The sequence below is a fragment of the Colossoma macropomum genome, unplaced genomic scaffold (genome assembly GCF_904425465.1).
Source record: "Colossoma macropomum unplaced genomic scaffold, Colossoma_macropomum, whole genome shotgun sequence".
NCBI classification, from domain to species: domain Eukaryota; kingdom Metazoa; phylum Chordata; class Actinopteri; order Characiformes; family Serrasalmidae; genus Colossoma; species Colossoma macropomum.
Window position 1 is genome coordinate 22,291,363 of NW_023494784.1, and position 115,881 is coordinate 22,407,243.

General features: G+C 38.7%; 2 protein-coding genes across 2 annotated transcripts; one reads left to right on the plus strand and one right to left on the minus strand.

Annotated features, from left to right (window-relative positions):
- The first annotated feature begins 1,938 nt into the window (after positions 1 to 1,938).
- On the plus strand, positions 1,939 to 61,308 carry st6gal2a (ST6 beta-galactosamide alpha-2,6-sialyltranferase 2a). The gene is made up of 8 exons (XM_036596478.1): positions 1,939 to 2,093; positions 32,040 to 32,092; positions 34,797 to 35,331; positions 38,829 to 39,290; positions 46,512 to 46,609; positions 47,378 to 47,479; positions 51,070 to 51,244; positions 57,095 to 61,308. The coding sequence occupies exons 3-8, from the start codon at positions 34,863 to 34,865 to the stop codon at positions 57,340 to 57,342; spliced, it is 1,554 nt and encodes a 517-aa protein (XP_036452371.1). The 5' UTR covers positions 1,939 to 2,093; positions 32,040 to 32,092; positions 34,797 to 34,862; the 3' UTR covers positions 57,343 to 61,308.
- On the minus strand, positions 55,208 to 87,911 carry tmtops2b (teleost multiple tissue opsin 2b). Its single transcript, XM_036596603.1, has 4 exons — positions 87,539 to 87,911; positions 68,962 to 69,287; positions 64,435 to 64,668; positions 55,208 to 55,764 (listed from the first exon to the last, which is right to left on the minus strand). Exons 1-4 carry the CDS (start codon positions 87,909 to 87,911, stop codon positions 55,549 to 55,551), a joined length of 1,149 nt encoding a protein of 382 aa, XP_036452496.1. The 3' UTR covers positions 55,208 to 55,548.
- Positions 87,912 to 115,881: the final 27,970 nt, after the last annotated feature.

Below are 115,881 nucleotides of genomic sequence, written 5' to 3' on the forward strand. Positions count from 1 at the left end.
AAGCCTGCAGAAGCAAAGAGACTGGACAGGAAATTTAGACTGGCCTAGATCAAGGGAGAGCAGACTGGCTGAATGGACTATGTTAGAGGTGCATACACAGAGACATGCTAAAACATGCACATGACATTTCACAATTGTGTGTGAGATGAGTGGATGATATGAGATGACTACTTGTACTCCGGCATGAATGAAGAAGGAGCACAGATCTTTTGATAGCCTGGTACCTGTACACTTACATCATTCCTACTAACAATTTTCCTTTAAAGTCATACTGTAATCAGCCATTTTTGTCAGGTTATTGTTCAACTATACAGGGCATAACAAGGAGCCTGAACACAACATTACCACTGTGAAGTTACATTTACATTTAGCAGACGTTCTTATCCAATATCTAAGTAGTCAGCAAGCCGCATGTTCAGTGAGATTTGACTTCATCTGGATGTTGACCACATTTTGTGTATTTACTACTTCTATGCTAAAAACTCAACCCCGTTACTTTGTTAAGTCATTGTCAGCAAAGAAACCCTGTAAAAAAATAGTATATTGTTCCTGAGGGGTGTGCATGCATTTTTGTATGTTTAAATGCATGCTTAGCTTCAAGACTGAAAACTGATTTTAAAAAGGGCTAAATGGCACCCCAATTGTGTAATCGGCCAAAAACACAGAGGTAAACCACAGAAGATTGAAGAGACACAATGACAGTGATTTAGAAAAGTGTGAATGAGTGCAATACGGTGTGAACTTAAGTCATTGTTCTTCAGTTCCAGCCCTGGGGTGGTGTCCAGCACAAATTGGTGGTTTTCCTGTGTAAGCACCCCTATTAACAGACTAATTGAACCAGGTGTGGTTAAGCAGGGTACACTCACCAAACTGTGCAGGACATGGAATTGAAGAGCCCTGACTTAGACAGAGTTCAGGGGTAAGTTCACTCCCTCACTTAAGGGCAAGGACAATAAAGCAGCAAGACTGAGCCTCTGAAAATAAAATATAAAGGAAACAATCCAAATTGCTCTAGCCTCTCATCAGCATCCAAAACAGAAAGGGCACATTCCTACAGGATGCAGAGATGTAAAGGCTTTCTGGAAGAGAAAAATAAAGACAGTCCATGCAATTATTTTGCAATATATTACAAAATTCTTAATATTTTAAGAAATAAGGGAATTCAAAGTGTGAATAACACCTTTTCCGTGACTGTGATGGATGCAGTTTCATAAGGAACACATAACAGCACCTATACTAGTCCAGCCTTTGTTCATAATGCAATTTCACACTCATTTGGTGTAACAGAGTAACAATAATATAGTGCTACAGTAAACCATTTAGTGGTGATACATAAACTCAATGCCACAAAAAGAGTTAAAGAAAGTGGAAAATGGACTCAAAACTCAAACCTCCCCAAAAGCACTGATAGCAGATGTAGGAAAGGTTTGACGGTGCATATAAAGGAAAATGCCGGAAGGAATGGTAATGTGTAAAAAACAACAATTAACATTAAACTATTTCAATTACTTCTATTGTAATTTGTCAAAATATCTTACATAAGCTCAGAAGTGCCAACATTCAGTATACCTCATGTCTTCATATTTAATAAAACAGCAAAAACATAATTGTGGCTTGACTGCCCTGGAAGCTTATGGAAACTGTATACAATACAAACAGCATGTTCAACATCCATGCATTTAGCTATATGCACTCCTTATAAAATGCTACAAAATAATCATTCATTCTAATGATTCTTATTCCTTTCATCTTAATCTGACCAGCCCAGGTGTGGGGAGACGGGCTATACCGACCCTGTGTGAGGCCGGGTTAATGCTATTTGCCCTAGCCTAAGCCTGAGAAAGCGATACACGGATAACGGATGACTTTTCAGCGCCCGCTGCCGGTCAGCAAGCAGCACTCCTCCCCCACCAAGCTACCAGCTCTAAAAGGCGGTGAAAGAGTGGAAGGCGAGGAAGACGGACCGCTGCCTGTAGAAGCGTCTCATGCTGCTCGCGGCGTGTGTGCAGAAACCGATAAACAACAGAGCATGAGGGACGAGGAGGGGAGCCTCCAGCAGCGCGGTGAGCGATGAATGCAGGCTGATTTCTCAGGTAAGACACGCTGGCTTCCATCTCCACTAGCGCTGTAGGTTAGCTGAGCGACTGCTTTGTGATTGCAAACTACGGACGCCTTGAACATTTCAAGCGTCTGTCGGTAGTAGCCGTGGTGAGTGTCGTCCGTGCGCTAAGGATGGGAGAATAACGAGCCGATCTTGTTTTCGGTCATTGCCAGTTAAATCCGTTATGCTTAGTGAACGTGCATTGTTCGCGTTTCCCCATCTCATCCGTAGATGGAGTTGGCTTGGATTGGCTGTAACAGCCATTGCCTGAACAATGTAGCCTCTCGCGCCCAACACAGAACCTATCTTTATAGCGTTTCTCTCCGCGAGCATCGTGGCTTTGGCTTTGGGCCACACTATAACACCAAAGCTCACACCCTTTACCCTGCACCTCCGGTCTAGTCTGTTGTGTTGTCTCCACGTTTGTTCATAGCAGAAAGCGGATGCAGAGCACTGCGAGTTGTTTCTGTGTAACTCATTCGCAGAGTCGCTCCACATGGCGAGCTGCTGCAGCTTTCTCCTCTCTGTGTTTCGTGATTGTGGATTGTGAAGCTGTTATCTGCGTTTTGATCGGTTGCTTGGCATGAATAATGACCGAATTGCTCCTGTGCGCCTTTGCCAGTGTATTTAATTGATATTTATTGATAGATTTAATTGATATTGATCCATTTAAATGAATGTACCCAAGTCGACTAAAGTGGGCTAATAGCCGTTAAGCTCTATGAGTAAACAGTGCACAGAGGTTTTGGGGTGTCTCATGCTAAATTGCTCTGTTTTAAATTTGCCTTAAAAGGTGGTCCCTCAGGGAGGTCCAGATGGCTCCACTAACCTCAAATGTGCAAAAAAAGGAAGTTTGTATGCTGCAAAAAGCACACAGCATATTTTTTTTATTAGTAACCGCACTGGCAAACAGTGCAAGTAATGTCTAGCCCAAGGTTTCCCCTCAATCACAAATTAAAAAATACTGATCTCCTGCTGATGTTCATTTAGTTTTCTTTGACTTCTCTGTTCTAAACTGTGTGGCCTATTGCTGAGACTCCTTCTGCAACCACTTAACTTGGCCTAGAGCATCATATCCAGATGGAAGGTTGGCACAGCCTAATTCTGTCTCACCAAAACACCAAAGCCCTATTCCTGCGTGCTGTAGAAACAAAGGGCTACATGCTCATGAATGCCTCTCTCTCCACCTGCAATCACAGCCTTTTCACTAGGATAGACAAGTTCAGACAGGCTTACAAGGTGAGCTTCTCTGCTCAGGCACACATAGTCAAAGTGAAGAGTTCCTCCAAACCTGCCTTTGATGTTTAGTTCTCTCCCTAGAGAACGTCTCATAAAGGGAAGGACAGGATTGTTTCAGGGCAAATGGTGGGCTATTTGTTCTGTTCTGCAGTTGTGTATTTAGGTCTAATTACTACCAGAAGTGTATTCATGCTGTGAGCTGCGGGAAGTATTGTCTGTCTTCATTCATACTGGCCAAATGGGGTCTGTGCCTGCCTGACTTTCATATCAGGTGGTTTAGTAGAAGTGCCTATAATTCGAGGAGGAGTTATTTAATAGAATTTTAATGACCTGATCACAATTCACCGGCAGCTAAACGACAGTTTGTGGACTGCCTGTGGTTGAAATGTTCTGAAATTGTAGTGCACAAATTTGTTAATAATTTAATAATTATTTTTTAAATTGTATGCATGTGGAGTCTCTACATGCATGCAAGTCTCTATGACGTTAGATGTTTTGTTCACTAGTGCTTGCTGTAGCTGTAAGAAGAAGCGATTATATGACAGAAAAAATCCACCTGATTTATCCTAACAGTGTGATCTCTCAATGACATACGAACTGAATAAAATTAGAAATTAATGTCATGCTGTAAATGTACTGTAAATGCACCACCATTTCCCATTTCTATTCAGGTTGGGTTTTTTGCCAGTGTTTTATAACCTGTCCAGCCTTGCAGCAGTAACTACAAAAGAAAGCCTCTGGGGCAGAGCTTGGATAGGTCAATTAATAGCTTTCGCTAGCGTTGTAGTCAGGACTGCTAGAGGCAAGTCTGAGTTGAGTGGGAGGGCGCAAGACACCGAGTCCGAGACAAGACAGAGACCAGATTAAGAATTTTTTTTCAGAAAATAAAAACAATTAAAAAAATTATATATAATATTTATAATATTTATTTATTTTTTATTTGTTATTATTATTTATTATGTAGGTTTATTTCATACTTACACAACCATGTAAAGAAATTGGGACACTCCATTCAATAATTAGTTGAAAAAATTTTGACATATCAGGATTATATATCACTGATGTCTGAATTTTGAAATCCACGAACATCAACCAACAAATACTCAAAAAAACAAAAAAGTTTAGCCGTCTGGAAAGATCAATTAGATCCTCAACCAACAGATCTTATTTAAAACTATACAACAGTGGTTTTCAACCTGGGGGCTGCAGCCGTGCAGTGAGCAGTGGTGGTACTGCAGTTTTTTAAACAAAAAATTGTTGCAGCACAGGCATTAAACCAAACATGTAAATATGACAAATATTATTGATTATTTGTGCACCTACATGTAGGAGTATCAAAGATGATGTCAAATTATTTGGTAAATCTGTTTACACTTTTAATGGAGTCCTGCATGAACATACAATTGACTGCCAAATAAGAACAATGTTGGTTGTTTTGATTTAGAGATGTTTGCCCTTTGTGTTTCGGGGGTTTGATTTGAGTTGAGTGAAACTATCATATGATGCTGACATCAAATGAGCCTTCCAACCAATCATAATTGGCGCAGATTTTTAATCAGCGACTCTATACCATAGCCCCTCTGTACACAGTCCAGAATTTCTGTAGTTGTCCCTGTCTCCAACTACCAGGGAGAGAAACAGCTAGCATTTTAAAAACACCTTAACTTTGGTGAAACGACTAACACATTGCTTGCAGTGCAAAAAATCAGTGCTACAGTTTCACCCAAGTGAGACTGGAGAGCAGCTTGTTTATACAGCTGTTTTTTTCCTCTTCTTCTCTCCCTCTGCTGTTGCTGAATGTCTGAGCTGCCAGATGTAATATGCAAGTAAATTAACTTTGTTAAAGTTTATTCTGCATAGTTTGTTAGGGGTCTAATTTAGCTGACAAATGCTTACATTATAATTTGTCACCTGTGATAGCCTAGCCACAATATTATATCTCAGCAAATACTGAGATATAATACTGTTCATATAAAATATAATATAAAACTGTTTGGATGATTGGCCAAATTCCTGCTCATCACTAACACACCACTGAGGTTACAGCAGTAATTAGTCACACAATCCCGGATTAACGTCTATAGTCTGATTTAAAGATTTAAAGTCTGACCTCTGCCAGAAAATAAAAGCTTAAAATGGAAAAATCCTACTATCTTGGGGTCGTTTGTTTCCATGGCTGTGCCACTGTCAACCACAATGCGATGTGTAAATAAGTTTTCCTAGTTTTACTCCATCTGAAATATTGTTTAGTGAAGTCACAAATGTTTAGGATCACTGAGATCAGTCAGGTTGCCAGCCTCTTATCTAAATAACTGATGTGGCCAATATTGTAAATTAGGTGTTATGCAGAGACAGTCGCAGTAAAAATCCAGACAGCATGCTCAAGTTTAGAGATATTGACCCAAAATAATGACACTGGAATGAGCAACATGCCGGTGAGGTTGGTGGCATGGCAGGTTTGTTAGATACACAATAACAGGAAAACTTATCCTAACAAAGATGTATTAGTGCCATTTTTCCAGAATACTAATAGAAATGATTATAAACATTCCATATGTTGAATATCGATGATGGGTATGGTTCTAAAAATTGTTAAAGAACAAAGATGATCATGAAAGAACAAATCACTTTTAACATTTCTTCATAATACTACTATATTTGATCCATCAGTATAAGAAGAATAAAGCAGCTACTGACTTCTGTACAGAAATTACTAACCTAATCAGTTGTCAAGGAGCTGAACTTTTGACTGACTTTAAGGGTACTTTAAGGGTGTTGCAAAAATCTGAGAGTCACATCCTTTTTTTTTCCAAATGGTGAAGTTCACAGTGGATACAGTAGCAATACAGAAGTGGGCAGCAGGTATAATATAACTGTGTTTGTTCACTAGCATTGTAGTTGCCCTTTAGAGCAGAGACTGACATCCTGTCCACACTTGGGGTTTTTGGTTTTGCACATCGTGGCACATTTCTCTGTCCTTCATTTCAGAAAAAGCTTGTTAGAACAATGCCAGCAAGTTGAACTGTGGGAGGTACACTTAGTTCAACACTGCTTTGATGCACTGCTAGAGAAAAGGTGTGTTTACCGTGGTCTTATGCACTGTGCTTTTGCATATTTTAGAAATGGGGCACATTTGGACATGTGCTGGAAAGCACAGAAACATACAGAAAACCTCAAGCATGAACTTTGGGATAGGCCACAAGTCAAGACCTGGGCAAGTGAATATTGAGACCGGTTAGATTTTTTAGGGAGGGGGGGGGTATTTTTTTGTGTGTTTTTTATTTTGTTTGTTTGTTTTTTGTTTTGTTTTTTTTTTCTTTTTGTTCATTTGACATTCATTATACATGATGATGTAGATAACATAATAGAAAAAAAATTGTCCGATAGTCTTGGACCAACTCTGCATTCCAACGTTTGTTATAAGGTTAAGAAAGATTTATCTGCCCCTCTTCTCGATTTTAATGTTAGGCTATGTAAAATAAATTCACTGACTGAATGCTGAATGAGGAGAGCAGGTAGCCAATCTGAATGAACTATAGAGCTAAAACTACAGTTAACCAGTTCAGCACTGGAAGAATGCTCATTGTCATCTTCTGCAGGTTTTTTCCTCTTCTATCGGCGATGCGCCATGTTGGTTTGTCAGAGAAATACGTTTGACCTGTTTCTGAACCTAGCTAACATCAGCCCAGACTATTTAACCGTAAGCTGCGCCGTCTCTGTCTTCTCAGTCACGTCCTTAACAGCTCCTGCTTGACAGTGAGTCTATGTTAAGGCACTCACCTTTCAGAGTAGCAAAGTATGACGGAACATGCTTCCTCACATATACGAGCAACTTTCATGTTTTCCAGTCATGTAACGATATAAAATCGACATTTTGCTCAATTGTTGGGCCGTATATTTTTTGCATCTTCCCTTAATGTAACAAATACCCAAATAGAGATTACAGCATTCAAAGCCTGGCACCTTAAACGTTCAGCCGAGTTCCTGTGAACATGCTTAGCTTATAGAGGCAGGAGTCAAACTGATCTAACTGCAGCACTGCGCTAGGAAGAAACGGGAATTTAGAAGGACTTGCGCTCAAAAAAACGAGAAAAATAGGCCTAGACTTGAGTACCATGATGTGCTTTTCCACATGTACTGTGCTTTTCCACATTCCTTTAGTTTTACATTGTAAGTGTAGTTAAGTTATTGCCTTCATGCTGTGTCTAAGCGGATATATGTGAAGTTTCAAAATCATGAAAATTAGCACGAACAATTAATTTAAAATGTGCTGTATGTGCAGCTTTGTTTTTATATATGGACAATAGGGACTAGGAGAGTAGGTGATACGTTTGGACATGAACAATAAACAAGTGTTTTATTAAAAAAAAAGAGAAAAATGTAATTTTTCCATATGAACTCTCCAAAGAAATATTACATTGGTATTGGAATCAGTCTATATTCCATATTAGTAAAATACCTAAAAAAAAAAAATAAATAAATAAATAAAAAAGGAGCGTCATGCCATCTCTCATCTTGATAAGAAATGCCACTCGGCTTTAAACGTCCTTAGTGAAATAGTCTGATAAAGGCCCTTTCCTGGGTCCCTGAGTTTGGTGGAATGTGAATCTCGAGCCTCATCCATCACTCCAGCTGAAGGATGGACACCTCATACACAGCCTCGGGCGTCCCTTCGAACTGCTGCTCTCTGAGCTCCTGTCTAAAGGGATGTCAGGTGTCTGAAGCGGCCGGCATGCAGCGCTGGGCAGACCTGGCTTTGACTCGGGAGAAAGGGAGAGTGTTATTTGAGATGATGGCTACACATCAGAGCAGGAGCTATGAGCCAGCGGGCACAAGCGTAAACTAATACAGGGCTGCTGAAAGCGAAGGGTTTCAGACGTCTCTGAGACTGAATGAACTTCAATTAGTGGGATACAAAGGAAGGGTAATAGAGTCTAACTACAAGCTTGTAAACATTTGCTCTGGGTGTGAGAAGGATGTAGTGATACCTTTCAAATATTTCCACACCAAACACTTCAAAAGTTTTATGCAGTTATTTATTGCTTCTTACATCAGTGAACAGGAAGCTCAGTGTTTGGTTTAGGGGCTGAAACACTGTATGAGACATTCTACTAGTAGATAGCGTTTTGGTTCCTTAAGTCATTTGTTTGTTTTTTATGACATGGTTGATGCGTGTCCTGTAATCGAATGGAAGCTTTATTTTGTATTAGTGATAATAATGCATTTCTGTCCCACAGTGCACATGATTCTGTTGCTGATACCTGTTTACCCTGCCAAAGGATAAAACCAGACAGGAAGTCGACACTTTCTAACAGCATTCAGTTCCTGACTCAGTAATGCGATTTCTATTTCTATTCTATATGTTTAAAAAACGCAGTTATTTTTTATTTTATTTATTATTTTTGAAGTACATATGCATGTATTCTTTAAAAATTTATAGTGGGAAAAATAAGGTGCTCTGTTGGTGTCTTAGTATGAGTATTCTTCTCCACATAGGCCTCAGAAGCTCTTGTATTAATATGCAAAAAAAAAAAATAAATTTATTTATTTATTCATTTATTTATTATTATTATTATTTATTTTTTTTTTTTTTTGACTCTGTAAGCTGTTTCTTGGCACGACTGCCCTGAGTGATTAGCTTAACACTGTGGCTTGAGCTAGCAACTCAGTCACCATGTACTAATTTACCTGGGATATGCGGTGATGCTGACCTCATTTCTTCACCATAGGGAGAGGGCCTTTTGAAGTAGGAGGGAAGTGCCTCCAGAAAGAGAATGTATGCAACTACTTTGTATTCAAACAGTAACATCTTTCTAGCCAGCATGTATCTGAAATAACATTCAGTAACAGCAAGTAAAGGCTCTTCAGTGTCTGGCATTCAGAGTGGCTTTGAAGCAGAAGTTTTTCAAATTTGGCACTTGACTGGATGGATCCCGCTAACACAAAGGAGATGGAGAAGCCGCTCTCGTATGTGTGCTCCTGTGGCAGCAAGATTTCAAATGTAGACCCCACCTTGTGTGCCTTGAGTTGTGATGCACCCAGCCTTCTCTGTGCTTCTGTGAGCACTGCACTTTTGGTTGGATCTTTGATGCAGTTTAGTCCACCAAGCTAGTCCCTCTGTTTAGGACCCACTCTTGGACACCACATTTGGTCCATTACAGTCATGCACCGAGGATTCTGAGTCCTGATTAGTACAGTCACATGCAAAAGTTTGGGCACCCATGGTCAAATTACATGTTTTGTTGACTTTTTTACAAAATGTACATTCTCTGCAGAGAACGCACTTCTGCACATTTTAATGTATAAAATATGGCCGGTGCAAAAGTCATGGTACATTTTACATTTTATTCTGATAGAGCTGTAAAATTAGCAGAAAAATGACAGTTATAATATTGTTTGCCGTAGAGGATGTGATAACTTTTTTTCACATAGGAACATTTTAAACAGTTCGATCTGGAGTGATCAAACCTCTGCATGCAAAGAAGGTTGATATTAATCCTCTTTTATAGGCACTACATTGATTTCCAGTTAAATAGTTCATTGGTGGCATACAAAGCTATAAATAGTCTTTCCCCGCAGTGAGCTCCTTGCCTGTTTTGTTCCACCACACCTGCTTTGATTACAAGGTGCAGGCTTTTTATCGGTACCTACAATTATGAAAATTATAGCAAGTCTGGACTTTTTCCTCTTAAGGCCTCTGTCTGTGAGCCAACTTTCCTGTTATTGTACTGAACTCAATCACAGTTTTTAAAATCTGGGCTGAAAAATGACTTTGTTCAGATGTTTAATTGACAGTTTCTCTCTTGAAACAAAGGTCCACATAGAGAGGTTCATGTGTAAAGACAGTTATGGTTGTCCCATTGCTTTCACAAACTCCAAATTAGTTGACTGTAGATGTCTCAGGGTGCCCTCATGGGAGTGCCCTTCTTTGACAGTCTCTTAGGGACTTGTTTTACCACTTACACTGGAAAATAGTTGTCCTTTCAAACTAAAAAAGTTGCCTTGGCAACAAGCAATTTAACTGGTTTTATTCCACTCAAGAATGAAACAATGCAAAGCAAGTTTTAATTTAGATTTTAATTTTAGAACAAAAGTAATCAATTAAAACCTCTATTGAGTCTGGAAAAAATTTGGATGTCCAGTATATGCATCTTTGCATGGATGAGGCAGAAGACTGATCACCTGTTGGTATCTTGGGCAAAATGTCATACAGATAAGCCAAATGCTAAACAAAGCCTGAACTACTGTGCAAAGACCAGCAGCTTTCAGAAGGTTTGGGCAGCAGTAAATTTGGCATCTCCTCACACTTTGGTGAGGTTGTTTCAAACTGAATGTTACTGCACCAGCTTTAATTTTGAATGCAGCTCTGCATCAGCTATTAAACATGAAGGAACACCCCACCCAGAAGAATACAACTTGTCTACCAGCCGGTAAGGGCTGGCATATTGAAACAAGAGCTTCTAAATGCCATTCAGGAAGTCTATTAATGAAAGACATCACTTATACCATCAGCACATCAAGTTTAGGTCTGTGAGTTTGTAATCTAAAGTTCATTCAGTGACAGATCACTAGCTTAATGTCACTTGTCATAGACTTACCACAGGGGCATTTTACTGGAAGATGATAAAGTGATGCCTTAGACGCAGTTTTAAGAATATTATTTTTATTGTAGAGACGTCTATATTTGTGAGACAAAGTTGGCCGTTTAATATTCAGGGTGACTTGACTCATAACCAACCTGCAGTAAATAGTGTGAAGTAGGGATGTGCCGATCATCAAATTAAATTTTATGACCAGTTCCAATTTTTTTATAGCCAATTTCTTTCTTTCTTGTTTTTTTAATAATTTGACGCTCACGCTGAATTAAAAACATGAAGTACATTTACAGTGCTTTCTTTTAGCCAATGTTACAACAGAAATCACATTATTTGCTCCTTACTTAGCCAAACTGACATTTTGTATCCATAAATAACACAAATCAAATTAAGTGCTACGTCAGCGTTAAGAGGCAGCTAACTATTGAGCCCAATGAGTCATGCATAATTATGCTGTGACATTTCAGTATAGGTAGTACTGAAAGCAGCAGCAGGAGTGCACTTACTTTCCCCCAGTAATGTAACAATAAATTGGCTTGTGTTTGGGAGGGGGAGAATATCAGTTTCTGATGTTTTGCCGATTCCAATTTTGCATCACTAGGATCAAGCCCTCTCAGAATAGTAAGGGCTGTTACTGCAGCAAAGGGTGGGTAAACATCTTATTAATAATAGAGATGCCCCAGAATTTCAGCTACTGAAAGAGAAAAACAAACCCAAAAAATAAATAGACGACAATGAAGTGTCAAAATCTAACACTTAAGTCATTTGAATGACAATGAAACACTAATTCTTCTCATCGCTTTCCTGTGCTGGTCAGTGCAGATGTGTTCAAACAGTAGCATCAGGTAAGCAGGGAAAAAAGTCAGCTGTCGAACTACTTCATAGTTCCCACAAGGAACATTGGTCAAGTGATTTATAGTCTTTGTTCATCTTGAGTATTAAGAAGCAGCACGACACCCAAGGACTTCCTCACTACAGATTCGATGCCACTTGAAACACTATATCCTGCTCAATATGCGGAATCATCACAACAGAAGCAGAAATGAAACTTATGCAGTTTTCATGAAGATTCTGTTATTCACCAGTGTTTTCTTATTTGGGATTTGTCACAAACGGCAGCGGCAAATTGCAAAACATAACTAAACTATAATGGAAATCAGTGCCTTAATCGATCAGCCATTCTCGTTTTTGTTGGATTTCATAGGCGCATTTTGTCTTCATGCTATAATAATTTTAGCAAGTTTATTTTATGTAAACTGTTAGTCAGCTAGGTCAGTTTTGTCCTATTGAAAGCAGACATGTCGTTTTTTTTTCTTTATTAAATTGTAGTGTTTATGTTTAATATGTCAAAAAAAAAAAATAAATAAATAAATAAAACTTTTCGATTTTCAGTTTCATGTTTGGGCCAGGTGTGTCTTGAATTTTGGTTTCAGCCAGATGTTTTCATCTCTGTGCATTGCTAATTAATACACTTAACTTCTAGAGAAATGTTGGATGAGTAGGCGTCTACAAACTTTTGGTACAGCACTGAACATGGCACATTAGCAAATATAATGCAAGGAGATGAGGGAGTGAGTAAAACGGAGTAAATTGTTTCTACATAGTTCTAATTAGGCCTGTAACATCATTTATAAATCTGTTACACGCATCATGAAGCCTTTCAGATCAATTCTGATTTTAAAAGTCCTGTATTTTTAAAGAGTGCGTCTTTCTTTTCACCACAAAGGCAGCCTGTCAGCAGGGTTTCTTTCTAAGCTTGCAATGTTGGTTAACCAGGAAGCGTTAACTCTCAGGAAGTGTTAGCTCTCCAAATGTGCTTAAACCAGCCACCAAAAAGTTTTGTCTGAGTGATTTAAAACAGCGTTCATTTGCTTTGGTGTCCTGTGCTGCTCAGCGCAGACATGTTCAAACAGTTTGAGTGGCAGCAGGCTAACAGTGAAAGTGTTGGCTGTCAAAGTCAAAGGTTGACTGTTCATGCTAGGTATCAAGCAAAACAGAAGCAGAAAGGAAAGTCCCCGCTAGATCCTGTATGTGTGTTTGTGAAGTTGGTATGGGAAGAATGAGTCGGGAGGTATGATGAGAAAATACAGAAGGTTTAAAAAAGTTTAAAACTTCTAATCTAAAAAGTAAACACTGTGGGTGACTATGAGCCAAGCGGATGTCACTTTTTCCCCCTTATTTTCTGCCAACAGGAAAGTACAGGCTTCTGCACAGTCTGTCTTTCTTATCCCACGTTAAGCTCTCTGATGCAATCTGCTTACACCCTGTTAGCCACTTGGTTCAACATAAGGTTTGCTTAATTAGGTCAGTGCTTGTGTGTGTCTCTGTCTCTCTGTCTGTGAAAACTTGCATGAGGAAAGAGAGGTGCAATAGTCCTGCTATTGTTATACTAAGGGCATGTCATAGAGTTTACATCTTACATCTTGTATACAGTGGTGGTGGCAAGAGGTGCACAGCAGAAGAATGCTAAGAGAAAAACGTGTTCTGGAATCTGATTCCTTTTTTTTTTTTTGCTCCTCCTCAAAGTCTTGGCTGCACAGTTCTGTGGGCTTTTTTCCTTCTTTAATAAACCTGAAGCACAACTTTAGGTATTTATTAACTTCTTCTTAAGCTCATTCAGAGCAGGAGAACACAGAACTGTGCAGTGCAGGTGGGTCTCCTTGACTAGAGTGGTATGACTCTGCCTGTTGAACCCAATGAGCCCATGATGGTTTAGTTGTAATGGAACATTTTCAGGTTGTGATGTTTGTGCTGCTTGCAGAAGGTGCAGGTGGCCTTTTCAATTTAAGTTTCCCCTAAGGTGGAGCAGCTGTGCTGTTGAAGTCAGTCCAGATCAAAACTCGATAACTCCGTCAAGCTTGGAGTTGTTTGGCAGTGATTGCGACTGTACCTAAAAAGCATAATCATTAAAAGTATTTTAGCCTTCACAGTCCACATTATTTTATATATATTGAAATTCCCAAATATTCAAATATTCAATAAGAATAAAAGGAAACCAAAACTGTGACTAAATGTTTCACATTGATAACAGAGTGGAAATTTATTGTTCATTTATTTATGCTTTTTTAAAGCATTTTTAATGAAATGTAAATGAAATACTACATAATAATGAAACATCACAATAAACAATTATTTTCTTGGCAAGCTCATTAAAAGGTTAATATGGGGGTCCTACATCACCAGTCAACATTGAATTGAGTTTCTGGTGCACTTTGAATTCCTCAGTGATGAGCAGCACAGGAGAGCCGAGGAAACGGTTTAATTTAACTTAAAATGAAAAAAAGTAATAGCATCTCTGAACTGAGAAGAGCTACTCAGGCTCTTATTCTCACTACTGCTCATGCACACATGATTAGTCTGGTATAGTAGTTTAGTTTTTCTAATGTTTGATTTTGTTCTTATTATTAATTCTGTCTTACTTTGAGTGTATTATGCTGACACAGCTAAATTTTATTACTAACCCTCTGATAAGATGATTTAGGCTATATCTGTGTCCTACATACAGTTTTGTAGAAGGCTGCTTATATGTATGCAGTATAGTAGGACGTTTCGACAAGGTAGAACAATTTGTCAGAACACCAGATGTTTTCTGCTGCTCTGGGTAGTCAGCTGGTTTGCACCCTCTCGTTTACTCTTGGTAAGAAAGCAAGAATTTTCTTTAAAATCAGTCGTATCTCTTCAATGAGTGTTCTGCATGCTGCTGGTCACTAGCTAGCATTTTGCTTGATACAAAGGTTTTCCCTACAGCAGTACATGGTTCTGTTAAAGTGATGTGTCAGTTATTCAGATGGCTGCAATGTTTTCTAATATTTTAATTATCAAATGTATTGTCAGATATTTGTTGCAGCAATAAATACCACCTAGATATTCTTAACTCTAAGGGACATACTGTCGCATTCAAACCTGACAAGTACTTTTTATTATTATTTTTCTTTTACTAATTTATTTTTCTCCCATTTGATTTTACCAGATGCCCTTTAAGCTGTTTAATGATGAATGGACCAATAGAGATTCCTTGGGATAAAATCTTATGTGAACGTGCATTAAAGTTAAGACTTAACCCCCCTCTCCTTTCGAACTAGTCAGGAGCTTTTGTTGACAGTGACGATATGAAGCTTTCAGTATGGCAGGTGCCTTAAGGTGGTAAAGTTTTGCACAGTTTCATTCGTAGATGTAACCAATGGCAGCCTGAGGTGGTAGGATGTATTTGCAGAGTTCTTTTATTACTTCCTAGAATTCTGAGTCATTGCCAGAGGCACAGGTCAGCACAGGTTCAGCAGAGGGGGCAGGTTCTAAACAAGGCCTAAAAAGGAAAGTTTAGAGATAGGAGCCAATTCATAGAGTACCATAGGCATCATGACCGAGTATACAGACAAGCTTTAACAATGTAGTACTACAGTACAGTACAGTTTTACATTGAATGGATATTTAATAACATTTTTTAGTTATTTTGCAGTGACTTGCTCTGTGCAGACAAAACAGACTGACAATCACAAGCAGCAGTGGTGGCGGGCCCACATTCCCACCCCCCACAGTTCATTGGCATCCCTTCTTCCACTGCATGTGGGATGCCTATCAAAGTTCTAAAATTAGGAAATATCACATAAGATATGAAATAAAGTGACACTATAGATACTAATCTAAATGTTGGTGATAAAGGGGTTGCATTTGAGGTTATTCTTTTCGGGGGCAAAACAAAGCTTTAAAGCTTCTATGTGGAATATAACATTCATTCTGTTGCTTTGCATCTTTTCACCATCTTGACAGGCTCCATTTATTTGGCAGAATGCGCCAAATCGAAAGTAATGTTAGAAGTCACTGTACTTTCATAAATTATTACATTTAAAAAGTAACCTTCCAATGTAAACGTCAATGATTATTTTACTAATGTTTAATGAAGTAATGTATTATGATTCACTGAGCTCGCTAATGTAATGTTAGGTTAGCTGAACATTTTTATTATTCATATATTGTGAAATAATAATAGTTAGTTGGCCATGAACAGCCATAGACAATGTTACCATGTAATATGTTAATGTGATATACAAATATATTCTCTCTCTCTCTCTATATATATATGTATGTATGTGTGTATATATATATATATGTGTGTGTGTGTGTGTGTGTGTGTGTGTGTGTGTGTGTGTGTGTGTTACCACTCCAGTTTAACTTGTGCAATGACCATCTGAATAGTGATTTCAGTATTCCAGTACTGGAATGGCACACTGAGTGAGTGCTCTGTGGGAGTGCCTGGGCACACCCCCAATAACCAGTCTGTTTTTTAAAGCCATTATTACACCCTGCTTTTAACACTTGATCTCAGGCTCTAACCTGAGCTGCTGAACTGAACTGTTGCTGATCTGTGGCACTGGGGTATTTGTGTGGGCGTGTCTTATACTTGGCTCATTGCTCCAGAATGGGGGAGAGGTGGTATTAGTGGGCTGGATAGGGACCGCTTAGTCTGGGGTAAGACACAGCACTGGGTTCTGGCTTGGAGGGATATACATGCAGCATGTCTATGTCCCTAGTAATTATAGGCTTGTCTTTGTGTGTAGCAGTGGTCGGCAGCAGAGCTTGAAGGCAGCTCTCAGCTGGGTCTGCTCCAGCCAGGTGGCTGCTATAATAAGCCCTCATTTTCACTGTGTGTGTGCACGCTCTGGTTTGTACAACAGGGACTGTTTGAGTCTGTGTGTATAAAACTGGCTTCTGTTCATAGGAGCAGTTGGGACACAGTCACTTCTCGCCTGGACGTGGGACATCATCCTGTGCGCAGGTACACAGCGGAAATGTCAGCGGCCAGTCTGAGGTCAGGGTTCACTTGTGTTTCCTGTGAAACAGATGGAAGTTGACATGGGAGCAGGTGTGGGTGGGAGGCACTAGGTGTTATTCTTCACCTTGGAACAGTAAAGCCAAAGGTGCAAGCTCCCTGTTTACCTTTACCAGAGACCGAGGAAGAAGTGATGGTGCACAGATTGAAAATAGCTTAACTCATAACGCCCAACACGGTGGATATATGACAGGAAATTCCGCCCTCCATCAAAAAGAGCCAATCACCTTTTTGGTTAAGCATACATGGGGGAAGATATGCGCATGCATAGTAGGCGTAACTTGAAAAATCCATTTTTTGTGTTATCTGAGCTGAAGATCACAAATTATTTGTGGTCTTCACCTGATTTTTACCAGTGATTTCAAATACACTTTCGAAATGTTCGCTTGGTTATCAGTTTCAGATTTTTGGGTCTCTATTCATTCAAGTACATAGGAGCCATAGGAGTCTTGTATAACTGAAACTGACCACCTGGGGGTGTCGCAAATATTGCTGCGGAGTGGATAGATTTGCCTTAACAGGCTCGTTTAAAATGCTCCAGTGCATTTAATCCAGTCCCCTAAATTCCAGCAATCTGCCAGAGAAATACACTGAACAGAAATATAAACACAACACTTGCTACTGGAAAGATTTTACTGAAACCATACCAAAAAACAAAGAACAGGAGTGGGCCGTGGAACGGAATTCCCACATTAGAATCTGGTGTGACCATCATTTGCCTGTAGCAGCATGAGACCTTTCTTATGTATTAGAATGACCAGCCTTTCTTACAACTATTACTGTTAGAAAAGATGGGAAGTAAGGATGGTAAAGCTTACATACTGTACTTACAAATAAATGCTATTACTTATTAAATAATTCATGAACCATGTGGGACTGAACAATTTTGGGGGAAATATTGTGATTTTTCTGACCAATATTGTGACTAATTTAAATTAGCAGATTTGATTTGTCTTCACAAGCGCCATGTTATTGGGTTACATTTCTCTATGTAAAAGTTAAGATAGCGCGTAGCTCTTCTGTTTTGAAGATTGCACTCTTGCAACTTCTGGTTTTAATATAAAACCGATAAATCTTTCAGTCCTGGTGTCGTGCATACGTGTCTGGTTTGGGTTACAGTTGCCAAAATGTAATTGTGCACTTTCCATGAATGAGAAATATTTGTCGCTTGAAGGAATTCTAAAAAGGATTGAATTATAAACGACTTCAACGTGTACATAAAGAACTTAAATTCATACTTTGAGTAAATTGAATGGTATTTTCATGGCAGGTCTATGGACATTTTGTTTGAGGACTAGTGAAATCAGTTGTTTCCATTTATGTTGTTTGTAGATTAGATATAATTTTCTGCTATCACCACCATGAATGCACAACAAACAGTGCACAGCTAAACCTGAGCAGTGCTAATATGAACCAGTGATACTTTAATATTAGTGTAAATTGCTTATGAACTAAATCATGCAGTATTAAAGTAAATATAGATTTAAGCTATATTCTGTTTGTATGTGTCAACGTTTGTAACTGATGACCTGGTTAAATACGGAATTATTGCCATTGTTGAGTGTACATAGCTTGTGGCGCACATATTGATGGCAGGATAATCCTGAGATTTACAGCTCATTCGCTCTGAGTCAGCATTCCTGCTCTAGCAGGCACTCATCACATGGACAATGACTAGTGTGTGTAACTGCTGACTAGGGTGACCGCATTTCCTGAGAAACTATTCCTGCCACGTAGGGTTAAGCGCAGATCCAAGGTTTTGATATGTAGACTGAATATGTTTTCTTGTTTATATGTGTCACCCAGCAAGTTTGGAGAGCTTTAGCAGTAGCCATAGTAACATACTAACATTACTCTTGTTCTAGCAGATTTGACTACCACAAGTAGGCTGCATGCTAAATTCATCAAAGGTGGATTATGCTTTTTTATATTTTTATAGGATGCCAGTAAATCTAATTGGTTTTTGAACTATATTGTGGCAAAGTAAGTAAATTCATAGTCTTTTCTCTCTGATGTATCCATAATCCAGTTAGGGCAGACATGATGACTCAGTTGCGTTTGATCTCTGTCCTCTGTCTGATGCAAATGTTTGAACGCCCATGGTCAAATGACATGTTCTGTTGATTTGCTAAGTCAAAATAAGAAGACATCCTGTACAGGGAACAAATGGAAATATGGCATTTTTCCTGGAAATTTCAGAGAATGATTTCTAAGAACTATAAAATATACAATATGTCACATCTTTTGCACAGGCCATTATTTTCTTTGTCTTTTATTATTATTATTTTTTTTTGATCCAAAGTGGGTTCTCTGGATGAGACTTATTTTCACTTAGAAAATCAACAAAATATGTAATTTGATCAAGGCTGCCCAGACTTTTGCATACGACTGTATAAGAGAAACATAAGTGACTGATGTACTGTGCAGTATTTCAATAGGAACATTAGCTAAAGTGACACCTGCAAAGGTTTAGAAATTAGTGAAGCACTAAAATGCAAAAATTACTGTCTGAAACTGAAATTCAGGACACACCTGGCCGAAAACTGAAATCGAAAACTGAAAGAAACTGTAATAAACAAAATCTATTTAATTATTGATGAAATCTGCTTTCAGAATGAGGAAAACTGAACTAAAAATTACTAAAAACAGTTTACATAAAAACGGTTACCAAAATCATTAAAGCATGTTGGCTACAGTGTGTGCCACAAAGTCCAACGTACTCGACAACGGAGAACGGTTGACCAATCAAGGCAAAGAATTCTATTACTTTTTTTTTGTAATACTTGACACTTTAGAGCTGCGTTTTTTTTTTTGCATAAGCTGTGGTTAGAGATGCTTTGTTTTGCTGATTCTGCATATTGAGAGGAATGCCGTATTTTCAAGTGATCAAATTGTAATAAAGTTTTTGTGCATGGTACCTCCTCTTACAGCTCTACATGAACACAGGTAAATCGCTGGTCTAATGTCCCTCATAGAAGCCATAAAATAGTTTCACGCAGCTGACCTTTTTTATTTTTTTTTTGTTTTTTTTTTAACTTATTTTTTTACATTTTTTTTTCTCCTTTGTTGATCTGCTGCTGCTTAAACTGTTTGAACATGTCTGTGCTGACTGGTGCAGAAGAGTGGAAAAAACAATGGTACAAGTAAATAAAATAAAGCTGAAAAAACATTTATTGAGATGTTAAGGATCTTATGAAAACAAAAAAAATTCTGACTGGTGCTGTCAAGTTTTAGATGGTGGCAGTGGTGTTTTGAGCTTCAGCTGGTTCTGTTGTCAAATGGGAGCTACGAAGTATAGCTAGGAAGCAAGATAGCTAATCACCCAATTCAGGTACTGTAGCCTTGTGCTTTAATAGTTTCATATAATCAACAAAACACATTGTTTGTATTTGTGTTTATATGTAAAGCAGTTATTTATATGGCAGTCAGTTACCAGCTAAAATGTCATGATCATGACAGGCCAAAGCTCAAGCAAGCTCCCTGTTGTAGGAAAGACACTTGTGATAATGAATAGTTATTATCGAGCGCCTTAAACACCAGTCGAAAATAAAGATAACGCAGCATGTAGAGGAACAACATATAAAAGGACCACTCATGCATGCACACATGCACCTTGTTTCCAGTCTTTGTAGGGTGTTTTCTTTCACCTTGTTATTGCTTTAACCTCAGAAACCCAAAAGGAAGTCTTCTAGTTCTTTTACTTCTTCAAATAAAGTGTATTTGTATGTATTTATTCAGGGGAAAAATAAAGAATTTACTAAAGTTGTTTTCTTCATATTTTCATGTTTGTCTTGATTTCTGGTTTCCAGAATTAGCTTAATGCGTGGTCTCACATGCCCACACCCACACAGTTTCACTCTAACGCCAAACGTGCGTGCTAGTGCTAGAACCCCCTGTTGATTGACTTCTTAATCCTCACTTTGCCCTTTTCTGAGAGCGTGTAAAGCACATTGGACTGTGTATAGCACCTGAGACCCCAAGCACTGAGCACTGCATGGCAGAAAGAGCGACATGTTCTCAAATCTGAAAACTCTGTACACTTGATCTGCTGGCACCTGAAAAGGACAAACGCTGCCCTTCAGCACTTCAAAAGTGAGCTGCTCCTTTAGGCAATTAGTTTTTGTGGGGTTTTTATTTATTTATTTATTTATTATGTATGTCCTCTTCATTTCTCTGGTTTCTTGAAATTATGCATGAACATGATTCATTCCCTGTTTGAGGTTGCTTGAATGACAGTTTATGTAATTATGAGTGGGCTTTCATGTTCTACTGTTTTTGAAAAGGCCGATATGGCAGGAACGTAAATGCGAGAGTGATTATCTCTGTGACGCATATCCCTGGGTTGCAATATCCTTTTTCTCTGTGTCCCTTTACATGAGGGTGATCACTCAAATGAAGGGAAATTTGTCTCTCTCTGCCTTTGTAGAGCTTTGGCTGATATTACTGCATTGATTTTTCTCATTTCTCCAGCTCTCATTCTCTTCAGCTTTGTGTCTTTTCGTGCTGTGTGCTCAGGAGGTTTGCTGCGTGTAGCTTTGCAAAAGTGTTAATTTGAACTTCCCGATTTGGAACAGCTCATGTTTCCCCTGTCATAAAGTGCGGAGGGATCGATAAGCCTTATGAATTACAACACTCTAATGAAAGCAGCCCACATTAGAGCTTAGACAGGCGCTGACTGGCGCTCATTTAACAATAGCCTGCTCGATTCTCATTCAAAAAGCTCCTCTCTTCACCCCGCTGAAAAATGCATCAAATGAAACCTTTCTTTTTCATCCTTCAGTTGCCATTTGAAAGTCAAAGTTTGCATCTAACTCCGAGGCCTCCGTCTGTGGATTCTGGATTTAGGCACTGCCTCTCCAGCTTTTAGAATGGCTTTCGCACTGGACTCATACATACTTGCGCTTCAGCTGCCCAAATCCTCCAAATTTTGGTGTCAATTCAAGTGTGCTAGAGCTCTCCCACAGCTAAGAGCGTGTGATTCATGCTGGTGTCTGCCAGCTTCTGTCACTTTTCCAAATCTCCAGAGCAGACCAGTGGTCCATATCTGTTTCTCCTCCTGCAGCCCTTGTTTAGGAAGGGTTAATGCACAACATGAATATTTCATGACGATAGAAAAAAAAAAACACGACGAACTACAGAATCTTTAATATTTCATGTGGTACAAACAGGTTAGCTTGTGGTGTTACGTGAGGTCCTGCCAGGGCTTCTCTATTTGTAACGTTTTTGGAAACGATGAACTGTGTGTGTATGCAGGCACACATGATCACTAGTACTCATTATCACAATACTTACCAAATATATAACGATATGTATAAAGATAATGATATTAGAATCGTAAAAAATATCTCCAATGGACAGATGTTTAAATCAGCATCATTAGATTTACATCACGTTAATATTGACCAATATTTCTGACCGATAGTTGATGTATTTATGTACTACGTGCATTCCAGAAGAGCTGAACATTCAGGTGATGTTGTGCTACTTGCTAAAATATCTGCATTTTATTCATTTTACTGCATTTGTAACCCATTTGAAATAAATGTTAGCCTTTTTGTAAAGCTTAGCCAGGTAATTTTTCGGCGGATATGTAGATGGAAAATTATTATATATCGAGGGGGAAATATTTCACTGTGATTTTTCTAACCAATAGTACGGCTTCAATTAAAATGTGTTGGTTTTTTTTTTTTTTTTTTTAATTATAAATTAAGTTCCATGCTGCCTTTTGTCCCCAAGAAGACTAGCACTTCCATTATTTTCAGGCTTGAGGCTTAAATGCTGAATGTAGTTATTAGGTCACATTTTCTTCACTGAAAACTTAATCGCAGCTCTTGCGATTTTGAAATTGCACTCGATTTCTAATTGCAGTCGTGAGCAGACATGCAACATGCATTGCGGCTAACTGTCAACATGCATTGCGGCTAACTGTCAACATGCATTGCGGTTAACTGTCAACATGCATTGCAGTTAACTGTCAGGTCCTGATAAAATGTGTACTGCAAATTACTATTAAATGTATTTTTAAAATCTAAAACCAAACTGCTTGGCAACAGTTACACCACTCTTTTATCTCAGTGTAACACTGATGTAGAGGTATAAACGATATTGCCCAGCATCAGTAATCATTCTGCTACTTTTACATTTGCTGCCATTCATCTTTACTGAAGCATTAGGCTTATTTATGGCTTTGCTGCATGTTTTGCAACTGGACAAGTTGGATTTTCTGTCATATGTAATCTGCTTCCAAGTTATTCTATTAAAACACTGTTCGGAAAAGGATATAACTGTACTGCAGAGGGATTTGCTTTGAACAACGCTACCAGACTCTTCCTGTGAAAGCATTAGATCCAGGCTGTGGTCTGTGTGGCGTGTAGGGCAGAATAGGGCCAAAGTTACTTGTACAGTTAGTTACTGTAGTTAGTTGTACAGCTCAGAGCATTCAAAAACAGCCAAAACTTTCCTTCCTGTTGGATGAGTGATTTAAAGAGAAATCATCCTCAGTTATAGTAGTTAATAGTCAGCTATGCATGACGTTTTCTTAACTTAAATGTGCTATTTAAAATGAGTGCTTTTCAGTCGTGGTGCTTGTTGCTCCATAGACAACAGTGAAAAGAAGTGCAATGAGAGCCTCATCAGTCATCAGGTTATAGTATTAGCAAAGTTACCCAGCCAGATTTCATCATTAAGAAATCTGTCAAAATATTCTGCTGAGTGAAAAATACTTTTTCGCATGTACCAGCATTTTTACTGTCCTATCATTGTACCTATGTTGTTTTGTTACTGAAAGCTTTTTCCAGTTTTGGTAGCTTGAACTGAACTCTTGCATACTATATACTGACGATACCATCTCCACCTCACACATCCATGTATTAGAATGCTTAAGTGTGACCATTTTGTTCACAAATCAGTCTAAAATAATGAATTTAGTTGCTGAAAACACAGTTCCGTGGCTTAATTCAGTGATTCAGTGAATTCAGTTTAACTTTCTGAACAGTGATGGATGAACAGATTTCCTTAAATGGGACTTTGGGGATTTATGTATAGATGCTTTGGAGGTATGTGTTTTTTTTTTTCTTGGAAGATTCTCTATCAACTGCCTGTCAATCTAGTATCACACACCTGTCTGTATGTCTTTTTAATTAACGCAAGTCATTGCATTCCGAGTGATAATCGAGTATCTGTAAGAGTTAATGAACCTAGTATCAATTAACTACAAGGAAGAAAAATGGAGGGGCAGTGGACAGTACAGCTCTGTTAAAACTTATCAGCATTTGACCGACTTGTTGACCTGTATGTTTTATCTCTGACTTTTTGTGGTACAGCCTAACAAATGTCTGAATAGTGATCTGAGTGTTCCAGTACTGGCACCAGTAATGGTGCACTGAATGCTTGAATGCCTATACACACCCCCAGTACCCAGTCTGTTTAAATCCATTATTATACCCTGGTTTTAACGCTTGATCTCAGGCTCTAACCTGAGCTGCTGAGCTGAACTGTTTGCTGAGCTCTGGCACTGGGGTGTTTGTGTGGGTGATTCATAGTTGGCTCACTGCTCCAGTTTGGAGGAGAGATGGAAGTATTGTCTAAATCTGTAACCTAATCCAAATGATTACTGTATTAGAGTAAAGTATCCAAAGCACAAGCCTCGTCACGAAATGTTCTTCTGCACGTTGTGTGCACTTAAAGAGTGTTGTGCATTGTGCTGTCAGCCATCTGATGGACTCACAATTTCAAAATAAATTTTCAATGGGATAGGCCAGTCTTGAGTTATTTTGGTTGTATGTTTGGGGTCGGTGTCTTGTTGAAATATCCATCTCCTCTCCAGATTTCTCAGCCAGTAAGATTAAATTTTGCTGCAATGTGTCTCGTTACATCACTCCATTCATGTTTCCTTTGATGACATGCAATGCCTCAGTACTGCAGAAAAGCAGCCCCATGCCATGATCCTCCCACCTCTGTTCTTCACTGTGGCTCTGATGTTGTTAGGCTTATACACACAGCCCTTCTTTCTCCAAACAAGGCGAGCTGAATTGTTGCAGAAGCTATACTTTTTTTTTTCCTCTGTCAGTTTTTTTTTGTCTTATTATTGGCATCTATTACGATTTGACAGGACGTTCTATGTCAGGGTCGCTGTCTTATTAAAAAGAACTGACGTGATCAGGTGTGGCTGTAATGCAGTTTTATCACACATTGCTGCGAGGTCTGTCTAATTACCCTATAAAAGCTAATAGGATGTTTATGCCCGTGGCTGCCTGTGGTCTCCATCACCGGTACAGATTCCTGATCTCTGAGCTGCTTAGTAAGCTGTACAGGGGCAAGCTCACAGATTAGCTTTTTAAATGGATGCTTCACACTCCCTTTCTCCTGTGACAAAATGGATGAAAACTAATATCCGCTTATGTCTTCCAAATCAGCAGACCGGCCTCGTGGGCTCGAGCGAATAGAAATTGTTCAACCTCTTACTTAACCGTTTCTTGAGGCTTAAATCAAAGATACTTAGCGTGTGTGAAAGCCCACAAACAGAAATGAGGGAATTGATTCATACGCCCCTCGTCCCCAACTCCCCCGCTGCAAGGCCGAGGTTTCAGATGCAGCCACTGTTTACCACGTATTATTCTGTTTAACGTTTGGAGAGGAGGCAAACCAAGAGGGATGAATAATGGATGTGCTTGAAATGGGGCTTGTTGTTAAGGGAGGTGTGAATTCAACCATGGAGCTGATAACTTTCACAAGCTGCTCCTTTCCCACCCTCCGAACAGCCACATTCACTCCATCCCAGCATTTATTTTTTGCTTTCCCTTTCTTTCGCAGCCCTATTTCCTGCTTTCCAAAGCACTGATAAATGCCACCAAGACATCATCTCACTAGGCTACTTCAAATGAAGCGCTGCACGGCATCATCTTTTGTTGCTTTTTTTTATTTATTTATTCCCCCTTTTTTCCTTCATCTTGCTTGTCTTTACTTCTCTTCTCACTGTCTTTGGCATCCAGTACAGATGGTGGTTTTATTTCTGGTCGCTGTAGAAATCTGTGTTGGTTTATTTAAGACATTTTTCCAGCTGGATGGAGGCAGAGCGTTTTGTAATATGTGTGTTCCGATGCCATGTGCTAAGTGGACTTGGTGCATGTTCTGAAACGCTTCTGAAAGAGATGTTTCTCTCTTGTCCCAAAAGGATGCCTGTCCTGGGAAAAATCGTAGGAGTGTTATGAAAGAGAAACTGAGAGAGACCAGAAGGAAAGGAAAGGGAAGGAAACGCTTCCAAGGAGATGCAAAGGAAACACAGAATGATACTGAGGCACCTGTGGAAATTCTAAGCCTTTATGCACAGTTGGCTCCATCGGTCAATATACTATCTGCTATTAAAGGAGGTTATAGGTTCAGTGGATGTGTGTATGTGTTACCATAGTATCATAGCACATCATGCCCTTCACTGCCTCTTATTACTATAACCATCACACACATTCAGGCACATACTCCTATCCCCTCAGCCTGGGAATGGAATAGAGGACATTACATGGTCATTCGTAATGGAACCGAGTATGGATTTGAAAACGGGGCCAACGAGAAGGACTGGATTGTGGCCAGTCTGAAGGTTGTCCGATAAGAGAGTCTTTTATCTCTTAAGGGCCCTCTTTTTGCTCTCCCCCCCTCTTATTGGCTGCCAGCTGAAAGGACAGCTTCATGGGCAATGAGAGCAGCTTGCCTTTGGCCAAACAGCCTTCTGTGCTCAAGTAATAGCTGTGAGTGTAAAGGAAAATGCAAGGAAATTACATGAACTGAAAGTGGGTGATTATAGGGGTGTGAGTGTGGGATGTAGGCTTTTTACTCAGGTAGAAACCTCTCAGTGAGTTCAAACTGGAAATGCAGTTGGAGATCAACTCTGCTCCAGCTTGAAATGGTTTTACCCCATCATGCACTGCAGGAGAAGGTAGTAACTATTTCAGTACAGTATTGATGAACACATGGCAGGCTTTGAGGATGTAGGATGTAGTGTTTTTTATATATATATATATATATATATATATATATATATATATTATTTTTTTAAGGCAAGCAAGAGTTTGTGAAGAAAACATTCACAGAGCTCACAAAACAGGCTGTGGTGTTGTGCAGGATGCTTTTCACTTTGGAAAAGCGAAAGGAGGACAGTTTCTTCACTTCTTCAGTGGAGACTCTGTGAACAAGCACTGTAAAAAAATTATGCAGCTTTTAAACCTTTAAAACCCCAGGCTTATTACATACTAAGTCTTATTATTCAGTAACTACAGGAACATCAATGCAAACTGGTTGAGCTATTCTTAGGTTATAGATGTGTGTAATAAAATGTTGGGCCGCCGGCAGGCCCCGGCCATGGAAGGGGTTAAACTTAAAGTGAATAACTGAGTTAACTTGAACTTTTGAGGTCACTGAACCTGTTGTATTAATTTAGCAGAAGAATAATTTGAAGTTCGATGAACTCCTCATTTCAAGTTTACTTTTTTTTAATTTGAAAAACTGCATAGCTTTTCAGAGTGTAGTGTGAGGAGCTTCATCACTTCATTCAGAAGCTGAAACTTTGAGTACTTCCTTACAGGCTATAACTCTCATGCTTGTAGCTAAGTTTGAGCCCAGTTTGAGCCACTTTTGGAGATTCTAATCCTTTTAGCACTTGTGAAAAAAGTTCTGTTTGATAGAGCACAGCTGCTCTGTCATCTTGGGTGTCGCCATGGCCATGCCAGAGATGACTCTGATTGGTCAGAGAGTTCATGTCACGGTGAAAGTTCGCAAAAATTGAACAGAGGGTAAATAAAATAATGTCGTCTAAAAATTCCTTCAGTTACACAGGAGCTCTAATTGATTTGTGGACGCTGGAAGAATCGAACAAATAAATCAAGCTTGTTGTGTAAAGGCATTTCCAGTTTTCTGTAAACTTTGACTAGAAAACAGTGTTGGATGTGAATCTGTCACGCCTGACTAATGTATCAGATATGTTTTACAAGGTTAGTTCCAGCAGGATCTGGTATATCTTATCAGAGCATCACCATTGCCAAGACAGTATCCACCACAGTAGGCCTAACCATGCAGTGTTTTGGTGACCGAGTGTGAAGAGTAATGTATGTGTGTGAGGGTTGAGATGTGTGAAGCGTGCGTGTTTGTAGGAAACGTGTGTGAACGACTTGCGTAACGATCTGAAAGAGCTCAGCAGTAAGTCCCCCTGCTGTGTGATGGCTCTTGCAAGCCTAATGAATAATGGAGTGAATGTGCTGTAACTAGCCCATGCTAGACTCTCACATTCTCTTTCTCTTTCCTTTTCTATTTTCACTGCAGGCTTACAGTTTCATATATCTGCCTTTTCCCACTTTCTCTTCTACATGAATGTCATCTGTGGTTACAGTCTCATCTGTGGTTACTTCCTATTACTAAAGGTTATCCAGGTATGTGTCATGTTGAGACACTGGAGACAGTAGATCATTGATCATAGACCTTACATCAGAAGTGGTTCTGGAATAGGCTATATTGGCTCCCATGGATGCCCACTTGGGACACTGGGCACATTTTAAAGTTATGCAAGTTGGCACCCTTTACGCTGCATTTGGCTAAGGGACCACCCATTAAACTCGGTGGCCTGGGGCACCACCGCTCCCTGAGTTAGTGTTCTTGCTATTGGTCATGTGGGCATTTCCAGTTCAGTGTTGGCTAGTTGCCTGCTTTTGCTAGTCTAAAGGTGACATGGCATATAAATGTGGAAATTGATTCAGTTCACCATATATCTTTATAAAATATGCACTGAATATACTGGAGTGTTATCAAGAGAACAAAATTCTAATTTAAAGCACAATAAAAATGCAACATTGAATTAGCTAAACCTCATTTTGTGTGTTTTTGCCATAGTAGACAATTATGCCAGGCTCTGACTTTATAGCAGAAAGTCAAAAACATACATGCAGAAAATGTATATATTTTTTTGTTTGCTTGCTTGTTTTTCTGGGTGCCCTGGCTGTCCATGCTTAAAATGTCTAGTGTTTTCAGTCTGGTCTAAGCAATTTCAATATCACTGCAGTTTTAGGACTGTTCTATGCAGTTTTACTATCGCAGCTTAGAGGAGCACAAAGACTTGATGGCCCCCCCCCTATCCATAGTGAGCACCTGTGTTTGCTTTGCTTTGGATACAATTTAGTTCTGTCACTGTTTTAAAATCAGTGAACAACTGAAACCTGGAAATGAAAACCGAAACGTCCTAATTTTGTTGGACTGAACACCACAACAGTTTGCCTGTTATTACTGGTACGAATGTGTTTAACAGACTCGTCAAATAAATCTGTGAACATTCATGACATGACCTCCTTGCTGTGTTCCACACACTGTTCCCTCCTCTTTCTAAATGACCACTCTGTCACTGCCTTGGAAACACTCGTTTTTTGTTGTCGTGTCTTTTCCTTCCGTTTTCTTGATGGTGGTGGTGTTGGTGGTGGTTTTAGCGCTCAACAGTTTTTTATGTCAAAAAAATGGAAAACGGACTGCAAATAAATGTTTACATCTTCATATAACATTTCTCTATGATTGCCCTTCCTCGCTGTTTTCAGGTCTTCTTCGACATAGGTTATCAGCTTATTCATGGACCTTTATCTTATACCACCTAAATGTGTGGTGGTGTTATTTTTCCTTCTTTTTTTTTTCTCTAGGTATCTGCTCAGGCATTTTACCAGTCAGTGGAGTGGAAATCCTGCACCACTTGTGGTTCCTCACTCCCACTCAAAAAACAAATGCACATACAAACAGTAACAGTTAACACTCATATCAGACATAACACCAGTTTCTTTTAGAACTAAATGAAATGGATGTTCTAATCTAATTTATGACGTTAATCCAGATAAATGAAATAGATCCCACAGAAAAACTGAGAGGGAAATGAGCTTGCTGAGTTCTAACAATTCTCTGTCCAATGTCCAATATCAGTTGTTCACATGCCCCCTTTTAAAGTTGTTTTCAATAGCCATTTCAGTGTGTTAATACTATAATGACATTTTATATGTCATTACTATTTGTTATTTTAGGTTGCTAAGCAACATGTGTTGTAAATTCATCTATATAACTGTACGCTGATACTGCTTATTAAATAGAATTTTCTAAGTGCCTGAAATTTTTGTCCAGTACTGTATGTTCCACTTGTATTGTGATGTGATACTATAGTGACTTTTGCTCCAGCAAATTGGAGCAAAACGTAGATGGCAAAGCATGCTGGCTTTTCCACAAGCAACAAAGAGTGCCTTGTACTGTGCTCAAGATACAGATTTTTGCCTTGTTTTTGGAGTTTCTGTTTGGTTGCTGTGTTATACTCTGGGCTGATTCTGTAACCTTTTGTTACTAGATTATTATATTTTATATCCAAATTAAAAGTGCTATTGTAACTGGAGTATGCAGTTATTTTATTTCAGTAAGGTAAAGGTCACGGAGTTCTCTCAGCTGTCGTGTGTGTGTGTGTGTGTGTGTGTGTCCACATTTTTTAATTAATTTATTTATATTATGTATATATATATTACAGACACACACAAGACAGCTGTGCGAACCCAGTGACCTCTATATATGTACATGTGCATGCGCAGTGTCATAGGCTGCTATATATGGGTTGTATAGGGTTTCCCTACCCGTGTTAACTCTTCAGATATATTTTGCTGCTGGAGTTGTCACTTTCTCAATGTGTGGGTGGGCATGTGGCCTAGATGGGTTTGGCCACCCAAGATTAGAGAACTGTTAAAGAGGTCTTCCTCCCAGCCGCTGCATGCAGCCCTCAGGGTCATGGAGTTGTAATGAGAGAGCTGTTGTTTGAGAACACATCACTTCCTCTTCCCCCACTGTGGAAATAACATGTGCTCACACCATCCCAGACTGTTCCACTCCGTCCCACACAGACCATAAAAGCAGAACAAAACAAGACCTCAATACTGGCTTTTATTTGAGAGTGTGAATTTTTCACATTTACAGTCATCTTTCTTTTATATAAGCTTTTACTGCATGTTCTGTTTCTTTAAGAAAGGCTTTGTGAGTAACCCAGTAAACATTATTTAAAATAATAGAATAGAATTATTACCATGTAGCAACTGAACTATAATTCCATTCCAATTTGAAATTTTAATCAATAATCAATGTTTCTCCTACCATAGAAATTAGGGGTCAGACTGCCCAGTTGTTCCAATCACTTGTCCACTAATCCTAAAGCAGTAGTTCTGCATTAATTGCAACATGATAGTTCTTGATGTAATTGAATTTTTAACTTGAACAAAGTCCTCCTGGTCTTTCTGGCATTCATTGTGGTGTTTGGCTGCTGAAATGAGCCCAGAGCCACAGGTTAAACTAGGAGTGATGTGGCACGAGTGGAAAACCGGAGCCGCTCCACCATGACTATTAATTCAGACTGAGCACAACTCTGATGCATCATGTGGGAAAACTGAAGAGCATTTGTCACTCTACAGTAGACACCGTGCAAACATTCTTGACAGTCATATTAGTTTAAAACATTCCACTTGTAAATGATCAAATAAAGTTTATGTACATTCGAACATAAATGTGACTTTCCGAAAGAATGCATGTCAACTACATTGCTGTGAACGTTGTGTTTGGTCGTAGGGATGCACGATGATATTAAAATCATATTGGTGTCAGCAGATACCAGTAGAAAGAAAATAAACAGTACACAGATGTTTAGATTTGACTGGTACATCAAGATTATATTTGATGACTTGTGTTTTGCACTCAGGAAGATCAGAATGCTTAGGTGATGCTGTGCTACTTTGCTGCCATTCATTTTACTGCATACAGAGATAAACAGTACATTTCTCTAATGATAATCCAAGTGGATGTGGTCCCAGTTTCTGCATTTCATAAATGTTTATGTACTGGGATTGACGTTGGGATCGGCAGATGTGTACATATGTATGAAATGCATGTGTACATGATCGGCCCACAGTCGCCATATCTGTATAGCCCTATTTGCTATTGTTTAGAGCTAGAAACTGCCAGCATGGGAAGTTGCAAAAATATAATGCATAATGCATCAAACTGTGCTTTGTGTGCATGTGCTGACTGATATTGGTACAGAAAGCTTCACAGGTTGACATTGGAGTGTATTACAAACAGCACAGACACACTCCCTCATACAAATTGTCACTAATAAAAAGTACATTTATGAATATTTAAAGTTGTCTCTGTTTATATAGACAATTGGGTGACATTCTGTGCTGTTGCTCTCTTTTTAACTGTTGCTTTTTCCACTTCTAATTGGTTCCATTTTGTTTTCCAGAGCCTGGCTGTGTTATATTGGAATGGAGTCAAGCAAATAGGAAATCAGCTGAGGTGAGGCTTGATTATTCTTTCCTGTTCTTGTCACCCACATTTCCTTGTTATATTGTTGGTCTGTGGTGTACACACAATACACACACAAACCTCGAACATTGAGAGTGGACTTTTTAACCTCTTAACCGCACTTAAACAAAGCTGAGCGAGTGAATAGAGAAACAGCAACAGAGATGAGGACGACGGTGCGTTAGAGGAGGAGTGCTCTCTTGGGGAATCTTTTCTCAGAAGAAGTGAACCAGCCGCATGGTGAGACAGGGATGCTGCAGTTACAGAGAGTTTTTCCTGGTTTTAGCAGAATAAAAACCTGTCAGGGGACACAGTGAATGTGTATGGAGCGAGTTTACAGCAGCATGTCTCCTGTGTATACTCTCTGTCAAGTCTTTATAATACCCAGAAATAGGTCTCCACTTCACGTACTACTTACTATATTACAGGAAACTCACAAAACATAAAAGGAAACTGGAGCATCCAGTGTGTCCATGCAGATCTTGTGTCTTCTCAAAGTTTGCGTAACTCTAACTCTAAGGGTGCACTGATTTCAGCACAGTATCAAAACTGAAACAGTGTAATGAAATTGGGCCTGCAACAAATCTTCAATACATTTAGTAATTAAAGTGTTCTATAATGGAAATGTTGTTCCAATAGCTAACCTTTTTCTACTGCTCTGGACTGCTAGCTAGCATGTTCTCAGTTGTATCTCTTGCTGAGTAATGAGTGTGCTGTCTATAGGAACTCTGAAAAAAATTCAGACTATGCAGAGTTTAGCATGTGTGCCAGTTTTGAGTGGGTTAAAATCACCTTAAGGCAACTTCCTTTAAAGAAGTATTTAATCAGTGATGTTTTCTTCTTACGTTGTAAAATTTTGATGATTTTTTTTTTATAGTAAAATAAAATAATAGAAGGTTTGCATTATTAATAACAACAACAAAACAACAATGGGACTCATTCACCAATATCTAAGTTTTTTTTAGGTTTGTTTTTGAGAAATGTCCTAAATAAGAAGTTTCATGATGTGTTCTTAAATTCCCACAGAATTGTTCACACCTGTGTGCTCTTGAGTATGCTTAGATTCTGTTCTGAATATTTATAAAAAAACTGCATAAAATGGTTTTAAGAAGAAATTCCCTCTTAAGAACGGTTGGTAAATGAAGTCTATTATTATTATTTGGCACTAAATTAGACAGAATTAAAATATGTACAAAATCTATGCTGAGTGTCGTTGCCCTCCTCAGCATCTGTACTCAATCATACATTTGAGTAATGTTGATATTGATGTTTTATTTTTGGAGATTTATAATGTAGATTGAAAGATTGTTTTATATGAGGCAGTTCAGATTTTTATGTTGTTTATAGTTCAGTTCCACTTTTTTTTATTCAATCACTATTTTGCACAAGGACATGCTACACTAACTTTATAATTTTATTTTTGCATATTTCTGATTCACATCAATCAGTCAAGACATTTAAACACAAAAAACTTACATTTTGTTAAATCTTGACCTTAGAATCAAGATGTAGATCAAACATGTAAATATGTGTATTGTTGCACCCAATATGTGTATATCTGGCCATAGAACAAAATGCCACAATTGAAATAGATTTGATGATATTGATTAAAATATTGTGGCTGAAATCCTGGAATGTTAGATAATCTTGCAAAGAGTGAATGCAAAGTAAGTATTTTACACGAGTGGTTTGTATTTACAGATCACCAGTTGTATCCTTTAAATGTAGTGAGTCGCTGACTGATGCTTGTCACTGCAGCTCTTTTTGCTTCTAAAGTCTTTGCTAAAGCAGTCTGTGAGTACAGGCTGTGACCATGTTTATATTGTTGTTATAATGTATATTATTATACATTTATAAAATGTATAACAACAATGGACTATAATGAAATCAAGACCACTTTCTCATTCCTGTATGTTAGAAGTTTCAGACTTGTTAAAATTGTCATTCTGGACCTTTTTCTACTGATTTATCATATGTGTATAATTTTCTTATCACAGTTAGCCATTGATTTTAGTACATTGTGTGGTGGTCTCTCTTTGTCAGGATAACACACTGAGTGTTCTCTTATAGAAGTCTTTTACAAAACTTCACAGAGGGGGATTAGGTTCTTTTCTGCATGGCTTTGTCTTTACAGCAGTGTGCATGCAATTTATCAACTGGCAATAACAAAGACTTCCAGCAAGCCTGCCAAGACTATGATAAACTCTTATCTCAACTTTTTTTTTCTTACGTTTGTCAATAATTTTGGAAGACATGTTAAGGAACTATAGCAGTGCTGTTTCTGTTAAATTTATAAATATAAAAATGACTTCCATTTCTGGATCTGTGAATTGACTCTGGGGACTTCATGAATCTAACTGCCTTCTTTAGCCCAACTCCCTGATCCACGTAGCTCTCTCCTTTTTGAAAAGTTCCCTCCCCCTCTCTCTCTCTCATATTCTCTTTCTTGTCTTATCATCCATCAGCTATCTATTCCCCTTCCGGCATTGTTATTCATGTTGTGTGCCACATTTGTATAGCTTTCAGGCATGACTAAGCAGTAAGTGAGGCACACGATGCCTCTAGCTTTAATTCCATGAATACCACTTAAGTCAATTCTTCGTAAGGAGGTACCACTTTAGGACGCTCTCCCGAGTCAGTTTAAAATATGTGAAAGTACATTTGAAATCAGTGCTCTTAATTGTTTCTCCGTCAGGCCTCCTGCTGATCTCTCCTGTTGAGTCTGGAGCGCGGCGCAGGAGGGCACAGAGGGGCTGCTGAGATGAAGACGAGCTTGAAGCAGTGGCGGCGGCTGGCCCTGGGCCTCATGCTGACCTGGGTGCTGGTCTTCCTGGCCCTCTTCTCATACTTCATGGAGTCACGGGTGGATGAGCCACGCACGGCGGTTGCTCTCTCGCACACCGACGCCCGCCGCCTTGGCTCCGTGCGGGGGAACCCTCGCGCCATCATGGCCTCTCACCTGGAGCTGCCCACCAGCTCCGCCCCCGCCGCCTTCAGCCCCCAGCCAGAGCAGAGCCTGGAGCAGAACCCCAGCAGGGAGCCCCAGGTTGGCCAGCTGAGCCAGGAGGCCTACCCCTACCCTGACCCGCAGAGCCTGGCCGCATGGTCAGCGTTCGGCACCCAGGACGTGGGCGTTGTGACACGCAGCCGTGAGAGGCAGGAAGACGTCCGAGTCTCTCCTCATCAGGAGCAAGATGAGGAGGAAGAGGAGGAAGAAGTGGTAGTGGGAGGTAGGACTACGTACTATAGCTTTAATATAGTATAGTTAATCATTATCACTACATTGGCCTGTACTGATGTCACAGAAGGCGGCAGTATGCAAATGAGCGCTCTAACTAGTCATAAAATTGTGTGCTATGAGCAACATAATCAATGACAGTTGATTAATATGATCCACATAAAACAACTTTTATCAGAATGGTACTGTATGATAAAACAGTCTTGATTTGTATTGCGATTGTTTAGCTTTTAAACTTCTATAAGGTTTTTTCATTTTTAATCTAATTTAAGCCAAAATGGATCATTTGTGCAGCCTGTCACTCAGGACATGGAATAAGCAGAAAGCAAATGCAACAGCTAATCAGACAAGTTGCTGAATTGCACTCTCACTTGGAGGAATCAAGCACAATGTAAGATTTTTCAGTTAAAGTTGAAAGAAGTAGCATTTCTGCACATTGCGATGTGGTGTACGTGCACTGCTGAATGTCCAAAATACCCTGTAAAGGTGGAAATAAGCATGCAAAAGTCAGAGCCGTTGCATCTGATTTCACAGGAGGTTTTCAGACCACGTCGTACATTTATGCTTGTAACGTTAATATCTAGAGACATTTGACGTGGTCTGTAAGATTTTTCAGTTAAAATGGAAAGAAGTTGCATTTTCGCACATTAAAAAACTGTGTGTGTGTGTGTGTGTGCATGTGTGTGTGCACTGCTGAAAGCATGAAATGCCCTGTAAATGTCAGAGGCATTGCATAGAGTTTCATGGGAGGTTCTCAGACCAAGTCAGATGTCTTAACATATTAACGTCACACGCACAGACTCTTATAAAGAGGTCCAGCTGGATGTTTAGGTCTCAAATGCAAAATACTGATGATGAATTCTCTTTCACCATGTTCACAATTATCAGATCCTTCTTCTTGCGGAAGGGGTTCAAAGCACAACCAGTGATACTAAAGCTTATTCTACACATTATGCATTTAGTGTGCATAGTGTAGCTTTAAACCTGATACAGGAACATGGTGAGTTGGCGATAAAGTTAGGCTTGGAGATAAAATGATCAAAATGAAACTTTTTTTTTTTTTTTACTGTTAAAAGTAATGTCATTTTGGTAATTCTGTATTAACCGTAAATTAATTTGGTACAGTTTCTACTTAAGTACACTAAGTACACTTATTCATTAAACTGATCAATACAAACCAGTGTGATGGTTATAGGAGACATATTTCACCCATAACTTCTGCTATAGCACTAATAGGATTTTCACTGTCACGTTAGCATTAAGCTAAAGGTGGCTTCCAAATGTTTATAGTAGCTCTTTAGGTTGGACATGGACATTTGAAGCTTGTAACAGACAAGTCGAATATTCTGTGTTTTGGATGTTGCAGTTTGGATGTTGACTCTTTCAGTAAATATTTTAAACTTAAACTGACTATGAATATTACTGGGGCCTTTAACCTGTTGGCCAGTCTGGTCAGTTTTGTCTAGTGAAGTCTGATTATTATAGCCCAGTTAACCCAAAGAGCCTGTTAACAGCAACAGATAAAGAGTTGGCTGAATTGTTTACTGGGTTCAGTCTGAGAGGTCTGTATGTGGAACTGTAGCCACGATGGTGAAAGAATGAAGGCTGTAGTGTTTATTTGAGTGGGGTGAAAGGGAAATGCACCACAATGGCAGAAAGGTCAGTTTCACAGTTTCCTGACAGGAAGATTCAGTGGTATCACATGAATAAACTAACTGTCGAATTTGTGTATTAAACGGCTTAGAGTTAGGTTTTTTAAACAGGTTGGGTTTTTTTTATTATTTTTTTATCTGTTTATTTTTTTAACTATTGCTCTTTTTTACTCGTCCATAATCATGTACCTTTTCCTTTCATTTATTTCTATCCCATTCCTACAGTCTTCTATAAACTGCTATTAATTGTTCATAATCTTCAGTTAACCTGTTTAATTGTGTTTAATTAATCGTTTAACATTTTGTCATTTATTCACGTATTTATTGTCAGCTGAAAATACATATTAAAATCTATATATTGTCGCTGTCCAAAGAAAAACAAGTATCTCTAAAATAGTAACTTTATGGGGCAAAAACTTTCTTTACCTTCAATGTAATTTAATGGAAAGAGATTTTATTCTAAGCAATTTTAGAACATTTCTATTGGTCCAGTCATCATCAAGTGTTCACACAATGTAAAGGCTGCTGAGCCTAAATGTTGCAGAAAAGTAAAAGTGGCAAAAATTGAGATACATGTTTTTCATTGGACAGCGACGATATCCTAAACCAGTGGACAGTTACGTTGATTTTGTTTCATTTACCTCTCTCTCTCTCTCTGTCTCTGCTTCTGTGCTTCTCTGTTGTCTCTCATACATTAAAAAGCCTTACCACACTTTCATAAAGTCTGACATTAGCCCCAGACCAACAGCGGTCATGCACTTCAGCCTCACCAGACACTGATGAAGGCGTCAAGACCAAGCTTGTTCACTCATATAGTAACAGACAGAAGAGTACACAAAAGTAAAACAGAAATGTGTTGATGTGCTTTTTATGCAGGAAAAGTACAGCTGAATCTAATCTTGTCACACTGAGGATGCATTTTATTAAGAAGTGTAAACGGAATCTGGCCACAGTTTATCCAGATACGTTCCAAACATGGAACACATGTTAATGCAAGTGTTAAAAAAACAGGCTCAAATTCAGAAATTCACATTGACTCAGACAGATCATGGTCAAGGGCGTGCTCATTCTCACAGCACTGAAACAATGGAAAGTGAAGAGGGTTTGAAAGTCTTATGTCGCAATGTAATAATCTGATCTGCGTCAAAGCAAAGATTTACACCTTTCGCTGTCTGTAGTTTGTGTTCTTTGGTGCCAGTTTCTGCTCAGTGAATGCGCTCCCAAGGACTTGATTTGTCAAAAGCATGAGGCAGTTGTGGACAGCAGCAGCTGCTAAGAAATGATTGGAGGGCTGAGAAAATAAAGCTGATGTGTCTGATCCACTAGTACCAGTGCAACACACACTGACGTGGTGGTGACGTGTTAGTGTCACTGCAGTGCTGAGAATGATCTACCACCCAAGTAATACCTGCTCTGTGGTGGTCCTTTAGGGGTCCTGATCATTGAAGAACAGGGTGAAAGCGGGGTGACAAAGTATGCAGAGAAACAGATGGTCTACAGTCTGTAATTGTAGAGGAGAAAATGGTGGAGAGTTAAAAAGGCTGTGAATTGTTTCAGAATGGAGAAATTTCTAGAAACAAAAATGCTTGGAGGGTTAAATGTAAAGTTCCATTAAAGTGTATTTAAGTATAAAATGTTTATTTTAATTCATACTTATGTTTTGATTTACATCGTGAGATATTTGGCTATATCACCGAAGAAAACACCGAAGTAATTCAGACCAGTCCTTAACTGTGTGATATTAAGGGATCACACTGTTATTTTTAACATAATTGTAAGGCATTGCAATCTCAGTGTAGCAACTGAGTGACAATACGTTATGATCCATATTTTGCAGGCGTGGTGGGAGGAGAGGAAGAGGACGATAACGAAGAGGAGAGGAGCATCGCGTCTAAAAGAACGGCAGCCCAGGGCTGGGAGGACTCTGATCTGGAGGAGTACTACTTCTCCAAGTCCAAGTCCGTCATGCACCGCCTGTGGAAGGGCAGTGTGTCTGTGGGTATGCTCAGTCCCCGCCTGCAGAGAGCTGTGAAAGACTACCTGAGCGCTAACAAGCATGGAGTGGCCTACAGGGGCCGGCGGAGGCCGCAGCAGAGCAGCAAACAGGTGCTGTGCGAGATGAAAAAGAGAGGCAGGGTCAGGACGCTGGACGGAGCTGAGCTGCCCTTCTCCGCGCTGGGTTGGAAGAAAATTGTGCCGGCCTCTTCTCTTGAGCAGCTGTACGGTTCGAGCTTCCGCTCCTGCGCTGTGGTCACCTCAGCTGGTGCCATCCTCCACTCTGGCCTGGGCAAGGAGATTGGTGAGTAGAGACTGACTGGTAGAAAGGGAGGCGGTAGGGCAGTGTCCTTTCTTTGCGTGTGATGTTCCATAAACAAACAGAAGCACAATTGTACTTTCATCATGAAGGTCTATACACAGGAGAAGACTGAGGAAATGTTTTGATTCCAACATACACAAATGTTCCTATTTTGAGTAGTGACTGTGTTGTGGCTCAAGGTAAAAGTAAAGGGTTTGAATGGTTTGGAGTTATAAGACTAATGTGGGTGGGAGGGTGGTGATGGATGTATAGGCTGTTCACATTTAGTGTGTGTAGCTTTTCTCATTTCATGAACTCAGAAGTCAACAACCTCAGAGAGTACAGCATAGATGAAAAGCCTAAAGCAAATTAGGGCACTGACATTTGATGAGGGCCCTGATTTGTATTGAGTGGATTTTTTTTCTTTGGCACTGGCATAAAAACACTAAACTGTATGTATAACAGGACTTCTGTAGAACAAGAGAGGCCAAAGTGCAATGCTTGTTAAGGGCCTAGGGCCAAAATGACAAGACAACATACAAATAAAAAAGAAAAGTAGGTTTCAGATTGCCAGTGACATCAGGATATGCCTGTACTAGGGGGTCTGGGTGCATGATCCCTCAGGAGGATGTTTTAAACGGCCCCAAAAAGTCTAGTTGTGGCAGCTTTTAGAGTAGCAACAGACAAAGAAATGATCATGGCTATTTGGCACATTGGCACACGATAGATCTGTTTTTTGTAATTTGTATTAAGCACAGAGCTAGTATGACTTATACACTTATACTGTATCCATCCTCTTACAACAGGCACAGATCAAGCAGAGGTACTGAAATCAAGCAGTACCTCTGTCTCCTCTCTTAGATAAGCTACAAGCTCCTAAACATATTATTCAAGTACACAGATTATAGATCAGTTCAGTCTTGGCTGGTGTGATCTGAAAGAGTGTGTTTTTGTTCTGTAGGTGTGTTTAATAAGCTGAGTGACAGAACTCTATGGTCATGCTGACAAATATTTTTTCAGTTAAGTTCCATTAAATTCAGTATTAATTTTAATTAAAAGCTTATATAACTCTCCCTTCCTTTCTTCTTGATCACTAACCTCAATCAGATCTGCTCTTTCAGCCCTGTGTATGTCCTTCAGCATCTTTCTCTTCCTCTCCTCGCCTGTGTTTAGTCATACATTGTTTTATTAAACTCTGATTTAAAAGAACTTAAAGAAATAATGTGAGACCAGTCAATTAAATTCTGTTTTTGTTTTAACTGGTAAAAATCTTCTCGTCTCACTGACCTTCGACGGATCTGCTGCTTCTTGATTTCCATCTACAAATTGAGGTATTGATGGATATAAAATTACGGTGTGATTAACACTATATGACCTTTTCACTGACATTAACTTACTGTAAACAAGAATATATGCCACATACTGGTATCATTGGTTCCAAATATTGAAGAGAAATATTAAAGCAAAGAATATAAGGAGCTGTAAATTAAGTTATTTCTATCTCTCCCTTGTTCACACTCTCACATGCACACTGTAATGTTAAAATAGTTGATAAATCATGATCATATTTGGTCATTTACAGTTGACCACACTGTAAAGCACTGTTAACTAAAACTAATGAATTTAAGACTCTACCCCACATTACCCCAAACTTCTAACCAGGTAACTCAAATCATTCAATGAGGAATTGCTTTGTTTGTGCAAACATAATTACAGGACTGTAACCCTTAATCCACAGATGGAGGGCAGCATGGCCACATCCCTCCCCACCATCCACACCCCTGTTCTCTGTCACGGAGTTTTTCTCTTGAAGGATGTAGTTTCTCCAGCTGTTGTAGTTCATGCTTGATTTCCTCATATCACAAATCATATAAATCTGTGTGACCTCTGACACATGGGATTACTCCAGATTGCAATTATGCACCAGCATATGTGACCTTTAGGATTACACAGGATTGATAACTTTGAGCTAAGAGGATCTGAGATTGTATGAATATTCTGTGAATACCCATATGCCCCACAATCGTGTGGTCCATCAGCTACTACAGAAAAATAAGGATGGAGCTCCTGTACTTTCCATTCTTGGCTTAGCCGGACAAAATGAGCCTCTGTCAGAAGCCTGCCATTCTATTGGCACCCATGTTCCTGCATCATTCACACGATCACTTAACCAACAGCTGTCATTGCGCTTTACATCTTCCTTCCCCTCTGTTTGGCACAAACTGCGACAGAAACCAACAGTAGAGCTGTTTCACATCCATTCGTTTTGGTTTGTTTTGGGTGCTGCTCTTCTTGATCCTCTTTTTAGTTACCATAGTGATGCCCATTGCTGTGCCTGCGAGTGTGGGATCCTCATGCCCTTTGCTATTATGTAACCATCAGGATCTCCGGGTACACTGTGCCCAAATCTGGCCAGCTTTGGCACCCACTGTGGCAGAGTGGCATTTCAATAGGCATGAAAGTGAAGGTGTTTCCATGGTGATGGCCCAGCTCCTTTTGTTCCTCTATACAATGGCGGGTATGCAGTTTCAGGCATCATTTACTGATATTAGACCATCTTTTCTTAAAGGGCAGATAATGTAAAAGGAAAGAGCAGAGGTTACTGGAAAAGCCCTGCTGAAGTTCTTCGCTTCCCTTTTATCTGGTAAGAATATCAGTTAACCAGTCACACCTTTAGCTTTGAGCAGTAAGCACAACCTCTAATGCTGACCTATAGATTTCCATGTGTCTTTTACCATACAGTGACCTAACAGGGTGAAAAGTCAAACTTTGTCATTCCTTTTCATCACAGCTGTGTGTTGATAGAGGAACAAGATACAGTTTGAAAATGTCCAGTTAAAAAATGCCCAGTTAACAGTAGCTCTTCCAGTAATTTTCAGTTAGGCTTTACACTTTGTTTTACGAAACAAAGAGTGTGCCATTTGAATTTGTAAACGAATACTGTTTTGAAAGTGTTCCCAACAAGAAAAATATGTATGTTGTTAATAAACAGAGGCAGAAAAGCTCCAATAAAACACCAACCTAAAATAAAGCAGAAGGATTCTCACTTTTTATTGATTTTGCCGTAGAATTATGAAAATTCTGTTTCACTGTTTAATGTACAAACATTTGCTGTTTAGTACTTTTGAGATTTTATGTTAGTGCCAAACTGCTGGTCCACTTTTACTTTCACAGACTAGGTTGGACTTAAACTCAGACATTTGAAGCTTGTAGGAAATTCACTTAATGTATTCTTTACTCTGTATGTTGCAGTTTCACAGATTATTGCTGCTCCTGCTATAGAGCGAGTTGTTTCCTTTCATGCAGGCCCCTTAAGTATGTGCGTGTCGGCTATGAGCTTTAGTCTTTGTGGTGTGTTCAACTGCACATTTTCACATGAGACGAGAGGCTGACGGAAGACGATCATCAGTCAGCCTTAGCTGGCACCTCGTCATCTTGGTGTGTCTGGAAAGGGTCACTGCAAATTATTAGAAGTTATTTTGATTGATCACCTTCATCCTGTGTCTTTATCTATGATGAAACATTTCTGTCTCGATGGGAGTGTTATCCTCCAGGACACTAATGTCCTCCTGCAAGGGCACAAGTGGTAGCTGAATGATTTGAATGTATGCCAAGGGGTATTGAAGCTGTAGGAGAGTTTAAAATGCTGTCGCTGTCCAAAGAAAAAAAAAGTACCTCTTCTGGCAACAGAAGAAAGCTTTACTTTTATCATTAAAGTGAATGTAATGAGATTTTATTCCAAGTGATTTTGGAGCATTTCTATTGGCCCATTCATAATCACATTTTCACACAATATAAAGGACAGCTGCTATAATGTAGAGAAAATAAGAATCGATGAAATTGGAGGAATGCTTGGTTTCTTATGCGTAATCAGGGTATAGCTAGCATGTTCTTCAGTAGAGGAATCTTTGAAAGACTAAATATTATGTTATTGCTCAGTTAAGCTGATCAACCTTAAAAAGGTAATACAGATTACATAATTGTCAAAATAGTCAGCAGATTATTTGATTACTAATAGAATCAGCAATGACATCCTTACATAGAACAGCAGCAGACAAAAGGACAAGGTGACAACAGTGTAACTGTCAATTATTAAAAACAAACGTACAGTTCTTGGTAGCGATGCCTATTTGCATATGCAACTAAGCAATTATAGCTGCTCTATATTTTCTAGCAATACCCACCTGTTTCAGTGTATTTATAATACACGCTCTAATGGCGTTAGCTTTTCCCCATATACACATTTAATCTGATGTGCTAATTGAGCTGCAGCTCTCCAAAGCTCATTATTCCTGCCCACAGAATCCATTCTCTCCAAGCGTTTCCCATGGCCAGTGCCAACTTAGTGGCCCATCTTGAATGTAAAAGCACTCAAGGACAAGCAGGAGAGCCAGGAACATCATGGCACAGCCAAGAGTAGACATGGGAATACTCCCAATGAGGAAACGCATGCACACATACACAAAGAGAAAGAGGAACAGAGAAAGAAACACTAACAACTGTAGAGTTCTGTGAAACGGATTCATTGATCAGCAGTGTAGTTCAGTAAAGTGTTCATGCAGTTGTCTGTGATTTGTAGTCACTTTGAGAGCTGGTTGTACATCATCTCTTAAACACGAGCATCAGTTACACAGTCTGTGTTATTTTGTTGCTGTTCAGTCTTCTTCTGCCACCTAGTGGGCAAAGACAACATTGGGTAATTTTGTATAGCATTGTTCTGTGCTGGGGTATTCAATGATGAATAGACCAATAGAAATGCTGCAAAATGACATTGAATAAAATCTCTTTACATTATCTTACACTACACTTATAAAGTTACTGTTTCGGCGATACACTTTTTATTTATGTCTAATTAATCTGATTTTCATCATTTGGTGTACACCACAAATATTCTGTATTCTGACAGTACTACGGTTAAAGCAAACTAAAGTGGCCCGTCTTTCCTATGTGTGTGTTTCTGTCATGAGGAACTGCAGCTGATGCTCTTCATTCACTTGCTTTCCCAAATATTTGCAGTATGCGAACACTAGAGGACACTGTTTTCATCTTTATCCCACATTAAGGGTAAACACTGTGTGTGATCACCTCAGTCCTCTGGACATCAGCAACAGTACCTGAATAAAGCATTTCTGAAGAAGTGCTCTTTGGTAGAGAATGTACAGATGGGCATTGCTCAGTCGGCAGTGGGTTTCAGGTAGAGAGTGGTGGCGGTGGGTAACACTGGTGGTATGTCGTGCAGGATATTTTGGGTCCAAGAAAACACCCTCGTGATGTATGTGTGTATTTGTGCGCCTCTGTCTTTCCTCTGTGTGTCTGCATCATTAGCTGCTCGATTGAGCTGCCTCTCAAGGCTCGGTGTGCTGTAGCCACATTTATCACAAAGTGTTTAGACACTCCCTTGAAGTGCAAAATGAAGCTCAACTTCCACTAACTCACCCATTTATCATCTCTCCTTTGCCTTTTCCTGTCTCTTTTGAAGGTAAAAAACAGTGAAAGTCTGTCTCAACTTTAAAGAAATACTTACTAATTTACTCAGTTTTCCCTCTTACTACAAATGGAGCTGATCAGTCACGACATGGTTAGTGTCTGAAGTTCACTTCTTCAGTTTTTCATGAATAAGCACTTTTTAAGCACTATTACCACCACTGCTTTATTTCTAGTCCGTTTTTGTTAGTTGCTCTTATTTTATCGAGTTATTTTATTTGGCTAGTTTGCATTTTCTTTAGTTTTTTGTGGAAGGCAGCAGTGAGGGTGGCACATGGGCCGATTTGAGCTCAAGCATAGCAAAGCTATTATTCTTCAAACTTACTTCCATGGTTAACCGACCTCTTATCAGGTTTTACTCTGAGAACTTTATGTGAGAATTTCCTGAGGCATCTTACTTTTATCTTCAGTGGCCACCTGAAATGTGGTGCTCAATTGCTGCTGTAACCAGTAGTGACTTCACTCATCATTTTAGTTATCATTAACTAAACTACAAGAATTGTAGTTCAGCAGAGAAAATAAAATATTTAAAAACATAAATAAACAAATAAAAGGATTTAAAACAGGAGTGGCCAATCCTGGTCTTGGAGATCTGCCACCCTGCAGCGTTTCACTCCACCCTTAATCTAACACGCCTGATCCAGGTAATGAAGACGTTCAGGAGCTTCTGAATTTGTCGGAATGTTACAATATTATCTGAGACTAGTGTTTTGGATCTGAACTCTCCACGGTAGTAGATCTCCAGAACCATGATTGACCCCTGATTTAAAATGACAGTGATTGTAGGGAATATAAAATTGCTAACTGAGGATGATTTATGTTTTGTTGCACAGTTTTGTTTCACAGTTTTGAAGCATACAAGCTAAAAGCAACATCACCTTCTTTTGTGTTTTCTTAGGACAGAGAGTTATGCTCTGTTTGATGATCTCGGATGTTGTGGAGCACGTTCAGTTATACATTTGGGCAAAAGTGTATCAGCTGTAATTGGTATGTTTTTATTGAGCAAACCAGCGAACAGTGCATTGTAATAGTTCAAACAAGAGAAAACAGTAGCATGAGTGAACTTCTAGTACAGGAGTTATGAATGTTTGTTTTTGGGGGGATGTGTGGTTGTCAGTTCACCCTGTGCTCATTTAGAGCTGATTCTGTTCTCTCTCAAGCAAGACGTTGAATAATTTGAATGGCAATATGAGAAACTACCACAGAAACGGCACACACAGTGTGAAAACATTTGACTGAGAAGTGTTGAGAATGAAAAGGTTTCTCTAAATATCTGCTTCTTCCATCACAGGGCTGATGTACTGTGACCAAAAAGTACATTCCAGAAATCTATTCCTCACATAATTTCCCCCCTTACCCTTTATATCATACCCATAATGCATTACTTCTCACTCTACATAACACATTGGTTCTTCTCGTATTCACCAAACTCAGATTCGTCCATCAAACTGCCAGGTGGATTTCTTCTGTTCAGTGCAAAAAAAATGATCAACTTCATTGCTGCAAAGGGGGCATCATACAACAGTGCTTCACTGAAAGACGTGGGGCGCTTCAGTGCGGCCCACTGAGCCGGTGTTTGTGGAGATTTCATGCATGTAGGTTTGATTTTATTCACCTGTTGTCACTCAAACTGCTGATCCCACTTGCTTGAAGCAGAGTCCACCCTGTACTGAGGCATTTTAACATTTGTCCTGATGTAAGTCAAGTAAATGATTTACTGTTTTGATTCTGTTCTTCTAGATTCCCATGATGCTGTTCTGAGGTTTAATTCCGCTCCTACTGAAGGTTATGAAAGAGATGTTGGGAATAAGACCACCATACGCATCATCAACTCTCAGGTTAGATTGTGCTCATATGAGTCTGGTTTATGAATGTGTGCTATTGTGTCTTATGATTTCACTTTTCTGCTCCTTAGTATTAAACTCAAACAGGGACACGGCAAGTTGTTTTCAGTTGGGGGTGCTGAAATTTTAAGCAGCATAGATGACGTGAACGTTGATGTCATGCTAAATTCATAGCATAATTATTACCTCTGCTCTCATTCTGGACGAACGTTATGCAAATGAACAAAGTGGCAACCAAAGTGGCAAGCAGAGACTGTAGATATGTGATGCAGTAACTGATTGTGTCTGCCCGCAGTCTCACAGTGTGATTTAACACTGGAAAGCACACTGTGGGAACTGGTCAATATCTCTGCATACACTTTTCTCTCTTTGACCCTCAGCCTGGTGTGTTTTAGCCCCCAAAGCTGCCAGCTGTTGTCGAGGGAAGAGAGTGGACTCGCTGTTATGAAAACACAGCGTTAACTTAAGCGGTGCACGACTACTGGAGATTTTAAAAATATATAAATAAGAATAGAAAAAGACACACTTTTCTCAAGAAAGCACAGACGAGTCTTCGCTATGCTGAAATTATTAAAAAGTTCAGATCTCTGTATTATTATTGCTTTCAGCAGTTGCAGTCCTGAAGTCAGGGTGTGCTGGAGCTCCCTCAGCACCCCCCCTTCCCACATCCCTAAACGCAGATGTTTTCGTGAGTTTTCATTTTGGGATTTGTCCTTCTGTTGTGATTACATGTATGCTGTGCGTCTTCTCTCTGCTCTGTAGATCCTGGCTAACCCCAGTTACCATTTCAACACCAGCTCCCTGTATAAGAACATGACTTTGGTGGCTTGGGACCCTGCCCCTTATACCGTGAACCTGCATAAAGTAAGTACTCATCCCACTTTGTTCTCTAAATGCAGGGATTCTTTTCAACCATGAAGGAAGACATTGTTCAAGACTTTAGTAAAGCAGTCGACTCCATCACAAACAAATGTGCTTTACATTTTATGCCATTAATATCAGCTTACAGTGAGGTCTCTACACAAGTCTCTAAACACTACACTGTCGGAAAGAATTGCTTAGAGATTGTTTTGCAAAGATCACTGATTGAAGGCAAAATCAGAAATGCATACTGACAGTCTATAGTGTTTATCAGGATTTTGAAGGTCTTCTAGATGAAGTTGAAGACAGTCACAGATTACTTTGTAATACTTTAAACATACATAGTTTTTTAAAATTATTTTAAAGCCGCTTCCCATACTTTTTCATAGTTGTTCACAGATCATCCGTAGTGGCTAGATTTTTCTTCTGTACACATTTCTCCACAAGATCTCAATGAGCTTTAAATCATGCCTGAATTTCACTTAATGAACTGTAGGGCATCTTGCATTGTAAGGTTGGATACTCTGTCATTTGTTGTAGCTTTGAAGAGAACAGACAGGTTTCACATCAGAAACAACTTCTAAGCATTAATGCGGTACATGCATGTGAGCCGTTCTTTTTGACTGACTCTAAGTGTTGATTTTTAGGGATGCACAGTGATATCTGCAATTATTTGTATACATATTTATCAATATTAAACAAATATTTAAACTTAAGCATCATCAAATATTTGTTTTGAATATCGGCCCTGTTGTACTCTGGAAGAGAAGAACATTTAAGCCATGGTGGGCTACTGTGGTAAGATGTCTGTGCCTTATAGAAACTTCTGTAACCCTACAGAAAAAATGGTACCAAGTCAGGTGAAATTCACAGTAGAATTTTCATGATAAAATTTGACTTTTGAATATTTGTCAAATCCAGTGGAGGAATGCACCCAAATTAGAATGTTTATAGCTACCACTGTTGCGGTTCCTAGGGCCAGTTAGTTAACTACCACTGTTAACTTAACTACCAGACAAAGAAAAGAACATGCCATTGGTGACCATAATCAAACAGTTTATTTTGGCCTTAATTAGAATTGTCTGTGGATTTTGCAAACCATGGAGATATATATGAAAATGAAGCTCAGTCACTCTGAATGAGGCAATGTATTTATTTCATAAACTGAATAGTGCTGACAGGCAAACATACAGGGTAGTCGCTGTGTGAGGTAATCGAATGATCTGCTTCAGACAGCAGACTTTTCTGACAAGCCAACACTCTGGATGTGGGCGCTTTGTAGCACTGAGCAATTATATTAAAATGTGGAAGGTAGTGAAGTAAGCTGCTAGCTTAGCTGTATGGCTAAGAGCTGCTATACAGCTACTGCAGTCAATTGCAGCAATTAGACTTAGATTTTTACTAGAGCTTGCACAGCATGATGTTAAGGGAGAACATTTCATTAGCTTTCATGAATATATTGTAGAGCCAGCATAATGGGAAGCACTATTGGCTGTGTGCTCATGCTTTCAGCTCATGCTTTCAGCACATGAATCACAGGTTTAATCACTGTGCTTTTGGGGTCACTTGGCAGTTTATGCTGAGCACCCCATGTGGATTTAGGAGTAATAACATTTGAAACATGACATTTACCACAGTTATGTATCTTTCACCTTTTTTTTTTTTTTGAAGATATATTTAAAATTAAAATATATTAATTGTTAGTTGTTGGCTTACTTGAAGCATGTGTATAACAATAAGATAATCCTTTATTAGTCCCACTATGGGGGAAATTCACAGTGCTATAGCAGCAAAGGGATAGCAAGACACCCAAGAAAAAGAGTAACAAGAAGAGAATTAACTAATATTCGTTACTACTAATATTCCTATTTCACCTCCTTGAGAACCTCGTAATTCTGAGGACCCGGTGACATTTGAGGGAAAAATGTGCACAGGACAAAGCGCATCAGCTTTGGAACAGTCCTGTTTCCTGCATGGTTTGATGCAGGATTAACATTTTCAGAAAAACATTGATTTTTCCTGTAGAGAAGAATATAAAGATGACCAACTTGGATCTAAAGTCTTATTTGGGCATCATTTGTATGAGAGAAACATGGCAGAAGTCCATTGTCTGGACTGTGGTGTTCCATCAACTCTGGGCAGAGCTGCTATTTGTACATTCAGACAGATGATGGAGACAGCACTCATTACTTATGGATAGAAATTGTGGTTGTCATTTTGATAAGTTTAGTATGCATATTTGTTGAATGCAAGATATACCAAGTGTTGAAGCTGTTCTTCAGTTTACCAATTCATGTTAATGTTAAATTTTTACTCTTACTCCAATTTAGCAGCACAGCTTGCTGCAGCCTGAGGCTTGTTCATATTGTACATTACAGCAGTACATATTTAATCAGCATTGTTCCTGTAAGTGCTTAGCTTGAGAAGAGCCAGCGTGATGTTAAGGGGGTACATTTCATTAGCTCTCATGAATATATCTCATAGCCAGCACAATGGGAAGCACTGTTAGCGGTGTCAGAGTTCCTCTCTTCTGGAGCCTGAGAGCACAAATAGTCTTGTCGGACAGTAAAGGGCCCATATTCTACATTTTCTTGTATTGTATTTTTTTATTTTGGAGGTCCACTTACGGTGTTTGTGTGAGCTTATGTACCAAAATAGTCAAACACTGCATTCAAATTATGAGGATGCCGTGGCACATATGTGAATTTTTTTTTTCCCTTAATGTGGTGCAGATCTGATGTTTTCAGAGCTGTGTGGACACACAGATGATGTTTTTCAAATCAGATCTGAGCCACTGACTACGTTCACATTATCAGGCTGAAGTAGGACAAATCTGTTTTTCTTTGCCTTACTGTGACACATGTCTTTGCCTTACTGTGACACTCTTTTTCTGTGGTCCTGGATCGCAAACATACATTTGTTGACTCATTGTTACCACTGCACCATTAAGCCTGATGTATGTAAATGGGCTCTGTTCTGATTGGCTGCTCTCTATAATGCCTTATTTATAAAGCAGTCTGAGCTGAAACACTACTTATAACTTCAGTGTGGTATATATTATACATTTTTTTCTTTTAAACTGATGTAAGAACAGTAAAGCTGACCCCAGATCAACTTATAAGCAGGACATCTTCGAAGACTCAACATGATACAGAAGTAAAATTCTTGGGCTTGGAGTGGGAAAACAAAACATTCACATTTTATGTGCACTGCTTTGAAATGATTTCATTGAAAGAAGAAGCAAGTGAAAGATTGTGGCTGAGCTTCTGCCTTTGTAGTGGTAACTCATCATTTCAAGGTATTCAGGCACAGAAAAAGAGCTGCAGACTTTTTGCTATGATAATGGCTTGGCAAAAAAAGTGTTCTGTAAGCTTTTGAGTGGGTGTGTGAAAAGATGGCCTTCTATGACCCTGTGCTTTTGCTTTTTGCAGAGTGAAAGAGGCAGTTCATTCGAAGATGTTCAGTATGTTCGAGTGATACATTTTCCAAAAAGATGAAAAATGCGTGCATGTAGATGTGCGCGGTATTTGTTAGAAAGTGCTTGCTAAAGGATATGTTTGTTTGTTTGTTTGTTTTTGTTTGTTTGTGTGTAGTGGTACACAAGCCCTGACTACAACCTGTTTACCCCATACATGGAGCACAGAAAGCAGTTTCCTGCTCAGCCTTTCTACATTCTGCACCCCAAGTTCATCTGGCAGCTATGGGACGTGATCCAGGGCAACACCTTGGAGAACATCCAGCCCAACCCACCTTCTTCAGGGTTCATCGGTATGACACACAAACTCATTCGTTTCTGTCTCTCTCCCTGTTTTTCTCTCTCACACTCTTGGTCTCTCATGCTCTTGCTGTCTTTGTTTCGTGCTCTCTCTCTTTCTAACGGATACATCTAGAAGACATACACTGACCACTTTCCTCAGTGCTCAGCAGAAACTCATCAGTTCAGCTGACATGCTCATATGCGAGTCCATGCAGACCCATTTGTGAAATCACATTTGATTGTTATAGTATAAAGTAAATAAACAGACAGTCAGAGCTTAAAACATTTGTCTGAACCACATAAGATCTGACTACTCATAGCTTACGTTTAATCAGGTTTGTACACCTATTTTCAAATATTAAAATAATAATTTAAAATTATTTGTATAATAATTCACTCCTGCCTTCCCCTCCCCCACACTTTATTCTTCTTCCCAAATTTTATTTCCTTAGTAGCTTTTTATTGAATGTTATTTTATTTTGTTTATTGTGATCCAGTGACTACAGCCACTATTGCTGAGTAACTTAACAAGCAGTGATGTGGAGGTTTATTGTTGGTGTGGTTGGGTTCTCGCTGACTGACTTCAGGCAGAATTTTTATGACTTAGGTCAGATTCAAAACTTGATTCTAATACTATAATACTACGCAAAAGTCATAGGCATTGGAAGACATTCTTAAAAATAAAATCTCAGCAGTAAGTGTGTTTTTGCTTGGTAGAAAGTATTAGAATAAATATGCATAAGCATATAGCAGTTTCATAGTATCAAATATCAAGAATACAACAAAAAATGTCTAGGTTAGAAGAATACAAGTAGAAGAATGCAGGTTTGGTTCCTGACCTCTCTGACCTCTTGCTGACCGCACAATTTAATTTAATATTTGATGGTAACTGTAAATACTGAATTTCCTCGACTAGTTCTAGTCAGGTCAGACTTGATGAGAATTTTGTGAGTCTGTAATTGGATTTGGACACATTCGGGCCTAATTAAAGCTGTAGCTGTACAGTCTTATGCAAAAGTAATTCACAATTTCTGTTTATCTGCTGATTTAAAAAAAAAAAAAATTGATAAAATGCAAAATGGCTCATGCAAAAGTTGTCGTATTTAATTTTTTTCCCGATTTGTTAAACTCAGTAAAAAAATAGAAATCGTGCATGAAAAATTGCAGAAAAATGCCATATGTAAGTTTAATTTGACCAGTGGTGTTTAAACCTTTGCATATGACTCTAGGCTTTTTCGGGAACTCAACTCTTGGAAGTTTTTCTGTGTTTGTCTACAGAAACTAAATGGCCTTTTTCTCTGTAATACTTATCCAGGTAGATCTAGTCTCAGTTTCTACACTTGATAAATGTTTATGTAACAGCATTTCACACAATCCTTCTGTTACAAATACATTTAATTCCTCACCAGCAGCAATAGATGGCGCTTTGGAGCTTCAGGTGATGCGCTCAAGGTGTGCTGGCCAGCTGCCAAGGAAAAAGGCCAACACAAACCCTCCAGCTACAATACAAACAATCACAGACATGCCAACATGTGCTCACCGAATGGAATTAAGCCACGGATCAGATTCTGATCTCCAATCATCTTTTCTTTAGACGTTTAACTGAACGTCATGCTGTTAGAGCAGAAAATGCAAACTCACTGGTGTGTTGAGCTCTAAATAGCTCTGTGATGATCCAGCAGCCAAATCCATTCCATTCTTTTCCTCTACTGAGAACTATGACCTGCTGATAAAATTCAGCCTGCTGGAGTCAGTGCCTCTGTGAGCTGGAGCTTACCACCCTCGCACACAGGCTGTGTCTGAAACTGAAGGTATTTGTCTTGATGCCTTGCTGCCTGTGCTGTCTCAAAAATCAGTGCCTTAGAAGGCAGCGTTGTCATCGGTGTCGGTGCCTTCTGCCTTTTTTGATATCAGTGGATCGGTGCAGATGCAGAGGATTATGGGATGTGTAAGGCATTAAAGGATACATCTACGCTGCCTTCAAAAAATGGCCAAATGGACGAGCCTCAGCAGGCAGCGTTTTAAATAAACATTAGAGTCGGACGTGACTCTGTGCTTTGCTGCCTCAGAATACTGTTTGAGTAGGCAGCGTTTCTTTCAGACAAAGCCATAGATGCAACCTTGCAGCTACTATACATATGGATTCTGTTGCTATGGTAATACCTGAATGGCATTGGAACATTCAGGGTGATTTGCTGAATGTGAGGGTCTTTTTCCTTAGTTTAAAGATATTTATTGGCTGCTCTGAAGAAGGACTGGGTGCTGTAGAATTGGGGATGTGCACACAGACTTGAGTACTCTTAATTGTTTGAGGTGCCACTATTGGAATACTGAAATTACTGAAAATTGAGAAAATATACAGGCGAACAATTCAGAGAAACAGATTTTATTTTTTTGCAGAACTGTAAAACATGAAGCTTTTGCTCATATTTGAGAGTAAGTATATAGTTATATTTTGCTACCTGGAATAAAAGTGCCTTAATGTGAGCACATTGCCAAGGGCACGTTGTCAAAGATGTGAGAAGGCAGAGATAACATGGCTTCTTCATTAACCAGACTATTCTAGCTGATGTTAGGTCCAGAAAAAGACAAGACATCATCACTGTTCAAAAAAAAGAAAAAGAAAAAAACTCTCATTTTATCTGATTTTTATTTTTCTACGTCATTTGAACATGGCAGCTGCGGTTTACACTGTGCGAAAATTTCATGTTAACGGACCAATAAAAATGCTCATTGCATTGAATTAAAATATAAAGAGCGTTTCTATGGAGGGGTAATTGTGCCAAAGCAAAAGCAGTAACTACAGTGAAAAACTCTGAAATGGAGTGTATACATGACATCACCTTTCCATAGTGACATGCAGAATACATGCCAAAATGGAAAAACAAACCCTCTGGTTCATTGTTTTCATATCACTTAAGTAATTTAATAATAATAATAATAATAATAAAGGAGTGGCCTATATCACTAAAAAATTTCACTCGTATTTCAAACTGACACAGTTCAATCAGCATGTATAGCTCCACACACTGCACATTACCTCCTGTAGACACAACCAATGAACACTAATAAACGACACTTGCTGGCTACAACTGTGAGTCATTAGCTGGAGTCTTTACACCTAACTACATGACTTCACACACTTTACACACACACACTCACAAATACACAGACTTTGTTTAGAATATTTGGCACTACAGGTAAGGATGGCATTGTGAGAGCAGCAGGGTGGACAGAAACTGAAGATCACACAAGTTTAAGTAACGTTCGCCCACTCCGGTCCTCATAAAACACTAGACAACCACACCGTCCACAGGGTACATTCACAGCTTTCAAATGCAGAAGAAGGTTCTGCGTGTTTTGTTGTGTTGAAAGTCACGATTTCCTTTGTTATCTGTCATTATATGAGAGCGCTCCTTAATGCAGTGTTATCCTTGGAATAAAAGTCACCTTAATGGAGTCTTCTGGCTCTTACCAGAAAAGCAGAAATTCAGTCATGAAAGGGGGGTGTTTGTAATTGCAGCAGCAACTTTACTTCCACAGATAGAACAAAGGATAAGACAAAAAAGGCAAAGGCAGGTTTTTTAGGAAACTTCTACCAGGGGAAGTCAAGTAATGTAATTTGTAAGAGATTTGATTGGCTGGTTCATACAGGACAAACACCTGTGTAATTTCATCAAATTACCACAGATAGCCTAGATTGAAAAGCGATATCTCTGATACTCATCAGCGTCACACGACAGTAACTCAATAACAATAACAACACTCCACATGTAGTAGTGTGTAGTAGTAAGTTATGTTTTTGCATCACTGTGAGGGCTGCTAGATTAAAAGAGGCTGGACTGCTATTACTGTGCAGTCGATTTGAACAGGACTTCTATCGTTGAGGGAGCTCTGAGTCTGGCAAATTGCAGAAGATCATTCTCTCTGCATATTTATTATCAGACTTGTAAAAAACTATGGACATTGTAGACTTGAACTGGATTAAAATCTCTTACTTTGCAGTGCCTCCCCAGGTAAAGCTAATAATCCAGATTGAGTGGAGCTCTGGACTAGTTTGGGTTACAGACAGACTGGTGTTTGGACAGACGCAGTGTGTGAAACACCTACACTGAGTAAAGGCAGAGGCTGTGGTGGTGGGGTGGGTGGGAGTACACCACTGACACATTTCTGCTGTGACGGAAGGAGGGCTCCCAGGCTTGCTCAGAACAGGAAGAATGCTGTGCACCCAACTTCAGTGGCAGGCCAGCTCTTCCTCTCAAACTTAGCAAGGAACGCATTCACATGTGCACAAGAGAAAAGGAGAGCCTCCTTGTTAGGACGAGACCTCCGGAGTGTTGCTCCTCTCCATGGCCGGGGTGCTGCATCCCAGCTCCTGCGGGCTGGTGGAAATCTGCGCTGTGCAGGCCACCGTGTTGCTGTGCACCATGCGGTTCAGCTGGATGACAGTAGTCTTGGAGGGCATAGATGATGGGCCGTTCTCCATAGACCTCACCTTGCAGTGGAACAGGATCAGGAAACATCTGTAAAACTGCAGGAGGAAAGAGAGGAAAAGGGCTATTAGAAGATAAGAAGGAATAATGAAACGAGGGATTTAGAAGATAAAAAGCATAGAGGCATTACTTCTGTGGCATATCTTGCTGTGAGGGCTTGAGATGAGAGAGGGAGAGAGAGCGAAGCTCTGCAGGTCTCTTGAGTTAGTTGAAAGTTCTCTAATGTTTTTAAGGAGTGCAGGAAAACCCCACCACTAATGACTCAACCACAAAGCCATGCTGGTTGTCAACAAAGTACTCTGGAGACCATTTATACAGATGTTGGAAAATTCACTTGCAGAGATTTGCTTCTGTCCCAGAAAACAGCAACACACTTGGCTTCAGCGCATGGTTATGAAAGTGCGCAGTTTTCAAGGCTACATGAGGTAGATTAATATGTGGCGCACTGTTAGGGTCTCTGAATCTGTTTGCATATGGCGAATAGACCAAAGTATTCTTAGAATGCTTTAGCATCTTAGCATGATAATGCTAGAGATCTCTCAATGTGCAGTATGTCTTTGTGCCATAGTGCGTTAAATCCTCATACCACAGCATCCAAAATGATCTCATGTAATTGAAGGAACACTCCAGGGTTTTTTTTTTATTTATTTTTTTTTAACTTAATCTCCATCTGCTACATTTGCCACTTGGACAAAACAATGATGGATTTCTCTGTATTTGTAAAAGAACAGGAAAACCTGTCATATGGCTTCTATTATAAGTGTGTTTAAGTCGATTGTTTTTCGAAGCAAAAAGATAGCCGAACACAATTTACTGTTGTGCTAATTGAGCACTGCTAAAACAGCAGACCTCATCTGAAAGAACTACAGTGTAGTTTGAGATTTTAGTGAATTGTGTGTGAATAGCGATATCTGAACATCATGAGCATAAAGACATTTTTAGTGCATATGTTTGTAGGCATGAGGGTGTCGATAAGACTATCCCTTTAGTCTGTTTCCTTGATGTATTCAGTTCTTTTCAGTGTATACAGTGTGTAAGAGCTGTGTTTTGGAGTTGTAATAACAGTCCATAGTTTGTACTTTATTAGCCCTTGCCAAATGTCTACTATCACAGCTTTTATCATAAAACACTACTGAAAAAACTAAAGCTGACACTAAATACTGTACAAACTAAAATTAAAAAACTATTTATAAATATGGGCCACTGTGTGCTTGAAGAATATGAAAATATTAAATAGCAAAAACAAAAGTGTCTGATTACTTAATTAATTCTCACTGTAGAGACTAAAAGTTGGAGTATTCTTTAAGCCTCTGTGTGCGTGTTTGTTTCTCAAGTGCAGCATTTAGTTTGATCGCTCTTGTCTTTCAGGCATCCTGCTGATGATGTCCCTGTGTGAAGAGGTCCATGTCTATGAGTACATCCCATCGCTCAGACAGACAGACTTGTGCCATTACCACGAGCGCTACTATGACGCAGCGTGCACTCTGGGCGCTTATCACCCGCTGCTCTACGAGAAGATGCTTGTCCAGCGCATCAATTCCGGCTCAGAGTCTGACCTCAAGAGGAAAGGCAAGGTCACGCTCCCCGGCTTCAGCACCATCCACTGTGATCCCTGAACTAGGACCTCTGCATAGAAGGGTGCAATAATCGTCCTCGTTTAGCAGAGGAAGCCCATGGACCATCTGGGGAAAGCTGGAAGCTGGGTTTGGCCGAGGCCCTGCATGGACCTTACCTGAGGAGACTGAGCACAGTGGTACACAGACGAAACTGTGCTCTAACAGAACAGTTTGTAAAAGTTGCATTTTCTGAGCCTTGTGTGATTAGAGGTCATTGGGTAGCAATAGGGTTCTCCTAGGAAAGGTGTTTTTAGATATCTGGTTGTTTTTGCTGTTGCTAGCCATCATGTGACAACATTTGAAAGTGTTTGTGTCTGTGTAATGGTCTAGTCAAAGGGGGGGATCGGGGGGGGTTATCTATTTGTGTGCTTTAACTGAAATTTTGCCTGCAATGGAGTTTTTTGAGGAACAGTTTAGCAGTCAGCAACACTGAATGTCACCAATCCATTCTAGACACGCGAAACTAACAATGATGAATTTATCTTCTCACTGAAGTATGAAGGCTTTTATTTATTTTCTTTAGTGAATGCACATTTTAAACACACTGTTTTTACCAGTGGTCACTAATAACTTATTAGGTCTCTTGGTTGTACTTAAAAGAGACCTGAATTTCGTTTACTGCTGCATTACAGTTTTCTCAGCTGCTCACGTCTTTGAAAATAACATTGTGCTCTTCCCGGACTGCCGTCTGAGCTGTGTTGTATTTTCTCTTGAGAGTGTTACGTAATCTCTCAAGGCCACTCAAGTTAGAAAACTTTTGACATAAAAACAATTCTTTACTTGTCATTGTGTTGAGTTTATAGCATGAAATGTCCATCGCCATTTCGAGTTATGCTGTCAAGCAGTTGAGAAAACCTTTTCACCCTATTCTGCACTTTAGGAGAACCTTAACTACTCTGTGTTGGAAGCTGTTGGTGTCTTTCAACGTAAGGCTGGATTAGGGTTTGGAGGCCGGTATCCTGCATTCACACCGCTGCCCAACCAACACTGGACTTCAGGCCTTTGGCAATATAATATAAAAGTGACTGATCGATTGTGTATTGTTTAAACCAGCATAGCCTGGTTGTCCTACATGTCTTGCGGTCCTCATGCGCTCCCCATGGAGTCGCACTCAAAAAGCGAATGAAAAGAACAGTTTTCCATGCATTGTATCATGAAGGTTTTTATTTGAACTGACTTGGGGTTTTTACCTTCACATTGTGTTTTATCTTGTATGTAAATATGGTTTGTTTGTGTTTTTTTTAACTGATAGAAAACAAAGGTTTTGAGTTTCAGTATGTGCCACTTATTTGTGAGAGGAAAAGACTTACAAGCTGATATTTGTATGATCTAAAGGAGGCAAACTAAAATCTGTATAGCTATTGTGAGTTGTAATAGCAAAACTGTTCAGATGTATTCACTCAGGTGTTAGACTATGAAATGCGGCATCTCTGTTCGGAGTTGCACCACATGCTTATCTCAAGTCTCTCACAGACTTGGGGCTGTGAATCTCTATGTATGATAAGTATGATATTATGGTGGTTCCTATGGTACAGTTCCTTGTGTTAGACTTAAACAAATGGAAATTGACAGTGTTACATGAAAGAGTAATTCACGTTTTAGTTTTGACTTCAGTAGGAAAAATTTCAAAAAGCAAGCCTCTGTTGTTTTTGGGTAATGGCAGGGTCAGGGCTAACGGTTTACTTGGGTAGGATGAGCAAGCTTTTATTTACTGACTATCACTTTGTGTCTCTCCAGCTCTCTCTGATCATTTTCTATGTCCAACATTCTTACCAGCTCTCAGTATTTCCAGAATGAGTGAGAGCTATAGAGTCTCTACTTACTTCCCCATCAGAGAGCTGTATTAGTGGACAAGAGATAAGACGAAGCTGCTGGTCAGTGAGTAGCAGGCTTTTTCAGTGTTTCTGCAGCAGTGTGCTACGCTCCACTGAGCTCAGTTTCTGAATAACATCTCGCTGAATGTCTTATCCTCATAAGCCTTTAACCTGAAGAGCATAAGCACCATCAGAGCAACAGAATGACTTTTTTTGTTGGTTGTTTTGGGAGTGTCCTGGAGTAATTTACCAGTCCAGATTGTGCTGCCCGAAAGTGTTATAGGTCATTACATGGTAGAAAAAGTATTCAAAATATGCTGATCAATTTCAGTCCTTTTAGGACTTTTTTTTTTTCCCAATCACAAATTGTTGTGCCAGTGTTATTATACGATTAATTTACTTCAGTTCCAAACAAAGAACTAACTGTGTAATTAGTACAATGCAAAGTGGATACAGCATGCAAAGTAGCAGGGTTTCTAATCACTTTGTGGTAAACATAGTTAACCATAAGTCTTGGTTAACAACTAAGCTAAGGTTGGGGGGGGATGTTTAACTTCCTTCTTTAAACGTGTTGAAGTTATCATTTTAGATAACGGTAATATAGTAATGAGTATTGGACAATTTGGTGAGTTTATCAATGCAGTATGTTAGACATGGGCAGAGATTCTGAGCCAAGTGATATTGGTTGTTTTTCTGGGCAAGTGGTAAAGGCCTCTGAGTGTATGGTGCTGGAACTGTGGTGCTGTGCATCTGTGCTGAGTTTCTTTCTCTGTCATGCTCTGTCTCTCAATATCTATCTAGCTATCTGTCTACCTGTCTATCTATCTAGCTATCTATCGAGCTACCTAGAGTGCAATCTTAGTAATTGGACACTGACACATCTTTGTTTTGGGTCTGTGCTCCGGCATTTTTTGATTTGAAAACAAATGACTCTGAGGTTCAGAATGTCCCCTTTAATGGAGGGTACATCCATGTTGCTGTGTATGTTGGACGCAGCTCTTTTTAAAGCAGGGCCTCATTTCAGAGGCCCATACATGATTGAACAATGTTGAATAATGCACAAGAAATTTTGCCAATTTGGCGATTTACATCTTGTAGCAAGTCCTGTAAAATCATACTGCTGTATTTTACTCCTGCTGACATTTTGGCTAGGGTTCTTAATCTGCCGAGCAACCTGAGGGTATTCTTCCCTTTTTTTCCCATTCCAATTTTTCTTTTGTTTTCTTTTCTTTTTTTTTGTCTGCTTTTTTGAGAATTTTCAGCCTTGTGCTGAACTTTTTAATTGGCATTGATGTTGAGAGACATCGACCAGCAGCCTCAGTCATCATTTTATTTCAGATCCAATGTGCTGGAGTACAGAGCTGAAATGCTCTCGCTCTCGCTCTCTCTCTCTCTCTCTCTCTCTCTCTGTCGCTCTTGCTCTCGCTCTCTCTCGCTCTCGCTGTCTCTCTCTGTGCCACACAGCCTTTGAACATTTGACCTGGTAAACATGTTGTATATTTGAAGCCTGATATTTTGACTGTAGAAGGCAGCAATTTTAAGCCAGGAAACTTTCAAAAGCCATGGGATGCTTTTGATGGCATTTCTTTCATTTGTTAATGCAAACTTCATGATTAGACTTGAATTTGGTTTAAAATGAACTTGTGTATTATGTTAACTGTTTTCTAACATGTAAATAAAATACACAAATTAAGGTAGATGTGTCTTGTGTGTCTTAAGTTTTTAAATTGTTTGGAATTACAGAGTCAAGCCCAAAAGATGTCTTGCAAAATTAACACTGTCAAATGGACTATCGTAAATATTTCAACTTCATAAGGAAAATAGAACATTTTATAGAAAACATTGTAGGCCAACTAGTAATAGAGTTCTTTTAGTATACTAGAACATGTTTGCTAATGACATAAATGGAAAAGATGCAGAAAGCCCTGTTTCCCTAAGTTCCAGGGTCTTCTGGTCATTTTTTGATATATTACTTCTGTTATGATAAACTTTAGAGAATGCTGTTTTCTGCGTATATGACTTTTCAATACTGAATAGCTTTTTTTAAGGTATGGTCATAAAAGAGCCACAGTTCCTGTTCAGAGAAGATAAATGTCTTCAATCAAAGAGCTCCATAATTATCTCATCATATCTGTAAATACATTTGTATATATTATTCACATTATACACATATATTACTCGGTGCATTTTGCATTCAGTAGCAAATATGGAAAATGAAAAACAGCAGCAGTGCAGCAGTAAACAATACGTTCAGAAACCAACTTCTTGTACAGGGTCCACAGGCTTGGTCTTCCAGAGAAAGTCTTAATGATTTTAAATGAAAATTAAGCATTAGAGTGCATTTTAAGAAAAAATACGGATAAGAAAAGATAAGGCCAGAAGCTTAACTCATCAGGACCAGAATTGGCTGCTGTAGAATGATTTAGCTAAACAACTCTGCCAATACAAGTCATGTCAAGACATTGTACTGCTTTTCAGGTATTTAGAATAAGCTTTTTAAAATAAGCTATTGCTTACTATACCAAGATCAAAAAGGTCAGTGTTTACATCTTTTGAGGTCCTCCTCAGCAGTCATTATAAATGCATGCTGTTCTAAAAACTCTGTCTATTTATATACTGGCTCTATAAGGCGAGAGGTGTTTGGACCCCTATGATCGCTACTTATTTGTTCATTACGCCCTTGTAATTTGTAGATGATGGCTTAGCTTTCATAGTAGTTAAGAGTGGTTAACAGTCCACAGAAATCAACGTGTTTTACATCTATTTCAGGAAAAAAGGAAGTGGTACCTGATTATCTTGGCTGCAATCAATAATTTATACATAGCAGCCTTTTTGCACCCAAAACTATTGAAGAAATATCTATGTGAAAATGAAACCAACTGCTCAAGAAACTTCTGTTGATTTCATTCATCAGTACCACTAAGACACCAAGTTCCAGTCATTGTCAAGTGAATATCAAGTGGCCAATCAGATTTCTTCTGGAGCCAGTGCCCCTGGGGCCCCACCCCTGGATCTACCCCTGTTTATCAGCGGGTTCTAATGTACAGATGGGTGACAAAGGAAAAACAAAAGTGTCTTAGTAAGGTAGTGGGCTGCCATGAATCACAGAACAACTTAAATTGGCCTGGGCATAGATTATCTCTGGAACTGTATTTGAGAGAAAACACCATTCTTTTAAAAGGTATTCACTCGATTGAAGTTTTGATGATAGTAGTAGAGAGCAAAATCTCCAAAAAGTGCTCAATTGGTTTGATTTTTGGTGACTACAAAGATCATAGCATATGATCATTCATCAAACCTTTCGTTGACCCTCAAACCTTGTGGATGGAGTTGTTGTCATCCTGGAAGAGATTCCCATCAGGATAGAAATACAACCCCATTTCCAAAAAAGTTGGGGCGTTGTGCAATTACTGTAGTTTTGAAAGTGAAATGTTTTCCTGTACTTGTTTGATATAGGATTTCAGCTGCTAAACCGTTTGGGTTCTCTTTTGTCATGTTTTTCATTTCATAATGCACCAAATGTTTTCAGTGATTGAAAGGTCTGGACTGCAGGCAGGCCAGTTTAGTGCCCGGACACTTTTAATACAGAGCAATGCTGTTGTAATACATGCAGAATGTTGTTTGGCATTGTCTTGCTGTAATAAGCAAGGCCTTCCCTGAAAAAGACGTCATCTGGATGGCAGCATATGTTGCCAAAACCTGTATATATTATTCAGCATTGATGGCACCTTCACAGATGTGCACATCACCCATGCCATGTGCACTAATACACCCCTATACCATCATGAATACTGGCTTTTGAACTGTGCACTGATAACAAGCTGAGTGGTCTTTAGCCCGGAGGACACAGTGTCCATGATTTCCAAAAAGAATTTCAAATGTCGATTTGTTGGATCACAGGACACTTTTCCACTTCCTCTCAGTCCATTTTAAATGAGCTCAGGCCCAGAGAAGGTGGCAGCATTCCTGGATCCTGTTTATATATGGTTTCTTCTGTGTTTTTGAGTTTTAACTAACATTTGTGGATGCAGCGACAAACTGTTTTCACAGACAGTGTTTTTCACAAGTGTTCCTGAGCCCATTCAGTGATTTCCACTAGAGAATGATGTGTGCTTTTAATGCAGTGCTGCCTGAGGGCCCAAATATCATGGCCAGCAAATACTGGTTTTTGCCCTTGTCCCTTGCATGCAGAGATTTATTCAGATTCTCTGAATCTTTTTCTGTTATTATGTTCCATAGATAATGAAACATAAAAGTTCTTTGCTATTTTATGTTGCCAAACATTATTCTTCAATTGTTGCACTATTTTCTCACACAGTCTTTCACAGAGTGGTGAACACCTCCTCATCTTTACTTCTGAAAGCCTCAGCCACTGTGAGATGCTTTTTTTATACCCAATCTTGTTACTCACCTGTTGCAAATCAACCACCAGGTGTTTTTTTTTTAGCATTACACAACTTTACCAGCCTTTTATTGCCCCATCCCAACTTTTTTGGAACATGTTATTGGCATCAAATTCAAAATGGGCATATATTTTTTTCAGTTTCAACATTTGATATATTGTCTTTGTACTATTTTCAATTAAATATAGGGTTTATCTTTAAGCTAATCTGCACATCATTGCATTTTGTTTTATTTACACTTTGCACAGCGTTCCATCTTTTTTGGAAATGGGGTTGTATTTATTTCATCATAGAATAAATGTGATCAGGCAGAATAAGTGGACTCAAACCATACTAGCAGAATGCTCCTACAGTATAACAAAGCCTCCGCACCTCCTCACCATAGGGATCAAGAATTCGGGCCAGCACTTTGCTCTTGGTGTACTCTGCACATGCACTTGCCCACAAGATGAGAATATGGTGAAGGGTGACTCATCTGAAAAGATCACTTTTTTCACTTCTCTGTAGATCAGTGTCTACGATTTTCACGACTGAACTGTCAAATGAGCATTCATCTTTGTAATGTGGGGTTTATGCCCTGCAGCCCTACAATAACATCCCACTCTGAGTAGTTGTGGATGGACTGTTCTTGCTGACACAGCACGCACTGATATTCTCAATCACCTGAGGAACAGTTGTTTTTGTTTTTCGTTACATATTGCATAATGCGCGAGTATCACTCTCATTAAAAGTGTGCTTTCAACCACACGTTCCAGGTCTATTTACATTTGATGTCACTTTAGTAACTTTTCCTATTGAAACTAGCCAGCTGAACAGTTGTTGTGACTGAGGGTCCTGTCATTCATGGCCCAATAATGAACCCTCTATATTCTTACCTGTTTATTCATTAGGATGTATATAACCGGGTTGATGACAGTGCTGGTCTTGGCTAGAAGAGAGGGCACCACACTCGCAACAGGTGTAATGATCCCTGGCTGACCAAAGGTGGCCATTATGGCCACCACGCTGTATGGTGTCCAGCACAGCAGGTAACACACCACTGTAGTGATCACCATAAACAACACATGGAACTCCCTCCGCCGAGCTGCAGACTTATGAATCTTCCCTACCTGTAAAAAAAAAAAGAGAGAGAATTAGGATGAATGTTTAGTTTAAGTGCTTTCTAGAAATGCTTTGTGGCAGAACTAACATCTGGAATGTGTTGGCATATGTGCTTGTTTGATACTTAAACATCTTTCTAACTCTGAGAGCTTTTCGACCTGCAAATCAATTTCACTTCAAGGTCCAGCATATAATAATATATTATCCATTTGTTTCTCTTGCTTGTATAGCACACATGGTCCACTCCTAGAAATAAAGATTTCAAAATTGTCCTTGGCTTAAAGAGTACAGTTCTAGGAATCCTTAAATGTTTTGTCACATGGAAAACAGAATTTCTCTCACTTTTTTGAAACAAAGGAGTTTTGAGTAATAGGTAAACATTGTTAAAGTTTCAAAATGTACCATTCACTGCCCAGTCCATACTGTCCATTTATGGAAACTATGCTGCAAAAACAGCCTGTTTGGAATTCATTGTGTCTGTGATGTCATGAGAACCAACTCATTTACTTATATCCACCTATTCCGCTCATTTATCCTATATCAGTCCTAAAGGCACAGTAACAAAAACAGCGTGTTTAATTCTAAGGAATAAAGAGAAGTTAAAAAAGGCTCATGTAAATAAATTACTACTATTCTTAGTAGATAGAACCACACAAGTGAACCCAAAATAAAAAAATGTATAATATGGGCCCTTTAATTGGTAAAGAACCTTTATGTGGAGGGTCTTTAAACTTTAAAAAGGTTCGCACATATAATTCATAAAACTGGTCCTTTAATAAATCATCCACTGAAAGATTCTTCAGGGAGACCTTTATTTTTCAGGGTGAAAAGAGGACATGGTAATGTCATTCAGGCTGAACTGCCTGTAGAGCGGGCAAAAGCCTGTCCTGTTGACCTTGCAGTGAAGACACAGGCAGCATTGTGTCATTCTTTCCCTGTGACGTATGTAAGGCCATGACAAACTGTGCAGGCATCACCCTGGAGTCTGGTTCTAAAACAAGCGTTGTTCTGGTCATATCTAGAGGTCACTGTCTCACCAGCTATTAATGGTAATACAATAATACATGAATACACAATCAGCCTATCTATTCCATTCAGTCATAGGCAGAGCACAAACTTCTACCTGATCTATCAGTCTTTGTCTTGAAAGGCTCAGAGACAGAGCAAAAGATGCCAGGAGGAGAAAACAAAGGGGAGTAAAAGAACCAGTCAGCAAACCGTGAAGGACACAGATGTGAGAACAAGTGTAGTTCATTTTTTCTTGTCGTACTGCAAAGGGAACAAAGTGAGGTGGGCCCACTTTGATGTTCAATAAAGCATCATGCACCTCACTGTTTGTTCTGCACAAAGATTCCTACCACTTACACACTAATATGTGTAAATATAGGCATGTGCAGAGTGTTCAGCACTGGAAACTCTGGTGAACTCATCAACTCCTCGGCATCGTCATCAAAATAAGCCAGACATGAACAGGGCTTGTTTCAATTATTTCTTACATTCAGTGTCCAGCAGATCATAGAATCACGGAACTCTTTTGATGAACAATTCCTTTAGATACTACTCAATATCCTTCTTTATGAGAGAAAATGGTCCTCTGAGCCACAGTTCACTCAGTTCATTCCTACAACATCAATACTTCAAAAGCTAGAGCGCCTTTAAGTTTTAGCTAAAAGCAAGTGAACTTAATTATTCTAGCCTGAGACAGAGATCCAGGTATTGATGTTCATCGCTAGGTCACATTCTAAGACATCGGTTCCCACTGCTGTGTAGGAAAGAAATCCATATAGATGGAAAACCCAAAGGACCTGACCTTAATATTACTAGCAAAGCTATAATTAAATCAATATCATAATATCCCAGTTGAAGCTTTCTACTGGTCAATCCTAACAGCACAGTAATCAGGCATGAATAATCTATCCATCTGTCTAGTATTTATTAGTACTGTGCATGGGCGTTGCTAGGCCAATTTTAGGGGGGCTTTAGCCTAAATGATATGTAACCTCCCTTCCTAAGTAAATGTACATTACTAGTCCAATTCACACACACACAAACACACATCATCTAAACCTATTATCCTTCTGGGTTGTGGGGTGTTGCTGGAGCCTAGCCAAACTGTCACTGGGCGTAAGGCAGGATACACCCTGGACAGGTCGCCAGTCCATCGCAGTAGTCCAAATCATATATAGTTTATTCTCATTCACAATATACTGTAATAGCAGGGTGCGACCCGGGGGAGGCTCTGCTGCACTACCAGGGATTGACTAACGTAATGTTCGGCCAATCATATCAGGGCTCATACTTTGTAAGCCAATCATATCAGACCTGCGGCAGGGGCTCTGTTTATGCACTGCAAAGTAATCGGTAGCCAAGCTGAAGATAGGATATTGGCTAAAAGCTCATTAAAATAAATATTAGACCTAAAATCTATAATATACAGAGTGAAACAGTGTGGAACAGAGTGAATGTATCCACCTACAATATGGATTTGTGGCAAATTATTGTCAGTATAGCTGGATATCTGTTTTTTTTTTACTTGGTTACTTAACTCTAGCTAGGTTAGCTAACTTTAGTGAAGTTTGGGTTTAAGTGAGGTAAAGAAAAGTGGCTAGACTAACACTAACATTAGCTTGCTAGCTGACAAGCCAACCAGTTTAACCTTTAGAGTTCCTGGTTTAACCTCACTTCATAGTGAGTGTGAGAGTGAATGAACAAGAGGGATATTGACAGCTTTTTATATTCTTCGTTTTTAGATTTCTCTTCAGTATTTAGAAACAGTGACACCAGTATTTGCCATGTATTTGCCTTGTTTGCCAGATTCTTGCAACTGCTGCAGCATTTAAGGTGGAAAATGCAAACAAGAAGCTGACTCCACTTCAGCTTTGTGTGAAAAGGTCATTATACTACAGTTTTACATCCCTCAATTCCTCAACCTGTAGATGGAAATTAAGAGGCAGCAGTAAAAAGCGCTGTGTATGCCTGACTTTATCCTGCTTCATAATCATAGCTACCTGTCCACTGAATTTAGTAAAAAAAAAATCAGTCAGTGATTGAGTGTCCCAGAATTTTACAGGGTTGAGGTGGCAAACCTACCACACTACAGAATAATCAGGCCAATTCTGAGGCTGATTCACTCCTGATGATTGCAAAAGGTGTCCAGATTTCAGGCTGGCCTTAAATAGTGTCAAGATTACCCTATGGTATGGGGTAGTAATGTAGTGCCCAAGTCTGGTCTTTTTACATGTCCACCTTCAGGGGCGGATTTAGTGATTCTGGGGCTTTAGGCAAAATACAGGAAAGGGGACCCCTGGACATTTTTAAATCAGTTTAACAGGCTCTGGGCTCCTGAGTGGCACACCCATCAGCACTGCAAAAAATGCTATCTTGGCAGCTACATAATCTTAAATCTAAGATACTCAAATAAAATTATTTAACTTATTTCTAGTGTAATTATCTCACTGTATTACTTTTCCCACAAAGTATAACATTTTGAGAGTTTAGTAACTGGATTACTTTTGGAGTAATTACCCCAACACTGCAGCTATCTATACTAACATTACCTCTAGCATTATGTACAGTCTGTATGAGCTTTGGGAGTGTAGTGACAAACTTTATGCTTTCCTTACTTCTTGCGCTTCTCTGTACCTGGATCACTTTATTTAATTTTCCTTCTCAACACCCAGAAAATCACACCAAAAAAACACCTCGTTCAATTGCCATGTTCATACCAGTCTGTCTTTATGCAGTTGTGTCATCATGCAACATCATGTAACATGTATTCCATGTAGTGTGTAGTCCATCATGACCACAGGCTGTACTGAATACTGAAAATAGTCAATACAGGCGCAAACAGCTATTTTGAATATATATATGCCTACCTTTGCCTAATGCAAAGACCACCCCTGTCCACCTTACCCTGAGACAGAGAACTGGGAATTTATGGTCTTGAAAAAAAAAAAAACAGTGCATGTGTTTAAAGATTCTCCTGAATTCAAGTAATGTACTGTTTATCTGTAGAGCTGTCAGGAACTAAATACAATGTTCAATCTGTTGTATAGCACTTTGGTCTTCATCTTTTTTGGTCTTCATCTTTTTAAACATGCCTTGCAATTGAACTTGACATAATGATAGCAAAGAGAAACACTTTCTTCTTCTCTGAATTACAACTACAACATGATAGTGACCTCCACTGCCTCGTACTACTAGCAATACTAAATCAGAGGGACCTTGATGTTAGGAACCTTGTGTTTGACTGATTAAGACTATATGAAATAAAAACAAATGTGAAGCAGGCCAGGTCTCACCTGTTTGACAGCACAGAGTAGCCTCCCATAGCTGTAGACCATGACCAGCACTGGCAGGCCCAGACAGAAGATGAAGAGGCAGATGATGTACGCATGAGACTGCGGTGAGCGCTCGGTCCATGACACGGAACAGCTGGTGCCAGCCCCTTCCAGACCATAGCTACTCCAGCCCAGTAGCGGGGGCACTGTCCAGATTAGGGAGTACAGCCACGAGCCTCCCACTGCTAGCAAGGGCTTACGGTAGTTTGGACCCTGCTTGTTATACACCGTCAGTGTGCTGTAGCGGTCATACGACAGAATCACCAGGGATATTAGAGACACAATACCTGCGAACGAGGGAGAAAGAAAGAGGGACATCAGTGTTAGTAAGAATATGGCCTGTAAATCCTTGGGCATAGTCCGCTGTTCTTTCACACAATGGGTAAGTGCTGGATAGATAGATAATGATTTAGTGCTGGCTTGATAGGTAAGTAGGCAGGTGGGTAGGTAGGTAGAAAATGCACCCAACTTCTAAGACTGAACTTTGGAGGGGTGGAAAAATATCTCTGCAGATTTCTTTGAAAAACTGAAAGCAAGTCTCCTGAAAAGACTGGAAGCTATAATAGATAGACAGACAGACATGTTCACATTCTGCATTGTCACTGTCAACCTCTAGACTGGAACGTGGGGGTCTTTCTTAAAAAAGGACAAAAAAACAACCACAGGTACACCTCTAAAATACACCCAAAAACACACCTGCTGTCAGAGCTAGACCACATCACACTTTCTGTAACCTCTTTTAGCACTTTTCTGGCTCCTTTGTTTGTCATAAGCCTCTGGAGTCCCTTATATTTTCATGCACTCACAATATCTTCAAAAGGCCACGGAAAGTCCTCAAGTCCACCTTGTTCTTTATTTTTTCATGGACTCACAATATCTTCAAAAGGTCACTGGAAGTTTCATTGTACTTCGTAGGTTATGTCATTATATATCAGGGGTGTCCAATCGTATCCGCAGAGGGCTGGTGTGCCTGCAGGTTATCACTCCAACAAAGCAGGAGGTCACCTGATGAAATGTTTGAAGTTTAAGACCAACTGATTTAACAAGCAGAATCAGGTGTGTTTCAGCTAGTTTGGATTGAAAACCTGCAGCCACACCAGACCTTTGCGGATAAGATTGGACACCCCTGTTGTATATCAAGGCCAGGGACATCCCCAGCATTTTCTTAAAACAGGCAAATTAATATCGCCAAATTAATATCACCAATGTAATAGAAAGGGAGTAAACATAATACTTTCACTACCATCCTATGATGTTTTTACCATCTTCTGATGATTATGCAGTTACTTTAAGGCAGCGAGGAGCTGAGGGTCAGCCAGGGGTCTGTTTAGGCTGATTTTTCTCTCTTCATTTCTGTCAGTATGTTAACACAGTTGCCAAGCTTTTGTCCAGTTCCACTCAATATCATGCCTTGACTTTCTGCTCATCATTAGGTGCAAGCTATTAACTGAAGTTCACTTCAAAGGTACATTCCTCCCTGTCGTCAACTGTACAAAAATTAATAGAATTCTATGAAACATACACTTTTGTTGCAACTGAAAATTGACATAAACTGATAGAATAATAGCAAGTGTTAATAACAGTATCTTGGGAGAAGAAGCCATCAGGACAGGAATATCATTATGCAGTTAATGTAATTAAATTAAGAGACAGCTGCTTCAATTCATATTAAAATACAATAGTAGTTAAAATATAATATGTCAGAGACATCCCCAGCATTTTCTTAAAACAGGCCCCAGATTTCTAAAATAGAACCGCTTACTATCAAGTATGTATTAGAAAGGGAGTAAACATAATACTTTCACTACCATCCTATGATGTTTTACCATCTTCTGATGTTAATGCAGTTACTGTAAGGCAGCGAGGAGCTGAGGGTCATCCAGGGGTCTGTTGAGGCATTTGTCTGATTTTTGTCTCTCTTCATTTCTGTCAGTTTGTTAAGGCAGTTGCCAGAGTTGTACTAGAGTTCTTTGAAACATACACTTTTGTTGCAATCATTGGCATAAACTGATCGAATAATAACAAGTGCACTATCTTGGGAGAAGAAGCCCCCAGGGAAGGAATATCATTATGCAAATAATATAATCACTTTAAGTGACAGCTGCCTCAATTTCACATAAATATAAAAGTTTTTTGTGTTGTACTTTGATTATTAACACAACCTTCTGAAAAATGCAAATTATTTGGCATATAAATTATACATTCTGTAAAATTTAGATGACAAATTGTTATGAGATTCTTGGAGGGGGCTTTTTGCGTGGACAGTGAGGCATAATGCCTGTTTTAAAAATGTTAATTTTTTTATGCTACAAAAAAAAAATATGTCTGCTCTTCCAGTTTATTCAATCCTGTCCATGTGTAGGTTTTTGCATCATCATCCTGTACATGCTAAACTCATGTACTGAGATGATTTAGCTTCATAGCACATGGACATTCTTAAAAGGGGCATCTTCATTCAATTTTCCATACATGCAAAGAAGCATATGAATCATTTTTCTTTTTTATAATTATGTTTATATTTTATATATTAAAAGCCATGAGATGTAAAGGACTTAAGTTCATAGTAGAAGTATGGGAAAGACATATGAGAGTGAAACAATGCTTTAGGGCCTGTGTTATCCAATTAGAGCTCAGAGTCATGCCACAGAAGGACTTTTGGTTCCCTAAAGAACCTTTTATGGATGGAATATTCCAGCATCTAACCTCTATGTGCTGCATTTGTGATGTATAGTCAGTTATCACGTATAACAGTTTACACATTTGCCTGTTCTTAGTAAAAGAACAGAAATCTCATTCATTAAAACACACTGGTGTCTATCATAAGTGTTCGGAGTCAGTGTGTTTTCTGTTATTTTACTGACTACAGAGAAATGTGTGTAAATCATTGCTTGTGGTAAATGGCCATAAGGCAGAGACATGCCTCAGTAGATATTTCTCCTGAGCAAAAAAGCACAGTAATCTTATATGTGTCTCCTCTTTAGCTGTGGTATAGATCTCTATATAATTAAATTCAATAAAACTCATGTTTCTCTGCAACTGTATAAAAGACAAGAATCTCAATATGAACTCAACCACTTCACCATTTATCATCCAAGAAACCTCTCTGCTGATGCTGTGAGCAACTAGTATCATTTTTATCTGGGACTAAAGTAACTCCTGTCTTTTTATTGTCTACTGTTATTTCTACTGAGGCAGACATGTTTACAGATAGACCCCAGGGGGGCTTGATTCCCTGTACAAGTCCCCTCTTGGTTGTTATATATAATAATCGTATTTTGTTGTGTTGTAATACTCAAGTGTGTTAATGCTCCAGACCCCACAGTGGCCAGTGTAGCAGGAAACATTACAGCCTTGTATACTAGAAACTGGGGTTCAGCTCCCTGCCAAGGCAATAGTGCCTTGCAAAAACCCTTTAACGCTATATGTGGTTCTCTCCGAAACATGATTACCCTGTCTCTCTTGATAATATGACATAAAGTGAACTGAATTTAATTCAAAATCATGTTGCCCTTTTTCCCCTTGAGCACCTGCCACCTAAAAGCCCCCACCATTCACTGTGGTATGTTCCTTTAAAGAACCATCCAATGAAAGGTACTTTAGGGAACCAAAGGTGTTTTTTTCTATAAAATGGCTCCAAAGAACCTTTTGGCCCCTTTATTTTGAAACATAATTATGTAGAATTGAGGATAGGAGAGAGTGAACAAATGGAGCAGGAAGAAAAGAAAAGAGGATAAATGAAGGTAAAATCAATGGAGAGTCACTGAGAGAAAGGGGTGAAGAATAAATAGAAGTACACACACACACCACACACACAAGCTCAAAGGTTGTTTCGCAGGGCTGCGGTAAGTGCATCCACTCCTCACAGAAGCCTGCTGTGAGCTGAGACACACACACAGCAGCAGCATGGCTTCACACTGCCAGCACTTTCAGAAATCGCAGCACAAAAGCCACCCTACCTCAGTCACCTGCTGAGCAAAACCCACTCAGATCAGCTAATCAGCAGAGATCAGCTACTACTGTAATGGAACACTTATATTCAAAAGATTTGAACTGAGAACCATTAAGTAAAAAAAAGTCAAGTGGATTCATCACTAGATCTAAGGAACAGGTAAAGTTATACACGCTGGATCATGTGCCCTTTTGTTTACTCAATCATAAAGATACTGAACCTACAAAAGAAAGAATACAGCCATTCACAGTGAGCAAAGCAGACGCAAAAGCATAAAATACTTATTTAAAAAAATATTGACATACATATTTATATATATATTTATATATATACTGACAACATTGTCATAAGGGGCTTTAAATTAAAGAATCATTTATAACACTGTTATTAGCATTGCATCCAAGTAGTGGAACTTATAAAGCAAAGGCCCTACTGTCAGTTGTAGGAATAGATGTAAATCGGGAATTTGGCGAAATTTCTGTATAATTAAATAGTTAAGAACTTTTTTTTCAAATACTTAATGGTGCAGAGGTATATGCAGAGCGCTGTAAGACAAAATACTTTCTATTTTTTGAAAATTTGAAACTATTATTTGAAACTATTCTTAATTTACTTATTGTTTTTGACATTTTATTGAAAATGTTAGCAAAAATCTAACCTTTATTTAAAGTACAATGATTGAAAGAAAAAAGTCTTTTAATAAAAAAATATATATTTTTCTAAAATCTGTGTGTGCCACAATTAGTGGCACCCCTAGAAATTCTTAAGAGTGAAGTCTAACTGAAGTATATTTCTATTTATATTTTACGAGCAATTACGAACACTTTAGTGGTCAGCCATGACTTCCTGATTTACTAGGCAATATATATGAGATGAAACACAGGCCAGATTCCCTCAGTCATTCATCATTATGAGAAAGACCAGAGAAAATAGCAATGATGTATGACAAAATGTTACTGAGCTGCACAAATCTTGGCTACAAGAAAATAGCTAAACAGTAGAAAATGCCCTATTTCCACTATCAGGGCAATAATTGAAAAGTGTAAACAACTGGAGATTTTAAGAATCTGCCAAGAAAAGGATGTATGTCTATACTGACCCCTAGTTTCTCTACAGGGAACCATTTCATATCAAACCACTGTCAATGACTGTTTACATCTCAGTGATTAAATCACATAGACATTTGGTAAAAATATATGCAGAAAACTATTCTGTTTAGTGACACAGTGCAATGTACCTTATAGCATTAATGTTTAGTTATACAATGGGACACAGCAACCAATCAGGAGAAGAGAAGGTGCATATCTGCACCCACCCAAACCCACTTAAAAGAATATTGTTCTATTGCTCAACAAGGCAAGACGACAATTAAAGCAACGCAGTTCCAGAAGAGAATCAATGTGAGTGTGTGTCAAATATGCCTTTAAAAATCCCTCTAGTGTCGCATAGTGATAATGTGCCTTCACTGCTAAGCAAGACTGCTGATATTTAACAAATGAGTCATGCTGAGGTGAAATATGCACATATTAGCCTGAACTCACACACTCATTTTCTGTCAGTGTGTCATGTCAGAAAGTAGAAATTCTTAGTCGGTTGTGAAAATTCTGATTTGAATGCTGAATGGTACAAATAGCTTTCATATTTTTTTCCTTAACTCTTTTCTTTTTCTCACCATCATGACAAAACTTTATATCTATGGAATACAAGAAGGAAAAAAAAAAAAATTTTGGACCATTTCTTTCAGTCCATTTACCATGAAATGTTCACACAATGTAAAGGACAGCTGATGTTATGACAGTATAACAATATAACTATATAACTGTATAACAGTATAACAGCATAACAGTAGTGACAGTACAACATGACAATATTCCCCTATTGACATTATTACACTCAAGTCAGTATCACTTTATTTCAAACCTGTTACATCACACTGACATAACCATGCCATAAACGTGTAATAGCTGTTGTCACATGCTGTCATGAAGTGTTATGGCAGACTTCGTTCAATGATGTAACAGTGTCATGTTACCACTACTGGTAACAGTCATGACAGATATCATAATATTTGATGTCATGACAGCTTCTGATAATTTTTGCTAAGTGTACTTTAGTTAGGTTTCATCACATGAAGTGTTATGACATCTGTCATGACAACTACTAATGATAAAATGACACCATTAAATTACTGGACATAATATGACATGAAAAGAGGAGAGGAACCGTTTATACTGTACACAGCTGGAATACTGTAAGTTAATGTAACCTATAGCAGTATGTTTTCCATAAAAGGATAGAAAAGAGTTTAATAAAAATCTTGTTTTATTACATAGCTGGGATTTGTTCCCAGTGGGTGAAGAGATAGTGCTGTATAGTCTGCTTTACTTTAAACAAATTTTAAATTAGGACTTCTCCAGAAGGGCCTGCTCAGGTAGACTGCTACTTTTAAAAGTACTGAGCTTAGAGAGTCAGCTGAAAACCAGTCTCTCTCTCTCGCTCTTTCTCTCTTCCACAAAGGCAAAGACACATCTCATTATGTACTGTAATGAGATTGAACTGTAATTAAGGTGGGATATTTAATTACAGCATTAGAACTGACAAAAAACTCAAACGTACAGCTGTATATAGTTTACACAGCAAGCAGACTCTCACCCCACCTTACAATAAAACTGTTAGTACTAGTTGGCTGGCAGTCTACTGGAGCTAAACTGTTTGAGACCTGGGCAAGCTGCTGGGAAGAGGAAAAAGATGGGAAAAACACATTGCTTTGGTGTGCTGTCTGAATCATTTTGAGGACCTACTATCTGGAGCTACTTCTGCAAGAAATATCAGAGACACTTTGTATTTTCAATCTGTCGCTAAAGTAACATATTGATGTAAGTACATGCTGTCACATACAGAAAGAGATGGTGATTAATGTGTAGAAAATACAGTGGGAGGAGAAAAACTGCACATAACAGAATACACTGAAAAATTACATAGTTCAGTCATAAAGCATATTTTATTTTCTGCTTCTGTCCCAGGTACAGTGAGTGACATGAGACAGAGTGAGGGAGAGAAATGATTTTGTTCTTTGTTCACATTTAGGCTCAGTCATTACAAACAAAAGAATCTGTCCTGCTCCTGTTCTTTTCCTCTCTCTATTTGCTGTGATAAGAGTTATGAGGTCCCACTGACAATATCACAAGGTGCTCTTCACATATCATTGGTAATTCACTCCGCTCTTCATAATACAAACCAATCTACTCTCTATCTCTGTTTCTCTCTCTCTCTCTCTTTGTCTCTTCTGAACATTGTTAATCAGGCAGTGTTGTTTGATTAACATTAATACTCTTTAAAAGAAGATTCAAGGGTTCTTCAGTAACTGCAGTGGTTATATAAAGAACCATATATAGAACCCAAGAACTCAAAGAACCATCTAAATCCTAAAATGATTTGTTGCAGTTCATAAAATGATTTTGATAAGACCTTATTCTAAGTGTTGCCTATTATTGTTACTAATGTTGTGTATAATCTCCATAAAGGAGATTAAAAAGTTCTATTTGACACCAAGAAAGATTTTCCTATTGTTACAAGTATTAGAGGGCAATGTTGAAATATACAGTCATGCACAATTTATTATTATTATTATTGTTATTGTTATTGTTATTATGACTATTATTATATGTGCAATTAATGTTTATTTAACTGTTTCGTGAGTTCAGGGGTTTGAAAAATGCCATATTGAAGGTTGGCTCTGTAGAGGATGTGTTAACTTATTTTCAATTAGAAAATCAACACACCGTGTAAATAGATTAGTAATATGCCCAAACTTTTGCATATGACAGTGGAACCATGACAACCCAAAAAACCAAAGCCACTCTAATTATTATTATCATTAAAATTATTATCATTTTTGTTGTTGTTGTTATATCATGTATAGATATGTTTATACATATCTTAAAGATCCCGCTGAGTGTATTGTTTTGAATCCAAATTGCATTTTTTCTTTATATATATGGCCGCTATTGTTAAACCATCAAATAATGTAATATAATCAGACATAGACTTTTTTTATATAGATACTGTGAGTCTAAGCACCATAACTACAGTGGCACAGGGCAGTTCAAGAGGAACACAGCCATTTCTCATTTTTGCTTTCCTCCATTATTCCTCCTGGGAAATTTCTCCAGGGTTTCATTAAGCTTTCTCTGATTTGTCCTTATCTAGAGTAAGAGAACCAACAGCTTTCAAAACTTAAAGTGCTGACCATTTGACCTTTGGTTAGACAATGATGGTGTTCTGCACTGCCATCACAAATGACTGGTGGACGTCTCCACGCTGCTCGAACTGCTCTGATCAGTGTATTTTATATAAACACAGGCCAGTTTTCACAGAACTCCTCTCAGAAAGCCAAAATAAAACTGCAGTTTATGTGCTCAGCAGAGATTTCTTCACTGAGATGCACTGGTTATGCGTTCCTGCCCTCAAGACAATGAAAACATCATTCTTTCCCACTATCAATGGTATTGTTTTTATTAGGTTAATGGTAGTGTTACGCCATAGTTTTTACATGCTCTGTTTTCAGACACTGGTAACATGTAGATAGTGATGAATCTGCTGAAAAACAATTGACTAAAACATATAATTAGTAGGAAGTACTTTATCTCCAAAGCAATAAATCCAGCCTTTTTTCATTTGGTACTCCATATAAGGACCATTCTACCAAATTAGTTCAAACTGTGGTCCCACAGTAAAAAAAATACAAAAAAAAAAAACAATTAAGTATTCAGACTTTAGATATTTACAAATATTATGAATGATCTATTTAAATGTAAAATATTAACTAAGATAGTCATAACTATATATAGTCATTAGTATATATAAACGCATAATTTTTAGGGTAATTTCTGTTGGGAGCTGGCTGCCCCAAACCCTAACCTCTAAATTAAAACTTGAAAATAATATATATTTTTTTAAAACAAAGAGTTTTAGTCCATAAACGGAGCCATATTTTAGTCACACCCCTATATATTGGAGCAGGACGTGAGACTGCATCCCTGTCCCTCATGGCCACATGGTGAGCAGTTAGATCTCATTGTTTTGAAGTAAATGTGTCCCAAAGTCTGATGTGTAACATCAAGAATTTTCACTACTGCAACACGTATTTTCTGCAACTAAGAAAACGTGTTTGTGTTTTAATAAAATAAAATGATTTTATGTGTGTACAACTGTTCAAAGTTGTGTTTGCTAGTCATGTACTGGTTAGTGTTTTTGAGTTATGCTCAAAACTAGCTAAAATTGTCACTACTTAAAGAGTCACTACTGAAACATTTGGTCATGTTTCGGAGGTGCTGTTGCTTTATTAATGACAAAATGAAATGTTCAATCGTTTATTTCATAAAATTAACATAGTTATGGCACAGGGTCACTCAAAATAAAAAAGAATTTTAGTCTAGTCCAGGTCAGATAAAAATGTTTTTTAAGAACTTAGTAGAATGATCCATAAATGTTACCTGGATAAATAAACATCCTTTACAACACATTTAATAAGTTTAGTTCTTAAGTCACAAGCTATGTTTTCTTTTAATTACTGTATGTTCTTCCTGAGCTTTCCTCTCTGACAGAAAGGACACACACATGCAAGGTGTGTGCACGACCTGTACACTTCGGCTGAACTCAGTGTGGAGAAGGAAAGCTGTTTATTCCTTAGTACCTATGAAACTCATGAAAACCCTGTTGAAGACTGTTGGTTTTACTTCCTAATGGGAATTGGCTTGATAGTTGCCGTTAGAGACCATTAGAAAACAATCAAATGTATCTGGAATCAGTCCCAGAACACCTGGTTAAATGATTAGAATCCTTTACACTGTGATATCAACCCATCAGGAAAACACAGAATACCATTACTGACTACTGGACACCACCAGGAACTCACAGACACTTTAAATGTTTTTTTTTTTTTAACAGATAAGCACATTAAATGGAATTATCAAGCTGTGTTATGTATGGAAAATGGATTAAGTGATGATATCACTAAGCAGAAGCAGCCAAATGTTAGCATGCTGTTGGGCCGCTTCTGCTTTTGTGGCAGAGAGTTCACCTGCACGTGACGTCACTGGGGCTGAGAGTGCATCTGTCTGAGAGTGCATGTCTACAGCCAGACTCTACTGGAGTAAATGGACGAGCCACCACGGCTGTCATAGTCATCAACAAGGTGATAAAGCACAGTGGTGAGACATTAGACAAGGGGTATCCAAACTTTTTTTCAAAGAGGGCCAGATTGTACCTTGTCAAAACACCTGAAGGCTGAAATATTATTTACAAATGATTCAAAATGTTCTCAAAATATCAGCACATAGAATCTGAGGTTTCTGTGGGCTACTGTGTTTCCTATCAAGCATAAAGGATGCACAAGGCTTCTTTTATTGTTGGATTGCTCAGAGCAACCACTTGACAACATTTTTAAGTAAATCCAACATTTAACTTTTTCAGTGCAGCAAACCTCCTTGAGGAGACTCAGGAGATGCATTTATGTTCTCTCTGAGCTTCAGGAGTTTCCCAGGAATAAAAGCTCTGAGAGATTAATGAATCTGGTTACTCTTTTGTCATATCGACCTGGCCTACTCCACAACATCAGTTAAATTGATACTCCGGCTAAAATAAAACATATAACCATCGCTATATGTGTTGTAAATATTGCATCCTACAGCAGTGCTGCACAGTCTCTATAGTAGGGGTGTAACGTGTACTCGTCCCAAACTGACACGGTACGGCCGTTACGATTCGGTGCGTGCAATCACATGGAAAATATGTGGTACGTGTGTAGACTGATGAACATGATGCAGAAAATAATTTCACAAGAGCAACTGTCCGTGGAGGAGCCTTCACCTGCAGCTAGTGCCAAATGATCTGGTCTATCTAGAATTCATAACCGCAGCAGCGTCACAACTCCGGATCCCCGATCAGCTGTGAGGCTGAAGTTTGAGGTATTTGAACAGTGAGTGATAGCTGAGAACAGCAGCTATCGAGGTAAATAAAAAGAGAGAGAGGATTAAAAAAAGGAACACAAGCTAAATTTAAACCAATGAAACGGGACTTATCTCTATCTACAGCCTGCAGTATATTTGCACCTGTGAAGGGATTCAGCAATGAATCTGTTTTCTCTGCCACTAACTGACTACAAAGTCACAACAGAAGTTGAATTATCACTATACACATTATCTAGCTAACATTAGTGATAATCACCACTGAGTGCAAATGGCACACACTACAGGCTGTACCAGCTAAAGTTACCTCAGGAGGGATTATACGACATACGTTTAACAAACTGTAACATGCACTACTGTCTGTTCTAAATAAACGAAAAGTAACCTAGCCTACTGCATTTGGGGTATTTGTTGCTTTTTTCCATTGTACAGAACCAAGCCGTGATGTCCAAACCACAGTGTGAACTAAATCGTGGCGTCTGTGTAGTGTTACACTCCTACTCTAGAGTGAGTTCTTGGTTTAAAGACTAGGAAAAGACCAGGTGAAAAAAAATACATTTTGAAAGAATACAAGTGCTTTATGGTCGATACAAGTGTTTTTCGAGTGGGCTGTAGGATTTGTTAAGCACAGTATGCAAATATATTATACAACACTAGTTGTATAATATATTTGCATAATGCATGCTGAGTATTGTAGTGAGGGAAGATCGACGAAAACATAAAAATATATAAAATGATCTATTCTGTCAAACAGGATACTACATAACGTAACACACAACAGATTTAGTTTTAGGGCTAGAATGCCCTTTCAAGACCTACGACAGGGTGGGTAACAAATATAGTCTGTTCAGTGAATCAGACAGCTTGACAAAGGCATACTGAGAAAATGAATGTATTCTTAGGAGTTACTGTGACATTAATTACACAGAAAAAAGATTTAAAAGAATAGCACAGAGATGATCCACACTCTAAAAAAATGAAGATTCCACTAAGAACCTTTAGGGGTTCCTTACTGAAATGAATGTTCAGTTAACATTCCAGGAACCTTCTAAAGATGGATTGCAACAAGTGGCCAATGAGTGAATGGTTCTAAGGAGTCTATTGCAAAAACAATACAAGGAAAAGAACATCAGCTATGCATAATCAAAGGAAAGGGTGTTGGAGGTGTTCAGTTACTTTAGCATCATGCACACGTTAGAGTCAGTATCCCCCAGAGGACGTCATTAAGTGTGTCTGAAGTCAACGTGCTGTCATGTTGTTAAATATAAATATTCTACACTGAGTGTCAGCTTGAGTCTTGGCCTTTTTCAGACATGTAGATCTGCATGCTTGAGGGGTCTTCAAAAGGGCATTGTGTATGTCTATATCTGTCTACTGCAGAAAATGCAAATTTGGCCATTTGGGAAATTAAGTTTTATTTATTTAATGAGTAAAGAATAATATGTGCCTGATCAAAGTTAGAGCAAAGGAGGCCCGAAGACCCCTGGGGCATGGAGGAATGGAAAGCCTTTCTTCCTGGAGGTGGTGTCCAAGACAATGGTCATGACTCCTGGGTACCAGAATGCTTCTCAGCTTCTCTAATCCATCAAATTAATGTGCTGTAACCACAGCTCAGCAAAGCACAATGAAGCAGAGTGTTGGAAGAGCTGGAGAGATGGAAAACTCAAGCTGACATGAAAGAATGAGAGTGCAAATGGATGGGGGGGGGGTTGGGGTAGAATTAACAAGAAAGACTCGCATGTGTTGCTGAGCTAGATAGCATTTTGCTTTTATGTTGATCCAAAGAGAAAATGGATAACTTTCACAGCAGGACACTTCAAATGTAATCCACTGATACATGTGTGTTTGTGTATGTACCCTCCCATTCTGTCCAATCCGCTGTGTCTGGAATCCTTTATTTATGGATGAGCATAAATGTGACATTCTCATCACAGGAAAAAAAAGTCACGTCTCTTCTAGACTGGTTTATCAACGCTTGGTGACACCAACCTTTGAACTATAGGTACTATAGGTTCATTAAACTTATCACTGACCTTCCCTCTTCCAGTGACCATTCTTGTAGTAGTCAACACTCATATATACCCAGATTTATGGTATAGAACAGCACTTTGTACGTTAGTCTCATGGAACTGATCTTGTAACAAGAATATACGTCTGGGGACAACTGGATTGCCACGAAATACGCTGCAATTTCACATATTTCGCTACTTTGAGAAAATGAAGCAGACATTCTGGAAAGACATGGAGAGCATTAGGATTATTATCAGCCATAACACAACAAATCAATAAATTAGTGATTTTTTCACTGTGTGGCTAGTAAGTAGTAGTTCCCACCCTGAGTCAGAACAGCTTTGTCATATCGAATATTGTCCTAATTGACTAAGGGGGGCCTCTTAGAGGCTTGGGCCCCTAGGCCCGTGCCCATAAAACCCATGGGACGATCCAGGCCTGAGGAAACCCCCTCTGTTGACAAGTGTTTCTGCAAAGGTCTGCAAAGATCTCAACCTCAGACTTCTCTGCAGGTTCTCTACAAGTTAGGCCCCTGCTTCATACAAAAAGTAATAAAAGTAATAAAATACACTGACCACAAGCATCCAATAACCTCTTTGACACGAATTGTGCATCTGGAGCTTCATGAAATGGGTTTCCATACAGAATGTTTCAAACAGATTGTAATCATACAGAATTACATACCAGAATGCATAGTGCCAAAAGTAAAGCTTGGTATAGGAGCGATAATGGACTGGGGCTGTTTTATCAGGGTTTGGCCTCAGCCTCTTAATTCCACTGAAGGGTAATGTTAATGCTACAGCATACAAAGACATTTAAGACAGTTATATTGTAGTGTTCCACTACTGGCTCATTTGGCCATGGGTGCTTTGGAGGTGCATGCAGAGCGGTGATGCGCAGTGCACCACGAGAGTGCTGGACTTGTTTTGATCTTGTAAACAGGATAGACTTTAATCTTGTAAATAGTTAAGGCTTTTAGCTCAAGGAGGTGTAGATGTTTTACTTGGGCTATTCTGTGCTGGGCTGAGATGTAGTTTGTGTGGGTTTACTGTCTAGAAGTGACCTGCCTACTATCTCGGTCATTTCAGCAGCACTGAGTGGTGATTCTCCCCTGCTGCTGTATCCAATAAAAGAGCATTTTGTAAGATGACACAACCTGGTAAATTCATACTCCACATTCCAAACAAATAGGAGGCAACATATTACCAGACATTTGTGGTGTTAGCTGGTTAGCATGCTAACTTCAGGTGATATCTCTGCAACACGATACATCTTTAAAATAACATCAAAACTGTTATTTCTTCATATTTGACTTATAATTTTTGTGAATTTTGGAATGTTTGAAACTAAAAATCTTACAAATTGCACATTTAAAGGTGTCCCGCATCTTCTTCTTCACCAATGCCACAATAAAGCTTCCAACTTCATGGCCAACATTCCAACAGTTTAGGGAAGGCCCTTTCCTGTTCCAGCAAAGTCCATAAAAACATGGTTTGATGTAAAGAAACTCCACTTTGATGTAGAGAAGTTTGATGAGTTTGATGTAGAGAAACTCCGGTGGCCTGCACAGAGCGCTGACCTCAACCCCAGTGAACACATTTGGAAGGAATTGGAATGTTGACTGTGATCCAGGTCTTCTCATCTAACATCAGTGCCTGACCTCACAAATGCTCTTTTGATTGAATGGGCACAAATTCCTACAGACACACTCCAAAACTTTTCAGAAAGCCTTCTCAGAGGAGTAGAGGCTGTTATAGCCAGAAAAGGAGGGGGCAACTCTATTTTAATGCCAATGTATTTGGAATGATATGCCCAACAAGCTCATATGTGTGATGGTCAGTTGTCCACATACTTTTGGCCATATAGTGGACAGTTGCATGCTTGCAAGTTGCAAGTTTAGGCATCCCTGGAGAAATTGCATATTTTGTTGATTACTGAAGTGAAAAGAAATAAACACAATCTCCGCAGCAAACTACTTTTAAAACAACATATATCTACAAATCACTGCTGTCGGAACAAAACCACGCATCTCCAAAATGATAACTTTACAGGGTAGAAAAAACATACTTTACTTTTACTGTAAGTAAATATTTTTTCAAGTAATTTTAGGTCATTTCTTTTGGTCCATTCTTCATGAAATTTACCCACAATGTGGCAACAGGCTTTTTTGAATTCTGTCTAAAACTGAAAATCTGCAAAAATGGAGATATAAAGTTTTGTTCCATCAGCAGAGAAATGTTAATGCACAGTTACCTTATATTTGATTAATGGTGGAAGGTGCTGTAAGAGCTTTTGCTGCTGCGCTTAGTGACATGAAACCTGCAGCTCAGATAATTAGTCAGCTTTTACCAGCCTATAATCCCATGATCTCTGTGAGCCAACAACCACTCAAATTAATAGGTATTTTAATCCACAGCTGTCCTTGGATATATTTATTGTTCTTGATAAAGAATATAAGGCCTTTATATAAGGCAATAAAAACTTCCCCTTCCCTCCCTGACAGTCTCTCTGTTCTGCTCTGTCACAGGCCTTCCCATATATGCACACAGTCAAATTCCAAAACTAATTACTCCTGCAGGAGCTTTGAAGGTGTTTACAAGAGATAACTAAGTCAGCAATTTTGGCAGTGTTTGTAAAATGCACGACCACAACAGGACTCCTGACCTTTCTCTTTGTCGTCCTTCACATCAATAACCTTTAATCTTTAAATATTATTACATTCACTCCATATGGCAACAACAATTGATCTTAACTGGCCCAGCTGCTCAGGATAATACACTGTTCGTCAATAATGGCTTTTGTTGACATTACTGTAAATCCAATTTTGGGATTGACCAGTCATTACAAGTAAGTGGTTAAACCATTAAAAAGACAGTATATCTTTAGAGTAAGATGCAGATGAATAATTCAGTGAGATTTTGCTTGTTTCCAAACCACTAAATCACACATTTTTCTATTTTATTTACTGTTTACAAATCTAAAAACGAGGCAAGTTTCTCACCAGGCTGTGATGGAATATTCAACAAGCCCACTGCAGAGACTCAGCATGAGCGCTCAGACTGCTGCCATGTTATAAGCTCACACAGCACTATAAGTTGAGCTTTCAATGAAAAAACAAATACAGACCTAGGTGTTAAATCGCACACAGCATGTATAATCTCAATAGAGAAGCACTGTCAATAGAATAAGATGCTCTGGAGCAGCCAAACAGCCTAAACTCACCATGGCTAACCAGAGGGGTATACAGCCCCCAGCACTGGGCTGTGGAGCATTAGAACTGTGTTCTCTGGAGTGACAGAGCTCCATCAAATACATATGAGACAAGCTGTAGTGGTGTTTGTGACCCAGAACTAATGATCCAACATCAGTATCTGATCTCACTTATGCTTATGTGGCTAAATGCAATTAAATCCTCACAGTAATGTTCCAGAATGTAGTGTGAAGCCTTGTCAGAACAGTACAAGCTGTTACTGCAGTATACGGGGGACAAACTCCCTATTAATACCCAGATAAGATATTGGATAAGCAGGGGTTTAAAAACCTTTGGACATATAGTTTGAATACACAGTTGATTCATAAGAATGCAAAGTAGGAAGCCTTGATATCTTGATGCTGGAATTCCACAGATTTTTGACATGTCTGCTTAATTAAATAGCTAAGATATAATCAAAGTCACTCAGAGTGGTTTTGATGTGAAATGCCCTAGAGAAATGTACAGAGTCAGTGTTCACAGTGGTAGTGATAGAAACCGGACGCCTAAAGCTATGAATGCCTCTTAACAGCTATGTCACAGAGTTATTATATGAATGGTTACAAACATGTTGCCTGCTGTCTGAGCCATTGATGGATCTTTTGACAGAGGTTTTGGCCTTCAAACATATTTTTAAATGCCACTCTAGACAGAGAGGTTCATGTAATGTGTTGTAAGGCAAAACAGCACCAAAGGAAGCTATTTTTTGTAGATTTACCACTTTTTCCCCATTATCAACATTAAATATTCAAAAGACACTCACTACTTGTTTTAAATTATAAATAAAATGGCTATATTTGCACTATAGTCATTGCAACTCCTGCACTCTAAAAAGTGATGTGTTAAATAACAACACACTTACTTGTGTTACCCGTTTTAACACTTTTTGTGTCATATTGTATTTTGATTTAACATATTCTGTGTTAAAAGTAACACTAAATGTGTTATCTGTAAGTGGAGGCACAAATATTTCACAACACATTTTGTGTTTAAAGTAACTTAAACTGTGTCATCTCCAACTGAACACACTGATGTGTCTAGTTAGAGACAGAATGTGTTGTTTCACATCTGGTTTTATAGTGTGGTTCAAATCACCTCCACTGTAAAGAAATCTGAGATGGGTCATTTATTCTGCAGTGTACCATTTTACTGTAAATCACTCTGCATGACTTTCTTTACATCCCAGCAACTGAATGTTTCAGGAATGCTGAAAATTTCAGTGTAATTGCCCTTTATTGATTTGTTCTAGATCAGTGTTTCTCAACCTTCGTCCTGGAGGCCCACTGCCCTGCACATTTTTGTGCTTTTCCTAATTATACATACCCAGTTTAACTCAGTAATCGCCTGTTTTTGAGCTGATTAGTTGGATCAGGTGTGTTGGGAGCAGTGAAAACACTAAAAGTGCAAAGCAGTGGGCCTCCAGGATCAGGACTGAGGAACACTGTTCTACAGTATATCAACATTTAGTTTATAATAGTACATAATAGTATTTGTTATATATACACCCTTTAAAAAGATGGTTCTTCAAGGTTTCCTTAGTAAAGACAATGATTCTATATAGAACCATAAGCACCCAGAGAACCATTTCATGCTTAAATTGTTCTTTGCATGATGAAATAGTTCTTCAGATTGATTGTGTTGTATATGGTTCTATACAAAAAGGGTCTTCCTCTGTTATAAGCTTGACATTGTAACAATAGAAGAACCTATTTTGTTGCTATATAGAACACATTCTCCATCAATCTGTACCAGTTCACCATGCAAAATACCAGTTCACCATGCAAAGAACTATTTAAGCATGAAAATTGTTATTTGGGTGTTCCTGGTTCTAGAACCATTGTCTTTACGAAAGAATCCTTGAAGAACCTTCTTTTTTAAAGGTGATAATAGTTTCAAAAAGACATGAAGAGTGTAGACACAGTGCAGGTGGACACTCTTAAAACAGAGGCGTTAAAAAACACTTTCTGTCTCTAACTACACACATCAGTGTTACTAAACACACAGTGTGTTGAAATATTTCTCTGCCCAGTTAAAAGTAACAGAGAATGTGTTAAATCAGAAAACAATATGACACATATTGAATATTAAAACACATATTAAAACAGGTGCCCTGCGATGGACTGGCGACCTGTCCAGGGTGTATCCTGCCTTCCGCCCAATGACAGCTGGGATAGGCTCCAGCACCCCACCGCGACCCAGAAGGATAAGCGGTTTAGATGATGTATGTATATATGTATGTATGTATATTAAAACAGGTCAAACAAGAATCAAAAATGTTGTTATTTAACACATCACTCTTTATAGTGTAGCCAGTACACGCTGCGTGTAACCCTTGAGTTCCCTGCTGAGCTCTTCACTCACCGAAGCAGGAGTTGATGAAGCCGTACCACATGCAGCCCTGCTTGCCCAGCAGCCACCGGCCGCGGATGCTGGACGCGAAGCTCAGCGTCGTCCCGCACATGCACACCAGCATGTCGCTCACGCTGATGTTCAGGAGCAGCATGTTGACCGGCGTGCGCAGCGTCTTGAACTTGCAGAAGAGGACCAGCACGACGAAGTTGTTGAGGAAGCCGAATGTCATGATGAGACCTAAGAAGACGGAGAGCGCGATGAAGCCCGCGCGCGAGAGCTTCTCCGCTGGAGAGTCGCTCCAGTCCTCGTCCAGGAAAGCGAGCGGCTCCTCCGCGCTGCCGTTCAGGCTGTAGTTGAAATCGAGCAGCTGGGAGAACATCATCTTTACCTCACTGCGCGCGGTGCTGGAGCTCGAGCCGGAGGGTTAGTCCCCCTCTACATCTGCTTACAGCTTCAGGAAAAGGTGCATGGTGGGTCCTGAGCTGTAGTTAGCTTACTGGCTCAGTGGTGCAGCAGAGACGCAACATTAAAAAGTGCTCCATTTGGTTGAAAGTCTTAGAGTGAGGTGGAGGAAAATATTCTACAATAAGTGCTCATAGCATGATTACTGCGGATTAAAGTTTGCAGTCCATCATGCAGATCATCCACGAGCATTTAACATAACTAGATCTTCTAATCAACACGCCAGCTTGTGAGTCGTCACTGTGATCAGATCCCCTCTGGTGACTTGTTGCAGTTCTAAGTCTTCACTGCCTGAGCTTCACTGGCAGTAGCCTCTCTCCTCTGGAGCTGTACTTAAGTGACCATCCACAGGTCTGAGCGCACAGCTGCGCTCTGAGTACAATATAAAGCCACTGATGACGTCGAGAAAGACCAAGAAGGACGATCATGACGTGTGCATTTAGGTTTTGTATCCAGAAAAAAGATCCGTCACTGAAATGTGTTTTCAGCTTCTTTTAGTGAGAGCTGTGTTGGTGTAACTCGCTGCTCAAAAGCACCGTTTGATTCAGGGTACAGGCTCTCATGCAGCCTCACAGGATCCTGTTTACGCGCTCTTAAAAATAAAGGTTCTAATGTTTCTTTCATGAACTTTACTTTTTCCGTGATTGGGAGTGAGCTGCACACATATGAATGTTATCTATTACTAGGAGTTCCGTTTGTTTTTTCGAAGCTTGAACATAATTACATTTTTAACCTGTAAACGAAGTCGTTCAGGGTGGTTTGGTGTGAAATGCCCTGTTCAAGAAACCTACTCAGAGACTCAGAGAGTCAGAGTTGTTCACAGTGGTGGTGATGGGAACCAGACGCCTACCTCTTAAAGCTCCCTCATAGGAAGTTATTGCCAAAAAATGTTACAGATATGCTTCCTGATGCCTGAGACATTGTTTTGCAATAGCTTTGACACTAGGCTTTGGACTAAAAGATATTTTTAAAATGTCTTGACAGCAGTCTTAAAACATAAGTGCTCAAAACAACACATTCTGTCTTCACCTAACACATCACTTTTTGGAGTGTACATGCACGGTGTTGTAAGGTAAAATAGGTACTATTATTAGCATTACATATAATAACTCAGTAGACACATACAGGTTCATTGGTGGTTTTGGATAGTAAAGAAAATGGCTGTGTTTGTGTTGTAAACATGGTTCCTATCAGCACCACTGTAAAGAAATCTAAATCAGTAAATTTCTCTACCAGCGATTTCACATCAGACCACTCTGAATGACGTTTACATTCCCCTTTAATGCATGACTTTGTTATATTCCCCTTTAATACACTCTCAGAAAAAGGTACTATACCATCACTGGAGTGGTACCCTCAAGGGCTGTCTTCAGTATCTTTAGTTAGAGCCTAGCTACCTTTAGTTGGGCCTTAAGCTGTGCCTTTGAGGGTACATCTACACTGTTTGTACCTTGAACAAAAAGTCAAGTCAAGTCAAATTTATTTATATAGCACCTTTTACAACAGATGTTGTCACAAAGCAGCTTTACAAAGAATCCGGGTCCACGCCCCCACTGAGCAAGCCTTGGTGACAGTGGCAAGGAAAAACTCCCTCAACAGGAGGAAGAAACCTTGAGAGGAACCAGACTCAAAAGGGGAACCCATCCTCCTCTGGTCGACACCGGATAAGAGGACAGACACAAAACAGTATAAGTGGATACAGTTTAACACCACTGTGCAGTGCGCCGGCCGCATCTCAGGTCAGACCCTCTTAGGTAAAGCTCAGGGAAAGAGAGGGGGAGGGGGAAGGGGGGGAGGGGGGAGGGGGGATGAGAGGGACATAGTTAGGAAAACAAATTAAGTTTTTAGCCTATACTTAAAGATGGAGGCTGTGTCTGAGTCCCAAACACAGACTGGTAGGTTATTCCAAAGCCGGGGGGCTTTGTATGAAAAGGCTCTTCCCCCTGACGTAACTTTATTTATTCTGGGTACTAATAATGAGCCCGCACCTTGTGATCTAAGTGGGCGTGTCGGTTGATAATAGAAAATAAGGTCACTGAGGTACTGAGGAGCAAGACCATTCAAAGCTTTATACGTCAGCAGAAGAATCTTGTACTCAATGCGGAATTTAACTGGCAACCAATGTAAGGTACACAAAATTGGGCTAATGTGGTCAAATTTCCTGGTTTTGGTGAGAACGCTGGCTGCAGCGTTTGGACTAACTGAAGCTTGTTAAGGTTTTGGCTGGAACAATCAGAAAGCAGAGCGTTACAGTAATCTAACCTGGACGTGATGAAGGCGTGAACTAACGTTTCTGCATCCTGTAGCGACAGTGCATTTCTTAATTTAGCGATGTTACGCAGGTGGAGGAAAGCTATTTTGGTAATATTGGTAATATGCTCATCGAAGGCCAGACTGGGATCAATCGTGACACCAAGGCTTTTTACAGATGTGCCTGGTGCAATTGAGAAACTATCGAGATTAAGAGTAAACGTAGGCAGATTATCCCTAGCAGCTTTTGGACCAAGAAGAAGGAGTTCGGTTTTGTCCAAATTTAGTAAAAGGAAGTTGCTTGACATCCAGTCTTTAATGTCTTTGACACAGTCCTCTATCTTATTAAGTTTAGTTTTGTCCTCTGGTTTAGCTGAAATATATAATTGTGTATCATCAGCATAGCAGTGGAAACTGATGCCATGTTTTCTAATGATGGTACCTAGTGGTAGCATATATAAGGTAAGTAACATGGGTCCTAAGACAGAGCCCTGTGGAACACCATACTTTACTCTTGTGAGAGCTGATGGTTCACCATTTACATTAACAAACTCAAAGCGATCACTAAGGTAAGATTTGAACCACGAAAGAGCTTTACCTGTCACTCCTACTAGTTTCTCAAGCCTGTCTAATAGAATGGAATGGTCTATTGTGTCAAAAGCTGCACTAAGATCGAGTAAAACCAGTAAGGATATGTTTTCTTTGTCAGCAGATAATAAAAGATCATTTACAATTTTCACTAACGCTGTTTCGGTACTATGGTGAGGCCTGAAGCCGGACTGAAATTTTTCATATATATTACTCCTATGCAGATGGGAACATAATTGTTTTGCCACGGCTTTCTCTAAAATTTTTGATAAAAAGGGAAGATTTGAAATAGGACTATAGTTTGATAGCTCAGAGGGGTCAAGACTAGGTTTCTTTAAAGGTTTAATTACACCTAATTTAAGAGATTTTGGAACATACCCGAGGCTGAGAGAAGAGTTTATTATTAAAATATTAAATTAATATTAAAATTATTATTAAAATCTCCAACAATTATTACTTTATTCGAGATTGTTATTAAACTAGATAACAGGTCAGTAAATTCCTGTAAAAACTCAGAGTAAGGCCCCGGTGGCCTGTAGATTATGATAAGCGAAAATGAGCTCTCACTTGTTCCTCGACTGCTAGCATTGAGAAACTGAATTTCAAAGCAAGAGAAACTACGGTCTGCTTTCTGGTTTAGTCCTAAAGTATTGGTGTAAATGGTTGCTATGCCTCCACCCCCAAAAAAGGTGAAAAGGTACCTGTATGAAATAACAGTGTTTTTGACAAGTGCATCGTAGGTCAGCTCTTATTCATTTAATACCCAAAAGTGCATATATAGCATTTTTTAAAATAAACTCTTTACATGCAAATTTGCCAAAATTTCAAGGATGTTCAGGCATTCACTCAAGCCAAAGTGTTCAAATTTTGTCTCATAAGATCTGAGTATGTACTGTTTGACAGATTGTTTGTCATATGCTTTTACTCAGAAGTTGGTTCCCTCTAGCCACGGTACCATAAAGATATGATTGATGGAGTGCTATAACATCAGAGATCTTCTGCAGAGATGTCATAACCTTCCAGATGGACATTCATCTCTGCAGAAGATCTCTGATGTTATAGTGGCCTCTCAGTTCTTAGTTACCCCCTTGACCAAAGCTCTTCAAATCTGGTTACTGAAATTTCCCCCGACAGTCAGGAAACTTGTTCTGTTTCACAATGAGGGCACCTGCTGTGCTTCTGAGAACTTTGAATGCTTTAAACCTTAAGGGTTTATCTTATTGATTCATGTTCTTTTTGTCCAAATAAGCCAAAAACATGAAGTATTGTTTGCTCTTTATTTTACATTACAGGTTCAGAACTCAGTCTTGTTTTGAACTTGAAGAGAATACAGGATTTTTGCTCTTACATGGTAAAAGTCAGGATTTTTTGTTATACCGTCATCAAAATCCACAAGTATAGTAATACCCGACGTGTGTCTGTGCACCGCCACCACTGGATACTGTACATGGAAACACAGTTGAAACTCCTGATAGCCCACGAGTTAATCACATATAATTTAGCCCAAAGCACTGTCATCTGTGTTTGACTCATCATTGATCTTGTAGGTGATATCTAAAGAGCATTCATAAAATCTTCATCCCTCTTAATCTTGATTCACCACTGGGCTGATCTCAATCACTAGTGTGTTAAAGTGCATGTCTATACATAATCTGGACATATTGATCCTTTCAGTGATTCACAAAGCCATTTCTGTGTCTGAAAAATGCTTTCCCGCAGACTATACATTTTAGATATTTCAATTCCCAAATGCAACTTTGACCCCCTGTAATCACAATCAAACAGCAGTCACAAACTAGCTCATTCTATGCGTCTGTTTGGTTCACCAGTGGGCTGATCTTGTTTATTGATCTCAGAAAGTTAATGCATGTATACAGTGTGCACACATTGGTCTTTTCAGTGCAACAGAACAATCAAGGAGTTTCATTTTAACTCAGTGTCAGTCGAACTAATAGGTGATCTGATATTGATTATTTTTCCTCAACAAATGAGCTAGAAATTAAAGCTGTGTCTGCAGTCAGAGGGCAAAATGTCACCATTGACATTGTTTCATGTTCATAATGCCTACTTTCTCGGAGGCTGCTTGCTTGTTCTGAAATCACTGAGTGTGTCTTTTAGGTTTCCTCTATCCAAGAGTAAGTTTATGTGCATTTGCTTGGTGTATTGAAATAAATAAAAAAAACTGTCAAATGCTGCAGTTCTTCTCTTGTAATGTTATGTAATATTACATATTACATAACAAATGCATTTAACTGAGGCCATACACTCTGAACATATAACTTTTTCATATCAGTACCCCAAGTGTTCAAAATGACCCCTACGCATTTCCTGTGGAATTTTGACTCACCATGATATTTTTGATATATTTTTGAAAAGACACGTTTTGTCAATAAAAATGTTACTCCTTGACATTTTATTCAGATGTTTAAAATATCACAAGTGGTCAGCATAGGGTTCCTTTAGCCAGTCAGCAGCCTGTCCATGTTGTCCATCCTTACACACACACACACACACACACACACACAGATATACAAACACATGCACACACAGACACACACACTATCAGCAGACCATGTAGGAGGATAACAGAGTGAAGGGACACAGCACCTCCACACTTTTATTCCCCGTGGTTTAACCCCATCACCACACATGTAATATAAATGTGAACGGGGGTGAACAGTGTGAAGTCATTAAAATGTGTTATTTCATATGTTCTTCACACAAAATGAGCAAAGGCCAAGGAATCTGAGGTTGAAATAATAATAAACCGCAACATTTTTTCTTTTGGTAAACACTGAAATTGGGTTCCACAGACCTGAACACCACACAAGGGTTAAATATTGTCTCATCATCATTTCTGTATATATATATGCCCAGTCTGGGAGCAGCACAGCTCCGCCAGGTGCTGTTTAGTGCCTTGTCGAAGGGCACGACCAGGTATCCCCAGTCAGTCATGGAATTTGTACCCAAACCTCCTGGCTGCTGGCTCACCTCTTCCACCACTAGGATACCAGTCACTCCTATCGGTCATGTGATCCTGTGAGGTAAGTTTTGTTTACAAATAATATGACAGATATGATTATGATTCTTTGGATTCTAAATTAGATAGCTAGCAAACTGCTGGAGCTAATACTTAACTAGCTTGCAATTTTTAGTAAGTTAGCTAACACTAGCTAGCTAGCAAATTTTGCATGTTGCTTCTCCTGTGTTACTGTTAGACATATTATTGAGAAACTGTTTACTGGATTGTCATATAAACACATATGAACACTAAAGAATTTGTCCCTCTTTACTGTATATGTACATGAGAGGTAATAAACATGACTGAAACATTACAACATTTGTGTATCATCAAATTATTTAATTAAGTTATTTAATTAAGGATACTTTTTCATCTGAAGATTCCACTGTGGGTCATAACGGCCTTGTTCAGACTGCCAGCCCAAATCCGATTTTTAGCACATCCAGCTTGTATCCAGATTGATTTTTGATAGTCTGGTCAGCAATTTGAGAAACAAATCCAATTTACTTGCAGTCTGAACTTGGAAATGGGGTTTGTTTCTCAAATCAGATCTTTTGAGATGACTGTCCACACTGTTATTTGCAAGCGATCAGATCAGATTTGTGTGTTCAGACATCGCCAAATTATCTGCATGGGTTGCTGTGGTAACGACGTGGGCGTCAGTAACTGCATGCTATGCTGGTGACATGGATTTTTAAATGCAGATTCAGGAGAGATGAAAGTGCATCATCTCACCTTCTAAACTCTTCAAAATTCTCTGGCATAAGCACGAATCTTTGGCACTCTTCTTGAATCCCAGCACTTCTGTCACTCTGGATTTGACATCATCATTGTTGCATTGCGAGCAACACAAAAGACAATTTTCAGTCCGATTCGAGCAGCCAGAGCGTGAGACACATCTATAGAAATCACCTCCAAATGCGGTTTGGATTCAGATTTCTTGTGCTATTTTGCGGTCCAGACTATCAAAAATCATTCTGGATACAATCTAGATATGCCAAAAGTTGGATTTGGGCTGGTAGTCTGAACAAGGCTATAGTCAAACCCACCTTACGCATTTGGGTAGATTTTGTGGTTCATGCATTTTGGTTAACTGCCTTGTAGTTGTTGGCTGTAAAAGTGACTTAACATGTACTCCGCTGCTAAGTATCACCTACATTTACATTATGAGGTTGCAGTGGCACAAATCTAATTTTTGCCTTACAAAAATAGAGCTCAGAGCTTTTTTTTTCAGAGATGTTTGGATGCACAAATCCAGTCTTTGGTTCTTTAGTTATTGGGCATCTGTGGTTATTTGTTCTAACATTACATTATGTTAAAAAAAAAAGTACATGGTGTGCATAGCAAACAGTATAGCAATACATAGCAAACAGTACACAGTCACTCCAAATCAGCTGACCAATAGAGAATGCCCTCTTGTGAGACCCACCCCCATAAAAATGTGCCAAATGTCAGAACTGAAAGAAAAATTTAGAAGCAAAAGAGCACTGCCAGACACAAAAATAATTCAGCAAAATCAGCAAATAGAAAAAAAAACGAAAGTTAAAAACTGGTAAAATGAATATCTGATGTAGGGGCAGCACAGCAAGAAGAGCCTGGCTTTGATTTGAGTCAGGCAACCAGGATCCTTTCTGTGTGGAGTTTGAATGTTCTCCCTGTGTCTGTGTGGGTTTCTTCCCACATTCCAAAGACGTGCATTTAGGCGAAAGGGAGATGCTAAATCGCCCGTAGACGTGAATGTGTATGTCTGTGTTTCTGCTCTGTGATGAACTAGCGACCTGTCCAGGATGTTTCCTGCCTTCCACCCAATGAGCGCTGGCATAGGCTCCAGCAGTCCCATGACCCAGAAGGATAAGCAGCTTCGAAAGTGTGTGTGTGTATGTGTGTAAATTTGATTTAACTATGACTATTTGTATTTGTAACACACTTTGGACATTATGATACTTAATATATTGCTTTTGGATTTTAGTATTTCATTTGTAAACTCCTGTTAACAAACATTACAAACATTACATACTGTTTACAAGCATTACTGGATGCACACACAGCCAGTGGGCAAAACCACTTTGGCAACTTAGCCAGTCACAAGATTGTAACTCAATGATTCAATAAAACAACAATTATTGACTCAGTAATAAAATGCTGTTTCAGAGTTGGATCTGAGATTGAGAAACACTGATCAAACTTTTTTGGTGTAAGATGAATGTATTTCTTTGCTTGCTAGCCTGGAACATGACTGAGGTTAGATGACTTTTGACATCTGGAAAAAGCACAAAACTCACTAAGACAGGGATGATACAGATAAGGTTACAGCCTATGTCGCAATCTTTCGTAAAGAACACTGGCAGGGATTTACACTCTGCTGTTGTATTTCCATTGTTTTTCCTGATAGTCGTGAGACTGTCTTGCATCCTTTTATCTGTTTTAGCTCTCGCTAAGGAGTAAAAGCTAGTTCAAGATTTAATCTTGTTTGGTCTCAGTCTCTGTCTCTCTTTTTCTCCTCCTCGTTCCCTCCAACAACGTCTTCTTTGGTATCTTGGCAGTCTCTCTTCTTTGGTCTGTGCATGATGTCCACACTGGGAATATCAAGCTAACTTCTTAACTTTATTCATTTCCTCAGTGGTAGCACCTACAATGTCTAGCTATTCTAAGCTCGCCTAGTTTCAGTTCATTTTGTTATCAGCAGAGTGCTAAGTAGGCAATCGTTACTTAATGTTAACTCACAGCAAAGTCACTTACTAAAAAGAAGTTGATTTATGGAATTTACCAGTTCATCTTATTAACTGAATTAATGATGTATTCATTAAGCAGGGGGGAGGGTCTGCAGAAAAAGATGTGATGAAACAGGGAGAGGGTCTACAGAAAAAGGTGTGATGAAACAGGGAGAGGGTCTACAGAAAAAGGTGTGATGAAACAGGGAGAGGGTCTGCAGAAAAAGGTGTGATAAAAAAAGGGAGAGGGTCTGCAGAAAAAGGTGTGATGAAAAAGGGAGAGGGTCTGCAGGAAGGAAGCATGAAGAGGCAGGGAGAGGATCTACAGAAAAGCAATAATAGACAGAGAAAGAGTCTACAGAAAAGCATGACTGGCTGGCATGGAAAGAGTTTGAAACAGCTGAAAAACAACACACATCACAAATGGGCAACTTAAATGCAGAGAACATTAAAAAGCAAAAGAGAACAGGAATTACATTAAAACTTAATCTGGGATTTTGTGTTATACTGTAGCACAAACTCTTGCCCAAAGAGGACACAGTGAAACAAAGCAGTCAGACAAAAAAAAAACAAACTTTTTAGAATAAATAGAATTAATTGCCAAGCATTATTCAAATGTTATGAAAAAAATGAATGTACCTGGGAATGACAAATACAGTCCTGATGTTCAGAATGAAATTCTGTCTTGCTTAGCACAGAAGGTTTGGTCCTCAATCAAAAAAGAGGTAAAGGAAAATTAAATGTATAGCAGTTTAGCTGATGAATGTAAGGGCATAAAAAAGAAAGAACAAATATCTAGTAATCAGACATTATTAAAGAGGGGCTGTTCATTAAAGCTTTTTGCACTTTGAAGAGGCAGATTGTTTAGATGCCGAAGGCTTAACACAAAAGATCATACATATTCTGGAAAGATGTGGCCTGGAATTCAATAGTAATCTGGTAGGCTAAGCTTATGACGGAGCTTCTGTTATGAGTATGTCGCACTCAGGTGTTCAAACATGTCAAGCAGGTGGCAAAGCAGGCAGATGTCGATGACTAGCGCCACTCCTGGGTGGCAGATGTCACTGGCTATCCGAGGAAGATGCAGACGAGGAATCACTGTAAATGATACAAATTAATAAATAAAAAGATCACAAGCCTTCTCGTATGTTGTTTAATAAATACACTGATAAATGGTCTTTACAGCGTTTAGATTTAACTTGAATAATATTACAAATACTTCAGCAATTAGTTTGAGTACATCTGTAACACAGCTGTTTTTGTTAACTCTCTGTGCCCCAACAAAAGCATTCAAAGATTCTATATTCAAGCTAGTATTACTGCTACTGTTGCATAGCCTTTGGCTAAAGCGACTTATTTTGCTTAGAATCGTCCACCCAACAGCACAACCAACAAAATAATAGACTATCTGTACAAAGTCTTCAAGCTGACATTCATCCGTTACTTTTCCCAGGTTCTGGTGGCCAATGGTGGCGCTATGATGTGCTGCTAGTTAGCCTGGCTGAGTAGCCACTGTCCATAGCCACTGCTTTACTCACAGGAGCTGTTGCTATGAGCCTGTTTTGAGTGGCAAATGCTGTTTCTGTGTGGCAGGTGCCACTGGCGAGTGTGTGTGGCAGGTGCCATTCACTAAGTAGCACATGCCAGTACATGCCACTTCCGGATGGTGGAGTTGCCACTTCCTGCTGCCAGATGCCAATCAGGGACTGAACCCTTGCTGTGGTAAACTGAAATTCTCTGAGGTCTCTGACAATTTAATAGCATAAATAAAAAAATACCCTGTTGATTTATAGCTTATAGGAGCCCAAATCCTATGGCCAGTCAGACAACAATCATGTCATGTCATTGCCAATCAATGATCGGCATTATTATATAGACAAAATGAAGGAAATAGGGGCTGATGGGTGTCCATTCAGTCTGCCTCCATCAAAGTGGACGAACGACCCTAGCCACGATTCGCTATAGTTTTATTACCATGGCATTAATGCAGCATTTAGACACACTTTGAATTTGGATTATTATGATAATCATAACATAAAAATCACTTCAAGGAACAGGCTTTTACTTGGAGTTACTTGCAGTTTGTGTTAGCAAGCTAGTTGTTAACCCTTTTGGTACAGGTTAACATTAAATTTTATAGCTGCTGACTTTAACATCATTAACTCAACTGTAAAGTGGTCGCAGCGAAAACTGTTTTTTTTTTTTTTAATCTATTGCGAACTAAACAGAGACAGATCTACTGTGTGCCAGTTTCACCAAATAGCCATTTTGTTAGCTCTTTGGCTGTTGCTACTCTAAAAGTTCATGATGAACAGACATTTTGAAGCCATTAAAAAATTCTCCTGGGGGACTGTGCAACCAGACCCCCTAAGCAGGGATGCAAATTAACTTTTTTGGCTGCAGTTGGTTGATATCAAAATCTAGGTTTTTAGTCCCAACAATGAAACTATTAGGTTCTACACCAGTGTGTTGCCCCCAAAACAGAATATTATCTGGCTTTTCTCCTTGTAAACTAACCAGTCACAGGACTCTCCACTTCTCATGACCTTCGCCTCTTTGACCTGTGTCTCCTCTTAGGAGGTTTTCTCTGCAGATGTTTTAACCTCCGTGAACGCCACATTGTTTTTTTGTTTGTTTGCTATGTTAGCCCAGGCTACTTGACCCGAGGTGATTCATTTTAACCATTGGTCAATCTATGCTCAAGTTGCCTCAGTAACCCCCTGTGTCTCCTCATTAAAGTGTCTGAGTGAACAAGCTGACTGGCGATTCAATCTGTGTTGTGGAATGTCATAAATCGTGTCTCAGACAGGGTGTCACTGCAGTGCTGAGAATGATCCACCACCCAAATACCTGCTCTTGGGGTCCTGTGGCGGTCCTGACCACTGAAGAACAGGGTAAAAGGGGGCTAACAAAGTATGCAGAGAAACAGATGGACTACAGTCTGTAATTGTAGAATTACAAAGAAATAAAATGGACACTGAGTGTGAAAACATGGAGGTGTCCCCAGTAAAGTATTCAGTGAGTGTATGCTTATATATCGCTGTTGTCAGAAGAAAATCTTGTATCTCCAAAATGGTAACTTTACAGGAAAAGGAAAAAACCTACTGTACTTTTAATGTAAGTCAATAGAACCAGACTTATTTCCAAGTCGTTTTGGGCTGTTTCTTTTGCTTCATCATGAAATTTACACACAATGTAAAGGACAGCAGGCATTTTCAAATTATGTCAAAAACTGAAAAAAGAAACTGTTCGATAGGCCTGTATGGAGTTACATTCACACCTTTATAAAAGTGAATTTAAATACAGATGTATATTTGAATGTTATTATTTAGAATCTGCATCATACCATCTGAAAATGAATTCTGAAACTAAGTGTTAAGGTTTATAAATGAACAGCATCAAATCTGAAGCTGAACTGAAGTACAATTGAACAAATAAAATTCAGTTTCTAAAAAGCATTCAATTTTTCTATTAATTCACTTTTTCAGATTAACTTTTAAATGTCTGGGTGTCTTGCAGGCAAAGGGACTCAAACACTGAATCTCTTCTCCATTTCCCTTCCTACCTGGAACTTATAGTCACTGGCCATTTTATGAGAAACACCTACCATGGTACACTTACAGTTACTGACTGTAGCCCGTCTATTGTGGCAGTTTATCAACCCCACCCCCTCATCCATCAGCAGAAAGGCATTGCTAGGCATTTTTATATTTCTATATTTATATTTTTACCACATGATTTTACCATTGTTACCAGAAATAATGTTTCAGGTGGAACAAACCATTTTTTCTTTGTTTTTGTGACTAATTAAATGTTGTGAAATTTAGCACAACTTCACCATCAAAGGGTTGAATATTAAGATAAATTCAGTCTCAAGCATCTGCTTGTGTTCTTACAGAGTTGCCTTAGTTTATGGAGTCTCTGATGTGCCACAGTTCTGCTCTTTCTGGGGAAAACTCTGTGACATAATGACAATAGAGTAACATCACTGCCTCTTGAAAAAAAGTCCAAGTTGACAGGGGTTGCAGAAAATGGTTGTAGTTTCTGTATATTACTGAGCATTAGCCTAATTTTAAAATGTACTTATTTATTGCACTATAGTGTGTGAGCAGCAGAGAGGTTGATCTTACTAGCTTGCAGTCTAATGTGAACTCAAGCTGTAATGTAATGAGCTCTGATCATGGTAAACTGTTCAGATAAATCAGGAGTTTAACAAATCCATGCAATAGCTGGAGTGCGCTGAAGAATCAAACATGACATTTTCTAAATTACAACTACATTATTAACTCTGTAAAAGCAAACAAAAAAGCATCCTGTTATATTTTACTGCATTCATGTTTATTCATATTTATTGTAATGATACAATGTATAGTCCTGGATGGGTTTTGTTTCAGATTCCAAAATGATTACCTTTGGAACATTTAATCCACATTTTAATCATATTTGAAGCTGAAAAGTGGAACTTCTGTGCTGTCTGTCATGTTTTGAAAAATAATGTGGTGGAATTCATTAATAAAAGCTTGTCAGATGTCAAAAACATTTATCTGTAATTCAATCATCGAGGTGTGGTGTGCTTCTATAATACTCAGGGGCTATGAAATTGGTGATTGAGTTAATCTGACATACCAGTAATGATTCATGGCCTAAAATGACTGGTGATCTGCCATATCTGGCTTCTAGGTCTAACTTGGGAATGCTTCGGGCTATCAGATCAGTTCCAATTGCATCTTTCATTCGCCAGCCTTTTATAGAAACCCTGAAGGCTAACCTGTGTATTCATGGTACTGAGTTAATGATAGTGCTGTTGGCAGAGCATTGTTCTCTGATCAGGGTTAGCAGACCACATGCGTCCTCATAGTTTTCACACATTGAATAACTGAGCATATCGTCACTGCCAGGACAAAATCTCAATTTTTGTTGTTTTTCATTTTTATGAAAAGGCTAGTTGCCTTTTGTGTTATGACAAAATTCCATGATGAATAGACCAAAAGAAACTGTCCAAAATCCTTTTCCATTCATTTCCTGCAAATGTACCATATTGGAGATACAAGGTTTCAATGTGCTCTTCAGTTTTGAGTCACATTGATGTTCTGAAATCATCACTTTTGGTTTTTTGTGATGCTAGACTAACAAATGTTCCAGTTTGCAAATGTTGGTGCCTGTTTTCTCTTGAGTGTGTGTGAGTTGATTGCTTGAATGTAGGCAGAAACAGCCCAATGCATGTAATATGATAACGTTTAGTTCCAATGGCCCAATATGATTAGTTGAGAAGTATTCTGCAAGTAACAGCACAGATAACAGCATGTTTTTATTTGTAATCACTGTATCATTCTATTGAGCATGTGTCACTAGGCAATTACTCGCTTTACACTGCAGTTAACTGTTACTACATTTCTACTTTAGCACATACAAAGATAGGAAAGGGGCACATTGAGTAACTATACAACAATATCTGACCTACAGACTGTTTGGTCAGATTCTGGAAAAACAGTCAGACTACAGGTCAACATCAAACTCTGAACCTCATTGTCTCTAAGAAAGCAGCTGTAATAGCAGAACAACGAACAGAATAAATAGAAAACAGCAAGCAAGACTGACTGGAACAAAACATTAAGGTTAATCTGGCAAATACTGAAAAATAAGAGCTGAACCGGATAGTTGACAGTTGTATGGCTCTATCCAGAACAAAACAAAACAAAAGGTTACTACTTTTGTTAGGGAAGGAATGGCCAGAATTAAAGCAAATGCTCAGGGCTTTGTTGGTTTAATTAATTTATTTTGCAGAACTGTTGTATGAATGCAGCAGAACACTCAATGCCATGTGTTTTCACGAATAGCATCATAACTGTTATAATGTAGCACCTCACCACTGGCTCATGTGAGCTGGTCAGAGGTGAGCATATATTGAATTATTGATAATGGCTTCAAACTCATCTAACCCAGTCAGATTTTAGGACCAGAAAGTTTTATAATTCTTAAATAACATTATAGAGCTGTTTCTCTGTTTATCTGGATGGTTCTTTAAAAGAATCTTCATCCATTTTTGAACCACAGAACATTTTGCAATGGACAATAATGTAGAAACTTTTCCCTGCAATCAGTTAAGAAACTCATAACAGTAGCCAGTGTACAGTGTACATTGAGAGAACAGATTTTGCTTTACCATCAGTGTAGTTACTGATCAATTATAGTCTTCATGCTGCGTTTAATTAACGCATCTTGGTGTGATGGGTTAATTTAAACTAATTTAACAAACAGCAAATGCATATGCCTGGGTGTCCCTTCAGCAGAGCTGCTCTTTGAGCTACATTATGAAGTAGGCTATGCAGTGGTTAAATAAGTTAACTATCAAACAGTTGTCAGCTAAATTCATGTATCATGTGAATACATGCATGTGTTGTAGGTTACCTTTTACAGTGCTGAGCTTTTTTTCTTTGTCTTCCCCCCCGAATAAAATCTGTAAATGTTCTAGCTATACCCCTGATTAAAATGTTCTCACAAGAATTTTTCTGGCACTTTTATTTTAAGAGTGACTTTGTCCATGTGTGCACACATCAAAGTACACCATACAAAACATTGACAAGAAAACCGTGCAAGAGCAAAACTTCTAACATCATGTGATGGCCAGAGAGATGGAGCTGCTGTTGTTCTCTCCACAGTTGTGAGGAGATACAGATGAGTAGCATAGACTCTAAACTTTGTTAACCAGCCCAGAGAGAGAGAATCTAGCTGGACAGCCTGTTTGAAACACTGCTTATATACTCTAACCTTTGAGTGAAGAACAGGTTCTCATTGGCACTTACTATCCACAAAAAGGCTACTGGTTTGAGGTATCTGTTTATTACATGCAAATACTGTTCTCCCATGGCTGGTTCCCCAGGTGTCACCTCAATCGCACCATGATTTCATATTTCATTACTTCTTTGAGAACATCAGTCAACTTATCTGAGCTTTTGAGAGCACCAGAGAAAGGATGCCAAGATAACTTAAAGGTCACCAGCTAATTTACAGTGACTGTAGGAGTCTGCATAACTGTATAACCTTTGCACCATCATAAACGGCTGGACATTTGTGTGTTTTCTCATTCACTTTGTTGTATTTTCATTTGTTACATTTAGTTTTTTTAATCTTTCAAACTGTTGTGTTCTTTCGTTGTATATGTAATCATTGTGTTAACTGGTTGAGGACCTTAACTTTTCTTTTCTCTCCGAATGATATCAATTATCATAGCTATGCTGATGACATGCAATCATATTTCCATTCCTTCTGACAGGGTTGGAAACAAATTCTGAGCTCTGTTTTTATCATTTGAGAAATATCACTAAAGCTCGGCCTTTTCTATCTCAGAGTGAGGCAGAGAAACTTGTTCATGCATTTGTTACAAGCAGAGTTGATTACTGTAATGTTTTTTTTTACCAGGTTTCCCAAGAAAACAATCCGCCCTCTACAACTTTTACAAAATGCTGCAGCACAGATCCGAACAAACACAAAAAAGAGAGCTCATATTACCCTTGATATAAAAGAACTGCTCTGGCTACATGTATCTACTAGGATAGACTTGGAAGTTCTGCTGCTAGGTTTAAAGGCTCTGAAGGCTCTAAGCACCTATGTACCTCTCAGAATGTCTGTCTATTTACGTTCCAACATATGACAGATCTTCTAATATCTTCCATAAGTACAGGAAACGTGGAGAGGCCTCTTCCTGCTATTATGGTTCTAAACTGTAGAACTTGATTCCACCTTCTATTAGACAGTCAAGCTCATTGCAAACTTTTAAGAAACATTTTAAAACATATCTCTTTAAGTTAGTGTTTAATTAAAACTCTATATCTCTTGGTATTTATCATTTTAATCTGATCTGTGTCATTGCTGTATATGATTTTAAGTTAATACTCATAATTTCTTCCATTACTGTTTAGCTCTATCACCATTATTTCAATCACAGTCTAGATTTGGTGGTATGTGGCAATGGAAATGAGATTGGGCCCTCATTAATCAAAAATCTTGCAAAAGGCAAATAATTTGGTTATTAATTAATTAATGCATGGACATAAACTAAAGTATTAGTAAATCCCAACAATCCCTGTAATTCTGTGTATTTTTAGGTCCTTTTGAATTTTGAAGTGGAGAGGCAGGTAACCTTGACTTGTCTCACAGAAGAATAACAACTGCTTGATAACAGGACTGCTTTTTAATAATCTTTTGCATTTTCATATTATTTGTGTAAAACAAAACTCTTCTGTATATCAATTGACAAAAATCCCAAAAGGCAGATCTTTGAAATATTTGGACAATATTTCAGGATTACTTTCATTTACAATTATGTTTCCAATTCCCAAAATAAAGGAAAAGTGTATAGTTAATACATTGTACACACACATTGTCATCTAAAGGATCATGCTTAAATGCAAATAAACTGTGTTTCTAAGACAAATACAAATAGTGGATTTGATGCCTATGGTAGTTTTGATGCCTTCACTGGACAGGGGATAGTAATAGCAATAGTAAGAAAAAAAACAATGGAAAACTAATATGGAAAACTTGTCTATGAGCAGGTATATAAATCTTTGGCTAATTTATTTACTATTGTTTTCCATGTTCAAGGCAATTATTTTGGGTTTGTGTGTGCTGGTACTTTTATTTGGCATGTTTCCTCTTTATTCAAATATTTTTAGGAAAATCACATAGTACAAATTCGATTCTAAAAAGTTGGGCAGTAGTTAAAATGCAAATTAAAAAGGTTTGTAAATCCACTTTGATCTGTATTTAAACTAAAACAGTACAAAGACAAGATATTTAATGTTTTGCTTTATCAGCTTGTAAATATACACTCATTCCGAAACTATATTGATAATTTAAGACTAGGAATGCTGTGAAATGTTCAAAAACATCTCAAACAAATGATACAATCATGCTTGGGTATAAAGGGAAACATCCAGGAAAGGCCAATTTCTGTATGAGCAAGAACAGGTCAAGGCTCGCTGCTTTGCAAAAAATGTGTCAGCAAATAATGCAACAATTTAAGGACAACGTTCCTCAATGAGCCAGTACGTTTAAGTTTAAGGTATTTTATGCTTTCTTAGTGCATAATATCATCAAAAGATTCAGGGAATCTTGAGGAATCTCTGTACGTAAAGGAAAAGGCCACAACTGAATGCTTGTGGCCTTCAAGCCTTCAGACGACACAGCATTGAAACAGTCATGTGTCTGTAATCAATATTACAACATGGGTTTCGGGAATATACTGAAAAAAACTTCTCAATAAACACTTCACTGCATCCACAAATGTTACGACTGTACTACGCACAGCGGGAATAATATTCTGCTGATTTCCAGAAACACAGCTGATTTCTTTCTCCAGCACATCTTAAATGGACTGATGCACAGTGGAAACATGTATTGTGATCTGACAAGTCAAATGTTCAGATTGTTTATGGGAATGATGGATGTTGTGTTCTGTGGGCCAAAGAAGTAAAGAACCATCCAGATAGTTACCAGTGCAAAGTTCAAAAGCGCCATGGTATGGGGGGTCTATTAAGGGGTAACTTGCACATCTGTAAAAGCACCATTAATGCTGAAAATTATGCTTACTTGGAGCAACATATGCTGCCTTTCATACACCACTTTTGTCAGGGATATCCATGCTTATTTCAACATGGCAACACCAAGAAGCACTTCTGTTGGTCCATTCATCATGCAGTATTAACACATTGCGAAAGGTAACTGGCATGTTAAAATTCTGTAAAAAAAAAAAAACTGACACAAGGTTTTGTTTTGTTCTCACAGCAACAATTTTTCATTAATGAATGGTGTCATCTGAATTATTAACCATCTAGTGACATGCAAATAATCAATCATTATTCTGAGTTGTAGAAAATCATTAATTATAGACTATTAGTAATGATTTAGTTTTTTGATACTCATAACTCAGAAATTATATAATTGAAATATTAAGTGTTTTTGCTGTTATACATAAATTGATTGTCTATGTCCTGTTTTTAATGATTATGTAGTTATTTATGATCTTGCTACTTTGTAATGCATAAACATTGCCTTAAGGATTAGCTGGCCATTATTAAGCGGTAAATATAGATTTTTTATAAACATCAGTTGTCATTAATTGAGCCCCACTATAAAGATGCAGCTTTATTTTATATTTATAAAGATGCATCATATTATTTATTATACTTAAATATATTTCTGAGAAACATTTATGATGCTTTAATTATTTGTTTTTACTAAGTAAACAGTTCATAATCCAAGTGGTAGCTCTTATTAATTCAGCAACAATAATATAATTATTAACTATCATTAACAAACTATTATATAACAGTTAAGTTCCTATTTATTGGGCCCGCAATTAGAAAAGTATTCTGCCAAGCTCTGTATATATATGTGAAGTTCACAGCAGTGAATCGCTGCAAGAGAGGAATTGCTCTTCTTGGCTTTCAGTGTGTTCATCATTAGTGTATCAGTATGTGTGCAGGCAGTTTTAATTACATGGAAAATAAAGTAAAGCATGCTGTATTGTGAGAGTAAATGCTCTGTAGCAAACAGACAGAGGGTATGTTGACATGTATGTTCACTGTGAATGATAGAGTTATTGAGCGTGGTTTGTTGTCAGATGTGATTTAAAGAAAGAAAGAACAATCAATATCAGAGATCAAAAGAAAGCGAGGTCATGTCAAATGTCTGTTCTCGTGTGATGTGCAAGCTGTCATACAATATTCATAAGTCTTTGATAAACTACACTTGATTTAACCTCTCTCTCCCATTGAGGGAGCTAGACTGATTTAATTTTGGTTCAACCTTGACTAAATCGGTGCCACTCTCCCTCAATTTGCCTGTGAGGGTCCCAGAATGTTGGTTGTGTTTATAGTCACAGGTGCACTGTCAGCGCCTGCTGAAGTGTGGTGTGATTTGGCAAAGCAAGTGGAAAGAGTGAAGGATGTTTCAACCCACAACAGACATGAACATGCTTTCAGTCCTCTACACATACACATCCCTTATAAACACCAAATCCTGCTTTCATTTTTATAATATAAACATGACAGTTTAATGGATATTTTAAGACAGTGAGCCAGAACAAGTGAGTTTAACTAACTATGCATATTAGCTGTAACATTTGGTTAATTACTACACTGTTCAAAATATAGGAAGTAGTTCTTGGCTTGGACATAGAGTGCTGTGCAAAATTTATAGTCTGCCCTTTGTTTATTTAATTTCCAGTCAAAATCACCATTAAGCACAAGTTATTGAGTTTTCAGGAGATATTTCTGAGAAGATCAGACATAAGGAAGGGGAAAGTCAAAGAAAAATAGGTTTTAAAAAAAAAATGTTCAAAACTGGTGTTCAAAAACTGATTAAAAGATATAAGGGAAAATGGGACTCCGAACAACTTGACAAGGCCAATTTTAGGGGGGCTTTAGCCTAAATGTTATTTAACACCCCTTCCCATGTCAAAGTACATTACTAGTACATATCAGTTTATTCTTGTTCACAATAAACTGTAATAGCAGGGCGCCACCTGAGGGAAGGCGCTGCTGCAGCTGCTCTAATGCAGCGCTACCTCTGCTGTACTACCAGAGACTGACTAACGCAACGTTCGGCCAATCATATCAGACCTCATATGTTGTAAGCCAATCGTATCAGACCTGGGGGAGGGGCTCTGTTTCTGCACTGAAAAGTAATCGTTAACCGAGCTGAAGACAGGATTTTGGCAAACATTAGACCTTATTCAGAACTGATAAAATACAGAGTGAAGCAGTGTTAAACAAAGTGAATATCCACCTACCTACCTGACCACCTATGGATTATGTTCAGCATAGCTGGATATATGTTTTTTTACATGGTTGTTTAACTCTTGCTAGCTAACTTTAATTAACTTTAGGTTTAAGTGAGGTAAAGAAAAGAGGTCAGGCTAACATTAGCATTAGCTAACTAAGTTAGCTGACAAGCCAACTAGTTTAACCTCATAAACCAGCTCTGGTTTAACCTCACTTCATAGCGAGTGCGAAGTGTGAATGAAAAAGAGGGATAGAAATAACGTTATTGACAGCTTTTTATATTTTTTGTTTTTATATTTCTCTTCAGTATTTAGAAACAGTGACACCAGTATTTGCCATATACATGCCATATATATATATTGTTTACAGTAAGTTAACGTCAGTGGAAAAAGGATGAGGCTGAAGCTGCTTGCTGTTTGTCAGATTCTTGTTCTCAAGTTCTCCCCTGCAAGGGGTCAGAATGAAAATTCTGCATTTAAGATGTAAAATTACAAAAAAAACTAAAAAAGATCATCGTAACAGTTTTATATCCTATAATAGTTTTATATTCCTCATCCTGTAGATGGAAATTAAGAGGCAGTAGCTCCGTCGAAGGCCAGTCAGATGAGATTTTTACCAGCTAAAAAATGAATTGATTGATTGTTATGTCTTTGAGTTCTTGTAAATCTGAGTTTAATGAGATGAATGTATTACTAAACACAGGAAGAGATGGGGAGAAAGAAGCTGAAGGAGCAGATCTGATGAAGATTAGTGATCAAGAAGAAAGTAAGGGAGGGCTATATAAGCTTTCAGTTAAAATTAATACTGAATTTAATGGAACTTAGCTGAGAAAATATCATATTTGTCAGTATGACCTCAAAATTCTGTCACTCAGCTTATTAAACCTGCCTACAGAGCACCATCACACTCTGATCGTACCAACTGAGACTGAACTGATCTATAATGTTTGTGTTTGAATAATATATTTATGGTATTGCAGCTGATCTAAGAGAGGAGATAGCTTTGCTTGACATCAGTACCTTTGTTTGATCTGGGCCTGTTGTAAGTGGATGGATATAGTGTTTGTTATACTAGCTCTGCGCTTAATACAAGCTACAGTAGATCAGAGACAAATCTACTGTGTGTCCATTTGAAAAAATAACCATTCTTTTATATACTTAACACGGCTGGCGTGCTTGACATTTTCTGGCTGTGGCTACTCTAAAAGTACATTATAAATATTTTGGGGCCATTAAAAAAATTCAGACCCCAGTACAGGCTTAGCCCCCCTATACATGGACCTGTAGTGATGCCCCATTTTCCAAATGGTTCTTGAAAGAATCGTAATTTGTAACGTCTATTTGACAAAAATGGTTGTTCTATGGCACCTTTGTTTTTGAGAGCGTAATGTTTGGCTCTGTCAGTTAAGTGCATCAGGCTTTTGAATAGAGAGAGTGTTAATTGTTAAGGACATGGTTTGGTTTGCGTCCACCATTAACAGATTTCTTAATGTTCACACTTTCCAAACAGATGAAAATCCTCATGATTCATTTCTGTCTCACCAATACTGGATCTCCAAGAGCAGTTCTATTAAGTACTTGTGTTCTGTCTCACTGCTTTTGGCACTAACAATCTAAGTGGTCATCAAAGCAGTGAAAGTAAAACTCTAAAAGAGAGTCTAATTAAAAAACAGGTATTGTATGAATAGGATTCTTTGAACATTATGACTGATGAGGAGACATTTTTACACTGGTTTACAGGTTTAATTTATAATTAATGAATTAATAAAAAGCCTAAACACCTGCATTCATGTGTTTTGTGTGTGTGTGTGTGTGTGTTTGTGTGTGTGTGGGTGTGTGTGTGTGTGTGTGTGTGTGTGTGTTGTTTACCCCTTAGGCATAAACAGGCTGTTTTTGTTACTGTACCTTAAAGATTGATATATGTAAGTGTCAATTTCTCTGTTCTGACTGGCTTGTGGTTAAACTGCTGTAGGCTAAAGAAGTGAATATGCATTCGTATGCAAAAGTTTGAGTACCTTGTTTGGTTGATTTTCTGTGAAAATCAACAGAATCTGAAAAATGAAGTTAACACATCCCTGTTTTAACACATGCTTACTGTTCTTGCTAAATTTAACATATGGGAAAAAAGAACTAAACACAAAATGTGGCCAGAGTTATGTTATGTTATGGCACATTTAATATTGTCTGTTTTTTTCCAATATGTTAAACTCAGTGAAAATATAGAAAAATATAAAATGAGCAGAAGTCCTTTAATTATATCTGTTCTTATGCTGAATAGATAGAAAGACCAGATGTGTAGCATTAGCATATCACAAAATTACACTGTAGTTACAGTATGTACACACACATACACATTTTAACCACACTCCACCTCTAACATCAACTCTACCACTATTATTAACAGCAGTCCAACATTCTCATTCGGAAATACGTATGCTCTCATAGTTGTGCGAAAGTGAGGCAGTCATGGTGGAGTTCAAATGATGACCTGTTCCACTTTACTTATGGGGGAAATTGGAGAGCAGCTGGAAAGGTGTTGTTGGAATTCCGATGTCTAAATGGACAAAAATTGAGGCTAAAATAGCTTTTCGAAGGACTTGGAATGGAGTTGTTCAGTGAAGCACAGTTTATTTTGACCCGATAGACCCTGTTGCCCAATGAAGAAATGAAAAGATTAGAAAGCATCCCATTGTAACTGTCTCCAGCACACTCTAATACAGGCCAACTGTTATCAATCATAACCCATCACTTTCCACTGAGAACAGTTTAAAAAGTAAGCTAGAGCAAGAGGATGATTACATTCCTGGTCACTTGTTCACCTTAGTGTAGTTGCCTGCTGTTGACAGGTCAAAATCAATCAATTTAAACAATACAAGCAAATATGCTCTTACAACAATATATAATAAGTTACTGTGTATATGTTGCTCTGTATACTCAGTATATGCACTGCCGATGTCCAAGTGTTCTGCCCTAGTCTGCCCGTCCCAGGTCCCCAGTCCTGTGCCAGTCCGAGTCACTATCCCAGTCACAGTCTGTGCCTCAGTCCCTGTCTCAGTGTCCATGCCTGTCCTGATTTCTCTACCCATATAGTCCCTCTCACTGTCTTTGTTCCAGTCCCCATCCCCCTGCCTGGCCAATCATCTGTCCAGTCCAGCTTCTCATCTCTGTACTGTTCTCTGTCTTGTTCTCTGACCAGTTCAGTTCAGTCCCCTGTCTCGTCTCCTATCCAGTACTTCATACAGTGCTCTGTCCATTCATCTGTGCAGCTCTTGGTCCAGTCCTCTGGCATTAGTTGTCTCTTTGGTCCTGGCTTTAGTATGTGCATTTTTATAAGTTGTGTTTTTTTCATCAAATTTCCTTTAGCTTGTCAATGGGAATTCCAATGTAATATTAGCATCAAGCTAACGACGTGTCTGTTCACATTTTTTTAGCTCTATTTTAAACATGGACTATAACATTTAAATATGATTTCCTTGCTTTGTTTAGGAGTTTTACACTTTCTCTAGAATCTTTTTCTTGAATATGGTAGTACTATTTACTAACTATTGGACTGCTTGCTGTGATCAGTGGTTTGCCAACGATGCCTCATAGCGCCTGAGCCTTTAACCCCTTCAGACCCAAATTATGCTACAGGGCACGATAATGTTCTTGCTGTATTCTTACTCCAAATGCATCCATATAAGATGATAAATCAAATATGAATAACATTTTATAATTTGTGTTATTCAAATGTTATGCTTATCCCATACATACATGCACACACATTATATTACAGAAGTGGTCCCAAGTGCGGGAAATCGTCCCCTGCTATTCGTATGCCTTGCTAAGACGCATTAATCTGCTGCTGTTTCAGTCATTACTGTCAGGCTTTTCATGTAGGCTTATTTGTACTTCTAGTGTCTTCGAGTGAAATATTCTAGCAGCTGTAATAGTGCCCACTATGATGAGAGAGAATTTGTTACATGAAACAAGTTTAGTCCTATCTCCCAGCAGGCAAAGTTTAGGAGATAGCAGGATAATACAACCAGCCTGTTTACCTAAATTTTCTAGAATTCCCATCCAACACTTGTGCAGGAGGGCAGCTCCAAATGCATATATAAATGTGTCTTTCTGTGTGCAGACTTTATAGCATTTGTCACTCTTATTCAGACCCATTCTACACAGCTTTATGCTAGAGATGGAAGAATTGGCTCTGTATCGGTATTGGCTGATTTTCTGCCCAAATATGTGATTGGTCGATATTTCTCTAACTTAGCTGCTCTTGAGAATTGATCAGTGACATAAAACATGTGAGCCATATTTCACCTGATGTGCCAGAATGTAACTGCTTCACCATTTAAGGTGGCGAACAAGAAGCTGGTGAACAGGAAGCCAACTTCAGCCTCATCATATGTTTCACCAATGAAAAACATTTTTCTTGTAGTATATTACATATTTGTCTACTATTTCACTGTAAAACTCACTGTGTGAACGTGTACAGCTGTACTAAACACAGTTTGTTGCCACAGCTTTGAGGATTCAATTAGCATCCAAGCGCTAATTTTAGCTTAGCTTACACTGCACTAGCTTCATGACCTACAGCTTTGGCAGGGGCTAAAAAAAATCAAATGCAGAAGTACAAAAGCAATTCTGTGTTAGCCCTTTTAGGCCTTTCAGTACATTTAAAAACCCATCTGTGAAGCAGGAGGACTGTTTTGTCCTGTTAGCTGCCTCAGTTGCGTAGGCTCCAGTTATTTCAATGGTCACTGCTGCACCTTTTGAAAGTGGAAGGGGAAAATTTGAATAAGAGTTGAAAGGCATGAAAGGAATGAAGATGTTGCTCTGTTACTGCTTGACAGGTTGGTAACATCAACATATTTTTTGCTGCTTCACAGAATCAGTAGGTCAGTATTTTATTGTCCTGTTTGTGGTTAGCTTTGTAGTAGCAATTGTAGTGACAGTTTGCTAATTCACAGTCTAGCTAACATTAGCTAACATTACTTGCTGTTTTGTTAGCTCTAACATTATACCATGGCATTTGTTTTGTGGTTTGTGATGGGTTTTAGGACCACAAAGATCTAAAAACGTGTTTGCCTTGGCAATGCACGTCCATTACTTTGGCAGGCAGAACTTCTGAAGAAGCAATAAAGGGAAGGGTGAATTTGTTTTGCTGTCAAGAATCGCTTCTGCGCAGCCCCACCCTCAATCAGTATCGACTAGTCATGCTTAAAGACAATCGGCGATCAGTATCGGCCATAAAAACGCTGATCGGTCCATCTCTTCTTAAGGCACCCCTTGCTTCCCTTATGTGTCGTTCTGCATTTGACACAATACTGTTCTAGTAACTTTTAATATATAAATAACTCATTAACCCCATGTTACAACTATTTTTTTTATACAGTCTCCTACTTGAAGGTATTTCCAAATGTTTCTCCTGTTCTTCAGTTTGTACTTTATGGCAAATTCTTCAAAGGACATAAATACTCCCTTGCAACACAGGTCCCAACAGAATGAATCCCACACTCAAGTTAATTGTTTGTAGTTATTGTTTAGTAGGTCTGTCTGGTGCCCACTGCAATGCATGTTGGTTCCTAAGAGCAGCAACATTCCAATATTAATATATAATAATTTTGAAAGTAAGCCTAAACACAATCTGAGTGTACAGCGATTTGTTTTGCATTTCAAGAATGAAGTTCATTATCATTGTTTTATAACATTACATATTTAGTTACAGAGCTTTTGATATGCATACTGTCATAGATGCTGTATACACACATATGCATATACGTGTTTATGGAGTAGGGATGTGTTTGTATGCATTGTGTGTCAGTACATGTGCAGGTGTGGATGTGTGTGAAGCATGTATTCAGCATATTGCTATTTGATATTTGTAACTTCTGGGAATTCATATTATTACAAAGCATTTGTTTATTTTGTTCATATTTTGGATGGCCTGTTTTCACTTTGGAATGGCTGACAGTATTTTTTGGGACAGTTCTGAGATTAGTCTGGAGCCCTGCCTTTGTCATGTGTTGAGTTTGTCTTGAATGTTCTTGGAATTGCCTATTTCTGACTCTAGTTCTTTCTGGTCTGGTTTATATCATCATGGATGTTACTACACTGCTTCCTGTAAATACTCACTAAAGTGACTAAACTAAACTGGATTCAAATACATGAGAGATGCATCCTGCCTCCTCCATCTTTGTTACAGCCATAATTGTTAGTTAAAGAACTGTGCTAATTGCAGTTTTCTGTATAATCTGAGCTCTGCAGCTGTTTTTTACACTTTCATGATGAATGGACCAATAGAAATGCTCCAAAATTCTGAAAAAAATTTCTTTACGTTAGCTTACATTGATAATAAAGAATGTTTTGTCCTCTCCTGTAAAGTTACAATTTTGGAGATACTTTTTTTTCCTTTGGACAGCGGTGATATATAGAACACATGCAGTCAATTCCGCTTAAAGACAAATAAATATCCAACTATGGTCTAGAGATGCCTTCACACAATATATTGTGACTCTGTAAGTGAGTAAGTGAGACTGTAGATGAAACGCCTGTTTGCAATTTTGTGTACTGACAGCACTTTGGAAACATCCCCATTTTACTACCTCTCATTTCTTCACTATAGAAAAATAGTGAGCATTTTATGTGCCTAAAGTGCCTCAAGTTAAGTGCCTCAAGTAGATCTCTGACCTGGCATACCTGAACAACAAAAAACCATAGAAACCTTTGGCTAAAGATTGTACGCTACTTTCTCCAACTGCTGTTGCAGATGAACCTGACACACAATTCAGAAAAAGTCTCCTGCTTATCTTTGTAGTCAAACAAATATCCACTTTATATGATGACCAAAAGATGCGTCCACCCAATAAACTCTGATGCCGTTCAGTGTTTACACAGAGCATTGTGTGAGCAAGAGCTGCATTTCATAAAATACTCCATAAAAATCCTCTACTCATATTGTAGGTGGATTAGGAAGGCTTCATTTCAGATTTGGAGGATAGCGTCAAAATTCCTCCTGATATTGCTGGTGTAACAGCTTCTACTCTTCTGGGAAGGCTTTGCACTAGATTTTGGAACATTGCTGTGAGGATATGACTACATTCAGCCTCAAGAGCATTAGTAAGGTAAGCTACTGATGTTGGATGATTAGCTCTGGATCACAAACACCACTCTAACTCATCCCAGAGGTATTGGATGGAGCTCCATCTCTCCAAAGAACACAGATCCACTGCTCCACAGTCCAATGATGGGAGGCTTTATATTCTTCTAGCCAAAGTATCGCACTGGGCCTGGTGACTTTAGGCTCATTATGCGGCGCTCAAGGGCATGCCATTCTATTAGCAACTCAGACAGAGAAGCTAGATGAAAATAGTTAAGATTAACTAGCATTCAGACTGTGGTAATTGTAACAAGGAGGAGATCTGAAGAGGGTGGACATAAGAAAGAGTTGAAATCGTTATTATAAAATTAACAAAACACTGAGGGAGAACTGGAACTCGAAAATGAAACAAATGAAGATGCAGTAAATAAATGCAAGTAAAGGTGAGAG

Coding starts and splice junctions, on each gene's coding strand:
- st6gal2a (XM_036596478.1), top strand. CDS start 34,863: ATGAAGACGAGCTTGAAGCAGTGGCGGCGGCTGGCCCTGGGCCTCATG. Junction 46,610..47,377: donor TACGCATCATCAACTCTCAG/GTTAGATTGTGC, acceptor TCTGCTCTGTAG/ATCCTGGCTAACCCCAGTTA. Junction 51,245..57,094: donor ACCTTCTTCAGGGTTCATCG/GTATGACACACA, acceptor CTTGTCTTTCAG/GCATCCTGCTGATGATGTCC.
- tmtops2b (XM_036596603.1), bottom strand. CDS start 87,911: ATGATGTTCTCCCAGCTGCTCGATTTCAACTACAGCCTGAACGGCAGC. Junction 69,288..87,538: donor CTTCATCAACTCCTGCTTCG/GTGAGTGAAGAG, acceptor CCTCGTTCGCAG/GTATTGTGTCTCTAATATCC. Junction 55,765..64,434: donor ACATCCTAATGAATAAACAG/GTAAGAATATAG, acceptor TTCCTCCTGCAG/TTTTACAGATGTTTCCTGAT.